Source organism: Psammomys obesus, unplaced genomic scaffold (genome assembly GCF_907164565.1).
Source record: "Psammomys obesus unplaced genomic scaffold, mPsaObe1.curated_primary_1811, whole genome shotgun sequence".
In the NCBI taxonomy this organism is placed as follows: Eukaryota; Metazoa; Chordata; class Mammalia; order Rodentia; family Muridae; genus Psammomys; species Psammomys obesus.
This window is the reverse complement of record NW_026585644.1, coordinates 34232346-34369813: the sequence shown is the minus strand read 5'-3', so window position 1 is coordinate 34369813 and position 137468 is coordinate 34232346. Positions and strand designations below refer to the sequence as shown.

At 46.9% G+C, this 137468-nt stretch overlaps 10 protein-coding genes across 20 annotated transcripts in view; 7 read left to right on the top strand and 3 right to left on the bottom strand.

The window, feature by feature from the left end:
* The first annotated feature begins 18680 nt into the window (after nucleotides 1-18680).
* On the top strand, nucleotides 18681-37253 carry Ppm1g (protein phosphatase, Mg2+/Mn2+ dependent 1G). The gene is made up of 10 exons (XM_055626923.1): nucleotides 18681-18993; nucleotides 31692-31761; nucleotides 32056-32141; nucleotides 32465-32597; nucleotides 33696-34111; nucleotides 34834-34968; nucleotides 35273-35507; nucleotides 35841-35970; nucleotides 36218-36320; nucleotides 36640-37253. Exons 1-10 carry the CDS (start codon nucleotides 18874-18876, stop codon nucleotides 36841-36843), a joined length of 1632 nt encoding a protein of 543 aa, XP_055482898.1. The 5' UTR covers nucleotides 18681-18873; the 3' UTR covers nucleotides 36844-37253.
* Nucleotides 37254-37706: 453 nt separating this feature from the next.
* Znf513 (zinc finger protein 513) lies at nucleotides 37707-40943 on the top strand. Its single transcript, XM_055626895.1, has 4 exons — nucleotides 37707-37939; nucleotides 38189-38338; nucleotides 39100-39687; nucleotides 39777-40943. The coding sequence occupies exons 1-4, from the start codon at nucleotides 37885-37887 to the stop codon at nucleotides 40601-40603; spliced, it is 1620 nt and encodes a 539-aa protein (XP_055482870.1). The 5' UTR covers nucleotides 37707-37884; the 3' UTR covers nucleotides 40604-40943.
* An 89-nt stretch (nucleotides 40944-41032) lies between these two features.
* On the bottom strand, nucleotides 41033-46540 carry Snx17 (sorting nexin 17). Its single transcript, XM_055626910.1, has 15 exons — nucleotides 46344-46540; nucleotides 45846-45920; nucleotides 44851-44968; nucleotides 44287-44351; nucleotides 43914-44024; nucleotides 43729-43819; nucleotides 43506-43593; nucleotides 43206-43275; nucleotides 42840-42932; nucleotides 42541-42744; nucleotides 42186-42311; nucleotides 41972-42049; nucleotides 41758-41832; nucleotides 41624-41665; nucleotides 41033-41542 (listed from the first exon to the last, which is right to left on the bottom strand). The coding sequence occupies exons 1-15, from the start codon at nucleotides 46404-46406 to the stop codon at nucleotides 41429-41431; spliced, it is 1413 nt and encodes a 470-aa protein (XP_055482885.1). The 5' UTR covers nucleotides 46407-46540; the 3' UTR covers nucleotides 41033-41428.
* Eif2b4 (eukaryotic translation initiation factor 2B subunit delta) lies at nucleotides 45646-51789 on the top strand. 5 transcript variants are annotated; one of them, XM_055626881.1, is made up of 13 exons: nucleotides 45646-45666; nucleotides 47178-47221; nucleotides 47514-47649; nucleotides 48002-48211; nucleotides 48454-48536; nucleotides 48678-48769; nucleotides 49042-49156; nucleotides 49341-49417; nucleotides 49545-49647; nucleotides 49945-50072; nucleotides 50183-50360; nucleotides 51243-51423; nucleotides 51550-51789. In XM_055626881.1, the coding sequence occupies exons 2-13, from the start codon at nucleotides 47192-47194 to the stop codon at nucleotides 51747-51749; spliced, it is 1533 nt and encodes a 510-aa protein (XP_055482856.1). In that variant the 5' UTR covers nucleotides 45646-45666; nucleotides 47178-47191; the 3' UTR covers nucleotides 51750-51789. The 5 variants fall into 5 exon arrangements, with proteins under 5 accessions (XP_055482856.1, XP_055482847.1, XP_055482837.1 ...); XM_055626872.1 differs by lacking the exon at nucleotides 45646-45666 and adding an exon at nucleotides 46699-46810 and having other exon boundaries at nucleotides 48005-48211; XM_055626862.1 differs by lacking the exon at nucleotides 45646-45666 and adding an exon at nucleotides 46699-46810.
* A 5916-nt stretch (nucleotides 51790-57705) lies between these two features.
* Gtf3c2 (general transcription factor IIIC subunit 2) lies at nucleotides 57706-79754 on the top strand. 4 transcript variants are annotated; one of them, XM_055626800.1, is made up of 21 exons: nucleotides 57801-57934; nucleotides 61447-61509; nucleotides 63372-63641; nucleotides 63803-64124; nucleotides 64381-64509; nucleotides 64833-65109; nucleotides 68348-68442; nucleotides 68727-68804; nucleotides 69314-69412; nucleotides 69853-70080; nucleotides 70229-70340; nucleotides 70522-70630; nucleotides 72138-72163; nucleotides 72763-72892; nucleotides 76240-76384; nucleotides 76465-76626; nucleotides 76802-76889; nucleotides 77108-77236; nucleotides 77840-77992; nucleotides 78084-78191; nucleotides 78598-79754. In XM_055626800.1, the coding sequence occupies exons 3-21, from the start codon at nucleotides 63395-63397 to the stop codon at nucleotides 78814-78816; spliced, it is 2856 nt and encodes a 951-aa protein (XP_055482775.1). In that variant the 5' UTR covers nucleotides 57801-57934; nucleotides 61447-61509; nucleotides 63372-63394; the 3' UTR covers nucleotides 78817-79754. The 4 variants fall into 4 exon arrangements, with proteins under 4 accessions (XP_055482767.1, XP_055482769.1, XP_055482775.1 ...); XM_055626792.1 differs by lacking the exon at nucleotides 61447-61509 and having other exon boundaries at nucleotides 57706-57934; XM_055626807.1 differs by lacking the exon at nucleotides 64381-64509.
* Mpv17 (mitochondrial inner membrane protein MPV17) lies at nucleotides 78162-95647 on the top strand. Of its 3 annotated transcripts, none has more exons than XM_055626824.1 (8): nucleotides 78162-78191; nucleotides 82580-82654; nucleotides 91529-91644; nucleotides 92055-92147; nucleotides 92234-92329; nucleotides 92495-92527; nucleotides 92759-92811; nucleotides 95291-95647. In XM_055626824.1, exons 2-8 carry the CDS (start codon nucleotides 82585-82587, stop codon nucleotides 95358-95360), a joined length of 531 nt encoding a protein of 176 aa, XP_055482799.1. In that variant the 5' UTR covers nucleotides 78162-78191; nucleotides 82580-82584; the 3' UTR covers nucleotides 95361-95647. The 3 variants fall into 3 exon arrangements, with proteins under 3 accessions (XP_055482799.1, XP_055482791.1, XP_055482807.1); XM_055626816.1 differs by lacking the exon at nucleotides 78162-78191 and adding an exon at nucleotides 81678-82060; XM_055626832.1 differs by lacking the exons at nucleotides 78162-78191; nucleotides 92495-92527 and adding an exon at nucleotides 81678-82060.
* Nucleotides 95648-98159: 2512 nt separating this feature from the next.
* On the top strand, nucleotides 98160-98985 carry Ucn (urocortin). The gene is made up of 2 exons (XM_055620643.1): nucleotides 98160-98202; nucleotides 98457-98985. Exon 2 carries the CDS (start codon nucleotides 98465-98467, stop codon nucleotides 98861-98863), a length of 399 nt encoding a protein of 132 aa, XP_055476618.1. The 5' UTR covers nucleotides 98160-98202; nucleotides 98457-98464; the 3' UTR covers nucleotides 98864-98985.
* Nucleotides 98986-99385: 400 nt separating this feature from the next.
* Trim54 (tripartite motif containing 54) lies at nucleotides 99386-120068 on the bottom strand. Its single transcript, XM_055622936.1, has 9 exons — nucleotides 119830-120068; nucleotides 103950-104122; nucleotides 102769-102940; nucleotides 101835-101930; nucleotides 100517-100750; nucleotides 100258-100280; nucleotides 100018-100142; nucleotides 99816-99908; nucleotides 99386-99511 (listed from the first exon to the last, which is right to left on the bottom strand). Exons 1-9 carry the CDS (start codon nucleotides 119995-119997, stop codon nucleotides 99501-99503), a joined length of 1095 nt encoding a protein of 364 aa, XP_055478911.1. The 5' UTR covers nucleotides 119998-120068; the 3' UTR covers nucleotides 99386-99500.
* A 2029-nt stretch (nucleotides 120069-122097) lies between these two features.
* Dnajc5g (DnaJ heat shock protein family (Hsp40) member C5 gamma) lies at nucleotides 122098-124957 on the bottom strand. Its single transcript, XM_055622018.1, has 4 exons — nucleotides 124845-124957; nucleotides 124335-124548; nucleotides 123726-123893; nucleotides 122098-122193 (listed from the first exon to the last, which is right to left on the bottom strand). Exons 1-4 carry the CDS (start codon nucleotides 124955-124957, stop codon nucleotides 122098-122100), a joined length of 591 nt encoding a protein of 196 aa, XP_055477993.1.
* An 11309-nt stretch (nucleotides 124958-136266) lies between these two features.
* Slc30a3 (solute carrier family 30 member 3) overlaps nucleotides 136267-137468 on the top strand; it is an 8839-nt gene continuing 7637 nt past the window's right edge. Inside the window, exon 1 of one of the 2 annotated variants that reach the window (XM_055622613.1) lies at nucleotides 136267-136323. Coding sequence is in view for 1 of the 2 variants with exons in the window: in XM_055622603.1 (XP_055478578.1) it covers nucleotides 137202-137296 (95 nt within the window). In the remaining variant the exon portion in view is untranslated. Of the gene's footprint in view, nucleotides 136324-137095; nucleotides 137297-137468 lie in introns of those variants that run through there. The other variant, XM_055622603.1, reaches the window with a different exon arrangement.

Here is a 137468-nt window from a genome sequence, read left to right as displayed (position 1 = left end):
TCAGAAAGCGCTTTTTTTTTTTTCAATCGCTGAACATGAAAATTAATAGTTGTTGATTTGCATAACACTACCTAAACATAACCTGATTTTACCCTCCTAAGGGAGAACTCATTGAAATTATCCGGTGATGGCTGACAAATGCGAAAATGAAACAACAAAAAGTTAGCCAAATTTAAGTTGACATGAGCCCAATATAGAATCCGTAGTAAGAAGATTCACCAAAACTGTCCTTGAGAAAGTATTTGGAAAGAATTTAGATTGGCTGCGAGTTAGTGTTAAAAAAAAAAAAAAAAAAAAGTACAATAGATTCTGGGTGAGCCATTGATCTCGGAAAAGTAGAGAAAGAATGTAAGGGATGGATATTCATGCTGCCATTATACATGTATTATCAAGAGAGAATGAGGAATTATCTGAACCTGAGAATACGGGACTAACTAATCCTACTTCACGGGTTCAGAAGGAAATCCTGTAGAGACTAGACTCGTCTCATCTCTTCACTTTAAAATGCTTGTTTTAAAAACGAAAATTTTCACAGGCATGCGGGTCTCTATGAGTTCAAGGCCAAGCAGGGCTGGCTACATAGTGAGACACTATCTCAAAAACAAAAACCAAAGTTGTTGTGTTTTTTTTTTCCACCCAGCAGAGTGGTGCATAGTTCCATCATTCAGTAGGCTAATGCCATGAGTTAGAGGTCAGTCAGGGCAATAGTGAGACCTGCTGTCTCAAAATAAAACAAAAAGAATTCTGATGTGTATTATCAAACATCTTTTGGATTTAAAAGATGCACTTACCTGAAATGTATAGCATACCATTTCGAAGTTAGTTCTCTAAAGGGAAGGATGCTCGTCCTCTCCAGATTAACCTTTTGTCCTCCTGGGCACCAAAGCAATTGGAACTCCTGAACTGTGGCAAGCATTCATTAAATATCTGTTCATGCTTCTTTAGTTCCCCATTATTTTCTGTCACTGCTATCAGCTCTTGAATTTCAACTAGCTATTTCAAATATGCATAGAGGATCCTTTGGCAGTCTCCTTTTCAGGACCTCTTATTCGTACCTAAAATGGTTAACTGATGCCTACATTTTTACCACTTCATGTGGTGGCACACTCCCTTAATCTCAGCACTGGGGAAGCAGAGGCAGGCGGCTCTCTGTGAATTCAAGGCTAGCCTGATCTACAGAGCAAGTTCCAGGACAGCCAGGGCAGAGAAACCTTGTCTCAAAAACAAAAAACAAGTGAACAACAAAATCATGAATGCTTATTGTAAAAACTAAGAAATTGATATGGAGAGAGGGCTTAGCAATCAGGAGCACTTTCTGCTCTTGAAGATGACCCTAGTTTGGTTGCCAGCACCTTCATGGCAACACATAGTTGTGAGTTTGAGGAGATCTGGCGCCCTCCTTTGGTCTCCACAGAAATCAGACATGCATGTGGCACACACCTACACATAAGCAAGCACTCGTAAGCATAAAAACATCCTTTGAGCTGGGCATGGTGTCTTGTGCCTTTACTCCCAGCACTCAAGAGCCAAAGACAGGAGGATCTCTGAGTTAAGAGGCCAGCCTAGTTTGCAGAGCTAGCGCCAAGGCAGCCAGGGCTACACAGGGAAACCCTGTCCAATAATATAACAACCAAATCTTTGTTAAAAAGCCACTAAAAAACAGAAGTCTCAAAAATATTTTAGTATAATATTTATATAGTAACTTATATGAACTAGTCACAGTTTTTTAAAAGTTTTAGTGTGTGTGTGCATATCCCAGTAAGCAGATTGCTGGTCCCCAAGCAGTTTTTATGGGATTATGTTAATTTAATCCCATACCAATTATGAAAGTATTAACAGTAATTTTAGAAGTCCCTTATAGCAGTTGGGCGCAGTGGTACACCTGTAATCCCAGCACTCAGGGAGGCAGAGGCAGGCAGATTTCTGTGAGTTCAAGGCCATCCTAGTCTACAAAACGAGTTCATGACAGCCATGGCTACACAGAGAAACCCTGTCTTGAAAAAAAAAAAAAAAGAGAGAGAGAGAGAAAGAAAGAAACCCCTTATAATACTATTAGATTCAAATAATAAAGATTTTATTTTTGAGCCAAATATGTAGCACATGCCATTGATCCCAGCACTCTAGAGTCAGAGGCAGATATATCTATGTGAGTGCAGGATAGCCAGGGCTATTGCACAGAGAAACCCTGTAAAAAAAAAAATTTTTTTTTTGTTTATGTTTTTGTTTTTGTTTTGGATGTACTGGAACTCACTGTAGACCAGGTTAGTCTCAAACTCAGAGATCTGCCTGCTTCTGCCTCCCGAGTGCTGGGATTAAAGATTTTGATAACTACCATTGGACAATAGAGTGAGTCCCAACATTCAGGACAATAAATATTAGTAGTTAATACTCTGTTGTGTCTTGCCTGTTTGTAAAATGATTATTTTTGAGGAAATGTAGGTATTGAACTGATATATTAAATTTTATATAGAAGCTTTATTAGGACTTAGCATTCTGCTGGGTGGGAACAGAAACAAGATGGCTGTGTGACAAAGTGGAAGAATGCTTACACACTTATGTGTTTGTGAACTTTATGCTGTCTATATATTTGTGTTTATGGAATGGAATAGGAATGTGGCTCAGTAGTAAAATGCTTGCCTAACGTGTATGAGACTGTTTTATCCTGATCATGGAAAAAAATGAGAGAGTGGGGAAGGATGAAAAGAAAGGAATGAAGAAGACAATCGGAGGGGAGGAAGGAACTGGTCAACAAAGGAAGAGTGAATGATTATAGGTTAGAGCAGCTTGGAGGCAGAGCGCTTTGCTGAGCATGCGCAACACCCTGGCTTCAGTTCCCAGCACAAAAAGAAAAACCCTTATGTGTAGAAGACATGTTTGGTTTTGGTTTTGGTTTTGGATTTTGCAGAGAGGCTCACCATGCAGTCCTGGCTGGCCTGGAAGCCATGCTGGCCTGGAACACACAGTGATCAACCTGCCTATTCCTCCCAAGCCCTAGGATGAAAGGTGTGTATCATCATGACAAGGCTGGACTTAAACTTGCCATTGTCACGCCTCAGCCTCCTAAGTGCTGGTGTAATAGCCCACTCCAGCCTCAACTTGATGTTTTCATATATGTATATATTGATCTCCACAGCCAAGCTATCTGGCACATCCATCACCTTACATGTTTCCTGTATGAGTGTGTGTGTGTGTGTGTGTGTGTGTGTGTGTGTGTGTGTAGGACCACTCAAAATCTACTCATTGGGTAGGTAGGAAGGTGGAGAGGATCTGGGAGGAGTTGGGGGAAGGGAAAGAATATGATCAAAACATGAAAAAATTTAAATAACCAAACATGACAAAATAATAATAAGATGAATCAAAACTATTACATCAAAGTTGGACACAGCAACCCAACAGGGGGAAAAAAAACAGTCCCAAGATCAAGCACAAGAGTGAGAGACTACTGGTTCTCACCATCAGGATTCCCATAAAAACACTAAGCTAATAGCTGTCATATATATGCAGAGGCCTTATGCTGGCTGCTTCAGTCTCTGTGACCTCATATGTGCCTTGCTTAGTTGATTCAGAGGGGCTTGTTCTCCTGGTGTCCTTCGTGCCCTCTGGATTCCCTGAGCTCTAAGAGAAGAGATTTTGTGGAAAGCTGACATTCAGATCCTCTCTGCTGTGGGTCTCTGCATCTGTTCCCATCTGCTGCCCGAGGAAGACTCTCTGATAATGATTGGATAAGGCACTGATCTATGAGAATAGCAGAATATCATTAGGAGTAGAGTAATTTTATTAAGACTTTATTTTTTTCTTTTTGACCAGCCATATTTAGTTTTATCCTAGGTCTCTGGGCTATCTAGTCTCTGTTTGTTTGTTTATGTTTTGGGTTTTTTTGTTTTTGTTTTCAAGACAGGGTTTCTCTATGAAACCTGTCTGTCCTGGAACTTGCTTTGTATGCCAGGCTGGCCTCAAACTTAGAGATGTGTCTTCCTCTGCTTCCTGAGTGCAGGGATTAAGGCTGCAATTCTTGGTTATCCAAGAATTGTTGAGTTCGGGTTCCTTCTTGTGGAGTGGGCCTTAGGTCAAATCAGACATTGGTTGGCTACTCCCACAGGTTCTATGTCACCCTTGCCCTAGCAGATTTTGCAGGCAGGACAGAGTGTAGGCCAAAGATTTACGTCTGGGTTGGTGGCTACGTCTCCTTCAGGAGCCTGCACAGTACCTTCTGCAGTACTTCTGAAGACACTTCACTTGTAAGACATCAAAGACACTTCAGTAGGGTGAAGGCTCCATAGAGGCACCAGACTGACTTCTCCATGTTCACTGAGTTCCGTAAATACTGTCCTCAGCAATAGGGCCCCACCATCAGTTTGCAGAGAGCAAACTCTTGTCTTCAAAATAGCCTGGGTTGTTGAGGGATTTCTATGGGACACTCTTGGCCAAAGACTCAATAGAATGCAAACCAGCCCTTCCACTGGAAGCCTTGCTTGGCAACCAAAGATGGCCAGTGTAGGCTCTGCATCCCCCATTTTAGGAGTCCTCATGAGGATCACTGTCATAGATTCCAGGCAGTTTCTCTTGGACTAAGTTTTCACCCCACACCCCAAAAGCCTGCCAACTCCAGCCACCTCTGCCTGCATTCTCTCCTTGCACCGCCTCTCCCTTACCCACTCCCAGTCTGCCCATTGATATTCTATTTCCTCCTCTTGGGAGATCCATGTGTCACCATTAGATCCCTCCTCTTTACCTAACCTCTCTGGGTCAACAGATTGTTTATTTGTAGACCAACATAACAGCATGGTTATCTTTTACCTAAGGGCTAATATTCACTTATAAGTGAATACATAAAATATTTATCTTTCTGTGTCTGGGTTATCTCACTGAGGATGAATTTTTTTCCTAGTCCTTCCATTTGCCTACAAATTTCATGATGTCATTTTTAACAGCTGAGTAATACTCCGTTGTGTAAATGTACCTCATTTTTTTTTTATCCATTCTGCTGTTGAAGGACTTCTAGGTTTTATTTACTTATTTTTGTTTTTGTTTTTCGAGACTGGGTTACTCTGTGTAGCCTTGGTTGTCCTGGACTCACTTTGTAGACCAGGCTGGCCTTGAACTCACAGAGGTCCACCTGTCTCTGCCTTCCTGAGCGCTGAGATTACAGGTGTGTGCCACCATGTCCCACTGACTTCTAGTTTTTGTTTTTGTTTTTGTTTTTTTGTTTTTTTCAATTTCTGTCTATTAAAAATAAAGCCACAATGAATGTGGCTGAGCAAGTGCCCTTGTGGTAGGATGGAGCGTTATTTCGGTATATGCCCAAGAGTGGGATAGCTGGATTCTGACGTAAATGGATTCTCAACCTTCCGAGGAACCTCCATATTGATTTTCATAATGGCTGTGCAAATTTGCACTTCTACCAGCAATGGAGGAGTGTTCCCTTGTTCCAAATTCTTGCCAGCATGCGTTGTCACTTGTTAACCATTCTGGTAAGTGAAAAATGGACTCTCAAAGCAATTTTGATTTGCATTTCCCTGATGGCTAAGGGTACTGCACATTTCGCCATTTGAGTTTTCTCTATTGAGTATTCTCTGTTTAGATCTACCCCGCCCCCCTTTGAGACAGTGTTTCTCTGTGTAGCCTTGGCTGTCTTAGACCCACTTTGTAGATCAGGCTGGCTTCAAACTCACAGAGATCCACCTGCCTCTGCATCCCAAGTGCTGGGATTAAAGGCATGTGCTACCACTGCCTAGATCGATACCCTGTTTTTAAATTGGATTATTTGGTTTTTTTTTTTTTATATCTAGTTTCTTGAGTTCTTTATATATTTGGGATATGAGCCCTCTAGGATGTGGAGTTGGTAAAAATCTTTTTCCATTCTGAAGATTTCCTCTTTGTCTGACTGACATGTCCTTTGCCTTACAGAGTTTCCCATTCCAGGAGGTCCTATTTATTGTTGATCTTAGTGCAAGAACTATAAGTGCTTTTTCCTGTTCAGAAAGTCATTTCCTATGCCAGTGTGTTCATGGCTCTTCCCCACTTTCTCTTCCATCAGGTTCAATGTATCTGGTTTTATGTTGAGGTCTTTGATCCACTTGGACTTGAGTTTTGTGCAGGGTGAGAAGTATGGATCTATTTATATTCTTCTACAGGCAGAGATCCAGTTTGACCAGCACCATATGTTAAAGATGCTGTCTTTTTTTCAGAGTGTATTTCTGACTTTACAAAAAATCAGGTGCCCAGAAATATGTGTGTGAATTTACATCTGGATTGTTTATTCCGTTGATCAATGTGTTTGTTTTTTATGCCAATATCATGAAGGTTTTTTTTTTTAAACTGTAGTTCTGTAAGTGCAACCTGAAATGGGAATGATAAGGCTTCCAGCAGTTCTTCTATTGTTCAGCGTTGTTTTTGCTAGTCTGATTTTTTTCTTTTTTCTTTTTTTGCTTTTCCATATGAAGTTGAGAATTGTCCTTGCAAGGTCTGTAAACATTTGTGTTGGAATTTTGATGGGAATTGCATTGAATCTGTATGTTGCTTTTGGTAGGTTGGCCATTTTTACTGTGTTGATCCTACTGATCCATGAACATGGGAGATCTTTCCATCTTCTGGTATATTCTTCAATACTTTCTTCAAAGACTTCAAGTTTTTATCATACAAGTCTTTTACTTGTTTGGTGTTACCCCAAAGTATGTTATATTATTTGGGGCTATTGTGAAAGGTGTAGTTTTTCTAATTTCATTCTCTGTCCATTTGGTTTTAAAGTGTTTGTTTTTTGTGCTTCAGCTATTTTGGTGTATTGAGGGCCTGCTATGGTAGAATAGCTGGACTCTAGTAGAGATGTATTTTCTGGCTGTTATTGTGTTTGTACTCTGGCATTCAAGCATCTGGGTTGGGGATTAGGTATAGGTGCTGATTTCTGGGTTTGTCTTTGTTGGGTGGGTGTTTTGTTACTTGGTTTTTGTTTTCTCCTTGGATTTTCAGAGAGTGTGATGGCTGTGTGTTGCCTGTTTTCCTGGCCTGCTCAGCTGCATGTTCACAGGGAATGCCTGCTGGTGTTGAAGGCTGGGACACTGGGAGGAGTTGGCAGAAGGAAGGTTGGAGACTGTCTTTGTGATCTCCTGGGGATGGGGTCAGAAAGAAAAGGGAGAAGACAGCAGATTCCCTGCTACAGAGCTTGGGATGAAACTGGAGGGCCTGACCTCAGGAGTAACAGGCTTGGTTGGGTTTGCTTTCTGCCTACTTGCTGTTCTGGGAAGAGCAGCCCCAAGGTTGGTAGGAGTTGCATGCTGGGGTTGGGATCTGAGACAAAGCAACAGTTGGGGGGGAGGTTAGAAGGGGGAAGGTCTGTGGGATCCTGGGGGACGCTGTTGAGGGTGCTCTGCTGTAGAGCTGGGGAATGAGACTGGCGGGCTGGGTGAACACCACCATGCCTAACCCGAGTTCAAGCCCCAGGCTCCAAATGGTAGAAAAAGAGACCACAGCCCACAAGTTGTTCTCTGGATTCCACAAATGGACGGTGACCCGTGTGTGATGCACATGTGGGGATACACACAGAATGAATTAAAACGGCATGGAGAAGAGGTGAGACCAAGAGGGGCCTTCGAAAGGTGCCTAGGGCCTGGGGCTGGAGCTCAGCAGGGTGCTTTCCCAGCACCACATACGCCAGGCAGGAGGGTGCTCTCCAGCATGTGAGAACTGGCAACAGGAGGGTCAGAAGTTCAAGTCATCCTTGGCTACATAGCAAGTTCTAGGCTAGCCTGGGATACAGGAGACCCTGGCTCAAAACTCATTCCACTCAGGCCAACAAAAGAAACCATTAGAAGGTGTGAACGAAGATATAAAATTTAAAATACATGAGAGCAGGGGCTAAGAGAGGTGGCTTTGCAGCTGAGAGCCTATCACTGCTCTTGCTACATCAGATGACTGACAGCTCAGACTGACACCACCTGTCACGTCAGCTCCAGAGGGCTCAGACGCCTCTGGTCTCCATGGGTACCTGCACTCTTGTACACATACCTCACACGCAGACACACATGCATACACATAATTAAAAATAAGTATTTATTTTTTTGAGACAGGGTCTCTCTGTGTAGACCTGACTGTCCTGGACTCACTTTGTAGAACAGGCTGGCCTCAAACTAACAGAAATCCACCTGCCTCTGCCCCTCAGAGTGCTGAGATTACAGGCATGCATCACTGCCCCTGGCTATTTTTTCAATCTTTTTTTTTTAAAAGAGTACCTTTACTTTTTAAAATTACATTTATAAAATATATTAGCAAACATAAACATGGGATCATAAACATGGGAGAAAAGGTGGTCTTTTTTTTTTTTTTTTTTGAGTGGTCTCATTATGTAGCCCTGACTGGCCTCTAACTCACAGAGATCTACCTGCCTCAGCCTCCCTGGGCGCTGGGATTGAAGGCGTGTGCTACCATGCCTGGCTTGAAAGCAAGTTCTTACAAAAATTAAACATAGGACTAACATATGATCTAGGTATTTCTAGCCTAGTATGTACCTCAAACAACTTGAAAGCAGGGACTCAAACGTTCGCCAGGAGCACGGTTCATAATGGCCCAATGTAGAAATAGCCCAAATGAGCACTGAGAGGTGAGTAGGTAGGCTAGAGAGATGGCCCAGTGGGTAAAGCCCTGTGCACAAGTGTGAGGGACACAGCTGAGATCCCCAGAATCTATGTGCATGCTGGGAGGCGTAGTGCTCCAGCTGCAACCCCAGAGCTCCTGAGGCAGAGACAGATCTCCGAGGCAGACAGGCTAGCTAGACTAGCTACGTGGGGGACCTCTAGGCTCAAGTCAGAGACCCTGCCTCAACATATAAGGAGGAGAGTGACTGAGGAAGATGGCCTCCATCAGCCTCTGGCCTTCACATGTACACACACATGCCTGTACAGCTATACAATGCAGTGTACCCAGACACATGCAAACACTCTGCATGCACACTATACATGTGCAAAATTCTTTATAAATGACTAGACAGACAAACGCGGTATTGATGGATAGACAAAGCCAAGCATGGTGGTTCACACCTGGAATCCTAGCACTTTGGAGGCTGAGGCAGGCATACCATTACATGTTAGAGGCTACGTAGTGAACTGAAGGCCGTCCTAGGCTGCATCGAAAGGCTCTGTCTCAGGGCAAAACAGAAATGATGAAATGTGCAAGTAGATGTGTGCACACTTGGTGAGGGAGAGAGGCAGGGGTGCGGAGTGCTCACACTGGAGTACTTTGTTTTTGAGACAAGCTTTCTCTTTGTGGTGCTCTGGCTGTCCTGGAACTCATTCTGTACACCAAGCTAGCCTGGAATTCAACAGAGATCTGCCCCCTGAGTGCTAGGATTAAAGGCATGCTCACCACTGCCCGACTTCACACTAGAATATTATTCAGCCTTAAAAAGGAATGAAATTCTCCTGAAGGTACATGATAAGTGAAATGAGGCAGACACAGATGGATGAGCTGTATATAATTCCACTTACACAAGGAACCCAGAGTCATCAAATTCACAGAGACTGAAAATACTGAGGAAGTAGTTTAGTGGCAAAGTATTTGCCGAGCATTCATGAGGCAATGCCCTGGACTCAGTCCTATCTCTGCAAAAAGAGAAACAAAAAGGAAAAAAGTAACATAGAAACCACAATGATAGTAGTTTTAAAAGTGGAAGAAACAAAGTTACAAGTAGAGAATTCAATTTGAGATAATTAAGTTCTTTGACTTAGGACAGTGATGGCTGCATTACATTCTGAGATGAATTTACTGTTTCTGAACTATGTGTTCGAAATTAGTAAGATGATAACTTTGTTTTTCAAGACATGGCTTCTCTGGATGTGGCTTTGGCTGTCCTGGAACTCACTCTGTAGACCAGACTGGCCTGGAACACACAGAGATCCACCTGCCTCTGCCTCTGCCTCCCCAGTGCTAGGATTAAAGGTGTGCACTTCCACTGCCTGGCTTGCTATGTGTATTTTACCACAACATTAAAAAAAAAAAAAAGAGTAAGTTGAGGAGCCTGCAGGATGGATCAGCAGGTTGGACATTTGCCATCAAGCCTGATGACCGAGTTTCATCCAGGATCCAGAGCTTTTGCAAAAACTGACTCCTTTACATTATCTTTTGACTTCCACACTTTTGATGTGATACACACACACACACACACACACACACACACACACACTCAAATAAATAAATGTAATTTTATTTTTTTAAGTTGAAACTACAACTTTAGGTAACCATAAAATTCAAAGTGTTCACTAGGTGTTTAAAACTTGCTTATGAAAAAAAAAACTTGCTTATGTCTTTTTAAAATGAAGGTAGAAACACTTTAGATTTTATTATTTTTGGTGTGTGTGTGTGTGTGCACATGCACAAGCATCTATGCATACGTGTTCAAAAACCAGGGAAGATTGCCGGTACCCTCCTCCATTGCTCTCTGCCCTGAGGTGGAGTCTCCACTGAACCTGGAGCTCACTATTTTTCAGCTAGGCTAGTAGACAGCAAGTCCTAGCGATTCTCCTGTCTCTACCCTGTCCCAGTACCCCAGTCGGTGTGACCCCATATCGTTTTTTAAGTCATGCTGGGAATCTGAATTCATGTTCTCACAGAGCCACCTGTCTCCCCATTGCCTTTCCTGTTTTGAGACTCACGTATTCCCATTCTGGCTCGAAACTCAGATATGCGACTAGAGGCCAACCTTGAGATTCTAACCCTCTTGTTTACAAGCATGTACCAAGCACCATGTGCTGCTGACACTCAAATCCAGGGCTTTGAGAATGCTGGGCAAGCATGCATTCCCCCAGCCCTTTTGTTCGTTTGAGAAAGAATCTTTTTTTAAAAAACATAACTTTATTTTGTGTGAATTGCTGAGAAGGTGTCAGATCTACTGGAACTGACATTACAGACAGTTGTGAGCTGCCATGTGGGTGCTGGGATTTGAACTTGGGTCCTTTGGAAGAGCAGACAGTGCTCTTAACCACTAAGCCATCTCTCTAGCCCCAGAGAAAGAATTTTACTCTATAGCTCATGATAGTCTATAATTCACTATTGTAGCCCAGGTTGGCCTCAAACTCATGATGACCCTCCTGTCTCAGCCTCACTAGTGCTAGGATTACAGGTTTGAGTTACCATGCCCAGTTTTTAGATTTTTTTTAAAAGATTTTATTTATTTTATGTTTGAGTGCTGTCTCTCTGCATGTGTGCCTGCACACCAGAAGAGGGCAGCATATCCCAGTGTAGATGGTTATAAGCCACCATGTGGTAGCTGGGAATTAAGCTCAGGACCTCTGGAAGAGCAGCTAGCGCTCTTAACCGCTGAGCCATCTCTCCAGCCCCACTTTTAGATTTTTATAACAAATATTTATATTTAGTTTAAATGCTAAAACATTAAAGACAATGACTACCATACAAAAACACAAAGCTTCCAATAGCAAAAGAAAACAAAGGGGCAATTTAGGAAACATTATCAATCTACTCCAATGGAAGGCAAAATGTGAGAAGGAGGCAAAAGCAAAAGTTATAAAAGGTAAGGAGAAAATAACCAGTAAGACGACAGGAATAGATTTTAATATGCCAGCAATCAACACAAACATTAAAACTGTAGTCTCACTAAGTAAAAGTTAGAAAACTTTAGCTGGGCGTGGTGGCACAAACCTGTAATCCTAGCACTCAGGGAAGCAGAGGCAGGTGAATCTTTGTGAGTTCAAGGCCAGCCTGGTCTACAAAGCAAGTCCAGGACAGCCAGGGCTATACAGAGAAACCCTGTCTTGGAAAACAAACAAACAAACAAACAAACAAACAAACAAACAAAAAACTTCAGTTTGGGTTTTCTAAAAGTTTAGTTGTACATTGAATAAAAGAACCTTAAAATATAATGCAGGCTGGTGGTTCACATCTATAGTCTTGGCATTTGGAAAACTCAGGAGGATCATGAGTTGAAAACCATCATGGGCTACATTACAAGACCCTCAAAATAAATAAACAAAACTATAGTAATAATGCAAATATGATCCAGCTAAGTTTAGAAATACAAGCAGTGGCAAGCCAGCCAGTTGACAGGCATCCACAGCAGTGATGACAAAGCCATCTCAGCAGATGGTACAGGATTCCAGCTGCCAGCTTTCCTATTACTGCTGTTATTCATACTGAAATGTAGACCCAGCAAGATGTCTCAGCAGGTAAGAGCACTTTACACAAGCCTGATTGCCTGAATTCATCCCCTAGAACCCATGTCAAAAGCCAGGTGCAACCCCAGCACTCCAGTGATGAAAAAGAAAATAGAGACAGGAGGATTGCCTGAAGGTCAAGACCCTGTCTCAATAAGGTGGCAGAAAGAACAAACACCTGAAAGTTGTCTGTTGCGGATGTAAGTTTTTGTTTTGATCCTAGGTATTGGATACGAGACTGATGCAGACTGCCCACAGCAGCGAACTATTTGCCTGGTGTGAGTTCTGAGAGGGGCTCTTTGCCAGCTGCAGATAGTTTAAATCTGAGGACTCAGGAGAGGGAATAAATGCCAGGGCCCAGACAGCGTTGAGGAGACTCCAAGAAAGAAGGCTGCTAGTGTCTCCTTGCTACTCCTGATTGCTGTTAATACAGTTGGATGGTAAGAAGTTGGCAATATCCTGAAACAAAGATTGGACTTTACACAAGGAACCCAATGACCCTAAACCAGCAGGAAGTAGCTAAAGAGAACTCCACCCCCTCTCCCCACTAACCTCCTTTCTGTCCTATGCAGTATTGGGGTGTTGAAAGGGATTAGGATGGCGAAGGTTTGTTTGTTTCAGGTTAAAAAACCCAAATAAAATAGTTATAAAAGTAGGTCAACAGTTGTCTTCATATTCTCTCTCTCTCTCTCTCTCTCTCTCTCTCACACACACACACACACACACACACACAATAGTATATACTTTAAAGGAACATGTAAAATGTAGGATTTTAAGATGTTTTGCCCTAGTGATGCTCATAAGTAGCAACAGGACTTTTCTAAGCAACACATTGTGGTCCTGGTCCTTTTGGATGTTCTGGCGGTCTTACTGTGTCAACTTGACACACAAACTAGAGTTAGCTGAAAAAAAAAAAAAAAAAAAAAGGAACCTTAATTGAGAAAACGCCTCCATAAGATCTGGCTGTATAGATTTTCTTACTTAGTGATCAGTGGGAGTAGGCCCAGCCCATTGTGGGTGAGGAAAAACATACACACAAAAACAAAACAACAAATAGCTTCACTTTGGGGTATCTGTCCTGTGTTTTTAGGTTGGTAACCAGGTGCAGCCATAAGAGGAGACAAGATGAACATGAGAAAGCAAAGTCTATACTGAATGTGGTGGTGCATGCTTGTAACCCCAGTGCCTGGGAAGAAGGAAGACCAGGCTTTTAAGGCCGGTCTCAGATATGTACTAAGTCCTACAACAAAGGCAAGATGGGATCTGCAGCTCCCCCCACACACAAAGAAGAAAACCAGACCATTATACTCACACATTCTAGAGAATCAGTCCTACATGCTTTGCAGTCTCATGGGGCAGGGAAGCACCCGTTTGGGCCAGGTGAGAGAACTGCAGCAACACACAGTATAGACCAAAGCTTTATTGGTGTTCCAAGAGGAGGAGGAGGCGGCAGAGCTTGTAGGATAGGCCCTAGGGCTAGTCCCTTGGTGCCTGGGATGACAAGGGAAGGGGAAGACTGCCTACCACCCTGTAAGGAACTGACAGAGGAGGTTCAGCTCCAGACTGGTCAGCCTGTATGTTAAAGGCACACTGTTGGCTGAGTTCTTTTGCTATCTGTCAGGGCTGGCTAGCTTCTGGTGGGGCTATCTCAATAGAAGTCTTTGAAGCTGCTGAAACACCATAACACAGAGAAACTTAAAACATGCACACACAGGGAATGTATATGGAGAGTGTGTCCAAAGGGGATAGACCTACCCCAGAGCCTCAGATGCAGTCTTTTCTAGCTCTTCTAGTAACTTCAAATTTTTTGTATTCCTTCTTAGGTTTAAATCTGTCTCTGCTCTCTCTCTCTCTCTCTCTCTCTCTCTCTCTCTCTCTCTGTGTGTGTGTGTGTGTGTGTATGTGTATATTTATGCATATGGAGGTCAGGGACAACCATAGGTATCATTCCTCAGGCACCAAGTAGACTAGGGAACAAGCCTCCAGGGATCTGCTTATCTCCACCTCCATGCCACTATGGCTGGGATTAAACATTCTTACCACTGTGTCTGGTTTTTCTTTATAGAGGTTCTTCATATCTGCACTTAGGACCTAACGTTTGTGGGGCAAGCCCTTTACTGATTAAGTAGTCTCTTCTGGCCCACATGCTTTCCTGAGACATCTGTTTTGAGGGTAGCCAGAGAGGATCCTGAATTCTTCTGGTCCTCCTGTCTCCACTTTCCTAGTGCACTTCCATGCCCAGTTTTATGTATGCCAAGACTGTGTGCATCTTTAGGAAGTACTCTACCCAGCTCATCACTGGGGTGTTCCTCCCTGAATCAATCACCTTTAGTCCCTTCAGGAAGAAACAAACTAACAAAACTAGGTATTAATTTGTTTTAACTGATCATGTTTTAACATGTAACAGATCATGTGCTTTGCATGTATACCCATCAGTTCAATCCCCACCACTAAAAACAAAGCTGCTAGGTTTCCATAGTAACATTTTTATGAGTAATGTTAGGACTTAAGCTGTGAAATACGCAAAAAGGGTCAAAACCAGAATTAGGAGGCTCAAGAAAAGTCTAAAAGATAAAATACTTGGAAGATCTCCTTGTCAACTTTCGCCCTTTTCTCGTTCTGCATTCCCTTAACATCTTTCCTATTCAAATTGTTTTCGCAGTCTGCAGTCTGTCACCTTTTGAAGGTCTTGTGTTTTCCACGATACTTAGAGACAATTTATATTTTTTAAAAATATATGATATAAACATAGCATGTTATGCACAATCTGGACTGACACATTTTTGAGTGGTCTTGTGTTTACAGTTAAACTGGTCTGATACTATAAAGTTCGAGCATTTGCTATAAAGTTGAAACAATATTGTCTGCCCTGAGGTCCCTTGAATTCTAAAGATCTGCAAATGTAAGGAGTTCACAATTACAACCTCCCAACACCTTTTTTTCTCTTTTCAGTGCTGAGCATTGAATCTGGCCCTCATGTTCCATAGGCAAGCACTCTCTCACTGAGCTGCACCTTCGTCCCATACTGTTTGTGTTTGAAAGACCCTGGCCTAAAGCACCTTGTCTTTTTTAAGCACTTTCTTCTTCTCTCAGGACAGCCAAATGGAAACAGTTTTTTAAAGTGACTGACATTTGATAGTTTTCTTTAGTGTTCAACCAATTTGAAATATATGGCCACAAGAAAATCTAAGCAACCTAGTGATCCTCAGCGATATGTTGCTGTAGGGCTTGTCAAGTACAAGTTTTATTCACAACCACTGAATCCTATGTCTTTATTCTTTGCTGTTGAACAAATATGGTGTATACTGTTGAAACTACTTTATCATTTGGCTAGCCCCTCAATTACACATGCAGGAACTGGTTCTAGCACTGTGTTTTTACTTTTTTTTTTTTTGAGATAGGGTCTGTGTAGTCTCAGCTGTCCCGGACTCACTTTGTAGACCAGCCTTCCCTGAACTCAGAGATCTGCCTGCCTCTGCTGCTCTGAGTGCTGGGATTAAAGGCATTCACCACCACATCTGGCTTATCACTATGTTTGGTAAGCCATGTTTTGTTTTGTTTTGTTTTTGCAGTTCATACTTTAAAAAGAGTGAAAGAATTGATAATTTAAGCCAGTGATCCCAGCAGTTGAGAGACACAGGAAGGGGATCAGGAATTCAAGACCATTTCTGTTACATACTGTTCAAGGCCTGCCTGGAATTCATGAGACTCTCAAAAGCAAAATAAAAATAAAAAACAAATGAGAGTCAAAGATACAATTCTTCAGTCCTTAGAAGTGTATTACAGTGGTTAGGGAGGAATTAATATGATAGGGAGCAAATAACATCCTTACCATCCCCCAGTCTACATGTGCCCCGTGTCTGTTTGTTCTCTGTGACTTTGTCTTCCCAGTGCTTCATTTTCTTTTTCTCCCATCATTATTTTATTCGTTTTGTTTTGCCTTTCTCCCGTTTTCAGGCCATGCAATTTTTGTTTGGTATAATGCATAATTTAATGGGATTTTATTCCATACTTAGCATTTATATGGATACTTAATAGATGCAGGTTTTTGTTAATATTTGAGCAGAGAAGTTGGCACTTTACTTTTAGGGTTTTGTGTTTGAGACAATCTTTGTAGCTCAGGCTTGGTCTGGAACTCTGAAAGTTCTATATAAGAAACCCAGGCTGGCTTTGCAACCCCTCCACCTCCATCTCTGGAGTACTGGAATATCCTTAGGTTTTCCTATTTTGAGCTGGTTTGTGAGGCAGAGGCATGTGGATCTTAGTTTGAAGCCAGTCTGTTCTACAGTCAAGGATACACAGAGAACCCCTGTCTTGAAAAAACAAAATCAAAACAGAAAAACCCAAAAAATCTTGAATAACTTGTAAAAGAACTCATAGATAGTACATAGTAAAATACATGCTCCTTTCACGTCTTTGATCTTCTGTGTATTTTTATATGGGGGGGGGGGTGTCTTGTGTACCCCAGGCAAGACTAGAACTTACCACGTAGCCAAGGATGACTTTGAACTCCTGATCTTCCTGTCTGCACCTTCCAAGTGCTAGGATTGAATCACACTGCTCTGTCTTCAGTCATGTTTTAGGAAACAAAACCCAAGCATAAACAGCAACAGTAGCAGCACAGTCATTTCAAGCTCCCCCCAGGACCACCTTTTCAGAGATCTCCTTTGAGGTTCGTAACAACTTGCAAGCCTCATTCAAATCCACTCTCATGGCCAAACCCCAAGCCAGAATTTTCACTATTTTTATATGGAACTATTACCTTATATGGGACAGCTTCTCCCCAACTACTGCACATAACCAAACTGCATCATTTTCTGTTGATGTTTCAACCTAATTTTGCCATCTAAAGTCAAAGCTTTGGTGTTATGAATTCAACAAACACTTAAATATTATTTAGCACACACAGTATGCTAGGGGCAATGGGTCCATGCTGAGCGAAGATAAATGGGTAGCCAAACTAACGCAAGGAATAGTAGAGAGCCTGGAGAAGCTCTGACCAATGAGGGTGGGTGGAAAGCGGTATTTTGTGGGTGAAAGCACAGGAAGAGAAAGCATGGATATTTCAGGGCACAAGGTGGCTAAATGCTTAGGGAAATGAGATATTCTAGAACCCACTCAAGGAAAGAGTTGTGGAGAGGACCAACTCTAATGATTTCTGATAAGGAACTTGGACTCACATTGGGATTTGCTTATTGAGGGTCTCAGTCTGTAGCCCAGGTTGGAATGAAACCTGAAATTTGTGCTGGAATTACTGACATGAGCTATGATGCTGGGCCTTTTTGTTTTTAATTTAAATTTCATGTATATGCGTGTTTTGCCTGCAGTATGTCTGTGCAATACTTGCATGCCTGGTGCCAGAAGAGGGCGACTGATCCCCTGGAACTGGAGTTAAAGGCTGCCATGTTCCTGGAAATGAAACCGGCTAACGTGGAAGAGCAGCCAGCGCTCTTAACCTCTGAGCCGTCTCTCCAGACCCCAGTTCTCTTTTCAATGAGTTGATTTTGTTATACCATGGAGGACTTTCTCCTTTCCCTTACACACAATTTAAAAAAAAAAAAAAAAAAATCTGCTGGATTGTCTTTGTCTCTCCACTGCCACTGCTTGTGGCCAGCACTCCAGTCCCAGCCCATCACGTTCAGGTCAAGGGCATTCTAACCAGTTACAGTACCCACCAGACGCTCCCTGTGATGTACTGTGCACACAGAATCAGCTTAACCACCGAAAAAAAAAAAAAAAAAAAAAGGCTGCGCCTGCACGACACTGACGTCCACACTGCCCATCTTGATGCTTATATGCTATAGCCATCGCTAGATCTGGATCTGTTCCTAGACTCTTTCTCCAAAGAGGCCAGCCAGCGTCCCCAATAAGATTCCCCAGTGTAGTTTACTTTCCTCGGTCCTCCAGCCTCGTAACCGTACTCCCTTAGCCTTCTCTCGTAGCTTAAAACGCCATCTTCAGGCACCTTCTCCGGGGATCTAAATCTACCACCAGCGAGCCGCAGCTCGTTCCCGCCTCTCTGCCCTGGTCTCACCCAGCCGACCGCACCAGTTGTTTCTACCCTGTATTAACTTGGAAATTTTCCACAGACCTAGGTCTCCGTTTTCCTTTGTCAGTACAGGCCTCACAGAGCCTGGCCAAATACCGCGGAAGCGCAGCACAAACGCTCGTCAACTTTAATTGAACCGAATCCGGCGGGGATGGTCGGAATCTGAGGGCGTGTGGAGGGAGAGAGGGAGGGACAGGGATGACAACACCGCAGGGCACGACTGGAAGCTCCCGGTCCCACACAAAAGGGACCTCAGGCTGACGCCAGAGGCCGGGGCTACAGCGCGGTCGGCGAGGAGAGGGCCGCACGTTCCAGCCGCTCCCTCCGGCCGCGACCGTTGGTGGGCGTGGCGACCAGTCTCGCGGGAGCGGCGGTTGGGCGGGCCGTTGTCCCCTAGGGCGGGGCGAGTTGCTAAGGAAATGACCGCCCGCAGCGGCTCACCGCACCAGTAGGGCGGGGTCTGGAGGAGCGCGGTTTCCGCTTCCGCTCTCTCCCCGCTCCCGTCCCGTTACCGCCTCCTGGCCGGCCTCGCGCCTTTCGCCGGCACCTTGCGTCGGCTGTGCAGCCGGGCCCGCTCCCTGCCACGCGCGCCCCCGGGGCCCCGGCTCCGGCGCCGGCAAGGGTCGCGTCCCGCTCGCCTGCCCCACGGGCTGCCGGCCAGCCGCCGCCATGGGTGCCTACCTCTCTCAGCCCAACACGGTGAAGTGCTCCGGGGACGGGGTTGGCGCCCCGCGCCTCCCGCTGCCCTACGGCTTCTCCGCCATGCAAGGCTGGCGCGTCTCCATGGAGGTGAGGCGGCAGGGCCCCAGAGACCGGCCACTGCACGGCAGGAACCTGACAGAGAAAGGGAGCGGGGGAGGGGCGGGGGGCTCTCCGGCGAGGGTCCCTGACGGGAGCCTGCGGCCACGGTGCAGGGGGCGGCGGCGAACGCGGGATCCCGGCGGAGGGGCAGCGGCTGGAGCCTGGGGACCGCGGCCCGATGGCCAGCGGCGGCGGGAGCCCTGCCATGTGGGGAGAGGCACCTTCCGCCCACTGGCCGCTGTCGCTCCGTGCCTTCGCGCCATCCTGGTGCCAGCCCAGCCCTCCAGGCTTGCAGGCGGCATGGGGTGTAGTTGTCAGAGTGAAGAGGGAACGCTCGCTCTTTGCCCGCTTTTTGGCGGAATTGATGTGACTGGCTGGTTCGTCATTATTCTTGAGATATGTGGTGTGGCAGGCCTCTTGGGGCTAGAAACTTGATGGAGAAAAGGAGCAAGGGCAAACAATGTGTTTCCCATTCTTAACCCTTAGTTGCTTTTAGCCTTCACACGCCTCGTGTTAGTTTCAGAGGCTCCGCTTGACCTTCGGGAATTGTCACTCGTTCGTATGCTTTTCGAAAGCTTTTACGACTTTTAGGAAAAGAATTGTGCCTGTCAGTAGGCTTGCTTTTTTTTTTTTTTTTAATTATTTTCGTAATTTTTTTCTCACTGACTTTTTTAAAACTTAATGAGTTGTCATTTCCATGTGCATGTGATATAGTTTACTAGATTTTCAGTCTTTTCATCGATTTTTTTTTCGTCATAATCTACCGATAACTTTTTTTTTTTTTTAAAGAAAAATCCACTTTGGATGAAAGGGAAAGCAGAACCATCTGAATTAATAGTGTTGAGCAAATGGATATGAACCTACAATGAACAGAGAAAACTGGGTGGCAAAATGGAAACGGGAAAGATGGACAATCAATGTTTTTGACTTATTTTGTGTGAAGTCTAGGTAGAGAGATTAGGGAAATGCTCTAATTATGTCTGGAATTGGGGGTTTATCCACTTAGTAGGTGGGCTACAGGTAACAGCCAAATACTGTCTCCCTTGGGATTTTTCTCAAATCCTTCGCTCCTCCCTGTGGTTAGCTTTGGAATGACAGTGTGAACCTAACTGGTTTGTTCTTAGATTCAATATTTATTCTCACCAGCCTCTGATAATGGTATTAGCATTATCTATATCTAGCGTCTAGGTAAACAGTTTCAGCAAGGAGAGGGTCCCAGTCATTCATCTCCTCTGGCTTAGTGCTCACATTTGACAGCTTGGAAATTGGGGCTTAGAAAGATTAGGATGCTTGTATGTTGATACAAATTGCCGTATGAAGGTTCTCAAGACAGTAGGTGCTGTTCTTATAGGTGTCATTGAAGCACAGCTCTCCTGTTTCCCAGTGGCACAGTGTAGAACTGACTGGGTATAATTAGAGTCAACTGGCTATAGCTTCAGAAGGAAATCCTCAGGGATGAGTCAGTGGCTAAGAGCACTTGCTGTTCTTACAGAGGACCAGAGTTTGATTCTGACCACCCATGTCAGGGAGCTCACAACCACCTGTTAAGTCCAGCCCCATGGAATCCAGTGCTGTCTTCTAGCCTCTGCTGATACCTCATTCTCTCATTCATTCATTCATTCATTCATTCATTCTCTCAAAAGGGGAGAAAAAAAAAGAAGAGAGGAAAGCCATAATGTTAGTCTGGCTGGTGTTTGGGTTAGGCTATGGTGTTTTCTTTTAGTGACTGTCTCTCTTATAGACTTTTCAAGTTTCTTGTTCCCTAATGTCTATTTATGTGGGACAAAATGGTTTTTCCACTGGGGGCCCTTCTTTCTAGTTTTCTTTATGAATTGAGTTGCTTGAGTGATTTCAAATCTAGGAAGTCTGTGTTTTTATTTCTCTGCTAAGTATTTTCCTTTGTTTTATAGTTTCTCCACTTCATTTTTAGTTTTAGGGCTGTTTGATATGGAGAATTTTGCTCAACTGTTCTGTATCATAATGTTCATTCTAATAGTCTCCTTGAGCATTAAAGCCTTCCTGGTGTGCTATTCCTAAATTTACTTTTGTAAATTTATGTATAATCTTAGAATACTGTTTTCAGATCCTTGTCTGCTTCGTTGATACTTTTCTTTCTAGGTTTGCTTCCTCCCTCAAAGTATTACATAGTGTTTTTGTTATTGTAAAAAAAAATTTTTTTTTACTAATATACTATAGTTGCTAGTCTCTTAAAAGAATCTTTTCAGAAAATAAGCTATTGACCTACAAGTATGAATAGCTCAATGGTCCAAAAGGTGGGGAAGGGTTATCATATATCTTGGTTCCTCTTTTCCTAGAAAGGACAGGTTTGATTCTACGTATTAATGAAGCTTCTTTACATTGTTGGCTTGATTCTAATGACTGAGTTTAGGAAAGTTTATATTAGTATGCCTTATAGAAGTTGCTAAAATTCTCACACGTAGATTTTAGCCTGACACCTGTTTTACTCCCTCTCTTGAACCAAGAGTGAGTGGTAGTCATCAAAAGCTGGCATTTTATACTTTCTGTCTCTTTGCAACCCTCTTGCTGTGGAACCAGAATTTTTTTGGGGGGGGGGTGTCAAAATGCCATAGAGATATCACCCTTCTTCATGGTTTGGAGGGATTCTCCAACTGGTTGAGCCATGTGCTATGGAATTAAGAATAGCAGGAGGTGCTGAGAAACAAAAAATTGTGAGGTTTTGGTGGCAGTGTACTGTTAAAAGGAAAAGTAATTTTGAGGCTCTTCTGAAAGAAGCAAACATTTTTTTGTGGAGAGTTAGGAGTTTATAAAATTCAATAAATATTTTTCCCCTTTTTAAAAAGCTCTGTCAGTACCTTTTTTTTTTTTTTTTTTTTAACATCTATTTTGTGTGTGTGGGTATGCATGTGCCAGAGCACACATGTGGAGTTCAAAGCACATCTTATGGAAATTTTATTTCTACCATGTAGGTCCTAGGGATTGAATTCAACTTGCCAGACTTGGCAAGTGCCTTTTCCTACGCTTACCTCTGCAGCCTTTTGAGGAGCTGAAGGAAGGAGATAGGATCTTACTGAGTAGCCCTGTCTTTTCTGGAACTTGTAGGTATCTTTCTGTCTCTGCCTCCTAAATGCTAGCTTTACAGGTCTGGATTGCCATGCTGTATTTGGTATTGGTATGTTTTGAGTCTAATTTTGAGTAGTGATCATAAAAGATTATTGAGGGGCTGAGGAGATGGTGGCTTAGCAGATAAGAGCACAATGATCTGTCAAAGGACCCTGGTGTGGTGGCTAACAGCCTACTATAACTCTAGTTACAGAGGATCTTAAATCTTCAGGCCTCCCCAGGCACCTGGTACACAATGTGATGCACAGATGTACATTCAGTCAATGTGCAACTGTTTACCCATTATGTAAACCCATATACATAAATAAAAATACATCTTAAATTTTTTTTAAAGAACACGAATTGAATATAGCACTGAATAGAAAACTCTTTAAGAAGCTTGCATGACTGTTTTGAGATGGTCTCATGTATCATGTAGCCTTAAACTTTCTGAGTAGCTGAAGATGACATTGAACTCACGGGAGTGACTATCTGGTGCCCAAATCAGAAGAGGGTGTTGGATCCTCTGGAACTGGAGTTACAAGTAGTTGTGTGCCACCATGTTGATGCTGGGAACCAAATCCAGGTTTTGGTTCTGCAGGAGTAACAAACGCTCTTAACCAGTGAGCTATCTCCTCCAGCCCTTGTATGTATGTGATATTTTAAAGTGTCATTGATGTACTCTGTCTTATTCCATCGTTTTAATAGATGAATGATATTTCTCTGTAATTTTGTATCTTTATTGTTGGTAGATGTTTAGATTTGCACATTTGTCTATTGTGAATAGTGGTCCCCTGAACATATGTGTAAAATAGAATATAAATGGTTTTTTCTATTACCCGTTCTAGCTTCCAAATAATTGACACAAAGACCTATTAGATTTATTCAAAAGCTTTAAGCATATAACTGGGCAGATATTCATCTATTCTAACCCAATTATGCTAGCCTGGCTACTTCCCAACCATGTGTTCTTTTACCTATCCTCTCGGTCTCACCTTGACCTTCTGCTGTATCTCTCCTCATGGTCACCTGCTTCTCCTCAACCTTCTTCTTTGCTTTCTCCTTGAAACCCTCTAACTCTCCTGTCCAGCTATTGGCTGATCACCTGCTTTTATTAACCAATTAGAGACTATGGAGAACAATTTTTACAAAGCATTGAGACAGGAGATTCTTCATAGAAATGACACTAGCCACATCCTACTGCAACCAGATCTCTGGGTACAGAAATCAGCAACTGAATACACAGTGCACAGGACCATCCCCCAACACATATGTGTGCAACTTTTTGGGTGGAAATATATCTTGGGCATATACCAAAGAATGGGACTGCTATGAGTAATATTAGAAACTGTATATTTGCCCTTTTTCCATTTCTTCTGTTGTATTAAAATCCTTGAAATCATCAAAGTAATGTCTTTTTTTATGCTAATGAACTGAGTGATAGCTGGTAGCTTGTAAGTATGTCTAGGATGACGACTTGTCACAAGAAAAACTGAGGTGCAGCAGATAGTTAGTGCTTTTAGCACACATCCTTAACTTCCAGGGACAGTAGAGGGGCTGATCGGTTAATGATCAATAGATTAATCGGTGCCTATGTAACACCAAGGAGTTCAGGAACTTTTAGTAGCTGCATGTATGGAGATTCTTGAAAAATATGATTCTCAGTCTGTTGAAGGCTCAGTGATGCCCAGCCCTGGACTCACTAAATGCTTCCCTGAATTTTGTGATTTGCACTAGAAAAGTAGTTGAACCCAGGGAAGGAGTTGCTGAAACTTCCTGGCCATTGCGTAGTGTGAAAGGATAAACCTTGAGGCAACAGAAGTGTTTGGTATTGTGGGAATACTGCCACTGAGCTATATCTCCATGCCTTTATAGATAAAACTTTTACCGGGGTAAGGGAATTATGTTTTTATCTTAGTTTGGTTGAGTTTTTCTGTCATGAATGGACTTCAGGCTTTGTTAAATGCTCTTTTTTTTTTAAATAGGGTTTTATTTTATTTATGTCTGTGTGTGTGCTTGTGTATATGTGCCGGTGCCCACACTGTCCAGGAGGGGTTGTGGAATCACTTGGAGGTAGAGTTTCAGGTATTTGTGAGCTGCCTTATGTGGGTGCTAGGATTTGAACTCTAGTCTTGATAGGGCATTAAGTCCTCGTAATGGCTGGGTTATCTCTCCAACCCTGTCGAATGCATTTATTTGTTTGTTTGTTTGTTTGTTTATATCTATTAAGCTAATCATGTGGCTTTGTTCTTGTTCTATACTATTAATATGGTGTGCTGTATTAATTAATTTCGAATGCTAAACCTGTCTTATAGTCAGTGTTTGATCATTGAATATATATATAATCCTTTTGAAGTGTTGTTGGATTTGGTTGAGAGTTTGTTTTATTTTGTATTGTCTGAAGACAGGGTCACTCTACAGATCCCTGGCTGGAACTCATTCTGTAGACCAGGCCAGCCTCTGCCTCCTGCATGCTGGGATTAACAGTGTACACCACCACTGCTTGGCTAGTTTTTTTGGTTTTAGTATGAGGATGATAGGGCCTCATGGAATGATTTGGAAATATTACCTCTTAATCTATGTTTTGGAGAGTTTGTGAAAAATTGGTACAAGTGTCTCTTGGAATCCACAAACACCCTGGTATTCAAGACATACTGTTGATATGATTCTCAAGTCCCTTACATAAAATAAGGTAGGTGTGGTATTGCATTCCTAATACAGCATTCTGGAAGCAGAGGCAATCAGATCTCAGGCAAGCCTGGTTTTTATAATGAGTTCCAGACCAGCCAAGGCTATATAGCAAGACCCTGTCTCAAAAACCTAATAAATAATAATAATAATAATAACAACAACAATGTGTTATATTTACATATAATTCACCTATACCTTCCCATAATGTTTAAATTGTCTCTATATCACTTATGTTACCTAGTAGGACCAATTATATTAGTGTTTCTATTGGTAGAATTCACCAGTGAAGCCATCTTAATTTAGACTTTTGCTGTGGAAAGTTGTGTATTTTGATTGTTTTTAAGTCTTTTTGAGACAGATCACTGGTTGACTCATGTTGGCCTCTTAATTCACAGCAGATTTCATGCCTCTAATGCCTCCCAAATACTGGATTATAATAGGTGTATGCTACCACTCCTGGCTAAGGTTTTAATTGTGTAAAGTATACATGAAATTTACATGTTAACCACTCGTGTACATTTTAAGCTGAATGTGATAGCGCATGTCTGTAATCACAGAAGTGGGAGGCAGGAAGGAGTTCAAGGATTGCCTGTGCTGCACAAAAACCTATTTCAAAAGGAAAAGGAAAACGCAGCCTTGTATTATTGTCAGTATATTCACACTGTGTAACTAATTTTCAGCACTCTTCAATTTGGAATGCTGGAACTCTGTACTCAGAGACAATTCCTCAGTCCCTGGTAACCACTATTCTATGGTCTGTATGACTTTTCTTTTCTTTTTTAATGCCAGGAGAATTAAGGCAGGGCCTCATGTAGACATAAATGGCCTAGGATTGATTATGTACTTACATTGGGCTCTCTTTGTACTTGCCATCATCTTTATGCTTCAGCCTCCCCCAACTGCTGAGATTACAGGTATGTACCACCATGCCTGACTTCATTTTTTTTTTATCAAATACATGCATAGTGTGTGTGTGTGTGTGTGTGTAATATCTATTTATGTGGTTGTGTGCTTGAGTGCATGTACTTGAGTAATGGCCAGAAATTGGCATCAGATGGTTTCCTGTGTCTTCTTGAATTTCCAATATTTTATTTTATTATTTTATTTTAATTTAATTTTATTTATTATTGAGACATCGCTCACTGAACCTTGAGATCATCCATTTGACTAGACTGGCTGGCTGCGATCTACCTATTTCTACCTTCCATTCCCACAGACCCAGGGCTGGGATCACAGATGTCTGTTGCTGCCCAGCTGCTTTGTTTTGTTTTCTGAGACAGGGTATGTATCCCTGTGCTGTCTGACTTTTATTCGGGTGCTGGGAATCAGAACTCTTATTCGCCTGTTTCAATTGTTGTCTTGGAGATTATTGTCTCTGTTAGAGACATTCTAAGCCTAGAATGTTTCAGCCTCTGAGACTTGCTACTTAATAAGCTCACCCTTTCTTGTTCTTACTGAGCTCTGGGCTGGTGGGTTCAACTCAACAGTTTTGGCTCAAAAACTCCTCTCCCAGCTGACTTACTCAATCTGGCTTTTCTCTTGGCCTCTGAATAGCTCTATTTGGCCTCAAACTAAGACCAGCAATCTTTTTTAATCTTCTGATTCCTTCTCATTCTCTGGCTCATTCTGTCTTTACCTGTATCTAGCTTGTTCTTTTCATCCAACCTATCTCTGTAAAACTCTCCTGGTAAAATTGCCTCCTCTCCCTCATTTTCTGTGTTGCTCCCTTTAAGTAGTTTCCCTTTCTTCTTATGAGAGTTGATCGAATCTTATTCTGTCAAATCTTTTCTGATTCATCACTTTTTTTCTGCCACTCAATTAGACATCACTTTCAAACATGGGTGCTTCCTTCTGCAAACTAACTTTACCTTCATAGTTTGGGATTAATGGAATGTACCTGCCACCACGCCTGGATCTAAGCTTTTCTTTACCTGAAACTTATTCTGCACTAGGATGGCCTTGAACTCAGATCTGCTTGCCTCTGTCTCCTGGATTAAAGGCTGAATCACACAGACCTAGGTCTTTGGATGTGATCTCTTGCCAGAGCAGCTGTGCTCTGAATTAAAATTCCTCTACAGAACTCAGTTGCATGGTAGGCATTTTACCAAATGAGCCTGAATGAACCTTATTTTTAAAGTTATGTGATATTACATTATGTTTTAGATTCTGTTTATTTTATTTCTTTTTATTATATTTATTTCTTCTGTGTGTATGGGGATCTAGTCACATACCACAATGCACATGTCAAGATCAGAGAATAACTTGTGTGTCAGTTCTCTCCTTTCCCTATGCGGGACCTGTGGACATCAGGTTATCAGGTTTGGTGGCAAGCAGCTTTATCTACTGAGCCATTTCACTGGCCTTTTTTATTATATGAGACAGGGTCTGATATTGTCTAGGCTAGTCTCAAACTCACTATATAGTTGAAGGTGTTAATATTGTTTTTCAAGGCAGGGTTTTTCTGTACAGCCACAGCTGTCCAGGAACTCATTTTGTAGACCAAGCTGGGCTCAAACTCACAGAGATCCGCCTGCCTCTACCTCCCAAATACTGAGGTTTAAGGTGTTAGCCACCACTGCCCAGCTAGTTCTTGATTCTCCAGCTTTTACCTCCCTCGTTCTGGAATTATAGGCATATACTACCACAACTGGCTTTTTCAAATTAGAAAGATAACTCCCTTCCTAGCTGTCACTGAATCTTTTTTTTCCTTACTTATCAATGGTTTAGGTAAATGTATATATCATAAATCTAAGTGGTTGATTTGGAGACAGGACAGCTATCAGGAGATTGTCATCAGAGAAGAGGATTAACTAACCCTTTGTTAATATGGATGCATCTGTTGCTTAGGGGCCGTGGGATATATGACTTAGTATGACCTAGGCCTAATAATAGCCTTACTCAGGTGACTCATGTTGTGTATTCTGAGTCATTTCTTCTAGACATCACAATACGTATTGTGTTATATCTCTGGGTTTCGTGCAGCAAGTGAAGGAGATGATATCAAACATTTGGGAGCACTTCATCTTCGTTAATTTGTTTTGTATTGCTGTGACAAAATAGCTGAGGCTGTGTATTCTATAAAGTTTTAGTTCACAATTTGGAGGTTCAAGCATGATGCGAAAATTGGCTTCACTCTGGTGAGAACCATGTGGCAAATGTTAGGAGCACATGTATTAAAGATGATTTGTTAAGACATAGGAAGCAAGAGACCAAGATGACTCCGGCTCTTTCTCTCTCTCTCTCTCTCTTCATGATAAGCAATCTTGTGGGAGTAGTACATTCTAGCAGACTTGACCCATTCCTGCAAGTCAACATTACTCTGTTGATGAAGTTGGAGCCTCTACCTAAATCCCTTTTACTAGGTCTCACTTTAAGGTTCTGTTACCTCAACACTACCACACTGGGGACCTGGCCTCTATAGAGCATATTCACCTCTAGACAGCAAAAGTATCTAAACTATAGCACCATCCTAGGCAAACATGGAGGATCTAATGTAGTAGCATTTACAGAGCAGTAAAGAAATTTAAGACAGTCTTTGCTTTTGCCTGCTGGTTTAAAATCTGGCTTTGGATCTAGAGCGCCTTTCTCCCATGGAACATTGGATGGCAATGTGAGATGATATCTGTTCAGTGCCGAATTATTAGTAAAGAAATACTGCAAGTTTAGAGCATTGGTGTAGTTGGGAAAGGCCTCTTAGAGTAATTGAGATATAGAGTATAACAGACAGATAAGGAAGGTAGTGTTATGAAGAAGGATAGTACATATGTTTTTCGCTGGAAGGAATAGTCATGTTAAAAGTGGAACAGTTGGAGAATAGCTTTAGAATTAGGAGATTAGATTATACACGTGAGTAGCGGTGACTGAGTGCCTTAAAACAAAGTAAGGCAGGAACAATATGATGAAAGCTACCAAGGATAATTCAGCAGTTCTCTAAAAGATGAATGACAGTGAGGAAGTTAAAATGGACTGCTATTAGGTATTGGCTGGAGGAGTTAAAATTCCACAGAAAGAAATAAGACCAGGGCTGAAAAAGATGATTTAAGAGATTAAGAACACTAGTTGCTCTTGCAGAAGGCTCTGGGCCAATTCCCAACAGCCACATGATAGTTCATAACCATCTGTAACCTTGAAAATGGCCCCTTCTTACCTCTGTGAGCATCAGGCATACACATGGTATACATACAGACATGCAGAAAAAAACAGACAAAAAGTAAAGTGAGTAAACTTAATACATGTAAAAAAAAAAAAAAAAAGATGTAAGGTGGGAAGTGAATTAATTTTTTTAATGGAGTCTTCTGTATTAATGGGAGTACTGAGGTAGAAGAGACAGCCTATAGGAACAATCAGTTTAAGGTATAGAAGTATAGTTCTTTACCAAATCAAGAAAATTTGAAACAGTGACATGGTTTGTACTATTTAATCCTTCAAAGTACCTGAGAATGAAGCCTGTTGGCAGGGGGAGGGGGAGTTTTGGATTGCTCTTACATACTCTTGCTGTAAATAAGATCTTGACAGAGAAGGGTTTGAGATCAGGACTTAAAAAAGGAAATGTTCATCTAGGAAGAGAAGAACCAGAGAAATTGAACAGTTTGGGAAATACTTGAGACTAACTTGTACATGGTATGTATACAGGCAAGTGCGCACACGCGCGCGCGCGCACACACACACACACACACACATATGCTAAATGAAAGTGGTGGTCACAGTCAACATGCTCTCATACATTTTGCGACCAGCAGTACTTAGTGTTTCTGATTCAGGGCTAAAGAAAGCAGTTGGCAGTTAAACAAAGTTGGGTGAGGTTTTTTTAGATTGCTAAGAGATAGTGTTAAAATACTTGGCTGTGGCTCAGAAAAGGACAAAAAAGCCAAGGTTAAGGGTTCTGAGTGAAGATGCCAGTCAAATTAAAGTTCTTAGAGAAGGTGGAACTATTCCAAATAATAACGTACATCTACAATCTCACTGAAAAGTGAAGGTAATGTGGAATAATTCTAGGAACTGAGACCTGGATATAAGATGCATCTGTTGTGGTCATTTCTCTTTAAGAAAAAGGATAGACAAATGTGGGGCTGGAGAGATGGCTCAGCGGTTAAGAGCACTACTATCTGCTCTTCCAGAGGTCCTGAATGCAATTTCCAGCAGCCACATGGTGGCTCACAACCATCTATACCAGGATATAATGCCCTCTTCTGTCATGTAAACATACATGCAGAGAGAGCAGTCATATACATAAAATAAATTTAAAAAAGAAAAAGTGTGAGCCACATTGCCAAATTTTAGAGCAGAATATTTAGCAAATGACAGTATACAGAGGACTTTCCAACTTGTAAGGGTGGGGGGATTTTTGATGTCTTTCTTCCCTGCCTTATGTTTTATATTTTTACCCAAGAACTATGCCATAGTCTTAGTAGAGCTCTTATAGGAGAATTACTACATTCAGATTTTCTCAGTATTGACAGAAATTTTTAAATGGTGATGCCTCTTTCACCATTGAAAGAGGAAGTAGAATTATGATTGTGATTAACTCATGCAAGTCAGGTAACTAAAGTACAGTGTTGATTTAGTATTTATCCCTTCTGTCTGAAGAGAGTGCCTGAAGGAACTTTGGGTTGTTTCCAGGGTGTTGTAGAATAAGCCGCAACATATTTTACCAAAGACTGACTGCCTTGCTTGAACTTCGTTTGAGGCAGTAGAAATTTGTTAGAATATGATCAAACTTGTTTTTGTTTTATTTTAATGAAAAAAAAAAATGTGTGGCCAGGTGCAGTGATGCATGCCTATAATGCCAGCACTCAGGGAGGCAGAGGCAGGCAGATATCTGTGAGTTCGAAGCCAGCCTGGTCTACAAAGCCAGTCCAGGACAGCCAAGGTTACACAGAGAAACCCTGTCCAAAAAAAAAATAGTTAGTGTAACCTTTTCAGCTTCTTTTCAAATGTGCTGTGCCCTTGGAATTGAATTTGTTGTAAAGAAAATTCCTTTGTAAGTCTAATTTTTATAAGCTGAGGATAGCTTCTTTAAGTGTTGACACAAATTTGTTAAAATGCTGCACTGCTTTTTTTAAGAGTATTGTCTGGTACTGTTATAGTCTTCTGGAGAATTCTATTTTTCAGGTTTGTAAGGTCCCAAGGAAGTCTTCTCACTATTCTGACATTTTCTTCCTTGAATTTCACTGTTTATTCAGAGAATGGGTCTAGTAACTAGTTTTTTGTTGTTGTTGTTTTTACCACATGTATTTACTTGTTTAGTTTGGAGGGTGTTTATATGCCATGATAACATGTGTGGTCAGAGTACAACTTATGGGAATCTGTTCTTTCCTTCTACCATTCATGTGGGTTCTAGGGATCAAGCTTAAGTAGATAGGCTTGGCAACAGGCACTTTAACTCAGAGAGCTATCACATGGTCTCAGAAGTAACTTTAAAAGAGCCTGCATTCTGATTTCTCTCTATAGCTCCAAAGGGTTGGCTCTAGATTTACTGAACAGCGAATAGCCAAATATTCTACTCTGTAGACCAAGGTCTAGAGAGGAGGGTGCTGTATTACAGAGGTAGTGGTCTGACTGCTTTTCCTATTCCTCTCTTGGCCCTTTCTTTGCCTTTCTCTCCTGTATTTTTCTCCCAGGCAGGGTTTCTGTGTGTAGCTCAGTCTGTCCTGGAACTTGCTCTGTAGACCAGGTTGGCCTCAAACTCACAGAGCTCCACCTTACTGTGCCTTCCCAGTGCTGGGATTACAGGTGTGCACCGCCACCTGGCTTCCTGTAGTCTTTCATCACCCTACTTTCCCTTCTCATTTCCAGTCCATGTTTGGCGAGTGAGGGAAGGGTTATGCTTCATTGGGAAGTATATTGTGACCTGAAATAGAGGAGAAATAGTGTTTGAACTTGATGAGACATTCTGATTTTGTTCTTTCTTTTAGGATGCTCACAACTGTATTCCTGAGCTAGACAATGAGACAGCCATGTTTTCCGTCTACGATGGACACGGAGGTAACTTTAGCAGATCATATTAGTAACAGTCTAAGACCCCAATCCCAGACCTATCAATGGGCAAGAAAGGGATCCTTTGTTCTTCCACTTTCCAGGATTTAACTAAGCTTAATAGGTAAGAAAATGTCAAGAGATATACTAATATAGTCCTCAGAGTAGTGATACTGAATTGTTTTCCGGAAAAGACTTTTTTTTTTTTTCTTATCCAGCTAGGCGTCAGGTATGCTAAGGTGTTCATCATCTGGGTCCTTGTGTGTGGAGTGCACTGTTTTGTTAATGATACTTTTCTTTTAGGGGAAGAAGTTGCCTTGTACTGTGCTAAATATCTTCCTGATATTATCAAAGATCAGAAGGCCTACAAGGAAGGCAAACTACAGAAGGTCTGTCTTCCAACACTGTTAATTCTCCACTTGGAGGGTTCTCCCTTGTTTTCCAACCTTTGGATTGTTTCTCTTGCTCTCTAGCCACTGCTTATTTATTGTATTTCTTCTTAAAGAGTTCTATGCCCAAAACATGCTCCTTCCCACTTGGGTATTTTTAAGCTTTCCTTATTCTCAGGTATCTAAACCATTTTATCTATTTATGTGTGTCTTAGTGTGACTGACCACCCCTGAGTTGGCATCCCAACTGCCTATAGTTGGTTATATTGGGCAGTTAATTTGTACCCACTATATTTGTCTTATACTACTTTGCTTATATTTAGGCTTTAGAAGATGCCTTCTTGGCTATAGATGCCAAATTGACCACAGAGGAAGTCATTAAGGAACTGGCACAGATTGCGGGGAGACCCACTGAAGATGAGGATGATAAAGAAAAAGTAGCAGATGAGGATGATGGTGAGTGTAGTATCTATGTTAAAAAGAGATGAGAAGTTTATTATCAGTTCCAAAAAATGATGGCTTCCTAGGGAACTGGGGAATTTTCAACATTAAGGGACAACACAAGGAAAACCACAGAATAAACTAACCTCCGCTCATAGGGGCTCACGGAGACTGAACTGACAACCAGGGAGCCTACATGGAACTGACCTAGGCCCTCTGTGTTTGTTACAGTTGAGTAGCTTGGTCTTGTAGGACTTCTAACAATGGGAACAGGAGCCGTCTCTTGACTCTTTTGCTGGCTTTTGGGACCTTTTACCTCATACCAGGTTGCCTTGTCCAGCCTTAATATGAGGGGAAGTACCTAGTTTTACTGCAACAAGATATACCATGTTTCTTTGATATCCATGGGATGCCTGCCCTTTTCTGAATAGAAAGAGTAGGAGTAGAGGGGGAACACTGGGAAGAGAGAAGAGAGGGAAAACTGTAGTCAGGGTGTAAAACAATAAAATAAAATTTAAAAAGAACCCTATATGGGTCAGACAGTGGTGACACGCCTTAAATCCCAGCACGTGGGAGACAGAGGTAGGCAGATCTCTGTGAGTTCAAGGGCAGCCTGGGCTACACAGAGAACCTCTGTCTTGAAAAACTTCGAAAGAGAGAGAGAAAAGAAAAAACCCTACACTACATGTATTTTGGTAAAGAGAATTACTATGTAAAGTACATAGCTCTAAGCATTTTTACATATACTATATTTTGTTATTCTGATGAGGTTTTCCTGGTTCCTGTTGTTACATATGTGCTACTTTTTCTTCAGGACTGGGGCAATTATTAGTTTTGATAGCCACATATTACAACTGGGTTCTCAGAGTAAAGGTTTCAACTTAATAATACAAATGAGAGTTACAATGGGGAAGTATACCTGTTGTTCCTCGGACTACGAAAGGAGTAACAGATTAGCAGTCTGCTGAGGACAAAGTGAGGGACTGTTGTTCTGAGACTCTGGTGAGTGTAGCCTTAAAAGTGGAAGGTAATGGGGAAGTTCAACCTCAGGTAAAAAAGGTGTTAGTTATGGAAGGGGACTGGAATCCCTCTGATTTAGCCTCTTCCCTGCAGTGGACAATGAGGAGACTGCATTGCTGCATGAAGAAGCTACCATGACGATTGAAGAGTTGCTGACACGTTATGGGCAGAACTGTCAGAAGGGCCCTCCCCATACCAAATCTGGAACTGGGACGGGCGATGAACCAGGGCCCCAGGGCCTCAATGGGGAGGCTGGACCTGAGAACCCATCTAGGGAAACTCCTTCCCAAGAAAATGGCCCCACAGCCAAAGGCCACACAGGCCCTTCCTCCAACTCGGAACATGGGACTGAGGCAGGCCAAATTGGTGAGCCTGTTACTGCTACTGGTGAGGCTGGACCTTCCTGCTCTTCAGCCTCTGACAAGCTGCCTCGAGTTGCTAAGTCCAAGTTCTTTGAGGACAGTGAGGATGACTCAGATGAGGTGGAGGAGGAAGAGGATGACAGTGAGGTAAGGGCCTGTGAGGGCAGTTTGGTACCATCCTGAGCTTTTTTCAGTTCTCTACTTCTGGGGTTCAGTATCAGGTTATTGGGCTTCGCAGCAAGCACGTAATTTCCCCTCTGGGCCATCTCACCCCATTTTCCTTGTACTTGAACGTCATCATTTCCCAAGAGTCGTGTATTCTAAGTCTTTGGAGTACATTGTCTTCTCTAGTACAGTACCTTTAACCCTCTACCTTTTCTTGAGTTTATATTCACAAGAATAGCTTCTTTTTTAAATTCATAAATAAACATTTTATTTTGTGTCATGTCTGTGTGTACCTGAGTACCAGGGCATGCTTGTGGAGGTTAGAGAACAACTTGAGAGAGATAGGTTTCTCCCACCATTGGGAGTCTGAGACTTGAACCTGGGTTACCAAGCTTTATCCACTGAGCCATCTTTCTGGCACAAAAGACTTGTGGCCTTTTAGGATCTGAGAAGAATAGGAGGGTAGCTTTTGTTACGTTAGGTATTTGGGTGTCTCCTTTTTCCAACAATTTATTCTCCAGAAGGTGTTTCAACTGGCTGGTTTGATCTTCCACAGGACTTTAATGGTGACATCTGAGCCCAGTTCAGAATATCAGTGTATGCTTAACCTAGCCTGTGTGCTGTCTCAAGTTTTCATGACATTGAAGACTGGGAGGGGGCAGTCTCAATATCCCAATTTCAGTAGCTTGGAATCTTCCTGGTAGGAATGTAGTGAGGAAGAGGATGGCTACAGCAGTGAGGAGGCAGAGAATGAGGAAGATGAGGATGACACTGAGGAGGCTGAAGAGGATGATGATGAAGAAGAGATGATGGTACCTGGAATGGAAGGCAAAGAAGAGGTATGTGGGGGAAGGGGAGTAGTGATTTTTTTTTTTTTTTTTAAAGGATAAGAAACAAGTATAGATCTCCTGATTTTTATTTTAAAAAGTATATCCCTCGGTATTTTAGTCTTTAATTCATGCTCAGGAGGATTAATTCTACCATAGAAACTGCATGGGAAATCTGGATAGAATTGCCTTAAAAGGGCAAGGGAGCATGCTGTCTCTGGACAGCTCTTCCCATTTGTTAAAGCTGTATAGATGGTTGGTGAGGGGTGCACTCACACTTAGAAGCTTCCACAAGGCTCCCTTTCTTCCTCTTAAGCCTGGCTCTGACAGTGGCACAACAGCAGTGGTGGCTCTGATACGAGGGAAGCAGTTGATTGTGGCCAATGCAGGAGACTCTCGCTGTGTGGTGTCTGAGGCTGGCAAAGCTTTAGATATGTCCTATGATCACAAACCAGAGGATGAAGTGGAGCTAGCACGCATCAAGAATGCTGGTGGCAAGGTCACCATGGATGGACGAGTCAACGGAGGCCTCAACCTCTCCAGGGCCATTGGTAAGGGTTAAGAAACTAGAGAAATCTTGGGGTCTTGCCCTCTATCTGAGACTACCAATAGCAAAGTTTAATCTTCTAAGCCCTCTATCCTTCAGGGTAATCACAATACTTTGTGTTCTTAAACATCTTTTGAAATGGTGAAGTTATACTTTTCACTGTGTTATGGATGATTAAAAAAGGCAAATGAGGTATTTGTTCTGAGAGCAGATCTGAAACTAGAAAAGCTAGAACTTAAAGTTCTCCATTCCACAAAGTCATGGAGTTTAAAGATTTGATCTGCCTCTAATACATGTCTGGGAAGTATTCAAAATGCTTAGCACTCTTGCCTTTCAGGAGACCACTTCTACAAGAGAAACAAAAATTTGCCACCTGAGGAACAGATGATTTCTGCCCTTCCTGACATCAAGGTGCTGACTCTCACTGATGACCATGAATTCATGGTCATTGCTTGCGATGGCATCTGGTGAGCACTGGGAAAAGGAATACCCTCAAACGCCCTTCTGCAACCTTATTTCTGTAAGGCTTGGAGCTAAAGTGGGGTAGCTTCAAGCTTGGCTTTTTGGTGAGTTAATACTACCAAGCCTAAGGCAGAGCTGAGGACCATTTCCTCAGATGTTGAAGTTGGCCTGCATCAAAGCTGCTGCCTACATACCTCTCTGCTCTGCCTTGGTGGGATGATACAAATTCTGACTGTCATTTTTTTGGCTCAGGAATGTGATGAGCAGCCAGGAGGTTGTAGACTTTATTCAATCAAAGATCAGCCAACGTGATGAAAATGGGGAGCTTCGGTTATTGTCATCCATTGTGGAAGAGGTGAGTCTCGAGTTGGAGGAGGGTGTCTGATCTACACAGACACAACTTCTCTTTACTTGTTTGGAGACCAGAGGCTGGGAGTAATATTGATCACTCATACACACACTAGAAGACCTTGATTAAAAAGTTGGATCTACCCTCATTTCCCTGATGTAGCCTTCGGCCTCAGAAATTCACAGGTGTCTGTTTTGTGATATCTGTTGCCCTTTCCTTCCCTTTCTGCCACCCTGTGTCAGCAAGGCCAAGCCTTCTTGTGGTATTGTAGGTTCCCAGGAAGATGTTCAAGCCCCGTGGCTCAACTGTGTCAATCTTTTTGTAGCTGCTGGATCAGTGCCTGGCACCAGACACTTCTGGGGATGGCACAGGCTGTGACAACATGACGTGCATCATCATTTGCTTCAAGCCCCGAAACACAGCAGAGCTCCAGGCAGAAAGTGGCAAAAGGAAACTTGAGGAGGCGCTCTCCACGGAGGGGGCTGAAGAGAATGGCAACAGTGACAAGAAGAAGGCCAAGCGGGACTAGCAGTCATCCTGACCCTGCCCACCTGGACTGTTTTCTGAGCCCTTGGACCCAAGACTGAGTTTTGTCTTTTTCTTTTAGCCTTAGCAGTGGGTATGAGGTGTGCAGGGGGCTGGGTGGCTTTCCTCAGCCCATTCCAAAGAGGGCTCTCCCTCAACGCGGCAGCCTGGGAGCCTCTGCTGTCCTCTCCAGCCTCCTCCTTACTCCTTGGGCTCATCAACCAGTTGGTTCTGTGCCTGTGCTCTGTTGTGTTGGAGGGAAGGACTGGTAGTTCTGATTTTTACTCTGTGAACACTTTATTTAAGGACATTCTTTTTTATTGGCGGCTCTGTGACCCCTAGCCGCTTGCACCCGCTCTCTGTTGTACACTTTCAAGCAACACTTTTTCAGACTAAAGGCCAAACAAAACCTAATCGTGCCCATAGTGTCCTTTTTTACTCTCCTACCTTGGCCCCATACGGGGCAGCACCTCGGGAGTTGGTGTGTGCCTGTGTGTGAGTCCCGCGCCTTTGGAGGGAAGCAGTGAGTGTGGAGCGGGAGCTGGGGGCAGTAAACTCCTGAGCAGGCTGCCCATCAGGCCATTCTGGCGTTCCTCGCTCTCAGGCTTCACTTCCTAGTTCGTGCACAGAGGGGGCAGGGTTCCTTCTGCCTGGCTGGCCGACCGGCCTACTTCGGCAGCTTCCGATTGGTCGAGTAGCAGCGCATCACAATCACTTCCCGGTCAGGTTGCGGCTGCCCTCCCGTGGTGCATTTCACGAACTACGCGTCCCATGCGGCTGTGCGGCGGCGGAAGCGGAAGTGGGTACGGAGGTACCAGCTGGTCTCCGGAGGGGGGTAGGGGGCTCCATGAATGGAAGCGGCGGCGGCGGCGGGAGCGACCTGAGCTGGGCTCCGGGGCCAGGGCTGGGGGCTGCCCAGGGCCCGCACCGGTGTATGGGGGCGGTTCGTGGATCCTGAGAGCAAGGGTCGGCGGCCGGGCCGAACTGGGAGGGGCGGGGCCCGGCGGCCTCGGGCCGGAGGCGCGTCGGGCTGGAGCCGGTCACGATGCCCCGAAGGAAGCAAAGCCACCCGCAGCCCGTGAAATGCGAGGGGGTCAAAGGTCAGGGGTCAGGGGCCTTGAGTGGGGAGGAACAGGGGTGGGGTCAGAGTGGGTTCAGGTCAGGGGTGGAAGGGGACTCCTGAGGGTTGGGGGCGGGTGATCTGGGAATCTTAGCTCTCTACCAAAGTATTAAGGGAACCTGAGAGGGTCATCGAGTACGGGAAGTGGAATTCACAACGGCTGACTCCCTAGTTTGGATTATGGGCACGGCTTGGAAGGGAGATTCCTCAAGCACCCTCCCCTCTTTAGTGGATACTGAAGATTCCTTCGACGAAGGACCTGGGGCCCTGGTGTTGGAGAGTGATCTGCTACTAGGCCAAGATCTGGAGTTTGAGGAGGAAGAGGAGGAAGGTGACGGCCATAACGACCAGCTCATGGGCTTTGAGAGAGACTCCGAAGGTGCGTTTAAGGGTGGTGCTTAAGGATTAGTGGCTACTGGTAACTCAAGCCCTTTAAAGTTAGTGTCAGTGACCAAACACCACTTCCTTCTACAGCCTAGGGCTGGCTTGGCCAGGGGCTCCTCAGCAGCAGCGTTTTGCTGAGGTGAAGTTCTGGGTCCAGGCTGAAGGTGACTAACACGGCCAAAGTTAATGCCCTTTTGATAACCTTGCCCCCAGCCCCATTTCTTGCATGTGCACCTCAAGAGGTTCATGGAAGGGAATTAATTGAAATACACTACTCTTAACTCTGTCACTACTTGTACTGAGATGTTTCCGTTTCTACCCCTAAGTTTTTCGGCTGCCTTTCCTATGTGATTTGTACTACATTGTTTCCACTTGAGATGGGCTTCATTTTATAATTAACTTTATATTACTAAACCAGTGCTTACAAAAAAGATTTTGGGGACTTTCACATTTTTACTTTCTTGTCTCAAGAATTAATGTTGCTTGACATCAGCCTGCATTCCATTTCATGCCTTTCTTTGATCTTTCCCATTTATCGGAAATGGTGTAGGTCAACCCTAGTGTCAGTAAGTAGGCTCAGGAAGGTAGACAGGCTGAATGTTCTGAAGCCGGTGTATGGGAAACCTAGACTTCCTGGGAGAGATGTAAAAGTTGGGTTGTTTTAAAGCAAATGAAGGGTGGGACCGAATATGTGGGGCCGTGAGTTTGGAACTTGTCTTGAACCATGTTTTTTTTTTCTTGTTTCTGTCTCACCAGGAGACTCTCAGGGGGCCAGACCTGGACTTCCCTATGGGCTGAGTGATGACGAGTCTGGGGGCGGCCGGGCACTAAGTGCGGAGAGTGAAGTTGAGGAGCCAGCCAGGGGTCGAGGGGAGGCCAGGGGTGAGAGGCCAGGCCCAGCCTGTCAGCTGTGTGGGGGGCCGACAGGTGAGGGGCCGTGTTGTGGGGCAGGAGGACCGGGTGGGGGGCCCCCGTTGCCCCCACGGCTACTGTACTCATGCCGCCTCTGCGCCTTCGTGTCCCACTACTCGAGCCACCTGAAGCGGCACATGCAGACACACAGCGGGGAGAAGCCGTTCCGCTGTGGCCGCTGCCCTTACGCCTCAGCCCAGCTCGTCAACCTGACACGACATACCCGCACCCACACTGGCGAGAAGCCCTACCGCTGTCCCCACTGCCCCTTTGCCTGCAGCAGCCTGGGCAACCTGAGGCGGCATCAGCGCACCCACACAGGGCCTCCCACTCCTCCATGCCCGACCTGTGGCTTCCGATGCTGTGCTCCACGACCAACCCGGCCTCCCAGCCCCACAGAGCAGGAGGGGACAATGCCCCGTCGATCAGAAGGTAAAATGCTTAACACCAGAGATCCTGGGACACAGTGGGTAGTAATAGGGATGCTTGAACTAATGGCCCATGTCTCATTGTTCCCACAGATGCTCTGATCCTTCCAGAGTTGAGCCTCCATGTGCCACCAGGTGGTGCCAGTTTCCTGCCAGACTGTGGGCAGCTTCGGGGTGAAGGGGAGGGTTTGTGTGGAACTGGATCAGAACCACTGCCAGAGCTACTGTTCCCCTGGACCTGCCGGGGTTGTGGACAGGAACTAGAGGAGGGTGAGGGCAGCCGTTTAGGAACTGCCATGTGTGGGCGCTGCATGCGAGGAGAGGCTGGAGGGGGTGCCAGTGGGGTTCCCCAGACCCCCAGTGACAAAGGCTTCGCCTGTAGTCTCTGCCCCTTTGCCACTCACTACCCCAACCACCTGGCTCGGCACATGAAGACTCACAGTGGTGAGAAACCCTTCCGCTGTGCCCGCTGCCCATATGCCTCTGCTCATCTGGATAACCTGAAAAGGCACCAGCGCGTCCATACAGGAGAGAAGCCCTACAAGTGCCCCCTCTGTCCGTACGCCTGTGGCAACCTGGCCAACCTCAAGCGTCATGGTCGCATCCACTCCGGTGACAAACCTTTTCGGTGTAGCCTTTGCAACTACAGCTGCAACCAGAGCATGAACCTCAAACGTCACATGCTGCGACATACGGGCGAGAAGCCCTTCCGCTGTGCCACCTGCGCCTACACCACAGGCCACTGGGACAACTACAAGCGCCATCAGAAGGTGCATGGTCATGGTGGGGCAGGAGGGCCTGGTCTCTCTGCCCCAGAGGGCTGGGCCCCACCTCATAGCCCACCCTCTGTTTTGAGCACTCGGGGTCCAGCAGCCCTGGGTGCTACTGGTAGCAGGGCTCTCCATACAGACTCACCTTGAACTAGGTTCTTTTGCCTGGGGCCCTAGGAATTAGCCCTGCACCTTCTGCATTTTATACAAATGGACTAGAAACCACCTTCCCTTTTCTCCCCCGCTGGCCAGGGGCTCCACACAGACTAACCTAGGCACTATATGGACCAGCCTAAATCCCATGGGCAGGGGGCCATATGGACCAAGGGGCCTTGCTTGGCTCATGTACTTAATGAGCTCAGTGATTAGGACCTTGGATTCACCGCCACTGCTCCCAGGGGCCATGGATGAACTGGCTGGGGACTGCCCAGCCTCTCACCTGTTTAACTTATTTCAGTGCTTTATAATAAAGGAAACACTAACAAAGCCATGTCTATGCTGAGTTGACAATGGCAAACAGGCCTAACCCTTAGTATTGATTGCCCTTGTTATGATAGGGGCAGTGAGAGGGAACCAAAGTTAGGCAGCAGTCAGGCTGAGTTTAATGATGGGGAGCTGGTCAGACCATTCACAGACCTTTGCCCACCCTTCACCCATGGCCTGGCCCTAAAATGCCAGAAGCCACCCATGGGGAGCTATAGCTCCTCCCCAAGGCAGGTAGCCATGGTCCCTTGGACTTGTGCAAAATACTAAATACTAATTTGGCATCAAGGGCCAGCTCTGAAAAAGAGACTGTGGTCTTCTGTGTAGCCAGCCCAGGAAAGGGAAGGTAGGTTAGGAGGCCCCTGGCCAAGAGGAAAAAAAAGAAGTAGGAAGGGAGTAGGAAAATACACGCCCCTAACTTGGGAGCATAGGCACAGGGCAAGTTTATGTAAATTTCCTCTGGGTGGAGGGCAGACATCCAGGCAGCTGTGATTACAGATCCTCATCTCCAATGCCCTCGAAGGCGAAATTGCCATGGACGGCACTGGCGCTGGCATCTGTGCTGGGACTGCCAATTCCCCGCAAGCTCACAGCACTCAGCTTACTCTGTAACAGATGTGGGAGGAAGGTCAGAGGGCAGGAACCAGTGAGGCCCCTACAGTCAACCTCACCAACCCTGTAACTCACTGAGAGTTTGACCATGGACTCCCGGCTGGCATCTGGGGACTCCTGGGGAAAAGGGTGCAGAACAGTTAAGACTTAGGCGAAGAGGCAAGAGAAGGCAAGGCTGGGAGCTAAGGCACTGACTGACATTAACTTACAAGCAATGGCGGGGACTTGACTGCTTGCTGGCTGTCTGAACGTCTCAGTGTGGCCCCCACCCGCCGACGCAGCATCTGAGGACAGACCCAAAGTGCTGATAAAGGCAGGAAAGTTCTCTTTGGAGCCCAACTATTTCCCGTCCCTCCCAAGAGAATCCTTATTTCTAGGACTACACAGGAGAGCTCAGCTGCTCAGTCTTTGCTTGTCGCTTACCTTCCTGATACTACCCCCAGATTTCTTCACCATCAGCTCATCCACCATGGACTGCAGGCAGATGCTCATCATGATAGCCTGAGGGCAAGGAGAGGGCTCATTTTTGTCATCCCTGGCCGGGTCTCCTCCAAGGACTCCTACTCACATGGAGTCCTAGAAACCTAGCCTTGGAGCACCTGAGGGCTCCATAAGAGTGCTGAGGGTAGGCTCACACCTGTGGGCTGGTGATGGTGACCCATTGGAGCCGGTCCTTGCTCATGAGGTATTCAAAAGCCAGCTCCAGGCGTACCTCACCCCGACCCCGGCTTGGGCTGCTCGTGCCTCCACTGGGGAGCGGCACCTAGAAGAGTAGGACTCAGGCTGAATTCACTTGTGCCAAGTTGTTGACCTCTGCATCCTGGAAGCTCAAGGCTTGCCAGGTTCCCATCTCAAAATGCCTCCCCTTCCCATCCCAACTCACAGAAGAAAGCCAGGTATGTTAATCCCAGCCATTGGAAAGGTGAGGCAGGAGGATCATGAGTTCAAGGATTACTGGGCTACATAGTTCCAGGCCAGCAATAGGAACTCACAGAGGAGGTGACCCGCCAGCACCGCATGCGGGTAACCCGGAAAGAGCCTTCACGGAGTTGCTGGCCGGGCAGTCGCAGCTGGAGACTGAGCTCACTGTTGCCTGCGCTCACCACCACGGGGCAGTCCTTCTCTGGAAAGTCTGCCACACAGGCATCAAAGCGCAGATAGCCGTAGTGCCGCAGAGTTTGGGCCAACCGCAGGAACTGAAAAATGGTCACCGGGTGTGTTAAGTTACGAAGGGGTTGGGGTAGCTCAGAGCTAGCAACCCCTTGCAGGGAGGCAAGGCAAAAAAGTTCACCTCCTTCTTGGAGACCTTCTCTTGCAGAGATTTGAGCTGCCGGTGCTGCTCTTTGGTGACTAGGATCCACCCATGCTCAATATCCGACACCGTCTACATACAGTGGAGACAATGAATGGGAAGTTGGGGCTCCCAGTTAGTTCCAGTGAAGTGACCAGAGTGAACTCTGTCAGCCCAACCACACTTGAGAGCAATCTGCAGTGAGACCTGGATCGCATCAGTTTAGAGTCAACGGTGTGCTAGGAGCTCGGACCGTATTCTAGAAACCTCCCCATGATCTGGGAACCAGACATGGAGAGTTTTCCTGATAAAGTGCAACATCATCATCACTTCAGGGCAAGGGTTCTGAGGCAGCTCCAAGCTCACCTGAGCATAAAGCAGGTTCAGGCCAACCCGGTTCTCCATGACATCGTCATCATAGGCAGAGTCCCAGTAACTGTGAGGCCAAGGGGTGGAAACAGGTAATGGGGCTAAGCAGGCATAAGGCAGAGGTAGGAAGGAAAATGGGCAGGCAAGCAATTGCAACAATAAGCTAACATAGTGGTGGAGTGTAACAAGGGTGGGAGGTGGTGTGGGTAGAGCAGTGTCATTCCTTGGCCAGAAGAAGCCACTGGAGTAGCCCAGCCATCCAACCCAGGCACTCTTGCTTTAAGGCCCAGCCCTGACCTCTTTCTGAGCACAATCTTATACTCTTGACTCCGAAGACTGGTGACAGATACGTAAGGCAGCTCAAACTCCTGCAGCTTCCGTACAACTGCAGATTAGAAAAGTGTGATCAGACTAAAGAGGAAGGGAAACCAATGGAAGTCTGGGAGGAAACATCCCACTCTGCCGAGTCAGACGGAACTCACTGCAGGAAGTGTAAGCAGCAAAGGCCAGAGACACTCACAAGAAAAGGCTCCATCTTCTTTTTCTCGAACAAGGAAGAGACTAAAATAACCGATCAAGTCATCTGGAAGATCCAGCTTTGCAGCCACGGCCTGAGAACAGGAAGAACAGCTTATCCAAACAGGTATTTCAGTGCAGAACCTAGTGTGCACCGGGCAGATGGGCTATGCTCAACAAGCGCCTCACCTCCAGAACATCTTCGGTCTGGTCGGAAGTTAGCACATTGACCAGCACTTTCTGTCCATTGCTGAGCAGCACTTCCAAAGAAACCTCCTCTGTGGGGACCTGTTGTGTCTCCTATATGAACAAATGTGGACAGAAGGTCTTGCCTTGTTAATGTCAGGCCTAGGGTGCAGCTAAGATGCACCCCACTTTTCTAACCCCCTCTGCTGTCATTCTTAAATACTGGCTGGACTTCCCTTGACTTTAGTGGTATGGCAGAAAATTCATTCCATTAACAAACAACAACAACAAAAAAGTGCCAGGAAATAACCATGTAATTAAAATGACATGGCTCCCCAGCAGCTCTGTTAAATATGGGTTCTGTCCAAAGCCTTACCTGTTGGGCCCGACGTAGAAAACTATTAAAGGTTTCACTGCTCCCAAGCAATGGGTCTTGCCGAACTATGAGGTCAAAAGAATGATATTCTAGTAACTCAAGACCCACTCTTAGCCTCCCGAGTCCTCTTTTTAGTAGGTCCCCCAACCCCACTTCCTGGGCTGATGGTGGCCTGCCACATCCCCCAGCTGGCCTCACCTCACACACTGCATAAATTCTTCACCTGCCCCACCCTTGGCTGCCATCTAGTTGGGTCCAGTCTACAGAACTAGGGAAATAACAATGATGTTAATCTAAAGCATATCATATACAAAGTTCTTCCCACCAATCTAAATTACTCTTGAAACTAGTATTATACCAGTATTTCTCATAGAGATTGGTTTCCGGGTTGCTTTACTAGTATGGAGTTTAAAATCCATGACAGCTATTCCCTTTGAGAATTAAATCACATCAGACAGGAGACTTCCTAAATCTAACTGTTAATGTGAGGCATCTGACGGAGCCACCGGATTTGGTATCTCCCCATAGCCCTCAGAACAGCCTAGAGCTCATGCCTCCACTCACCAGCTTGCATGTACTTCTCTAACTGCTCTCGCCTCTGCTCTACCTCTGCAGGCGTCAGGGAGAAAAGCTTCTTTGGGGGGAACGCGGGAAGCACATTGGCCCCATACTCCTTCCGAAGCTATGTAGAGAAAGATAAAATTCTTCACATACACACAGGAACTGAGAGGTGACAAATGAGATCCCCCCAAGTCCTCCTGGATTCCCCTAACAACTCCAAGTAGTCACGTGAGAAAAGATGACCCTGGCACAGTTAGGACCACAAGGATCTTGGGCATAAATTTTCCTATGTATTAATGTGTCTGAGCACCTTCAATTGTACAATGGGCTTTCATGGGGTCTGAGAGTCCTTTGAGTTATCTAGCGAGACTGTTCACTGAACCTTCACAGGAAGTAGAGAAGATTTATAGGGAACATTTATGGACACAGATAATAAAGTCATAGTATGCTCATACAGTGTGTTGAAGGGACTTTGCTAAGGAATCTATTTTTCATCTGGAGAAACTGAGGCCCAAAGACATAAAGTAACTTGCTCAGGATCGACAACTAGTTATCAGTAGAACCAGGGCTCTCTACAGAGATAGACACAGAGTTCACCATCTGGTGAGGAAGGGAAATATTGCATCATTGATTCATTATCACTGGAACAGTTAAATACACTGAAAGAAGCCAAGAACAAACACGGAAATCAGTGAATGGTTTGTATTAAGCAGGGAAACGAACTTAGGTGACAGAAGAAATGTGCTTTGGTTAACAGGGTTCGGTTTCTCCATGCAGAGGCAGAGGATGAAGAAGCAGACAGCTCAGAAAAGGAAGGATGTGAGTATAGGAGGAGCAGAAATGGTGAGGGACAACCTGCTTCTGGAGTTCCCCAATGTTAGGCTAACAAGGTACTTTCCATCCTGGCAGTGATTAAGGGGGAATGCAATGAAGGGCGATTAATGTCCATGGGTATGAATGGGCTTGAAGCCGCATCTAGACAGGGGTGCTGGTCCCACCTGCTCGTGCAGCCCCAGGAGCTGGCTGTAGCGCACCCGACAGTGCAGGACTCCATTCACATGAATATTATAGGCCTGGGGACACAAAAGCAGGTAAACATCTCAGGGTCAAAGTCCAAACCACCTCTTGCCCTCAGAAACCGGGCCCGAAGCTGTCTGACAGATTCGTTTGCGCAACGCTCCAAGACTTCGCGGGATTTAGCCCGTTCCCCCACCACCACTCCAGGGCCAGGTTCCCAGCAGAAGGCCTGGTGTAGGGGAAACTCGGGCGCTTGTGCGGTAGTCTCCCTCCGGAAGATGACAGTAATGCCCCCCACCAGAGCAGCTGCGGCCCGGCCGGGGGGAAGCAATCGCCCAAAGAACCTATTAGAGCTTGGGGTGACTTCTGTACGAAGCTGAGACAAGAGATGGTCCCCAGGTTGGTTTGGGGGGCTGGAGGCCGCTCCGAGGGCTCCGGCCCGTTAACCCCGCCCCAGCCCAGCTCTAGCAGCTCCTCACCACGTAGGCGGAGCCGCCGCTGTCCCCGCTGCGGGACTCGGTTTCAGGAATGGAAAAGTGCATGTTCCCTAAGGCAGAGCTCCGTACTACCAGCGCCGCAGTGGCTCTGCTCGCTCGCCTCCGCCACTCAGCGCGTCTCCGAAGCCCGGCTCGCCATTTTGGGGGGCCTGAACTCCGAGGTGGGAAGGCTGTAGGACGTCGGCTCTACGAGCAGCAACCTCGGCATGCTGGGAGCTGTAGTCGAGGGCGAGAGAATAGCCTGGGAACCCAACATCTCGTGGGCCTCACCGCGATCCGTCGTCTGGGGCGGGGCCAAGGGCACGCCGGAAGTTGTAGTCCGCTGGAGCCTGACTCCGCGGGAGGCAGCAGGAGAGCCTGCAGCCCAGGTGGCGCTGTAGTTTGAGTGACCTCCGGGAGGAGCTTAGGACCCACAATCATGGCTGCGGTGGCGGTGGCTGTTCGCGAAGGTGAGTGAAGGGCTGGATGCACCAACTGGTACAAGAGCAGATGAGCGCCGGATCGCGGGTGCGGCGTGCCGAGCGCGTTGGGGCCTTGCCGCTCGGTTTCTGCGCATCGCGGGACTCTGGTTTACATGATCTCCGGCGCAGCTCGGTCCCCCCTGCCGGCTGTTCCCAGAAGGGTGACTGACCCTTTTCCTCCCCCGCCTGTCCTTTGATCCTGTCGCGCAGTGCGTCCCCACGCGGATCCCGGAGCGCCTCGCGCCCGGCAGCCGAGCTGTGGTCATGCCAACCCAGCAGCCAGCTGCGCCGACGAGTCTCCCCAAGCCCTCCCGGAGCCTCTCTGGCTCACTCTGTGCCCTGTTTTCTGATGCAGAATCGAGATCCGAGATGAAGGCAGAACTTTCTCCTCGGCCCGGGGTAAGTGAGGGAGACCTCCCAAGTCGCCTGTCAGGCTCTGCACAGAAAGCTGTGTCACCTTCATTCGGCCCCATCTCCCACCCTTACCAGTTCACTTCTCAGTAGAACAGGAGATTATACAGAGCTTAACGGTGTGTGACTATGGCTCTGAAGAAGTTTCTCTCCTTGTTAGATGAAGACTTGTAGCAGAAGTCAGAGAGGGTTAGGGGCTTAGTCCCCTTAGTAAGCATCAAGTATTGTTGATACACCTTTGTAATTGCCTGAGGAAGCTGTTCCCGTGTCTGTGTCTCAGGGAGCGGGGCGGGAGATGACCCAAGAAGAGAAGCTTCAGCTTCGAAAAGAAAAGAAACAGCAGAAGAAGAAACGGAAGGAGGAAAAGGGGGCAGACCAAGAAATTGGCTCTGCTGTATCTGCAGCTCAACGTCAAGGTGCGGGGACTTTTTTTTAAAGAGCTGGGGTAGGGACGCTGATTGAGGGATATGGAGGGAGAGACAGAACAGCTAATTTGAGTGAGTACAAAAGAAGTTACTTGGAAGGCTGAGGCAAACAGACAGAGCTGAGTGCTAGTGGTGCAGGCCTTTCTTTAATCTCAGCACTCAGAAAGCAGGGGCAGGCAGATCGCTGTAAATTCAGGGCCAGCCTGGTCTGCATATGGAATTCCAGGCCAGCCAGCCTTCGTCCAAAAAAAAAAAAAAAAAATTAGATAAAGTAAAAGGGAAACTGGTTGGGGCAAAAATATCACCATCCTAGGGCTTGGGCACCTCTTCCCTCTGTCTTTAGTAGACCCAACCAGAGAGCTCCCAGGACCTGGTAGTTATTTGGGAGGCACTGCTGGGGAGAAAGTTCCAGTTGGCCGGAGTAAGGCAGAACTTCGTGCTGAAAGAAGAGCCAAGCAGGAGGCAGAGCGGGCCCTGAAACAGGCAAGAAAAGGGGAACAAGGAGGGGCCCCTCCTCAGGCCTGCCCCAGCACAGCTGGAGAACCCATCTCAGGTATCTTCTCTTCACATTAAAACTCCAGTTACTCTGAACTCTTGTATCCAGCGCCAGCTCCCATTCTTACCTTGGGAGACAGAGTTGAAAACTTTTCTGTTAACTCCATCCCTACCCTATTTTTGACTCCCCCAGCTCCATCTTCCCCACTTCCTATTTTTCATGCTGGCCTATGCACACTAAAAACATATTACCCGTTTTGAGATGTCCAGTGTCTTGAAAGCATATCATTAACTTAACAGGAGTGAAGCGTCTCCCTGAGCACACCCAGGTTGATGACCCAACTCTTCTGAGGAGGCTCGTTAGAAAACCAGAGCGGCAACAGGTATGAAGTGGGTTTGGTATTTGGAGAATTGCCCAAAGCAAAGAAAAAGTCTGGGAAAGCACAGAGTATTGGGGGCAAAGAAATGAGTTTACTTTCTTTTCTGGTTTGTCCCATTTGGTCACATTCTTTTGTTTTGTTAAGGTTCCTACACGGAAAGATTATGGATCCAAAGTCAGTCTCTTCTCCCACCTACCCCAGTACAGCAGACAAAACTCCTTAACCCAATACATGAGGTAGGAACTTAGGGAAACTTGTCATCACTTCTGGGTCTGGGGAGTTTGAGGATCTCAATGTTAAAAGTAGCTGGAAATGTTGAGGAACTCAATGTTAAAAGTAGCTGGAAATGTGAGGTGGATGTGTGGGTAGTTGGGGTACACGCGCAAGGCAAAGCTGCAGGAATGGGATGATCTGTGCCAGTGAAGGAAGTTCCTTTTCATGATGGGGAGGAGGGGTCAAAGGGTACTCAAATTCCCTTAAAAAGTATGTGACACCACCGTCCCATCAGCATCCCATCCTCTGTGATCCACCCAGCCATGGTCCGACTTGGTCTGCAGTACTCCCAGGGCCTTGTCAGCGGCTCCAATGCCCGGTGTATCGCACTGCTCCGCGCCTTGCAGCAGGTACACCCTGTTCTGTTCTCTGTGACCCGCCCCACTCCCTAAGACTACCCCAGCAGGCCTCCCCCAAGGTCATCTCTAAGACAAAGAAGGAATGACTCTTACGCTTCCCTAGTGAAGCTTGCCTATCCCATTGCAGAGAGCTTCCTTAAGAGGCATTTTACTGATCTGTTTGTGTCTTCTATAGGTAATTCAGGATTACACAACACCTCCCAGTGAGGAACTCTCCAGGGATCTTGTAAATAAACTAAAACCCTATATCAGGTGAGCATATTCTTGCAGGTCCATTTGCACCTTACTTGGTCCTTTCTCATGCCCTTCTCTACTCTCATCTTGCTGTTCTCCATAAGTCCTAAGCAGTTGCACAAACCTGAGGCATTGTTGTTTGCAGCTTCCTGACCCAGTGCCGCCCCCTGTCAGCAAGCATGTGCAACGCCATCAAGTTCCTTAACAAGGAAATCACCGGCATGAGCAGCTCCAAGCGGGAAGAAGAGGTGATGAAGGATTCTGGGAATGGGCAAGGCACCTGTGGTTAGGATGAGCAGCACACTCTGAACTCCAAGAAGACATGATTGGCATGCCACATGGCCCTAGTCACTGCTTAGGCACTTGCACTCTTGGCATTTTAGGGTCCAATTCAGGCCCATTGTTATATACTTATTCAAGCAATTGGCATAACTCAGATCCTCCTGCTTCTTGAGTGCTGGGATCAAAGATATGTGCCACCATGCTTGGTACATATAGCATGACAATCAGACAGTGAACTGTATCCATGTTCTCTCAACATATAGGCCAAGTCAGAACTTGGTGAAGCCATTGGTCGGTACGTGCAAGAGAAGATTGTGCTTGCAGCTCAGGCAATTTCACGATTTGCCTCTAAGAAGATCAGTGATGGGGATGTGATCCTGGTGTATGGATGGTGAGAACTGGGGAGGGGAACAGTCAGAAGGAAAGTCTGCCCTTGCCTTTGCACACCTGCTGCCTGCTAGCTAGTCACTTTTATAACATCTCTTCTCCATCCACATCTAGCTCATCTCTGGTGTCACGGATCCTCCGGGAAGCCTGGGTCGAGGGCAGGCGGTTTCGGGTGGTGGTGGTGGACAGCCGGCCCCGGCTTGAGGGAAGGCACATGCTCCGTTCTCTTGTCCGTGCTGGGGTGCCAACCTCCTACCTAATGATTCCTGCAGCCTCGTATGTGCTCCCAGAGGTGAGAGTTCTCACAGGAAAGGAACTCCAGAGATAAAGGGGAAGGATATAGTAACACAGGCATAATAACCTTACCTTTTGTTCTTTGTTGACATTTATTGTGGCAGAGAGTCGGGGAAGGGCTGGGGGTAGGCAGTGTGCCCTGCCTTCCATGTGGAAGTCAGACGGTATCCTTTGGAAGGGTTGTTATTTTTTTCCACACCTTTACGTCCTGAGCATAGAATGCAGATTACCAGGGTTGCCAGTGACTTTACCCACTGAACCACCTCACTGGCCCTTGCTTTTTATTATGTATATATGTTTTATGAGGGACAAGGTTTCCCTTGTGTGGCCTATTTTTATTTTATTTATTTTTGGAGACAAGGTCTCATTATGTGGCCCTGGTTGTCCTGGTAACCACAGAGATCTGCTGCCTTTGCCTCCCAAGAACTGGGATTAAAGGTGTAAACCACCACACCCAACGCCTTTTATCCTTAATAGAAAAAAGAGGTGTGACGGTAATCCCAGCACTCAGGAGGCAGAGGCAGTTGGATCTCTATGAGTTCAAGGTGAACCTGGTCTACAGAGTGAGTTCCAGAATAGTTTCAGCCAGGGCTACACAGAGAAACCTTATCTGAAAAGAGAGAGCGAGAGAGAGGGAAAGAAAAAGCAATTGCTGCCTGCATAGAATAGTACAGTTTAGCTATTGCAAGAACATTATATTAAAGTAGCAGCCACTGTAAGGAACAGGGCAGTTTCACTATTCTGGGATGATACAAGACGGCCAGGTATTTTCCAAGAGCAACGGACATGGTGACTGTTCTTGGAAGAAGCAGGGGACTTCCTTATATACTGATACAAAGTGACATTTTTCTTCCCATTCCATATTATCTAAAACAAACAGGTTTCTAAGGTGCTATTGGGAGCCCATGCACTCCTGGCCAATGGATCTGTGATGTCACGGGTAGGCACAGCACAGCTGGCCCTGGTGGCTCGAGCACATAATGTCCCAGTGCTGGTCTGCTGTGAAACATACAAGTTCTGTGAGCGTGTGCAGACTGATGCCTTTGTCTCCAACGAGCTAGGTAAGCAGAGCAGAGGTCAGTGACAACTGAGGCTTTGGGGGCCTGAGAAGACATGAGAGGAGGAGGAGAAATTAAACCAAGACTTTTTCTCTGAAAGGATGTTAACGGGCCCACTTCTCGTTGCAGATGACCCTGATGATCTGCAGTGGAAGCGGGGAGACCAGGTGGCCCTGGCTAACTGGCAGAACCATCCATCACTCCGGTTGTTGAATCTGGTCTATGACGTGACTCCCCCTGAGCTCGTGGATCTGGTGATCACAGAGTTGGGCATGATCCCTTGCAGTTCTGTGCCTGTTGTCCTTCGAGTCAAGAGCAGTGACCAGTGAAAGGGAACAAGGGTCAATAAAAACTTACTCCTACCCCTTACTCTGCTGCCTCCGTATTTCTTTGAGCATATCTACCTCTTAGGTCAGGAGCTGACACTCAGCAACCCCTCATCACCCACTGTGAACCTGTCTATGGAAACCTTTCGCAGGTGGTTAGCTTCAGGCCAGCACATTAGAGCAAGATGGTTTGTGTAGGCATCTAATCTATTCATAGGCCAGGCATGGTGGCACTTCCGGAACTCTTCTTTAATCCCATCAGGGGTAGTAGCCAGTCTCTGTAAAATTAAAGGCCAGCCTGGTCTACATAGACTTCCAAGCCAGCCAGGGCTACAAAGACCTTGTTTCGAAAACAAGTACTGGGCTGGAGAGGTAGCTCATTAGTTAAGAGCTATTTTCCCAGAGGATCGGTGTTCAATACCCAGCGCCCATATGGTGGTTCACCCCCATCTGAAACTCCAGTTTCAGGATATCCAGTGCCTTCTTTTGACCCCTTCAAGCACCAGGCATACATGTGATAAACACACACACAGATAAAAATCTTCATACACGTAGTTGGCTGGGCATGGTGGCCCACAGTCCCAGTTCTCAGGAGGCAGAGGCAAGAAGAGCTCTGAGTTTAAGGCCAGGAACTACACCAAAAGAGAACAGAGAACGCCTGTCTCAGAAACAAAAACCTAAATAAAATAAAAGTATTAACAAAGAGCTATTTATGTCTTGAGTCACTAGCGTGAGTATTTTGTGTAGTACCTGAGATATAAGTCATAACTAGATATAGTGGGTTTTTATCCCCAGTGCTTAGATGCAGAAGCAGAAAGACCAAGTCAAAAAAGCCAAGGGCTAGAGCTGTAACTTAGTCATAGAACACATGCTTGCCTAGAACAAATCTTTGGGGCCACCCACAGCATAAGTTCTAGCCTAGGTTGGTACTACTTATTGGCTTTTCCTAAATGCTGGGATTCAAAAGGTGGGCACCCCCACACCCAGCTCTAAATTGGCATTTGTGACAGAAATCTGCCCTTTCATACCGTTAGGTTAATACATCTATATGAGATCTTAGAGATGAGCAAAGAGTCACAGAGAGGGTCAGTTACTGCCAAGGCAACCTAGCTGAGACATAAAGTCTATTAACTTAACAGTTCATCAGAACTTAAGTCAGGATGTGGTCACAAGCAGTCTGAATCCAAACCATCCTCAAGATTTTTGGTTTTTAGGTGGGGTTTAGAGCTGTGGTCAAGAATGATCTTGAGCCTAAAGTGGTAACATACCTTTAATCCCAACAATCGAAAGTAGAGGAAGATCTCTACAGTTTGAGGCCAGCCTGGGTTACATAGTGAGATCCTGTCTGAAAAAAGAAAGGAAGGAGTGGGGGGTGGGGGAAAGGATGACCATGGGTCCAGTGGTGGCACAAACCTTTGCCTTTAATCCCAGCACTCTGGGGGCATCGGCAGGCAGATCTCCGAGTTCAAGGACAGCCTAGTCTACAGAGCAAGTTTCAGGACAGCCAGGGCTATACACAAAAATCTTGTGTCCATCCCCCAACCCAGCCCTGCACTTCCTAAAAAAGGATGACCTCGAATTTAACTATCCTGTGGCTTCAGCTTTCCAAGTACTGGGATGACAGATGTACACAAACACTTGCAGTTTATAAGACCCTGAGGATTGAGCTCAGCGCTTCATTCGTGCCAGGCAAGCATTCAACCAACTCAGCCATGCCTTTTTGGGACACATTGTTGGCTATGATGCCAGGAATGGTGGCTCCAGCCTGTAACCTGGCATTCAGAAGGCAGTGGCAAAAGAGGCAGACTTCAAGGCCATCATGAATTTGAGGCCAGTCTGAACTACAAGAGAACCTGTCTCAAACAGGACCTGGTTTCAGTTCCCAGAGCTCATGTCAGGTACCTCATCTTCCATTTCTAGGGGATCTGATGCCGTCTGGCCTTCGATGGCACCTTCACACATGTGGTGCAAATAAACTCACACATGCATAGAATACACACATAAACAATTTTTTAAAATGTTGGTTTTCCTCATATCTTCTAAGTGCTGGGGATTGCTGGTACAAGCCACAGTAACTGGCTCTGCTTTCATGCCCTTCAGGTTACAGTGTAGGAAGATAAACTGTTGTCAGTGTGAGCTAAACTCTTGGCAGCACAAACAGGACCCTTGAATGAAGGATCCTAGAACGACATGACTGGATCTAGCATGGTTGTCTTCCCTGGGAAACATCTGGCCAAGTCCTTAAAAAATATTTTCTCAGTAAAGGAATCAGGAGGCAGATCAGCAGAAGAAAGAGCTTAGACACGAAAAAATAGTCCTTATAGGGAATAGCCAGTTTCAGAGTCAAGTATGATGCTGGAACAGAGGCTTTATGTCTAGAGCTAAAGCCACATAGGTAGACTGAGAGCCCAGCTACTGCTAATGTATGGAACGGAAGTCATCTATGCTATCTGTAAAGATGTATTTTATTTTGTTTTGTTTTTAAATTTTCATGTAGGATAAAGAAAGGAAGAGTGAACTGTGTGCAGAACCCTGTTCATTAGATACAACAATCATCAAAACTTGGCACTTTTTGTTTCCTTTGACACAAGGTCTCACAGCCTTGACCTATGTAGCTGGTGCTGGCCTTGAACGCCCACTCTCCCACTGCCACTTCCCAAGTGCTGAAATATGCAACAAACCGAGGCCTTCTTTTTGTTTTTAATTACGTTTAATTGTGTGTACACAGGGTGACAGTCAGGTGACTAGTGTGTCTCCTTGCTAAGATTATTGTACAGCAAATCCCAGAAATAAATCATTTTCATCTTTGCAGAGTTCAAAATGTTCATGCTTGTCTCAAATTGGCTTTTTGAGTCAGAGTTTCTCTGTGTAGCCTTTGCTGTTTTGAACTCGCTTTGTAGACCAGGCTGGCCTTGAACTCACAGCCTCACAGCACTGTGAGTGCCCCATCGTGCACAGCTGAAAATTGTATTTTTACAGCAGGTCACTTAAGTACAAATTCATCCATACAACTGATTGTTTTATTCCAAAAAGCAGAGCTTGGATGTGGCTCAGTGGCAAAGCATCTCACCTGCTTCGTCCACACATCTTGCAGTTCACCCCTCCCATTCAAAAGAAGCATGTTTCTTTTAGGATGACTTCTTTTAAAAGTGTTATAAACTCATTTCTCTAAGCCCTAGTCACCTTTTTTGGTAGGTTACCTAAACAGGACAAGGTACTTTCTATTGCTTTCTATCAGGAAGCATACAGTGATGTGTGATTTTACTTTTAGTGATGAATGTGCCCTGGCATTTTAAGGTTTTCCTGAACCTTTCATCTAATGTTTTTATCCAATTGCTAATGACTATCTGAATAATTTCACTGGAATATAAAAGTTTTTTTTTCTCTCACTCTTTCCATATTTAGTAATGACAATCATTTTAAAGGTTGTGATGGCACCTGCCTGTATGCCAGCACGGGGAAGGCTGAAGCAGAAAATCATGAATTTGTGTCCAGATAGGCTGCTACGTAACTCACAAAGGGGGTAAAAGAGTAAGTCCTCACACCAGTTTGTTCTTATAAACTAAATCATACTGGAAAAGCAGTTCCCTGTGCTTTCTGGGTTTTGTTGTTCAGACAGGGTATTGTCACACAGGCTAGGCTAACCTAGGCTAGGCTAACCTTGTATCAATCTCAGCCTTCTAAGTGCTGGAACTCCAGGCTTTGGACCACCATACTTGGTGGCATCTTTTTATTTTTAGGTCTGTATGAGCTTGTGGGCTTTTTACATTAAATGCACCACTCAGTCATCAAATGAGAGCAAATCAACAGGGTCAGGCTCATTCTTTAGAAAGATATCTGTAAAGAATTCAGAGACTAAAGTGGACATGGTGGTGTGTGCCTTTAACCCTAGCACTCAGGCAGCAGGGGGAGGCAGACATATCTCTGTGAGGCCTGGATTACAAAGAGAGTTCCAGAAGTGCCAGGCTTGTTACACAGAGAAACTGTGTCTCACAAACAAAATAACAAAAAAAAAAAAAAAAAAAAAAAACCAAACAAACAGATATTAGAGACTGAGACAGAACACCTAAAAGAATGCTTTTCAACTGAAACTACAAATATGCTTACCTAAACATTGGCCTGGCAATTCAACTTCAAGGCATTCATCTTAGCATGTCTGAAGTAACTTAGACATAAGACTATAGCAGCAATGCAATTAACAGCAAAAAGCCAGAAACCCCACAAGTACTCCCCGTAGTATCAGTAAAGGACTAAGTAATTAATTATATATAGTTACATACTAAGCAAGCATGTGGAATACGAAAGATGTTCATATACAGAAATAAAACAGTATATAGGAGTGTGCTCAGTTAAAACTAGCCAGATAGGGATTAGAGAAAGATCTCAGGCATTAAGGGTGCTTGCTGCTCTTCCAGAGGACCAGAGTTTGATTCCCAGCACCTATGTTAGGTGGCTCACAGCCAGCCGTCTGCTAACTCAAACACCAGGGATCTAACAATTTCTTCTGGCCTCCAAAGGCACCCACACGAATGTGTGCATACTCTCTCACACACTTGAACGTAAGGAAGAAAGAAATGGTCTGTTTTGTTGTCATTTAAGACAAACTGGGCATTAAGGTTTGTGCTTGAATGAGAACGGTCAGGAGGCTGGGGCAGATCAGTGATGAGCTCCAAGCCACCTAGCGTGAGGAAATGGAAAATAAGGATACCTGAGTATAAATACATAAAATGTCTTGCTTCAATAATGAGAAATGTGTTAATTGCCTGAGGGGTTAGTGAAGTTTGAAAATTGTCTTCACTTGCGCCCTTTGTATTCCGAACTTTGAGCTACAAGAATCTTTTTCCAAAATTAAGGCTTTTAATGTAAAAGATTTTGTGACAAAAATCAAAGGAAATTTAATTAGAGGCAGCAGGATTTTAAGAGTTTGTTCATTACAGCAATAAATCTGTGACTCCCTACAATTTACACGCCAGTACCTAGGAGGAAGAAGACATCCATTTAAAACACTGCCTTTTGGGCATAATGGAATGTGAGCGAACTGGTTTTCTCCTTACTTTCCTCTTGTAGGTTTTGGCTAAGGAGACAGGGTTACCCAGGTAGGGCTTGAAGCCCTGGACTTGAGATCTTCCTGCTTCAGCCCTGGGTACTTAAGGACTACTGGTGGGAGCCGATGTACCCTGTTTTCTCCCTTCTTTTTCATTTTTCGCAGACAAGTTCTCATAGAGAGCAGGCTGGTTTTCAACTTCCAAGCGGTCAAGGATGACTTTGAACTGCTGATCCTTTTGCCTGCATCTCCCGAGTGCTGGGATTGTAAGGGTGCACCATTATGCCTGACTTCTCCTACACTTTTTCTAAAATGTTTGACCAAGAGAATTAATGAACAAGACTATTTGGAAATGGAAAAGCTGGCTTATTTCACCTCTTCCTGTTCATTTATTCATTCTCCTCCTGGGTAAGGTCAGGCCTGTGAAATTTACATGGTTTTAAATGGCTCAGGCCAACTTGTTGAAGTCGTTTTTTCCATCGCAGACCACCTCCCAGCGAGGGTGTGGCGCGGGGCCTGGGAGTAGGGCTGGAGCGCTCTTTAGAAGTGCAGCCTATCTATCTAGGCTCGCTTCCCGTCCCCGCTTCTTTTCCTTGGCCTCTCTCCAAGCCCCCCTTTTTATTTTCTTCCTGTCTTGGTTCATTCGCTGGCAGCAGAAAATCCTAAGAACTCTGGCAGCAGGAAGCTAAGGGTTGCAGTTAAGAATCCGTGTGGTCTGGCTCTGTTCGCCACAAGGCCAGCAACCTGAGTGGAAGGGCAAGTCAGAACGCTTGGCGATAGCCAAAGTGCGACAACCTCCTCCTCAAAGCTTGTCTGCTAGGGCTCTGGGGAAGGCACGGTGCCGCGCAGGCGCCGACCTCCCCTTCCGGTCACTGAAATTCCCAGAAGGCCCTGCAGTGTCCTAGGGCCGCGGAAGCCTAGCTGCAGCTCGCGGGCGACGAAGGGCTCAGCGCCGTGCCGCGCTGCATTATGGAACAAAGAGTTTAATAGAAAGCTCGGCAGGGAACGCATTCCCTACCAAGCTTGCATTTACCTTGTCCCGGGGGCGGGACAAGGAAGAGCCGATCAAGATTTCGTCATAAAACCGCGACCCGACAGGCGGCGCCATCTTCGAACTTGGACTTCCGGAAGGACTTTGGCGCGGGTGAGTGTACCGCAACGGGGTGTGCGGGGGACCCAGAATTACTCCTCCCCTTCTTTCGCTGTAGCGCTAAGGCACTAGGAACCGAGTCCCGAGTCCTCTCTTAACCCCGCGCAAGGCAGCGCGCCTCCCAGCCTTTGCGCTTCTCTCGGAAACCGTCGAACCCTCACCTCCGTCTCCACGGTGGCCACCGAGCATCCCCCCATCTCTGCCAGCCTGTCTTACCCTCTTCCCCAACGCGGTGTATGTAGCGCTGTAACCTTGGTCCAGGCTTCCACGCTGCTTACGTTGGACTCGTTACATTGGACCCTTGGACTGGGTGAACCTGTTGTTCTCAGGCTTAGGGAAATCAGGGCTCGCCTGCTGCTCAGGCTAGTGGCGAAAGCTGCCCCCACGGCCAGGACTGGGGAATGGCAGGTGGTGGTGTCTAGAATGATTGCAGTCAGTCCCTTGTGTTCACTTCTCTGTTACTGTGTCCCAGCCTTTTCCTCCAAGTGGCTCTAACCCCGGGGGTTGTGCCCCGCGCGCTGCAACCCCATTGGCGCAGCCAAGGGCCAGTTATGTTTACTTCTCTGGTCTTTTTATCCCGCGGCAAGTTGGCCGTCTACTGGGCAAGACAGAGATGGCGACTTCACCCCCAGCGGAGGTAATTCACTTTGCTGGAGAGGTTTAGGATATAACCCGATCTGTTTGCCCTTGGGGACGTATTGTTACATAAATTGAAATCTTTTTCTATCGTTACCTTTTACCATTATCAGCTCTAGTGACGTTTTCCTAATAGCTTTAAGTTGTTCTACTTTTCAAGTTTGCATTCTTTAGTCTCTAGGAGTATAAACTGAAAACGTGAGTTGCAAGTTTCTGTGCAAATATGTTCATTTTTTTGTGCCAGTAAAATTATCTGAAATGTCACCAGTTGCATGATAGGAATACTTTGGGAAACAGTGTATTAAACCAGTATGTGTAAAGTGAGTCCTTGTGTAAGAGGTAGTGTTATTTACTTGTTTTTCTTTTGCCGGAGTAGTCAGGTTCGCAGTCTGAAGCATCAAGAAAATCAGCAAGCAGTTTAGGATGTAAAAAACTCGAATTAGAATTTACTGAACATTTCTTCCTTTACTATCTGTCCAAAATTTGTATTGAAAGATCCTAAATAGAAATTACACTACTCACTGCCACTGCCTTTCACAAGAAGTGAATCTTTAAAATGACTTTTTTTATATGTTGAGTCACTCAGTGAAAAAAGTTAAATGCTAATTCATGCATCGACTTTGAATATTGTAGTAAACCAGACAGGCTCTATCTTACAAACTTGCAAAGAAGAGAGATGCTGTCTTGGTTTACTACAGGCTGAATATTGTTTTGTTGCTGTTTATTTTGCAAGACCTTTTTTGTTTTTTGTTTTTTTGAGACAGGGTTTTTCTGTGTAGCCATGGCTTTCGTGGATCTCACTCTGTAGACCGGGCTGGACTGGAACTCACAGAGAACCACCTGCCTCTGCCTCCCAAGTGCTCGTATTAAAGGCCTGCACCACCTCTGCCAGCTTCAGGACCCTTTTAGATAGATTTTTTTTTTTTTTTTTTTAATTTCAGTTTGGCCTAGAGCTCCGGATCCTTTAGCTTCAACTCCCTTGGGGCTGAGATTACAAGCATTCATCATTATGGCCAACTGAGACCTTTAAAATTTGAATTTAGAAACTGTTTCATAGCTATGGTTACCATAGTTACTTAATCTAATTTCAGTTTCACTATTGTAAATGCCACCAGTCTTTTGATACCACAGCTTCTCTATTGGAAAGTCTTCCTCCTTCCCTCCCTTCCTTCCAGTACTAGGGATTGAATCCATAGCTTTGGGAAATGCTAAGCAAGTGCTTTACCCCTGAACTAGTTCTCTAGCTCATAGAAAAGAAAAAATTACATTGTTCTTAAACTTGTGTATTCAGGATCTCATGCTGTTGCCTTTACATAAAGGATTTCTTAGCTTAGTGAAGACTTTTTCCTCTAGCCTGTAATTCTTATTTTCTGACTTCAAGTATTTTTGAGACCTTTGAAGCAGATCTGATGCCTTTTCCTCTGCAAGTGATGTCTGCTAAAAGTGCTGAGATGCATGTAGATGTTCCCTTTTGAAATTTACTATTGTCACTTAGATTTTTTTTTTTTTTGCTGTAATAATTCTTTATTGGTTTTATTTCCTTTTTTGCACAATAAGTCATTTATTTAATTATTTTATGTTTATGGGTGTTTTGCCTACATGTATTTATGTGTACCGCTTAATTGCCTGGTGCCCTCAGAGCTCAGAAGGCATCAGATCCTTTAGAATTGGAGCTATGATTGGTTGTAAGCCACAGTGTGGGTGCTGGGAACTAAACCCAGGTCTTCCGCAAGAGCAGCAGGTATGTCTAACTGCTGAGCGATCTCTGCAGGATCCCAGTGAGCCTTTTGATCTATAAACTGAGTCTTCCTTATTTTAGTATTTGAGAGGAGACTGTCCCTTCTGGCCTGCACGTCTCTATCCTCCTGCCACTGATAACTTTCACTGTTAGGATTTCATGTGTGCTATAATCTTTCTTTTCTGTTAAATTTTTTGTAAAATGGTCTTAGTGTGGTGTGTACACCTGCAATCCCAGCATTCATGGAGGCAGAAGTAGTTGGATTTCTGTGAGTTTAAGGCCAGCCTGGTCTAAAAATCAAGTCCAGAACATCCAAGGCTACACAGAGAAACCCTGTCTCAGAAAACAAAAAGAAAGAAAGAAAGAAAAAAAGAAAAGAAAAAACACAGACTCCTAATTATGTAGCCCTGGCTTGTCTAGAACTTGAACTTGAACTCACAGTGATTAGTGGCATGTGCAACCAGCCCTATCTTCTAAATTTTTGAAGTTTTGGGTTTTTGGTTTTGGTTTTTTGTTGTTTTTGTTGCCTGTTTGTTTTCTTAAACATTAAGCTATCTCTTCAGCTGCCTTTACTTTTTATTTTATTTTACTTTGTTTTTTATTCTCATTTCTTTATTTGTGAGGCAGGGTCTCTCACATTTCCCAGACTGGTCTTGAACTCCTGAGCTCATTACAATACCTCCCAAGTTCTAGGATTACAAATGAGTGTTTTCACACTTGCCTTCTTTCTTAAAGCATACATTTGTGAAACCAGGGATGGCGGAGCACCCATTTAATCCCAGTAGAGGCAGGCAAAATTTAGTCAGGCCAACGACAGCCAAGACAGCATAGTTTGAACTTGTCTTTGGAGCAGCAGGGCAGCCCGTATTTACCACATTAGCACCACACCTTCTCTTTTCATTCACGTCATTTCTGTCACTAACTCTTTTCTCCATTTGCAGTCTGTGGCTTTTCTCAAACCTGCCTTTTGTTTTTGCAGTGTAGTTTTTGTTTTTTTTTTTCCAGTGTAGTTTTAATTTGCTATTTTTCTTCCTGTGGATTTAATTAAGATTTTATTTTTTTACTCAGTTCCTTTCCCTATAGCTTCTAGTTTACTTAAATGCCCTTGCCATTGTTTTCTCTTGTTTCCTAGATCCTGTAGTTTTTGTGTTTGCTGAAAATTTTCTTCTGTTTTCTGGAATAGTTCTTTTGAAAGGTACTTTTCAACTTTTTTTTTTCTTTCTGTCCTGTCTGTGCATAGGTCTTACTCACATTGGATCCTTTTATGCTTATTATTGATTTTGAATGGGATACAGGTCTTCTGTTTACCAAAGAACAGTGACACCATTTATAGTATCTTTAGCATATGAGGTTGCATTGTATCCTCCTTAGTTGATTTAGAAGGTTTACTCTGCCATTTATTAACTAACTGTAGCTGCTTATCAGAAGATAGGTGGGGGCTTTAGCTTACTTATTTGTTTTAGTATTTATATGAGCTTATTTTTCTACTAAGGTTGGTGAATTCTTTATCTCAACCTATGAAGGATTCCTTCCTGGGATCTGAACTGTTCTTCCCCTTTGTCAAAGGCAAATAGGTTGTCCTGATCCAAAATTGGGCTCTTACAGAGTTGTATCTGCTCTGGTTTTTAGTTTGTGGTCAGTGTTTTATTTCTGCCAGTCTCTTTGGTCTGTGTTTGTATATCTGATGTTTCTAGGTTCATAAAATTTCAGGATACTTTATTCCATTATTTGGTGTGAGAAAGTTCTCTTAATGTGATAGGATGATTGTATCATTATATATAATTATATCATAGCTCATAAGCATTTACTATCCCAAATTAGATGTAATATTGATGGCTAGGTTCCAGAAAACTCTACTCTTGGTTTGTTTGTCTGTTTTTAAAGTCATGATCTCATGTAGCCCACATTAGCTTCAAACTCCGGTGTTCACCTCCCCAGTGGTGGGATTTCAAAGTGTGCTACCCCACCCAGCTTAGAACAGCTCATATTCTTATGGAAATCTATTCCTTTACTAATATTCACAGAAATGTGTTTTACCTGTAGGTATCCTACTTTAGCTTGCTTTGAGTTTTATAGTATCTGACAACTCTTCATATTTAATAGTTAGACACTTGCTGTATTATACCCTGTGCTGACTCCAAATTCCTGGGCTGAAATTATCTTTTTGCTTCAGTTTCCATAGTTGCTAGGACTTTGCCACACTTGCATGGCCCCTTGTTATTTAATCTGTGTTTTAGGAAGTTAAAATTCTTCCCTAGAGATGCATACTTTTGTTTTCTTTTCCCTTGTGGTGGGAAATCTGAATATGATTTATTTTATTGTTTTTTAGTGAGAATTAAATTAGTTTTATATTCATTTCCATAGCCTTAAAACATGTGGGGCTTAAATAACATTCATAAAGCATTTAATATTATGTTTGGCATGTAGTAAGTAGTTAATGATAGTTTATTATTGTCTGTTTACTTATTATTTATTGTCTGCTACATGAGAATGTAAATCTCAAGATATTAGTGTCTTGCCTGTTTTGTGTTTTGTTTTGTTTTCTGAAACAGGCTTGTGTGTAGCCCAGTCTGGTTTCAAACTCAAAGCATCTCCTGCCTCAGCTTCCTGGGAGCTGGGATTATAGGTGTACATTACCATGCCCCAGTGCCTTGTTTGTCTTCATTGTCACATACCAGTTCCCAGACCAGTGCTTGACACAAGTTTGTGTGTGGGAGTGCATTTATTTGGTTGTTTTGTTTTTTGTTTTTTTTTTTTTTTTTTGAGGGGCCACATGCGTGAACATGTGGCTGGAGCTCAGACCACAACTTGTAGAAGTTGGTCTTCTCCTTACACATGCCATGTGGATCAGGGAGATTGCACTCAAGTCAAAAGGCTTGGCAGCAAGCATACTAACCTAAGCCATCTTACCATCTCAGTAGTTATTTGAATGAACGTGTGAATGAATGATCAGGACACTTGAGTTTCTGGCTGTGCGATGAAGGGGGGAAAAAGAGAAAAATAGCATCCTCTACAAATAGCGCCGTGTTCCACTCATTGCTGTATCTCTGTATGCAGGGCAGCCATTTTGGGGGGTGCTGATGGATACCTGCGGGGTCGGCTATGTTGCCCTGGGGGAGGCCGACCCCGTGGGGAACATGATTGTGGTAGACTCTCCTGGACAAGAAGAACTAAACCAGCTGGATGTCAAGGCCTCCCCAGAAACGTCCAGTGTGGAGGCTTCCATCGAGATGTCACTTCCTCCTCCTTTGCCTGGATTTGAGGATTCTTCTGACAAGAGGAGGCTTCCTCCAGAGCAGGAAAGCCTCACCAGGTTGGAACAGCAAGGTATGTGTCTTGCCCTCACTCTTTTTGTCTCTCCATGCTTAGCCTAAGATGTAAAAGAGCATATTGAGCTTAGAGGTTCTTGCAAACTTGGGTGCAGTATACTGTACTCCAAAGAAACTTAAGCTCTGATCTCACCTCACAGACCATATTCTTCTCTACAGATCTTTCTTCAGAGATGTCAAAGGTCTCAAACCCTAGGGCCACAAAGCCTTCCGGGAAGAGAGGTGGTAGGACACCAAGAGGCCCTAAAAGGCCTCAGCAACGTAAACCTCCATCCACCCCTCTGGTTCCTGGTCTCTTAGATCAGTCCAACCCTCTGTCCACCCCCATGCCTAAGAAACGAAGTCAAAAGTCCAAGGGAGACCTGCTACTATTGAAGTTATCCAAAGGCCTAGATCAGCCAGAGTCTCCACATCCAAAGAGGCCCCCCGAGGACTTTGAGACCCCTTCTGGGGAACGACCCCGCCGAAGGGCTGCCCAAGTGTAAGGATTGTGGGACACAGCCTGGTGGAGGGGTGGTGGGGGAGGGAGCAGGGGGGGCAGATGTTGGAGAGATGGGAAAAATGGTGAGGTATGAGGTAAGTAGGGGTGGTGTCTGGGTTCTGGGTGGGGGCAACCCTTTAGCTCTTAGGAGCTACTTTTGTGATATGTGTTGCTAACTTTTTGTATCTAAGTGATTTCTTTCTGTACCTCATACTCCATCACATTTTTTGTTTGTTTTGTTTTTGTTTTGAGACAGGGTGTCGCTGCCTAACCCAGGTTGGCCTCGAACTTGCGATCCTCCCACCTCAGCCTCCCGAGTGCTGGGATTGCAGGCGTGCGCCACCACACCTGGCTCTCCATCACATTTTTCACAGACTTCCCCCAGGTCTTCATTGCTTTTACCACTCAATATATTTCAGTGTTTATGTGCCTTTCCTTCTTTCCCTTGCCCTTTATGTTCTATGTGATAGAGTAAAGAATGCATTGGCCTAGAGTTAGGAAACTTAGATTCATATTCCTTGGTATCTGGCCTAACTTTGCCAAGTCGCTTAATTTTCCTGGATTTCTGTTTCCGCATCTATTGGAGGGAAGGGGAAGCTGGTAGCTGCTTCACAGTACTAGTGAGATTAATAAAATAAAAATAAAGTCTAAAATGTGGGCTCTGTTTAATGCTTGTGAGCATGGCTCTGACTCCACCCTCTCCCACAGGGCGCTTCTGTACCTTCAGGAACTGGCTGAAGAGCTCTCAACAGCCCTGCCTGCTCCACTGACTGGTCCTAAGAGTCCCAAAGTGAGCAGCCCCACCAAGCCTAAGAAGATCCGGCAGGCGGCCTCTCAGGGTGAAGAAGATGGAAGCACTCGGGATGAAGACTTCATTCTTCAGGTGGAGGGTGAAGATGAGGAAGAAAGTGAGGCCCCAAGTGAGAACTCATCTGATCCTGAGCCTGTCGCACCCCGAAGCACCCCACGAGGACCCACTGCAGGGGTAACTTAAGTCAATAACAACAACAAATGATGGGAAAATGGGAATTTTAGAAAGCATCCATGTATCCAAAAAGATGACTTTGGCCTCATGGCCAGCCAAAACTAGTAACTGAAAAGGAAGAATTTCAAAACTGTGAGGTATTGGAGAGGTTGTAGGGGAAGAACATAGTGAATAAGATTGTTCCCTCCAGAGTTTTCTGTAGTAGAAAACACACATGTGAACTAGGGTCCTGCGCCTCACAGTTCTCTGTGTACTGAGTGCTACAAGATGACTTAGATGTGGGGGAGGGGAACTGACTGCTCAGATTTCACAGAGGAATGTCTCTGAGCTGTGCCTTGAAGGGCCAGTATAGGTTCCAGGGTGGTGTTTCCCCAGAGAGTGATAGCAGCAGATCAGGATCTGGGATAATGTTCTAAGGAGGCTGATGGAGAGGATGAAAGGGCTTACATTGGTAGGTGCCAACACATGCTGGTTTGCTTGGTTTGTTTTGTTGGTTTTTGGTTTTTCAAGACAGCGTTTCTCTGTATAGCCTTGGCTGTCCTGGACTTGTTTTATTTTTGTTTGTTCATTTTTGTTTTTTTAAAAGACTTATTTGTTTATTATTTAAGCAGCATTCTGCCTGCATGTGTGCTTGCACATCAGAATTGTGCACCAGATCTCACTATAGATGGTTATGAACCACCATGCGGTTGCTGGGAATTGAACTCAGAACCTTTGGAAGAATAGCCAGTGCTCTTAACCTCTAGGCCATCTCTCCACTTCCCCTTCCATTCCCCGACTGCTTTGTAGATCAGGCTGGCCTCGAACTCACAGAGATCTGCCTGCCTCTGCCTCTCCAGTGCTAGGGTCACAGGAAGGTATGGTAGATTTGTTTGTTTTTGATTGGATAAGTATACATAATGTAAACTTAACATTTAAAAATATGCAAATGATACTGTGGCTTTAAAATTATCTGTACTATTATGTAAATATCACCATCCATATCTAGGATTTTTTTTTTTCTTTAGTGGTACTGAAGGTTGAACTCAAGGGCTTATGCATATTAGGCAAATGTTCTGCTGAGCTATATTTCTTTCTCTCTCTCTTTTTTTTCTCTTTTCATCTTTCACTTTTCTATTTTAAATTTTGAGATGTAGTTTCATCAAACTCCCCCAGGTGACCCTAAAATCACCCTGTAGCTCAGGCAGGCCTTGAGCTTTAGCTTGAGCTTTCTGCCTTAGCTTCTTGAGCAGTTAAGAGTATCAGCGTGTGCCACCAGGCCCAACAGTTTCCCAAACTGTTTAACCTTCCCAACTAAAGTTGCAGAATCTTTGTAAGTAAAAATATAACATGGTTAGGGAATAGGGCAAATGAAAGGTTGCAGAGTCCTAAATCAAGCAATGAAGGAAGCAGAGGTTAGAATGGATGACGAAGTTAAAAGAATTAACGGGATTTGATAAAGAAAGGAGGAGCTGATGGTTTTCCAGCTGTGTGGTGGTACCATGCAGAGTAGGTGTCAGGGACATGATGAGCTGCCTTTCTGGTAGGTGGAGTTGAAGGTGCCTTTGGGTCATGGGCTCACAGTTTAATTGTCTGTGGTCTCCAGTATGTTTGGGCCCAGTGCCTCGCTTGCCATGAGTACACATTTAAGGGAACACTGAGATCCTCAGTAATCAAGTGATTCTTTGAAATTAATTCAGGGGAATCATTTCTTTACCCCATTGTGGGTCCTAGGGATCCAAATCAGGTCATCAGACTTGGCAACAAGCACTTACCCTGTTGAGCCATCTTGTCAGCCTTAAAATATTTAAATAAAACAGGAACTTTTTGAGACATGTCTTGTACTCCAACCTGGCTGGCCTTTAAGCTCTCTGTTTAGTTAAGATTGGTCTTAAACTGAGTCCTCTTGCCTCAGTTTCTCAGTACTATCACTACAGTGTGCACCACCACACCCAGCTTAGACAGGAACTTTGTTGGCTAGGAACAAGAAGCTACGTATATGTGTGTACTTGTCCATATGTGTATGTACACACATGTGGTCATGTGTGCTAAGGTGTGGAGACTAGAGGTAGACCTTGAATGGCACTGTCATGCTCCACTATAGTTTTTTTAGATTGGGTCTCTTTTTTTCCCCCACATTTTATTTTATTTTATTTTATTTTATTTTATTTTATTTTATTTCATTTCATTTCATTTCATTTCATTTCACTTTATTTATTTATTTATTTATTCATTCATTCATTTATTTATTTATTTAATTTTTTTTTTTAAAAGCAGGGTTTCTCTTTGTAGCCTTGGATGTCTTGGACTCACTTTGTACACCAGGCTTGCCTTGAACTTAAAGAGATCCATGTGCCTTTGCTTCCCTGAGTGCTGAGAGTGCAGGTGTGAGCCACTGCACCCAGCTCTCTCTTTCTCTCTCTCTTTTTTTCTTTATTTTTATTTTATGTGCATTGGTGTTTTCCCTGCATGTATGTTTATGTGAGGGCATCAGGTCCCCTGGACTAAGAGTCATAGGCAGTTGTGAGCCATCATGTGGGTGCTGGGAATTGAACTTGGGTCGTCTGGAAGAGCAGCCAGTAAGTACTTTTAACCGCTGAGTCATCTCTTCAGGCCCCTGGAGACCTTTGTAGACTCCCTTTGTAGACCACCGTGGCCAGGAACTCACAGAGATCCACCTGCCTCTGCCTCCCAACTAGTGGTCTCAAAGGCATGTGCCACCATGCCTGGCTTATCTATTTCTTAATTTGTTTTCTGGTTTTTTTGTTTGTTTTGTTTTTGACTTAGTCCTTAATATGGCTCTGTAGACCTGTAACTTGTAGAAAAGTTGTGACTGAGTCAAGTTTATGATGATGTAAGCTTTATAATTGGGCTTAAAGGTGGTAATCATCCCAGGAACATGGGTGACTTTCAGGAGTGTGTATGTAAAGAATATTGCCCTTGACTAGCCCAGTCAGAGGAGGAACAGTCTGTAGAGGAGTGCTGGATGTGGGAGGAAGAGGTAGCACTGTCCCCACAGGGCAGGACTTGCAGGAAGTGTATGAGAGTCCTCTGAACCAACTGTCTTGGAGACTGGAGAAAGGTGAACAGACAATGCTTTGACAGGTAGAGTAATTGGATCTGTTAGATGCTGATAGGTCAGACGGGAGGATGTATAATGGCAAGAAACGTTAAAAACTTGAGAAAGAAAGCTCTCTTCTGGGACTTTCTTCAACCTAGAATGTTCTTTTCTTTATATATTTTTTAATTTGATCCCTAGAAGCAGAAACCACACTGCCGGGGCATGGCTCCCAATGGCTTACCCAATTACATCATGGCTCCTGTTTGGAAGTGCCTCCACCTCACCAAGGACCTGTGAGATTTGGGGACAGAACTGAGGGCAGGGGGTTGGAGGAGGAGTATAAGGATGATCTAGAAAGAGAAGCCCTTGCTTGTGTGTAGAGTGGTGGCATTCATTACTAAGAGACACTGTTTAAGGGCAAGGTCTCCTGGGCCCTTAATTCTTAAGCACATTTTAAGTGCTGGTAGCTACTTACCCCTAAGCCACAGCTCATTCCCACCCTCACAGAAAATTGTCTTAGACAGTGCTATTATAGAGTCTCTCTCTTTTTCCATTGATGATGCCTCTTTCTCTCCAGCCGAGAACAGCAACATTCATTCTGGGAGTTTGCTGAATGGATTCCAGTGGCCTGGAAGTGGCAGCTGTTATCTGAACTGTAAGTTGAACTGACATCTCTGAAGCTGTATTACCTTTCTCTTGCTGTGATAAAAATGACCTGACAAAGCAGCTTAAAGGAGAAAGCATTTGTTCTGGCTCACAGTTGAAGGCTGGCTGCAGTCCTAGTGATGGTGGGGAAGTCCTGGCAGGACCTGGCAACTGGTCCACTCTATCTGCAGTTAGGAAGAGAGAACAGATGCCTTCCTCAGCCACCTCTCACTTCACATAGACCAGGACCCAAGTTCGTGGGATGGTGCTGCCGACATTTAGGGTGAATAGTCCATTTCAGTTAACCTGATAGAGAAACTGCTCACACACATACCCAGAGGCCAGCCCATCTAGGAGATCCTTCCTGGCTATGCCCACATGGGTGGCTTTAGTCCTGTAAGGTGACAAGATTAACCATGGAAGGAGGTGGCAAACAAGTGACAAAGGATTCTAAAGTGTATAATGGAAATTCTGTGGGCGAAACTCTTCTCAATTCAGGCTGATGGTTTCTTCCCATAGTGAAGCAGCTCCCTACCTGCCCCAGGAGGAGAAGTCTCCCCTGTTTTCTGTACAACGTGAAGGGATTCCTGAGGAAGGCACAATTTATCGAATAAACAGGTAAAAGATAGCAGCTCAGCGTTTTTTCTGATTCTGGAAGAGAGAAGTGGGGAAAACTAATGTTGCAAGGGAAAGCGGTTAGCCCTGTCCTCTCCTGAGTGCTGATCCTGGTTGGTTCAAAGGATAGAGTGAGCTGTTGCAGTCTGGGACTCTAATGTACATTGTTCAGCTTTCTCTGCAAGCTGGGCCCAGGGGAGCTTGGGAGACTTAGGCAGGCCAGTTCACAAGATGATACACATTTAGCATGAACAAACAGCCTCTCATCTTTGAAGATGAACTAGAGTTTCTCTCTGACAGGGAAGTGGGTAGGTGTGAGTTGTAGCAGAGTCCTGCTTGAACCATAGACTCTCTCTCTCTGATTTTCAGACCCTTGTCTAAGCTGGACATACTTGAACTTTCCATTTTGTCCTGACATTGCTGTTACTCTGACTTTTCTCTAGATTTAGCTCAATCACAGCACATCCAGAGCGCTGGGATGTGTCCTTCTTCACTGGAGGACCACTCTGGGCTCTGGACTGGTGCCCAGTGCCTGAAGGGTCAGCAGCCTCACAGTATGTGGCCCTTTTCTCCAGTCCTGACATGAATGAGACACACCCACTGAGCCAGCTTCATTCAGGCCCTGGGCTGCTGCAGCTTTGGGGCCTTGGGACATTGCAGCAAGAAAGCTGGTGAGGTGGGGCTGGGACACTGCCACAGGCAGGTGGGTGAGGGAGAAATAAGGCTGGGAAAGGGCTTGCATTGGGCTGAGACAGGACAAGGAAGTGGAGCTCTCTTAGTTCTAGACTCTTCCTACCTACTACATGTTTCTTTTTCTAGTCCTGGCAATAGGGCCCACTTTGTCTATGGGATTGCTTGTGACAGTGGCTGTATCTGGGACCTCAAGTTCTGCCCCAGTGGGGCATGGGAACATCCAGAAACCCTTCGGAAGGTACATCTAGTTGACTGGACTAGCCCTGGGAGTTCTTAGGGTTGGAGGAAGGAAGATTAGAGTGTGGTGAGTGGGTTTTTCTAGCAACCCCATGTCATGTTTTAAGGGACCAGAGCCTCAGGTTTTCTGAGAGGCACCTGAATGCAGCAAGCCTCAGCACAGATCTGCTCTCACCCTCCAGGCTCCTCTCTTGCCCCGGCTGGGGCTCTTGGCTCTGGCCTGCTCAGATGGGAAGGTACTGCTGTTCAGTCTCCCTCATCCTGAGGCCCTCCTGGCTCAGCAACCCCCAGGCAAGTAGCACAGCTGCAGAGCTCTCAGGCCTGTCTGCCTCCCATGACCTCCTCTAAGTGCAGTCTCTAGCATAAAAGCATGTTCAGTCATTGTTTGCTCGTGGCTTAAACGCTTTTCCTTTTGCAGACTAACTGCACCCTTTCAGCCTTTTACCAGTCTCCCCTCGCCTTCTGTGCCCTCAGAAATTGTCTCTGTAAAGAGTTGCTAAGCATTGAGACGAATAGTAGGACTTGCCTCCTCTGTCCTACATTTTTCCCCCAGTGTTGATCTCAGAGTTTCCTGAGATATGTGTCCTCATCTATACAGTATGTTTTAGGAAGAGTCAAGAAAGGCAGATCCTTTTTTTCTCCCGCATACAGTAATGAGTATTTAAAAAGGTGGCATCTTGCCAGGAGTGGTGACGCATGCCTGTAATCCCAGCACTTGGGGAGGCAGAGGCAGGTGGGTTTCTGTGAGTTCGAGGCCAGCCTGGTCTGCAAGTAGAGTCCAGGACAGCCAAGGCTATACAGAGAAACCCTGTCTCAAAAAAAAAAAAAAAAAAAAAAAAAGGTGGCATCTGGGTTTAAGCCCCAGGTAGTTAGGCAGTTTTGTTTGTCGTAGTCTGAAGGAGAAATAGGTTGAAGCATAAATAGGAAATCAGGCATGTCCAGGCTTTTGATATTATGCTATGATGTCATCTACAAAGTTCATTCCCAGGAACTTCACAGTTGAATTATCAAAAAATGAAAAGTCTAGTAATGTGCTGAGCCATATTCTTAGCTATTTTTAGCTGCATGTGGCCTAGAAACTGTATATGCCTCATAGATAATTTCTTTACAAAATTTGACTATAGTAAGGCACTTGGGAGGCAGGCAGGCAGATGTCTGTGAGTTCAAGGCTGGCTTTGTCTGCATAGTGACTTCAGAAAACCCAGGGCTACGGAGAGAGACCCTGTCTCAGAAAACAAAGGAAAAAAGTTTGGCTCTAAGGAGAGGCAAATAAGTGAGGGAGATTGCTGGTAAATATGAACCAAAGGGAGGTTTTGTGTATTTCTTTATATTTGTTTTTTTGAGGCAGAGTCTTATGTAGCCCAGGTAGGCTTTGAACTAGCTGAGGGTGACTTTAAACTTCTTTTCCTCCTACTCCCATATTCTGGGATTACTACACCTGACTTCCTGTCCTTAACCCTGATAGGGCATGTTCATAGAGGAATGCAGGAATGAGTCAGTAAGGAAAGAACAAGTGGATAATGAAAAAAAAAAAAAAGTTCTAAATAAATAAGCAGAGTTCTAGAAACAAAGAAAGGAGAAGATATGATGGTGGAGGAGTTAGCAGTTCTCAGAGAAGAAAGCTAATGTTGAGGAAGAAGGTGGGGGCAGGTTGAGGTCAGAAAGTTGATGGTGAAAGAAGAATAAAGAAAGGTCATTGCCCGGGCATGAGATCCTGATTATCAGAGCAAGGCCTGAATGGGAGCTCAGCCCTCTGGATCCAAAGCATCAGCTATTTATTGCTTTTCTTCCTTCACAGATGCTATGAAGCCTGCCATCTACAAGGTGAGTGAGGAGCCTGGTATCTTAGTGGAAGCTTCATCTTTAAAGAGCCTTGTTTTACAGTCTATCGCGAGTCTTTCACTTGAGAAAAGTATCCCCTTTCTGGATTAGGAAATTATGTGAAGCTAGGTGGTGGGTGGCACACACCTTTAATGTCAGGAGGCAGAGGTTGTTGGATCTCTGAGTTTGTGACCACCCTGGTCTACAGAGTGAGTTCCACTACAGCCAGGACTATACAGAGAAACCCTGTCTTGGAAAAAGAAAAAAGAAAAAGAAAAAAAGAGCTGATTTGAGGGGCCTGGAGACCTGGCTCAGCCATTAAGAGCACTTTGTGTTCTTGCAGAGTTGTGCAGGGTCTGGTTCCTAGGACCTGTTTGGTGGTTCACAATCAACTATACTTCAGTTCCAGGAGACTTGACCCCCTCTCTTCTGACTTCCACGGGCACCCGACAGTTATGTGGCGTACACGTTCATGCATGCATATTCATACACACAAAAAAACCGCTTATACACATAAAATAAACAACAACAACTAAAACTGATTAGAGTCTTGTTTCAAACAGTAAGGACTTGTTACTGATCTTACCTCTGTGTCCTTGCAGGTACAGTGTTTGGCAACCCTTCAGGTGGGGTCTGTACAAGCTTCAGACCCCTCTGAGTGTGGTCAGTGCCTTAGCCTGGCTTGGATGCCTACCAGGCCCCACCACCACCTGGCTGCAGGATACTATAATGGTAAAGACAAAACAAAAGCCTGTTGCTCTTTAAGCTTTTTATATGTGCTTGGGTTTGGATTGTTTCCTCTTTTGGCTGAGCCTGACATTAAAGTTAAAAATATTCAAGTAGAGCTGGAGAGTAGGGCTCAGCAGCTAAGTGTATTTGCTGCTCTTGCAGAGGACCTGTGTTTGGTTTCTAGCACCCACCTAGCATCTTACAACCACCTGTAACTCCAGTTACAGGGGATCCTCTTTTGGTCTCGGTATTAGGCACTCACGTGATGTACAGATACACATGTAAACAAGAATACTCATACACATAAAATAAATCTTTGTAAAAATTCAAGCAATGTAAAAAAAATACTCAAAGAAATGTTACTGTAATTTTTTTTTTTCCCTCAGAAAATTATTAAGAGTAGGGCTGGACTATAGGTCAGTTGATAGAGTGTTTGCATGTCCCTTGAGTGCAAGCCCCAGCACTACATAAACTAGGCATAATGGTACCTGTCTGGAGTCTTAAGACTTGGGAGGTGAAGGCAGGATGATCGGAAGTTCCAGGTAAGGGTCAGCACCCAGTAGTGGAGCATTTGACTGCAGAAGCTTGAGGTCATCCTTGAAAATAACTGTTTTAAGGCCAGCGTTGACCACTTGGCCTCATCTCAGATAAAGGAATGATGTGAACATAATTTAATGCAGTACAATTTCCCAGTTCTTCAAATAAGTACTATGTAAAGATATTTAATTATGTATTTCTTTTACATTTGTTTGTTTGTTTGAGGGGGCGACATACGGAGTTTGGAGGACTACTTGTGGAAGTTGGCTCTTTTACCAGATAGATAGATTCCCCAGGATCAAACTTAGGTTGTCAAGGTTGGGAGCAATTGCCCTTACTGCTGAGCCATCTCAACAGCCCTGGTTTTTGTTGTTGTTGTTTGTTTTTAATTTATTATTTTTATAAATTTATAAATTCACTTTATTCCCAGTTCAATTCCCTGATGTAGCCCCCTCCCTCATCCCCTCCCAATCTCACCCTTCCTCCCTCTTCTCCTTCCATGCCCCTCTCTAAGTCCACTGGTTGGGAAGGTCCTCCTCCCTTTCCCTCTGACCGTAGCCTATCAGGTCTCATCAGGACTAGCTGCATTGTCTTTTTTCTGTGGCCTGGTGAGGCTGCTCCCCCTCTCAGGGGGAGGAACATCCCTGTTTTTATTGTTTTTAAGTGACAGTTTTATTTTCAGAGAGCAGTAGACTCTCCGTTGAGAAGATAAGGAAATTGGTGCTTTTTTAAACTTCCTACATTCCTATTTTCTGTTTTTCTTTTTCTTTATAAAATTTATTATGTATGTGTGTATGTATGTGCATTGCTGTTTCCTGCCTGCATGTTACAGTTGTGAGCTGCCATGTGGGTGCTGGGAATTGAACCCAGGTTTTCTGGAAAGGCAGTCAGTACTCTTAACCACTGAGCCCGTGTTCTATTTTTCTTTGATGATACGTTCATTGTCAGAATACATGCCTCATGCTCTATTACTGTTGTTAACCCTGCCCATGACTGGTGGCTGAACTCAGTTCTTGCATATGTGAGAGAAATTACTTTTGCTTAAATGATCAAATGAAGGCTGGAGAGATGGCTCAGAGGTTAAGAACACTGGCTGTTCTTCCAAAGATCCTGAGTTCAATTCCCAGCAACCACATGGTGGCTCATAAACATCCGTAGTGAGATCTGGTGTCCTCTTCTGGCCTGCAGGCAGAACACTATATAGATAGTAAATAAATAAGTCATAAACAATAAAACAAACATAAATAACCAGCAAAATCCAAATTTAAAAAAAAAATCTAGTAATTGTCTCCCCAAGGTCTCTCCTGCCCCCACTGCTGTTTTTTTACTGCTTACCTACAATTTCTGTATTCTTTTTTGTTTTTTGAGTCTCATAAATACTGTACTCCCTAGGCTTATGTATACAAGTGGTTTTAGCTATTTTTCTAGCTATTTTAAGATTTTTAATGTCCCTTATCCTTTTAAATCTGATACCTGAACTATATTTGAATACCTTTTCTTTGACAGCTTTGCTTTAGTCAACCAAGTTGGTTTTTTTTTCCATTTGTTGTCTTGTAGTCTGCATTTTTTTTTGCTTTTGTTATTGTTATAGAGCAGAATTAGAAATTTTGTGTAATGAACCAATAGTGATGAAGTTAGGCTTTATGCGTTAAATCTGCTGTTTGGATATGTAATCAACCCTAGATGTTCCATAAATGATTAAGTGTGACAGTGTTTTGGCATAATTTACCAAGACAGGCAGCCCAGGCCAAGCCTAGTAGCTTATAACTACTATCCCAGCACATTGGAGGCAGAAGTAGGAGGACGCTGTGAGTTTGAGGCCAACCTAGGCTGCACACTAAGATGCTTTTTCCAAAGAGTATGATGCTGGGGGTTTAACGCCATGCCCCTGAGATGGAGCACTTGCCTGGCGTACATGAGGCAAGTTCAGTTTCTAGTACCAAAACAAAAAAGGCAGCAGTCTATCTGTCTGTTTTGTTGATTATAGTTTGACAGCTGCTATTCTAAAGGACTTTTGTTTGTTTTGTTTTGTTGAGATGGGGTTTCACAGTTTGTCCCAGGCAGATCATGTTGACTCAGTCAAATGCTGATTATAAACATGTGGCACCATGTCAGCCGATATGTACTATTTTAAAATTCTTTCACTTTGAGGCCCAAGGCATGACTCAGCTGTTAAGAGCATGTACTGCTCTTGCAGAGAACCTGCTTTCAGTTCTGGGACCCGTATCAGGCAGCTCACAGCCACCTGCAGTCCTTGCTCTAGGTGATCCAAAGCTCTCTTCTGTGGGGACATCCATGGGGACTTAGACTCACATATGCACATACCCCCACACAGACGAATACACATAATTAAAATTTATTTAAAAAATTCTTTATCAGCTATCAGATAGACTCAGACTGGAACCCTTTCAGATGCAGATTCAGGACTAAGCTGTTCCTGTCCCTTTTTAGTTGATGTCAGGTTGGACAGTTAAGCTGGGAGGGAGAACTCAGCCAGTCCTCACCATCCCTACTCTTTCACTATAGTTTGGATTTGAGAGTCGGAGACAGTCTGGCATCCTAAAGAAAGGAATGAGACCACAGACTCAAGAGCCTTCCTTTGATACAGTTGTTCCTTGTGTTGCGATCCTTTAATACAGTTCCTCACATTGTGGTAACCTCTAACCATAAAATTATTTTCATTGCCACTTCATAATTGTAACTTTGCTACAGTTACATAATGTAAATACTTTTGGAGATAAAGGTTTGCCAAACCTGTGTGACCCACAGGTCGAGAGCTGCTTTAATGCCTACATATTCTATCCCTACTTTAGGCATGGTAGTTTTCTGGAACCTTCCCACTAATTCGCCCCTCCAACGGATACGCCTCTCTGATGGCTCCTTAAAGCTGTACCCCTTCCAGTGTTTCCTAGCCCATGACCAGGCTGTTCGTACAATTCAGTGGTGCAAAGCTAACAGGTACAGAGTCTCAAAAGGGCTATGGAGGGGGGAAACGTCAGGAGGCTAACTGCCTCTGAACTGATCACCCATCTTTTCAGTCATTTCCTGGTTTCTGCGGGGAGTGATCGGAAAATCAAATTCTGGGATCTTCGACGACCATATGAACCAATAAACTGTATCAAGCGCTTCTTGAGTACAGAGCTGTCCTGGCTGCTCCCTTACAACGGTGTCACGGTGGCTCAAGACAACTGCTATGCCTCGTACGACAAGATGAAGATATGAATTCTGGGGACAGACCCTACAGTTTGGGGCACGGAGCATGTCAGATTGTGGGGAAAGGAGGGTTGAGTAGTTTGTTGACTGAGATAGTGAATTCTGAAAGAAACACTTACTTAGAAGAAGAAGGAAGGCTTATTTTCTCTCACTCTCTTTCAGTTATGGGCTCTGTGGAATCCATTACATCGATGCCGGTTACCTTGGTTTTAAGGCCTACTTTACTGCTCCACGGAAAGGCACCGTCTGGGTGAGCCTCTTCTTTCCCCAGGCTTCAGTGTGTAGGAAGTAGTCATTTGTTCACTGTAGTAGTCATAGTTCAGGGTTCAGTGAGGAACAGCTACATAATCACCATCATTAGGGACATGAGTTGTCTTTTTGTATCCCTCTCATTAACCTCAAACATATAGTCATTATCACAGAAATGAGTGAGTGGATGGATGAAATAAATAGGTCTCCTTCTATTAGAGTCTTTCAGGTTCAGACTGGCTCGGGACAGTAGCTGCAGGAGATATATCTGGGGAGCTCATTGCAGCTATTTTGCCTGATATGGCATCAAACCCCATCAATGTCAAGAAACCTGCAGAAAGAAGATTTGTAAGTATATGAACATCAACCTATTAGGTCATAATCTATTACCTTGCCAACTCTTGGTAGAATGCAAACTGGTGCTTGGTCTCCAAGCTCCGATACGGTTCCTGTTGTGGCAAGGATTTATGTATAATCTTCTCTATCCTATCGGAAATGAGCATGTTTTTTAAAATGGTTATTATCATGTAAAAGGGGGTTGGTTTGCACGGTTCATGTGTGGCCAGAGGGCGACTTTTGAGAGTCAGTTCTTTCTCTCTCTACCATTTAAATCCTGGAGATTAAACTCAAGTCATCAGGCTTAGCAGCTAGAGCCTTTATCCACAGCCCTCATGCTAGCCCCAGTTTGTATTTATTCTTTCTGCTTTTGAAACTTGGTCACAGTAAGCTAGTTTCCTTTCTGCTTTTGTGTCAGTATTTTAAAATCTAATCTTGGCTGAGAGCTAGCTCAGCATGTAAAGATGCTAGCTGCCAAGTTCAATCCCCAGGACTCATGGGATGGAAGAGAGAGTTGACTCCCCAAGTTGTTCTTTGACACATATACCCCATGGCATGTATAAAAGACAGTTGAAAAAAAAAATTAAGACCCTAATTTTATGATCTTCTCTCTAGCCTATATATAAAGCAGATCTGATACCATACCAGGACAGCCCTGAAGACCAAGACTACTCCTCGACTTCCTCTGAGACCCCTAATCCTCCCAAAGCAAGAACCTACACCGAAACCATCAACCACCACTACTTGCTCTTTCAAGACACAGATCTGGTAAGTTGTGGCTACAACTCAGTGTGGCATTAGAAAAGATAGAAACCTTAGAAAACAGGGAACCCTAAGGAATTCCACTTCTGTTCCCCAGAGCTCCTTCCACAACCTGCTTCGTAGAGAGCCGATGCTGCGCATGCAGGAGGGAGAGGGGCATTCTCAGCTCTGCCTGGACAGGCTACAGCTTGAAGCTATTCACAAGGTAAGGACCTCGTCTCGAATCTTTCCCGTGCTCCACTCTGCCTGTGATCTGTGAAATGAGAATTAAAAGGCAGCAGGATGGCCAGAGAGAAGGCAGCACTGATAACCTCTCCAGGTCACGGTGTGTAGACTCATTCGCTGACTGTCTCTCATGGTCCAGTCCTCCGGACTGTGTGTCTTTACTTGGTTGGTTGGCTTTGGGTGTTGAGACAGGGTCTTTCCATGTAGCCCTGGCTGTCATGGTGCTCACTTTGTAGACCACACTGTCCTCGAACTCACAAAGACTCATCTTCCTTTACCTTCTGAGTGCTGGGGTTAAAGGTGTAGTGACCTGTTTCTAAAGTTCACGTAGCTAGGGTCACCCAGAGACCCAGACCCTGAGGCTCTTTTTGGTTTTCTCTTCACAGGTACGTTTCAGCCCAAACCTGGACTCCTATGGATGGCTGGTATCTGGGGGGCAGTCAGGGCTGGTTCGGATCCATTTTGTCCGTGGACTCACTTCCCCACTGGCCCACCGTGTACAGCTTGAAAGCCGAGCCAACTTCAATGCTATGTTCCAACCATCTTTTCCAACTGAAGGGCCTGGTTTCTCTCCAGCCAGCCATTGCCTTCTCCCCAATCCCTAGTCTGGTCTACACAGAACTCTTGGATTGAAGTCTGCCAAGAACAAATGGCTCCCATGCACAGAGCATAGGACCTGGGCCCTTCCTGGACAGTGATGGTGCCAGGCCTACATGTTTAGGCCTACCTGCCCAGAACTCCTTAAATCCCTCTCCTTCCACGACTTCTTTGGTCACAGCTCCCTGCAGGTAGGGGGGCTCCCCCTCCACAACAATTCCTATGCCTAAAACCGTGGCTCACAAGAAACACTCAGGCCTGACCTAGGCTTGGGAGTCGAATTGCTCATATTGAGCATATTGTGAAGGAGGTAAAGCTAAGTAAAGGTACTGGGTGTTTTTGAGACCACTTGTGAGTGGGTGTTTGGAGAATCGGAAAGGATATCTTCATGAAGGCTCCTGTCTGTTTTCAGGATTTGATGTTACTGCCTTCCAATATTTCCTCTTTAGAATAACCAACATACAGGCCCAATGGGGATGACAGTAATTTATTGGACTGAAGCTGCTCGTAACACTTTAACTGAGGAACACCATAGATCCCCTGCCAGTAGGACAGCAGCTAGCTCTTAATTGCTCCTGCCTATGAAATATTCCCAATCACTGACATTTGGCTATTTGAACACTCCTAATAGTAGTGTCTTTAAAATTTTTGAAGCTGAGTATAGTGGTGCACGCCTGTAATCCCAGCACTTGGGAGGCCGAGGCAGGAGGGTCACAAGTTTGCGTTCAGTCTGGGCTATCACATAAACCAAAAAGTAAAAAAAGAAAAAAAAAAAAAACAACTTCCTTTATATCAAGTCAGAGTATACCTCTATTAATTTTACTAATGGGTGTTAGGAAATCGAGTCATTCTTCCCTGTGGGTGCCCTTTTCAGTACTTAACAGTAGCTATCATGTGTTTCCCAAGTAATTTTTTTCTCTAGATTAAATATCTTTAGTTATTTCAATCATTCTTTTACAAGTCATGATTTTTGATCTTCATGAGATGGTCACATTGTTGACGTATTAAACATGTTTAAACTGTATAGAAAGTATTTAGAACCCAATAATGTATTGTTATCTTAATAGAGTCCTCTTGTGGATAGCTGCACCTCACATGACTGTGATACTGCCTCAAAAACAAGCAGTTCCAGGGATGTGAAATCGCCAAATCACAGTTGTGGAACACTTAGGAGTATAGGCTGAAGTTTGGGAGGAAGTAGTTAGACCATCTTAGGAAATAGGAAACAGGTAGCTTGCTTCCCCTTGGAGGAGATGCAGTCTAGATTAGTATTGCCCGAAACAAAACCTAGACTTTAGAGCACTCAAGACTGGTCTGTTATATCTGGGAACAGCTTTTTGCCTGAGTAGATTGGTCAAATGCCAGAAAATCTTTAAGAAGAGAATCAAGTAGTTCATTCCTCTTCCTATACGGAAGAGGAAGCAGAGCTGTGGGAAACTCAGGTCCTCAAGCAGCAGAAGGACCACAACCTGTGTTGGTGTTAGAAGCCAAGTGTTGTACCACTCTGTTGTGATCCAGCTCAGGCTGTGTCGGGCTTGCTTTTTGAACTAATAAAGAAGTGCCTTCCATTGCAGAGAAGCTTGGCTCATCCTGCAGAGCAACCCCATGACACAGCACATCCATGTTCCCCTATTTCCAGCGGTAGAGAAGGTGGGCCCGGGAAGTACAGGCTGAGGCTGTAGGCTGCTGACCCCAGCTCTGTTCATTTTCCTTTCCCACAAATATTTTCTGAGTCCATTTTTCTTCCTTAGAATATTTACTTTATACTCTGTTAGTTCTAGTCCTTCCTTTCCTTTGTGCTTTAGTCTGTTGCCTTCTCCAATTGCCACTTTCCATCACCTAAATCCTGTTAATCCTTCAAGATCCTATCTCAGGGCTGGCTGGGGTAGAACTCAGTGGAAGAGCATGTGCTTAGCATATACAAGACTCGTGGAAGATTCAGTTCCCACCCACCCCGTACTTCCCTCTAAAACTACCCAGGTCAAATTTTACTAAGGAACTTTTCATATTTCTCCAGTGGTGGGGAGAGGGGAAGTCTGTGTGTTCCAGAGGAGAAGGTGGGATGGATAAATGGTATTAAGCATTTGCTGTGTTTTGGGGTGCTTTCTGTACATTTACTGAGCCCAGTGAGGTAGGTACTATTTTATGTAATGATGATTAGCTTTTGAGAGGTTAAACAGTCTAAATAAGGTCATATAACTACCAAAAACTGGCACTGGGATTTGAATCCATATACTCTTGATTTAAAATACCTTTCCAGTCTTGTACATTTGGTCTCCTGTTACATCTACTAGTGAAATTCCTTTAGCATGCTCTGAACACAGGAATCTGAATTCTCCTGAATCCTTACTCTGTCTAGTAGCTAAATAGGATTCCTCCTTCGCTAATCAAACGGGAATTGAGTAAATGAGCTTGGTGGTGGGCAGATGGAGAGCAGGGAAGTTGACTTTTCTCAAGACTTGGGAACGTATACATTCTTCCCTGTCCAGGAAGGGTATGTAGGGAGTGGGGTGTTACAGCTGGAGGGAGACCAAGATTTCGGTAACTAATTTTCAAACACCTGCATGCGTCTGCGTAAAAGACTCGAGAAACACATTTCACACAGAACAGCCGGGCACGGTGAAACATGCCTGTAATCCCAGAGGCAGAGGCAGGCAGGGCCTTTCTGAGCTACAAAGCGAGTCCGTGACAGCCAAGGCTACACAGAAACCCTGTCTTGAAAAGCAACCTCCATTGGATCCCCTGTTGTACGTCCCTAGATTCTGAGGAGCCGGAATGGAAAAACTGCAAGCCAGTCATCTAACAAACGCTCATGACCAAGGCTGAGCAGTCCCAGTTAAAAAACTTAACACGGGCGCTCTCATATTTCTATTGAAAAACACTTCACACAGAAGTTCCGGTACGAGAACAAAAACAATTTCTGCCCCATTCGGGGCTTACAGTTGACTCTGAGGTACAACACAGACAAAACATGTGAACTAAACCAGCATTCATGTTTGCGAACTAAGAAGGGCGTCCACACCGCTCGGTACAGGAAGCACAGACTGGGTGTGTCCACGTGAAGGGCTTCCCACTACTAGGTGGCTGGCTGAGCAGCCTTCCAACGGGTATCAAAGGACCCAGCCACTTCCATTTCTCCCGGATGGTAAGCGGCGCAGGCAGACGGAAGGGGCGGGGCTCGAAACGGAAGTTCCTGAGCCCGCAGCTGTCACGATCACGTGGGAAAAGGTTCCAAGCATAGCTGGCACTCAGGTGAGTGGAGGTTTCTTTGCAATCACTGATTTGAAGTGCTGTGTGCCATGAGCTCCTGCCAGTTATGAGACCTTATAGACCCAGGTCGTTGGCTTATTTCCGGTGTGGAGTTGCACTCAGAAAGGGTGTGGTTTAATTCCAACTGAGTCTGAATTGTAGACCTATCCCGTTTACTTGAGGGATGGGACCCAGACTCTAGTTGGAAGCCAGAGTAAGCCTAATCCCATGAGTGTCTGGATCAAGACTGGAGGCCCCCAGCCAACCTTGCTTCAAGACCGGATTTGGGGAGGCAGAGGCAGCTTCCAGGACTTCTAAAAGTTACCCGAGACTGCCTCTTCTCCAGGTGTAAAGTGACGAGGATGCAGGGCACTGCCCAGTAAGCAGCCTTTCTGAGGCCTCTTGTCACTTGCAGATTTTGGAAGTGAGAGTGAGCCTAAGGAAATGGCAGGTGTGTTCTTTACTGTTGGGGGGTGGAGTGGGCGGGGCCAGTGGGAGTGACTTGTCCTCTTGGTTTGACAGGAGGCATGGCACTCTGGCGGGCGTACCAGAGGGCCCTGGCTGCACATCCGTGGAAAGTCCAGATTCTGACCAGTGGTGAGTATCTCTCTAGAACCAGAGTGTAATTAGAGCGGGCAGATTTGAGGCAAAAGAGGCCCGCATTTCCTCCTGTTTAGCCCTTGGAGGAGCTGACTTTCTCTCATCCCAAACTATTCTGTTTTGGAGTGAGGTCCCAAAACTATTCCTAAGAGATACATAGTAGAGAGGTGGCTCAGAGGATAACAGCACTGCCCTGTGGAAGACTCAGCACCCATGTCAGTAGTTCCAGGGGGATCTGTCACCTCCAGCCACCTGTGGCACCTGCGCTCACTTGCACAACCACTCTCCCCACACAATTTAAAATAACAGTAAAAGAGATACATAGTCTGTCCAGTAAGACTTAAAGTTCTCAGGCTGGAGAGATGGCTTAGTTAAAAGCACTGTCTGTTCTTCCAAAGGACTCGGGTTCAATTCCCAATACCCACATGGCCGCTCACAACTGTCTGTAACTCCAGTTCCAAGGCATCTGACATCATCACACTAATGTACATAAAATAAAATTAAATAAATTATTTTTAATATAATGTAATTATTATTTTTAAATATATTTATTTATGTATATGAGAGATTTAGCTGAATGTACACGTGCATGACAAAACAGCATCAGATCCCATTATAGATGGTTGTGAGCCACCCTGTTGTTGCTGGGAATTGAACTCAGGACCTCTGGAAGAGCAGCCGGTACTCTTAACCTCTGAGCCATCTCTACAGCCCAATTTTAATTTTTTAAAAAAGACTAAAAGTCCTCAAACCTAAATAAAAAAAAAAATTATTATTTTTTTTTTTCAAAACAGGGTTTCTCTGTGTGGCCCTGGCTGTCCTGGACTTGCTTTGTAGCCAAGGCTAGCCTCAAACTCACAACGATCCGCCTGCCTCTGCCTCCCTGAGTGCTGGGATTAAAGGCATGCACCACCATATTATTTTTTGGTTTTTCTACAAAGGGTTTTTCTGTGTATCCCTGGCTACCCTGGAACTTACTCACTCTGTAGAGCCGCCTACCTCTCCTAAGTACTGGGATTAAAGAAATGTGCCTTTATCGCCTGGCTAAGTAGTTTGTAGTCCATTTTTTGTTTTTTTTTGTTTTTTTTTTTTTTAAGATATTTATTATGTGTACAATGCTTGTTCTGGCTGCATGTATGCCTGCATCATCATAGATAGTTGTGAGCCGCCATGTGGGTGCTGGCAATTGAACTCAGGACCTCTGGAAGAGCAACCGGTGCTCTTAACCTCTGAGCCATCTCGCCAGCCCCCAAGCAGTCCATTCTTAAAAGCATTTCGCCGAGGAGACCCCTACCTCAGCGAGCTAAATGTTCTCCTCCTACATTTATAGTGTGCCAAGCACATTGTATACAGGCATTGTGTCATAGGGGTCTCCGAAGGCCTGTTAGTTAGAACGAGCTCAAAGTAGGCCACCTACCTAGCAAGTGCTGAAGTAACTTACTCTAGTTTCCTGAGTATTTTTTTATTGTGAAATGTACAAAATAGTAATGAATCTGAAGTTTAAATACTGTTGAGCCTGAGTGCTTCTGAATCAGTACCCGGCTTTGGGACGCTCTGATCCCTCTTCGCAGTTCAAATATTCCACTTTTTTTTTATTTCACTTTTATTTTTAGACAAGAGTCACACACTAGCCCAGGCTGACCTGGAATTCACTGTGTAGCCAGACTGGCCTTGAACTTGCAGCAGTACCAGCTCAGCCTCCTGAATGCTGAAATTACAAGCTTGAGCCACCACAGCTGGCTAGATGACCACTTTCCTGAGATTAGCCTACAGCGTGGTTTTGCTTTTCTTACTTACATACCCTTAGTCTACTAACTGGGTCCTTTTTACTCTGTGTCCAGTGAGGGAATAGCAGCCTCACAGAGCCCCTCCAGGTTCCTCCTGTGTCTGTTTCCACCTTCCTTTTGCTGGTCAGCTAGTCAAGGGGACAGGCCAGGGAGCAGCAGCAGGCCCCTCATCATCAGAGTCATGAAGTGGATGATCAGGTCATAAACACATCTTGCCTGTGTTTAGAGAAAGAATCCATATTCTAAGGAGGTCTGCGGGCTTCTGAGAGGAAAGAGGGAGACTAGAGTAGAACACCGGTTCTGATAACCGAAGAGCCCTATGTTAGCATCAGAAACCACATGCCCGGCTAGGAGGTGGACTCTTTTACTCTGCCCTGGCCCCTCAATAGCACCCTGTGCCCATCCACCTCTTGTCCTCAAAGTGCCCGGCCGGCATGACTCACCTGGCTCGGTGTGTGGTGACTCAGGCCCGACTGTGTGGCTGTGATGGGAACTGACACGCTGGGCCCTTTGCCCAGCCTCAGAGTCCCTCAGGGCCCCTAGATGCCAGATAGAAGGTCCCCCCTTGCGGCCATCAAGAATGCAGAGAAAAGGGCAGTCCTGTTCCCCTGCCTAAGTGACCCATAGCTGACAAAGGCAGGAACTAAAGCTCCAAGGGGCACAAATGCAGAAATGTGCCTTTCTGGGGTTTCGGGACTGCTTGTGCTCAGGTCTTAATTAGCATGGTCTCATATGCACATTTCTCCTGAAACTGAGGCATCTTCACTTGGTCCTGACGCACCTATGGCCTCTCAGCCTTTCTCTCAGATTTTTCCTTCCTTGCCGGAAGGGTATTTAGGCCAACCTACATAGAAAGGTTTGGGGTGGGCTTGGCTCACCTAACCCTTTGGACTGTTTTCAGAGCACAGTGGCTCCAGAGGTCCCTTGGGATAGCTCACACTGGGAAGCAGAACAGAGATTTCAGACTTGGAACTAGAAGGCCAAGATCTGAATCTCAGGGCATCGCACTTAGTAGCTGCTTAATTAGTCCACGTCAATAAACCTCTTTGGGCCTCAGTTTCCTCATTTAGAACTTAAAAGGTCAGTTATGGGACTTATCTCTGAGAAGAAGCTCTGGAAGTGTTATTTACTTACTCACAGTACCAAAGGCGGGGCGGAAGCTACAGCCTCACAAATGCCAGGCAAGAACCACACTCTCTAGACAATGCACCTATCCTTGTGTACCTTTTTTTTTTTTTACATTATTTATTGTGTATGTGCCCGAGTGCACACATGTACTGCATGTGTGAAGTCAGTTCTCTCCTGGAACTGACTGCAACTTTTTTTTTAATATTTTATTTTATTTTTTAGATTTATGTATACAATGTTCTGTCTGCTTGTACACCTGCAGGCCAGAAGAGGACACCAGATCCTGTTATAGATGGTTGTGAGCCACCATGTGGTTGCTGGGAATTGAACTCAGGACCTCTGGAAAAGCAACCAACCAGTGCTCTTAACCTCTGAGCCCTCTCTCCATCCCTGACTTGAATTTTTAAAATGTACAATAAACTCAAGGAGTTGGTCCTTCCTGTGATTATTAGAAACCTGTGTACAGCAAGCTCCTCTTTTTGTTGATATTTGTTTGTTTTTTTTCTGGAACCTGGATTTTTTTTTTTAATTTAGTTTTATGTGCATTAGCATGAAAGTGTCAAATCCCTTGGAACTGGAGTTACAGACAGTTGTGAGCTGCCATGTGGGTGCTGGGAATTGAACCCGGATCATGTTAGGAAGAGCAGACAGTGCTCTTAACCACTGACCTATCTCTCCAGCCCCTTGTTTTTGTTTTTCTGAGACAAGGTTTCTCTGTGTAGCCCTGGCTGTCCTGGACTGTCTTTGTAGAGCAGACTGGCCTCAAACTCACAGAGATCCACCTGCCTCTGTCTCATGAGTCCTGGGATTAAAAGCCTGTGCCACCACTGCCTTGTCCAGCTCGTGATTTTCAATCAGAATCTCACTGCGCAGCTCAGGCTGGCCCTGAACTCGTCAGTCCTCCCACCACACCCTTGTAAGTATCCAGATTGTAGGCTTGTTCATGCCCGGTTGTGGATATGCCTCTCAGCCTTGTTGTTCCAAAAAGCAGGGCCTGAAACTTATCTGCAGGTTAGAAGGTAATCCTTCCGAAGGGTAAGAGGAAGAGTATGACGGCTGCATTATTAAATCGGCTGCTTTTCAGGGCTTCTTGTGGCTCCATACTTTGGAACTGAATAAGAAGCAGTTTGAAATGCCTTATCAGATGAAGAATCATTTCTGGAAGAGAGACCTTCACCCACCAGCTTCTATTCCACACTGTTCAGCATTTCACCCCAGGGAACACTCTACTCCTCTCTACTACCTGTTCATATATATGTAGTCCCCAAAGGCATTAATGGTGAGACCCTGAAGGAAGGCTGTCTCTTGCTACTGCAGTAATGACTAGAGCAAGAGACAGGTGAATCAAGATCTGAAATGGTCCAGCGGAAGTGTCTAATACTCCAGTCATGACCTGGGCAGTCTGGGGAAGAGGTTGACTGTGTGTTCTGCAGAGTCTGAGTCAGCTTCATCCCTTCCTTTCTGGAGGGCTCTTCCAGTCTCCAGTGGGCCCAGAGCCCAGGGCCCACTTCCATCCATTGCACGCCACCCAAGCAGCTAAACTGTAGGCACTGCTTTCCCTGGAACCTGACTTGAGCCAGAGTGTGACTCACAAGCCTTGATACTGCAGAAAGGGAAACTGAGGCATAAGCAAGGTATGGCATGCACTTAGGCGTCATATGGTCAGTTCTAGAGCTGGCATTAGAATCTAGGGCACTGCTTCCTGTACTTGAGGTACTGGGGCCGCAGGACACTGAGTGTCAGCCCAGTTGGTCTGGGTTTAAACATGACAAGCTGCAGAACTGGCCGCTTTGTCTCATTTTCTTCAATGGGATACATGTGGACAGGAGTGAACTAAGCATTTGGACCAGTCCCAGGGAATACTCAGCCCCTTCTCAAAAGAGTTTCAGCTGCCTCTGGGTCCTGGGTCAGGTCAAACTCCTGCTCCAGCCAGGGTCCCCCCCACCCCCAGTCTGCAGCAATGCTGGATCTGTGCCAGGAATATCTGTACTTGCAGACCCCACCTCCCATCCTTAAAGGCATACTTCCTGTCATTTTTCCAGGAAGCCACTTTCTGCCCGTCTGCATTCTCATCTTCCATCAGCGCTTTATTTTCTTATACATAGATGGTTTACAAAATCAAGTGTAGGAACAAAGGGAAGCAAAGGATTTGGCTCTACTTGTGCCTTGGAAGAGGGTGGGAAAGTTGAGGCTTTTCCACTGATAGGCAGGGTATGGTCTCAAATAGATCAGTCACCAGAGCCAAACATCTCTTTCCCCCCACTCCCTGGGTCCAGTGGGGAGTGACGAATGAGGACTGGCACCTACCCAGAGGCATGATGTCATACTCAGAACCAGTGTCTTCTCGCTAGGCTCTGTGCCCAGCTTGGCTTTGGGGCACCACTTCCCAGCAACCCCTCGTTCCGTCCCACCATGGGTCTGAGCATTATGTGTTTAAGGTTTCCAGCTCCAACTCTCAAGTCCAGGGAGAGAGGAACCAGATCCCAACACTATCCTAGTTGACCAGACGATGCCCTTGAAGTCTCCCAGAGGTTGGGTGGTTCGGATGTTTCCATTCTGAGCTGGAGAAAATAGGATGAAGAGTTTGGATGTTCAAGTCCTTCCTGTTGAAGGCTCACCTGGACCAGGAATGCAAGGCCTTGTGCTTGACCTTTACCTAAGTCTTCAGACATCCTGGAGTTACTGCAGGTCTAGTGCTCATAATCTATGAGCAGAAGGCAAACTTCCAGATACCCCAGCCGCCTGCTGTCTAGGAATCAGAGACAGTCTGAATACAAGCAGAGATTATAGCATGGACTCCCCCCTTAAACAACCTATAAGAAGGGGGCCCAACCAGGCATTACACCTGTAATCCCAGCCCTCTGGGAGGCAGAGGCAAGTGGATCTCTGAGTTTGAGGCTAGCCTCGTCTAGAAAGTGAATCCTTGACAGCCACGGTGACACAGAGAAACACTGTCTCAAAAAAAAAAAAAAGGGGAGAACCCACTTACCGTTGTGGATACCATAAAGAGTCCAGAGTCCGTTTTCATTGCTAAAAAGGCTTCCAGAACCATGGAACTTGGCTTTTTATTCCAGTTCTGCCTTTAGCTCATATGACTAAAGCTATAAGCTGTGAAGAGAGAAAATATGCACATCTCTAGTTCCCAAGAATATTGTTCCCTGTGGGTAACAAGGAATAGAGGTGATAGAAGTCTGGGGAATGAAGCAGAAGTTTGTGAGTACATAGTAAGCTTCTTAATGCTTTTAAATGTGTGTATGTGTACCACATCTGTGCCTGGTGCCCCCAGAGATCAGAAGACGCCACTGGATCTCCTGAAACTGGAGTTAGAAATGGTTGTAGGCTGCTGTGTGAATGCTGGGGACCTAATCCAAGTCCTCTTTGAGAACTGTGAGTGCTAACAACTAATGAGCCATTTCTCCATCCCCTGCTGTGTTTGGTCTATCTTCTCTCTCTCTTTCCTTCTTCCTTCCTTCCTTCCTTCCTTCCTTCCTTCCTTCCTTCCTTCCTTTCATTTTTATTGTTTTGTTTGAGACAAGGTCTCACCACATATCCCTGTCTGGCCTAGAACTCACAATGTAGACCAGGCTCTCTTTGACTTTAAATAATCCTGTGTCTCTTCCTCCCAAGTGCTGAGGTTTCAGGTATGTGCCACCATACCTGCTCAGGAAACATCTTTGATATGTGGTCCCTTTGGGGCATTATGTGGGTAAGAGCCTTTGATAGCCCATAGCCTCTGAGCCTGCCTCTGCCTATGCTCTGACCTCCTTGCTCCCCTGGCTCAAATTGATCCAAACTGTACTCCCTACTAGGTCACTTCATTCCTCCAAGACTCCTTAGTTAGGTGGACATATGGCTACTTGCTCCCCAGACATTCTGTGAGGATTAATTGATTCCTTTGTGAACTGTCACCATTTAATCAAAGTGGACTGTTGTCCCTTCATTGCCCAAATGCCTTCAGACTTCTCAGGGTCATTTTTCCCTTTATGCATGGCTGAAGTAGCCCAGGAGAGAGAGCTGAAGAGAGCCCTGAACACAGCTGATGGCCACATATTGGGAGGTGGTGGGGCAGGGGGAAATTGTAACTCACTGGGGGCCAGCAGCAGATTCTGGGTTCCCTGACGTCCTAATACTTTGAGCCTGACACATTTCTTCAGGTTGAGCATACAGTTCTTCATGCGCTTCCCCCAAACAACCTTGTTTGGGGCTGTAAGTTTTTTATTATTTTCTGAGCACCTGTTAGGGGCTTGGTTAGGTGTGAGGAATGACAACAAACATGTCTAGGATTCTACATTGGCCACCCTCCATGCCCAGGAATTCTGACCTTGCCCTTGGGGAGGCCATGTCTGACTGCTTAGGGGACTCAGGGGAAGAGAGGCAGTACTGGCTGGAGGGCATGCTGAAGGAGAAGAGGAGCTGCTTTATGGCCAGCTGCCTAGGTCACATAGGTTGCCCATCACCAGCTCTACCTCCTAGCTTTCCCCAGCTGCCTCTGACTAGGTTGCTCTGAGGAAGTGTGTGGAGAGGTGTGGGGGAAGAGCAGAGCTACGTGTGCAGCCAGCATGGACGTCAGAGCCAGTCCCAGAGGAAGGAATGGGGTTGAAGGGTGTGTTTGTCCAGTGCTGATTGAGGGCATGGGGACAGTGATGGATTCGGAGCTAGAGGGGACGCTCATTACTCACTGAGCTGGGTGGATGAGCTGGGATCACACGGTCACTCCCAAGCGGCCCTCTTACTGTTTGTTAGAAGCCATCACGCCATCATGACAAACCGGGGGCCGTAAATAGTGATGAGTCCAATTCTGTCTTGGCTACTAGAGGTGGGTGTTTGTGCAGTTAAGGGGAGGGAAAGCAGGTGCCGAGGTCTGAGAGGAAGTGGCTGTAGGTCCTGTTGCCAAGGATGTGAAAGGAGAATCTGGGCTTGTCCTCCTGTGTGTGCAGTAGGTGTCCTGGACTCCTCCTTGTGGAGGACGCGCTTACCTCAGTGTCTTCCTCTCTGGCACCATTTAAACACATTTTAGGAAGTCTTCCGTGTTATTTTCTACCAATAAAGATCCCTAAGACTAAAGCAAAAGATGTTGGCCAGAATCTTGCTTTGGGCTGGCAGGAAAGAGACAGTGTTCCTCATTGTCCTGCAGTAATCTTGGACACTGTCAAAAGGACTGTCAAAAGGACAGGGTCTAGGAGTCACGCTGCCTGCCTATGCAGGGCCAGCTGCATGAAGCCTTGGACCTTCATTTCCACACTTCCAGAATAAAAGTTCGGGTGGAAAGTTCTAGAAGAACCTTTCAGTTCTGGCCTCTACACTTTTCAGCCATGGACTGTAGGGTTTCATTCTTCTGCAGTTTCAGCCCTGGTTTCCTTACAACCTACTGTATGGAGCTGGAGAGAGAGCTCAGAGACTAAGAGCACTGGCTGCTCTTCCAAAGGTCCTGGTTTCAATTCCCAGCAGCCACATGGTGGCTCCCAACCATCTATAATGAGATCTGGTGCCCTCTTCTGGCAATGCAGGCACACATGCAGGCAGAACACCATGTACACAATAAATAAATAAATCTTAAAAAAAAACAAAAACAAAAACCAACTTACTGTATATTTATAGATCCTGGCCTCCTCATCACAGTTCTTGTGTCTGTCTCTATGCCCTGCCCCCCTCCCCCAACTTCCTTCATGGTTTGTTTGTTAAGATGTGGTCTCACGATGCACAATGACTAGCCTGGGATTCCCTATGTATCCCAGGCTGTCCTTAAACTCATAGCAATTCTACCCCTGCCTCCCAAGTAGACAGTAAGATGCATGAGAGATGTAACCATCCTTGAGGAGCAGGGGCCTTCAAGGCAGCGAGGAGGGGCTGGCCATTTGCCAGAATGCGGCCCTGGGTCTCAAAGTGCCGAGCCTCATTTGGTCAGCAGCCTTACCTTTAGGGGTATGTCCTGACCACACGCGTGTCCCCTGCACAGGGTCACTGATGGGCCTAGGTGACATCATCTCACAGCAACTGGTGGAGAGGCGGGGTCTCCAGGAGCACCAGACAGGCCGCACTCTGATCATGGTATCCCTGGGCTGTGCCTTTGTGGTAAGTTCTGCTTTGGGTGGGTCTGCAGTAACTTGGGCAGTGGAATTCACTGTCTGTCGTCCTGTAGTTTTCATTTGCCTCTCACCCCTAGGCCAGCCTACGCCCTCTTTTGGTCTTAGAGTCTGGACTTCCTCAGGAGTTGGTTTCTGCTGCCCGGGGGAGGAGCTTTATGATATAAAAAGCCAAGGGTTGGGGCTAGAGAGATGGCTCAGAGGTTAAGAGCACTGCTTGCTCTTCCAGAGGTCCTGAGTTCAATTCCCAGCAACCACATGGTGGCTCACAACCATCTATAATAAAATCTGGTGCCCTCTTCTGGCATTCAGGTGTACATGCAGGCAGAACACTGTATAAACAATTAAAAAAAAAAAAAAAAGCCAAGGGTGGCCTACCACCCTGTCTTTCACTCTCAGGGGCCCGTACTTGGAGGCTGGTACAGGGTTCTGGACCGCTTTATCCCCAGCACCACCAAGGTAGATGCTCTGAAGAAGATGTTGTTAGATCAGGTGAGCTACGAGAAAGGGAGCTGGGGAGGAGAGTCTGGTTGGGGTGGTCGGTGAGCACGGATTTTCACTTAATTTCTCTTCCGCAGGGGGTCTTTGCCCCATGCTTTTTAGGCTGCTTCCTCCCAACGGTAGGGGTGCTCAATGGAATGTCAGCCCAGGACAATTGGGCCAAACTATTGCGTGTGAGTGGATCCTTGGCTGCCCCAAGGGAAGGAGGCAGGCAGGGGTGACATACAGGGGGTGGGGGCCCCCGGTGGGTGGGCATGCCTTCTTGGAATAGAGTCTGTGTGTGATAGGCATGCTGCTTGCATATGGAAGCGTTAACTGTCCCCTCCCTGTCTTTGTAGGACTACCCTGATGCCCTCATCACCAACTACTATGTAAGAGTTGACCCCTCCACTGGCTCTTCTGCCTCCTGTAGTCCAGAAACACCCCGAGATTGGGGCCCTTGAAGCATAAGAATCCCTCTATGAGGATCGCTCTCTCATTGCCCACTTGAACGCACCCACCTTCAGCCTTTTCTTATGTGGACTGTGGAGTGGGGCCAGGCAGGACAGGGAGTCGGGGTCAGGTAGGGGACAGCCCCTGACCTTCCCATCTTCTTCTTGCAGCTCTGGCCCGCTGTGCAGTTAGCCAACTTCTACCTGGTGCCCCTGCATTACAGGTACTACAGATCCCCCCTCACCCCTGAAGGAGGAGCTCTGCTTCCCGGTTGGAGATGAGACGGTAGTCACCTCAACCCCACCCAAGTTCCGTGTTTGGTGGCTCATCTGCAGGGCCAGGGCCTGGCTGCGGTACCCTGACAGCCAAAGCTAGACAGAAAGGAAGACACAAAGCTTAAGTAGGAACCATGCCCCGTTAGCTCACTGTGGAAGACTGTTCTGTCCTAGTAATAAAGCTTGGTGCCGAACTGCAATTTAAAAAATTAAAAAGAGGGCTGGAAAGATGGCTCAGAGGTTAAGAGCCCTGGCTATTCTTCTAAAGGTCCCAAGTTCAATTCCCAGCAACCACACGATGGCTCACAACCATCTATAGTGGGATCTGGTGCCCTCTTCTGGCGGGAAGGCAGAACACTATATAAATAAATTTAAAAAAATTTTAAAAAAAAGTTCTGGAGAAATGGTTCAGTGAGTAAGAGAACTTGCTGCTCTTTTAGAGGACTGAAGTTCTATTCCCAGCACACATATGATAGCTCACAACTATATGTAACTCCAGTTCCAGGGGATCCTACACCCTATTCAGCCTCTATGGGCACTGTAAACACATACATGCAGGCAAAATACCCATAAACAAAACAAGATAAGTAAATCTAGAATAAAAAACTTAAGAGTAGCGTTCAGAGGGGCTGGAAAAAGGCTCACAGATGAGGATCTCTAGAACACAGGAAAATATGAAAGTGCTCAGAGTTGACATTTGCACAAACAGCTTAGATAAAAAGAATGCAGACTGTGGGCTATGTCCTAAATGTCCAGGTCTTTGGTAGCACTCTCTGAAACCAAAGCAAGGTCAGCCGAGTCACACCTGTAATCCCAACACTCGCGAGACAGACGCAGGTGGATATCTGTGACTAAGGCCAGCCTGGTCTACAGAATGAGTTCCAGGACAGCCGGAGCTACATAGACAGACCTTGTCTCGAAAAACAAACAAACAAAAGACTAAAGCAAGGTTATTTTAAAGGAGATCGGCCAGTCAGAGTAGCTCATGCTGAAAACCCCAGCACTTAGGAGGTAGAAGCAGGAAGGCCGGAAGCTCTGAGCCCTCCTGACACATGTTAGATCCTGACTCAGAAACTTGATTTCTTTATCTGTGTATGATGTCTGGCCCACACAAGTGTATGTGCAGCCATGTAGGCCTGGCGCCCGTGGAGGTCAGGAGAGGATGTCAGAGCCCCTGGAGCTGAATTGACACACAGGTATAAGCCACCATACAGGTGCTGGGAACCAAACCCGGGTCCCCTGCAAAAGCAGTTAATGTTCTTGATCGCTGATCTATTTCTCCAGCCATTCCGAAAAACTTTTTAAAGATAAAATAAATTTCAATAGATAAAATAGCATAAATTAAAAATGAGTACAGTATTTAATATTTTTTATTTTTATTGTGTTTTTGGGTAAGATTTAAAAAAAAAAAATGCTGGGTGGTGCATGCCTTTAATCCCAGCACTCAGAAGTAAAGACAGTTGGATCTCTATAAGTTTGAGGCCAGCCTGATCTTCATAGCAAGTTTCTAGGATATCCAAGGCTCCACAGTCAGACCCTGTCTCAAATCAAACAAATAGATGGTGTGTGGGGGGGGGCTATGTGCATGTGTGAGAAGATGCACAGACACCAAAAAACGGCACCAGAATCTCTGGAACCAGAGTTATAGACCATTGTGAGCTGAAGATGTGGATGTTGGGAACCAGACTTGGCTCTTCTGCAAAGGCCAAGCATTAGAGTGCATGCTTGTTACCCTAACACTAAAGAGTCAGAGGCAGGAGGGGCAGGAGTTCAAGACTGTCTCAGTGACTTAGTGACTACAAAAGTTCAAGGTTAGCTAGCCTGGGCTAGATGAGAGCCTGAGAATAAATAAATCACATATACTCATATATATGATTCATATATATACATATATATGAAAGAAGGTGGCTTTATATGGCAGGCAGTGCATTATTTTTAGAAATGAAGTCTTGGCTGATGGAAGCTGTACAGATATATTTGGAAAGGTCTAGGTAGAGGCACTGATGGCGAGTCATTTGTTGACAGAGAGCCGCTGGTGGGCTGGTGAGGTGACTCAGTGGGTAGGAGCCCTTGCTGCCAAGTGACCTGAGTTCATTCTTTGGAACCCATGGGTGGAGGAGAGGACCAGCTCCCCAGAGTCGCCCTCTGACCTCCACACGCATGTATACACACATACACAAAGCTAGTAAGTAAAGGCTGTGAGCTGTGGGGCTCACAGCTCTTAAGCTCTGAGGCCTTCATCTGAGAGGCAGGGCTCTGAGCTAGAGCAAGACCGAGCTAGTCTTCCCTTGGTCGGAACCATACAGTCCCTCCTCCACGGGGCTCAGAGGAATGAGACCCAAATCTGGAACTTCTTGAGTAAGTCCGTTTGCATTACTCTCCCTTCCCTGCCACCCTCCTCTTCACAGCAGTATTCCTGTCCCTTAGGCTGGCTGTTGTTCAGTGTGTTGCTGTCGTCTGGAACTCCTATCTATCCTGGAAAGCACATCAGCTATAAGCCTGCCTTGTTCCATACCTGGCGTCGCTGCACCTTGATCCTGGAGTGCTTGGACAGCTTCTTCAAAGAGAGCCTATCAGGGCAGGAGCAGGGGCTTGGCTGCTGAGAGCGTAGACTGCTCTGCAAAGGACCCACACTGCGTGGTTCACAACTAGCTGCAACTCGAGCTCCAGGAGACCTGATGTCTTCTTCTGGCCTCTGAAGCTCCTGCGCTCACGTGCACATACCCACGCATAGACACGTATTCAAAATTAAGCATACAATAAAAATATTTTTTTTAAAAAAGAGGGAATCTGTCCGTTTCTGCTGTGGAGTTGCCGGTTGGAATAGGATTGCCACTCTGAAATGACACATTCACTATAAGTGTAGCTGTTTTTGAAATCACTAAGACCTTTATAATATTGCCTGTCACTTTGGCACTTAACTGATGGGGACATACTATGAGAATTGTGTCCTTTAGCAATTTTGTCATTGTGTACACAGCATAGAAAATACACAAATGGGGCTGAAGAGATGGCTCAGTGGTTAAGAGCACTGACTGCTCTTCCAAAGGATCCAGGTTCGATTCCCAGCACCCAAATGGTAGCTCACAACTGTCTGACTCTTGTTCCAGAGGATCTGATACGGTCACACAAACACAAATGCAGGCAAAACACCAATGTACATAAATAAAAAGTATTAAAGAGAAATATAAACAGATGGCAATAGTCAGTTGCAGAATCTCTCAATGCAGAAAGCATGAAGTGTATTCTGCCAAAATAATGTGATAAACTGTTTTACAGGGAGCTTTTTTCTCATGTAAGACATTCTAAAGTAACAGAGGAGACTTACAAGTCAGTAACATTGTCATTTATCATTAGGTTGTATATGCTGCATGTAGTTTCACAAGCTACACTTCCATGTTACTGTAAGCCTAGAATAGTCCCACCAGCATTATCGCAAATAAATGAATAATGGACAGAACGCGATAGCTGCTGGGCGCAGTGGCACACACCGGTACTCCCAGCACTCGGGGGCAGAGGCAGGTGGATCTTTGTGAGTTCAAGGCCAATCTGGTCTACAAAGTGAGCCCAGGACAGCCAAGGCTACCCAGAGAAACCCTGTCTAAAAAAAAAAAAAATAACTAACGTTGCCAGATGGTGGGACAGTTGAGCTCTGTTGTGGTTATCTGCAGTCACGATTGTATGTGTTGCCATCGCTGGCTTAAAGGTTGTCATTATGCAGCATGACTTCTCTGGTTCCTACCACCTAGTATACACTCCAAAGATCTTTATAGACGATGGCCTCGCCAGCTTTACACCCATGTCCCAACAGTTAGCACACATCCCCGCTCTCTACAGACACATCTTTCTGTCCAGCATTCAGGACTGAATCCAGCCTTGTGCATGCTAGTCAAGAGTTCCAACACCGAGCCACATCCCTACCCTAGAACGGCTGTCACTCTAACTTTTCTAGGTCCTAGTGCCCTTTGAGACCCTCTCAGGGTCTTTATAGGCACATAAATGGATACACTGGAATCTGCAGTGGTCATGTGTAAGACCCGTCAGAAGACTGCAGCCATGTCTGTAACTGGAAGGAAGTGCGGGCTGTTCAAGCCTGGCCTTCATTTACGAAGTTAGATACCGGTGGTTCCAGAAGTTAGGAAACCTGGTCTAGCATGAGTTGAAGGTCAAGGAGGAACTTGAGCCCAAATTTCTCACTTCCTACGTAGTGATTTTGTTGCTGATGCTGCTGTTTTGGAGATAGGGTTTCTCTGTGTAGTACTGACTATCCTGGAACTCCCTCTGCAGACCAGGCTGGTCACAGAGATCCGCCTGCCTCTGCCTCCTGAGTGTTGGGATTAAAGGCGTGTGCCATCATCTCTGGGCTCCCTACATAGTGATTTTTGACTAGAAGGTAAAAATGTATAATGATACTATTTCTGTGGTTCCTAGGAAAAAGCTGACCTTGGCAAACTCAGGAGGACAGGCAGGTGTCCTAAGTTCTGAAAGCCAAACTTTCTTTCTTTCTTTCTTTCTTTCTTTCTTTCTTTCTTTCTTTCTTTCTTCCTTCCTTCCTTCCTTCCTTCCTTCCTTCCTTCTCTCTCTCTCTCTCTCTCTCTCTCTCTCTCTCTCAACAGCCCTGGCCGTCCTGGAACTCTCTTTGTACAGCAGGCTGGCCTCGAACTCTCATCGATCCTCCCGCCTCTACTTCCCAAGTGCTGCGATTAAAGTCAGGTGCCACCACGCCTGGCTGCCAAACAGCCTTTTACGCCATTCTGACACCGTCAAGAATCCTGACAGACCCATCGGGGTGGCTGAGTCCCTGCCAGCAGAGAATTCCTGATCTCAGTTTGGGGACTCGGGTGCCTGCCTAGGGACTATGTCTAAGCAGCACAGGGCAGACTCTTGGCTGTGAAGAAGTTCAGAATCACGGACAGCTCCACAGCGGCACCTTTCCCCGTTCTGGACAAGAGAAACCCGGGATTCGCCTGCTCTGGAGGCACCTTGGCTGTTTCGTGTCGGGGAAGAACTCTGTAGCCGGAAGATCAATCTTTCTGGCTCAGGCAGCCTCTCCCTCTACAGCCAGGGTGCTTCCAAAGCCAGCTCTGGGGACACGAAGCCTGTCGTCAGGACGCGCGCCCCTCTGGGGGCTCGAAGGTGCTGGACTCTGAGCTGCCTCGCTGACGTCAGTCGGAGCTGTCCTGTCCTGGCGCTATATAAGGCTGGCGGCGGTCCCGGGACCGACCCCGTGCTCCTCAAGGCGTCTTCAGCCCGTCCCGGGGGACAGAGACTGGAACTGGAGCTCCGTCTGGCACCAGGCAGAGGCTCCGTCTGGCACCGGGCAGAGGCTCCGACAACCTGTGAGTGGTCCGGAGCCACGATCCGGATTCCCTTAGCACCAAGACTCTGCGCTCAGCCCACCCACTGCGCCCCGACCCGCGGGAAGGGAAGGAGGGAAAGAGGGGTGGAGCCCCGGCGGCTGGGGCTGGTGGGCCCCAGGCTACAGCCGCAGGGTCCCGGCGGGGCCCCTGGGAGTGCGCGAGAAGGGCCCCGTGTCACCTGCAGCCGCTCCAAGCGCACCTCACCCCGTGCCGTCCCCGTGTGTCCCGGGCAGGCGGCAGCATGGGGCAGAAGGGACGCGCCGCGCTCCTGCTAGCGCTGCTGCTGCTGGCGCGGCTGCGCCCCGGGAGCGGCCAGCGGAGCGCAGCGTCCTCGGCGGCGGCGGCGGCCGAGGTCCGGGATCCGCATGTGCGGTGGAGCCCCGGGGCGCGGAACCCAGGCGGCGGCGGCGGCGGCGGCGGCAGCGGCGCGCGCGCGCTCCTCCTGCTGTCAGCCGAGCGCTTCCCGCGCCGCGCGGGCTCCGGGGCGGCGGGCGAGCGGCAGCGACGGAACGACCCTCCTCCGCTGTCCATCGACCTCACCTTCCACCTGCTGCGGACCCTGCTGGAACTGGCTCGGACGCAGAGCCAGCGCGAGCGCGCGGAGCAGAACCGCATCCTATTCGACTCGGTGGGCAAGTGATCGCGCGGCGGGAAGCCTTGACCCTCTCTCCCCTACCTCCCCCGGGGCTGGAGCGCGCACGGTCGGAGCCGGCTTAGTCCCGCGGTGCAGCGCCGCCCGGGGGAGTCGCCCTGAACACTCGGAGTGGCTATTTTTTAATAAAACTGCCCAAGAGCTGAGCCTCTCATCTTCTGTCGTGGAGGGGAGGGGGTGAGCGCACTGGCAACTACGATAGGTAGGAACTTTTCGGAACGGGGCTCCCCGGGCCGGTAGGAGAGGCAAACATGCTAGGCGGGATGGGAGAGAAGAGATCAGTTAAGTTCTTGGGGACACCCCCCCCCACGCGCCAGATCCTGGAACTCAGAGGTCTGAGACTCCACCCCAGACACCCCTAGGGTAAAGGAGGTAGGTGCCCGCGACGGGGGAGGGACTGCTATTTCATCTCTGCGAGAAAGGGCAGGTTGATGGCAAGGTCGCTTCCATAGCCGAGCCTAGGGGTGGGCGGCGAAAGGAGCGGAGGACGTGAGACGCAAGAGTCCTTTATTAGGAACCTTCCCCGGGGCGGGTCGCCGCCGAGCTGGGTGGTCTGGGGGGTCTGCGCAGATCCTCAGCATCCCTTGCCCCCTGCTGCGGGCGCGAGCTCTGGGTCAGGGTCGGGTCAGTGCAGGCCTGTGGCCGGAAAAGACAGCTCGGTGGGCGGGTGCTCCGAAAGCGCAAGACACCCCCCAACGGCCAGCTCTCTCAGGCAGCCCGGTTTCTGCCCCGCGGGATCTTGCATGGTCCCCAAAGCCGCGGGAAAGAGAGTGTGCTTTTCCGCGCGCTGAGGGGCGCGCTTTGCGGCTCCTGTTGAGTGGCACCCGAGTGGGGGGGGGGGGCTCCCAGCAAGTCCTGGTGCCACCGGGAGGGCAATCGCCCAAGGGGCCATGGGCTCGCTAACCAACTCCTTACTCCAAACCCCTGGTCCAACTCTCACCTTCTGGCCCGTCCAGCCTCTCCTCCTCCAGCCCTGCGTTGCCCTCGTCCCCGTCCAAAGCCGCCTCATCATCCTCTTCCTCCCCGGCGGCGCCTAGGTGGAAGGCAGGCCTGGTGATGCGGAGCCCCCTGCTCTTCCGGCGGTAGCGCCCACCTCCTCCCCCTTCAGCGGCTCCAAACAGTCCCTCCCTCGGCTCCCTCACCCGGCTGAAAGTCGATGGTCCTCAGCATTTCGGCCACGTGCTCCACGCTCACGGAGAACTGCTCCATGCTCTCATAGCCGGGCTCCGGCCGGCCCGCCAGCTCCACCTTCGACATTGCCCCGACCCTGCGACGGCCACGGGAGTTCAGCGGGGAGCCTCCCCGGCTCCCTCGGGTCCTTCCCAGGTCGGAGACAGAGAATCCACAGGGTCCCTTCCTTTCCCACCGCGCAGCCCACTCACTTGTTGATGAGCTCCTTGGCCTGCTGCAGGGGAGGAAGGGGGCGCGGAGGTGAGCCCGGGCTCCGCTTCTCACCGGGCCTGCGCGGGGGGCGGGGCTTAGAGCTCAGGTCCCTCCGGAGAGGGGCCGAGAGCGCCCGCGGAAGGGGGTCTCTTTCTAGGTCCAGGTGACGAGAAATTACCGGAGATAAGACCTGACCCCTCCCCCCCAGGCCTTGAGCCCCGTCACCCCGCGTGTCTGCCGCCCTCCCGTTCCGCCTACCTGGAGGTAGAGGGCCATCTGCGGCTCCTCCATGGATTGGATGGCCGTCTCCACCAGCTTCGAGGAGGCCTCCAAGTGGTCTCCGTACTGACGAATGAGGCCCCGCACGCGCTGCAGCTTCTCCTCCTGCTCCTGGGCCAGCGCTTGGAGCAGCTCGCCCTTGCGCTCCTCCAGCACCGCGCACAGGGTCTCGAACCTCTGGTTTAGAAGTTGCTTCTGCCTGCGGCTGTTGTCCTGAGAGACCAGAGCAAGTCTGAAGGAGGGCGCGGCTGAGCACCCCCAGAGCTCCGAGAGCCCGGTGTTTTATTCCTTTCCCCACTTAAAGGAACTCAAGGAGAGATACCTGACTAGGGTCACACCTTGAGTTAGGGACACAGAATCCAGCCCAGTTCTTTTCAGTTAATAGTGATGACAAATGTCAAAGCTGTTTCCCTGGGAGCTGTGTATGTCGCTGGCCCTGGCTCTGCTTTGCATGAATTTTCACTTTCTTCTTAAGAAAATGAAATGCGGTAGCTACCCTGTCACTATCGGCATCATCCTTTAAAGTTAATTGAGTTTTAAGCCGGGTGGTGGTGGCTCATGCCATTAACTCCAGCACTCGGGAGGCAGAGGCAGGAAGGTCTCTGAGTCCCAGGACAGCCAAAGCTACAGAGAAACCCTGTCTCAAAACAACAGCAACAATAAAAATTAATTGAGTATTGGCTAGGCAGTGGTGGCGCAAGCTTTGAATCCTAGCACTCTGGAGGCAGAGGCAGGAGGATCTCTATCAGTTGGAAGCCAGCCTCATCCACAGAACAAGTTCCAGTACAGTTAGGGCTACATGGAGAAATCCTTTCTCAAAACACCGAAAATAAATAAATAAATAAAAATTTAAAAGTAATGTCCTTATTTCAAAATATAGACCTATGAACCTTAAATGAGACCTATGAACCTTAAATGAGAAATCCTCCTGCCTCAGCCTCCAGAATGCTGCCATTATAGTTCTGGGCTACCATAGCTTGCTTGCTTATTTACTTATTTAGTTTATTAGAGATAGGATCTCCATATGGCCTGGAACTTGCAATTATCCTACCTCCGCCCTCTGGTCATCATTATTTCATGTAGTAAAAAGCCAAACAAAACCAAAAATTAAGTAACTTGACCAACATTACAGAGCTGGTGAGTGCTGGGAGCAACCTGGCCTAGAATAACCCACCATGAGCTAGAGTCCAGAAACTTCTGGCCAGCCTGGCCAGAAGTCAAAGAACTGTTTCCTTTGAATCTCAGGGTCTCCACCCAGACTATTCTGTCCCCCTTTGTCCTCCCAGCCCAAGCTTACCTCAATGGTCTGGCACACCTCCTCCATCTGCGTGATCACTGCCTGCACTCGGTCATTGCCTGCCACCAGCATTGCGATGCCGTCGCTCAGCTCGCTCTGCCACACACATGGGCCAGCCTCAGAGCTGAAAGCCCCAGCCTGCAGCTGCGCCCATCCCATCCCACCTTCCTGGAATGACTCAAGAAGTATGGGAACACATTCCGTCGATCCTGGGATTGCCCCACTCCCAAACGTGAAGGGAAGGGATGTTCTCTAGACAGCCGCCCCTTCCAGACTCTGGGCTAGAGGCTTTATCAGCAGGCTCACACCTTCCGCTAATTCTGAAAGATTCTTGGGACTACCCATTCAGACCACACTGATTCTTAGAATCATCCTGGGAGTCAAAGAGGACTATGTCAGACCTTCTCATCCTCAGTCTCCCACTTCCCGGTGCTTTCTACTGATTCAACAGTTATCACTTTTCTTTTTTCTAGACGTATTTATTATGTACACAGTGTTCTGCTTGCATGTCTGCCTGCAGGCCAGAAGAGGGCACCAGATCTCATTATAGACGGTTGTGAGCCACCCTGTGGTTACTGGGAGTTGAACTCAGGTCCTCTGGGAGAGCAGCCAGTGTTCTTACCCTCCGAGCCATCTCTCCAGCCCCAGTTATCACTTTCTAAAAGCTCTACTTGCTTCTATGTCAAATCCTGGAGAGTAGGGGGCCCTCTGGGCTGAGGTGCTGCTGTCATGCTATGACCATAGCAGCCATCATCTTCATGTTACCGGGCAAGAGAAGAAAGCCATGGCCGCAGGGGCCAGGGAACCTCCTCAGGGTTGTGCACAGAGTCCAGAACAGAGCTGGGGCTCTGGCCCTGACCTGCTGCAGCTTTCCTTAGTAGAGTGAGAACTGTCCTATTCTAAACCCCTTCCCAAATTCCTCCCTGTCTGGTACCTTCTGGCGTTTGTAGATGGTGGGCAGGGGGGCCACCTCACAGTCCTTGTGGGCACCGAAGACCTTGCACAGGGAGCAGGTGGGCACCTCACAGCTCAGGCAGTAGATGTTGATCTTCTCATCCTCATGCTCCTCACACATGAGGTGCTGCTCAGCTTTGGAGTGCAGCGGCCTGAGGGTCAAGGGCATGGTAGCAGCAGCTGTCAGGGAGCCAGGCTCTGCCTAGTGGCAAACCACTTAAACAATGTTCTCCCTTTGGGGGCGAACAAGGTGCTCAAAGGAGGCCTGGACACAAGAGGAGTCTATTCCAGGGGCCAGAGATGTCCCACAAGACAGGAAGTCACGGGAGCTGGTAAGATCAAGGACATTGGGGTGGACTTTTGCCCCACACCAGGAGGAAGGAGCAAGATTGATCACTGAGCCAGGTGTGATGGCACACACCTATAATCCCAGCACTGGGGAGACAGAGACAGGTGGATCTCTGAGTTTGAGGCCAGCCTGGTCTACAAAGCAAGTCTAGGACAGCCAAGGCTACACAGAGAAAACCTGTCTTGAAAAACAAAAAGAACAAAAAACCAAAAACAAAACAACAACCACAAAAAAGATTGACTACTGGCTCCAGAGGCAAGGTTAGGCCTCCCTGGATAGACTGGGTAAATGGGTAATCCCATCCTCTCTGGGTCTACTCCCCCCGCCCCCCATGCTGGATAGTTTTATGTCAGCTTGACACAAGCTTAAGTCATCTGAGGCAAGGGAACCTCAATTAAGAAAACGCTTCCATAAGATGAGGCTGTAGGCAGGCCTGTTAGGGCATTTTCTGAATTAGTGATCGATGGAGGACCCGCCCCATTGTGGGTGGTGCCATCCCTGGGCTGGTGGTCCTGGGTTCTATAAGAAAGCAGACTGATCAAGCCATGAGGAGCAAGCCAGTAAGCAGCACCCCTCCATGGCCTCTGCATCAGCTCCTGCCTCCAGGTTCCTCCCCTGTTTGAGTTCCTGTCCTGACTTTCTTCATTGACCGGGCTAGGATGCGGAAGCGGAAGCCTAACAAGCAGTTTCCTCCGAACATTGTTCCTGGGCGTGGCGCCTCATCACAGCAATGGTAACCCTGAGGAAGGCAACCCCTCTATTCCTGGCGGTGCAGGCCTCCCTCCAGGGAGGCCAGCGGCCAGGCACCTCACCGAGAGGACTCCTGCTTGTAGATGTCAATAATGTTCTCCACCAGCAGGTTCCGCTGCAAGCCGTACACCCCGTGGCGGTCCAGGACAACCTCGTGCCTGCAAGACGGGCAGCGGAAACGACCTCCGGAAGACACAGTTGTGGAGCCCCGGGATTGCCACAGAGGGTTAGAGGCCTGCGAGGACGGGTGACAGGACAACAGATGTGTGATGAGGCACGAGGGAACGACAGTGCGGGGCCGGTGTCCTCAGACAGCAGGCTGAGGACTGACTGAGTGGTTTCCTGCCCCTGCCTCATCCCTCAGCCAAGCTCCTTGAGTGTCCCTGCATGCAGAGCCTCACTTTGGCCAACGCCTGATCAGTATAGGTCCTCAGCGGAGTCCGGCTTTGGAGCTTCGGCAGGAATTCGGATACAGGAGCACTGGCAAGGGACTAGCGGGGGACTAGCGGTATAGCCAGTGTCCTCCAGCTTGGACCCTTATGGGCCTCATGTAAGGTGACGTGTGTGTGTGTGTGTGTGTGTGTGTGTGTGTGTGTGTAAGATCATGTAAGCTTGTTTCAAACTCTGTGTAATGGAATGGAATTTCTGATAATCCTCCCTTAACCTCTCAAGTGCTGGCATTATAAGTGTGCCTCCCCCATTCTTAGCTCTTCTCTCTCTCTCTGTCTCTCTCTCTGTGTCTCTCTTTCTCTCCACAAAGTCTCCACAGTGTAATCCAGGTTGGCCACAAACACTCTGCATAAGCAAAACTGGCCTTGAGTGTCTATCTACCGTCTCTGTCTTCCAAATGCTGGAAGGCAGAGGATAATACCTTGGGCCAAGAGAGAGCATCTCTCTAGTCCTGGAGAGACACCCCCCCCCCACACACACACACCAAGTGCTGAACAGAGGCAGAGAAATTGCAACCAGGGGCTGGGGAGGTGGCTCAGTTGGTAGAATGCTAGCCTAGCTTTGGTCCCCAGCACCACATAATCGGGGCACAGTGGTGCGCTTGGAAGGTAGAGGCAGGAGGATCCGATCCATTGGATGCTTGAGGTCATCCTCAGCTATGCAGGGAGTTTTGAGGCCAGCCCAGGATACACGAGGCCCTGTCTAAAATCGAAAAGGAAAGGAGAGAAAAGAAAAGAAAGACTGAGCCAGGTAGTGGTGGGCACGCCTTTGATCCCAGCACTCAGGGAGATGCTGGAGGCAGAGGCAGGTGGATCCCTATGAGTTTGAGGCCAGCCTGGTCTACAAAGCAAGTTCCAGGACAGCCAAGGCTACACAGAGAAACCCTGTCTTAAAGAAATAAACAAACAACAACACAAAAATGAAACAAGAAAAGAAAGGCTGGACAGGGTGGCACACGCCTTTTATCCCAGCAGGCAGCGGCAGGTGGACCGACATTATGAGTTCCAGGATGGCCAGGACTATGTGCAGAGACTCTGTCTCAAAAAGAAAAGAGAAGAAACTACAGTTAGCTGCATGATTCTGGGGAAATCGCTTCTGGTACTAGGAGTCAGGATGCATGGGCCCCTGCACAGCCCTTGACAATACTGTCTAGCCCTCAGTCTCAGTAACATTCAGAATGGATGCTGCTCATTTTGCATCCAGTTATGCCAAGGCAATGGGTTAAAGACAAGAACAAAACTCCCCTCCTCTCCATCCCTAAGGACCAGTGAGCCCTACACAGTTACAGGAAAGTTGCAGTGAAGGCTTAGCAGAGGCATTTACACACCGTGTCTAGGAGATCTGCTTCAGCCAAGCCTAAGGGGGTACCCTGCCATCACAGGGCCCTGACCGAGGTGGTGATCACCTGACCTGATGTAGCCAATCAAGTGCTCTCTCCCTGAATTTTTGGCCTAAGATGCAGAAGCCAAGCTGGCTTTTGAAGGGGCTCATGGAACTGGGCTGAGAACTGATCTTGTGTCTGTCGTGGAAATTGTGAGGCAGAAACTATTAATGCTGAAGGCTGGCCTACAGGAAGGTAAAAAGAATCATTTATAGGAACTGGGAAGATGGCTCAATGGATAAAGGCACTTGCCACCAAGCCTGACGCTCTGAGTTTGAACCCACTGTGTAGAGGGAGAGTCCACCGACTCCACAAGTTTTTGTCTGACCGCCACACTCACTCTGTGACATTTACACAACCCCATAAGTAAATAAACATGAAAAATAAATGAAATAATCATTTTTGGCAAGAAGCAGAGGTGAAAGACTGACAGAGATGCCCCTGTGTTCCTTTACTTAGTACCGATTGTCTGAGCTGGCAAGATCACATATATGGTATAAAGATCATGTAGCCAAGCCCCCTTCTGGATGTGTGTAGCCAGGGGAATGTGTTCTGGAATTGTAGATGCAAAGGTTTTGTGCAGTTTTAGAAAAGATCTCTGATGGTAGGAGCCATGACTTCTTTTCCCCATTTTTTCCTGTTTGGAGTGCTTATTTGCTTAGAACATTTTTTTTTGCATTATCCACTTGTTCTTTCCTTACTGACTCATTCCTGCATTCCTCTATAAACATGCCCTACTGTCTCCTCTGTCAGGGTTAAAGACAGGAAGCAGGTGTAGTAATCCCAGAATATGGAAGTAGAAGGAAGAAAAGAAGTTCAAAGTTACCCTCGGTTCAAAGCCTACCTGGGCCACATAAGACTCTGCCTCAAAAAACAAATAAAAAGAAATACACAAAACCTCCCTTTGGTTCATATTTACCAGCAATCTCCCTAACCCTGAAGATCCATCCTGAGCCAGGATGTTATTAGACACACACTGAGAATGGCAAGGAGGCGAACAGAGCGATTGTCTCAGGAGGCAATCCTCGACTGCCCCTCAAGCCTGTTCTTTGGAGAGAAGCAAGTGTCTGTCTTGCTCAGAGATTGCTCACTTGAGACACTGAAGTGACAATAATGGTCTAACCCAGGGCTTTGTGAATGTTAAGTGTTGGATCACTGAGCTACATCCCCTGCACTTACAGACAGCTGTTGGGAGTTTTCTTCCATTTCCAGTAAAACCACAAGGTCATCAGCTAGAGCAGTGGTTCTCAGCCTCTGGGTTGTGACCCTTCTGGGGGCTGAAGGACCCTTTCACAGGGGTCGCCTGAGACCATTGGAAAACACGGATATTTACATCATGGTTCATAACAGTAGCAAAATCAGTTATGAAGTAGCAGTGAAAAGAATTGTATGGTTGGGAGTCACCACGACATGAGGAACTGTCTTAAAGGGTCGCAGCAGTAGGACGGTTGAGAAGCACTGGACTAGAGACTCATGAGCTCCTAGACAACGGTGGGAACAGTAGTTTCGGTTGACTTTGCGTGTTTGTGTGTATTTCCTGCAGGTTGGCTCCTGGGGACTCTAAATCCTTGTACTCCAACTGGAAGTGGGATTGGAAGGACTCTTAGTGGATAAGGCAATATTCCATCACACCCGGAGCACCCAAGTCAGAGTCTCATTCTCTGGTGGCCAAGCAGGAAACGTGGCCCTACCAAGGTGAACAGCGTGGTTTGTGGGGAGTAGATGGCATTGCTGCAAACACAGTTTTTCTTGGGATTTCTTAACCACGAAGCTGGAATAGATGGGTTTGGAGTACTCAAGGAGGGGCTTGTAATCTGTCCTAGCTTCCTCTTAGGATTTTATGAACACTGTTAAATTTAGGGAGTGCTTAAAGGGTGGGACGGCAGGTGTGAACTGAAGTTGGAGGGTGGCGAGGGCCATACCCATTGTGAAGATTCCACGAGGCTGATTAACGGCCTGTGGACTTCCACGGCTTTGGGAAGGCTGCAGTGCAGCTCTGCAGCCAGATTATCTCAGTTTTACGTTTTTTTTTTTTTTTAATAGCCATTCATTGCCCACCTCTGGGTTTGGCCTAATATTCATCTCTGTGGCTACTAGGCAAATCCCTCTATAATATACACACATATTCAAAACTAAAGACGTCATTCTGTGACACCCGAAGCCTGCAACAGAGGTTTCAGTGCTTGGCTCTAACCCCCTTACCTCATGTTTCCACTATGATATTTTATTTTTAATTTTTTTTTGAGACCATGTCTCACTATGTAGCTCTCTGTCCTGGAACTCACTATGTAGACCAGGCTGGCTTTAAACTGAGAGATCTGCTCCCAAGTGCTGGGATCAAAAGCATGTACTACCACTACCCAGCTCCACTAAGGTACTTTCTAAGTGCCTTGGTTTACAACTATTTTTTTTTTTTTTGTTCTACTACTGTACGTACTTTACACGCACCAGAATGACAGGTTGCCTGATGGCCCGAGTTCTATTCCCTGGACCAATATGGTGGAAGGAGAACCAACCACTACAAGTTTGACCTCTGACCACCACACTGAGCGTGCGCACACATGCTAAATAAGGAAACTGTCATTAAAATACTTTTTAAAATAGTAAAAGCCTCCATGAAACTCCTGTCATATTGGAAAATGTTGGGATAACCTGAATCTGTGTTCCCAAGCCATCATCACTCATATTTGGCATCAGAATAATCTGTCTTTTATTCCCTTTTAGGTGAGAGCTATGTTTTTTCCCTGCTTAATACAATAACCTATCAATATTTAGATCCAAGTAGGTGAGGAGGCAGTGAGAGGGCTCTAAGAGACTCACTGTTAACCCAGGTTTTGAGGGCCAGTTGTGGTCAAGACAGGTACTATAGGCTGCCCAGGTGTTGATGAATCCAATCTAATCCTCAGGAGCTTTTGAAAAGATATTGGAGAAACCTGGGGATGTCACTGTATACCTGGCTTGTGAGGCAGGAGGATCAGGAGTTCAAGGTCAACCTGGGCTATAAGAGACCTAGTCTTAAAAAAAAAAAAAAACTGGGTGCCTATGCTGAGATACCCTGGTTGAAACTCTTGCCTCACCAGCATGAGGATCTGAGTCCTAAACGCAGAACCATGAGAAAGCTGGGCATGGTGGCACAAGCGTGTAATCCCGGTATCGGTCCCCAGGCAACAGCACAATCTGAGACTAAAGGAGGAGGTTGTCACCACCGCTGGCTTTCCCTTTTTCCTTTTCCTCCCCCTTTCTTCTTACATTGTTTTTAGGCAGGGTAACCCCTGCTGGCCTCAAACTCCAGTCTATAGCTAAATTATGACTTCCCAAAATTTGAATTCCCAATTCTCCTGCCCCACTGTCCAAGTGCTGGGATTTCAGGCGCGCACCGACATGCACTCTGTCATGAAATGAACTTCCCAATTGTTCTCTTTTACCAATAAAGACTCAGGAGCCAGATGCGGGGGTGGAAGCTTGCTAGCTCAGAGAGGCAGAGAAAGCACCCAGCTGACCTTCCTTCTCAGTTCACATCTCAGAGGAAAAAGCTCAAAAGCTCACTAGCCCATCTGACAGCCCAGGAGCTAAAGGCCAAAAATCCCAAGGCCAAAGGCTTGCTATCTCAAATCAAGCCCCCCTAACCCCAAAAGCCAGACACTGAAGCACAAGAGCTAGAGAGTTAAAGTTCCCCCTACTTCTCCACAATGTCTTAAATACCCCTCAACTCAAAGTTTCTCCTAGCCGTTAGTCCCTGTCAGCTGGTTTCTTGCTCTGCCTCTTGATCTAGGGTTAACTTTATCAAATCCTGTGTATAGAAAGCTCTTGTATTAAAGATGTGTGCTAGAGGGGCTGGAGAGATGGCTCAGTTGTTAAGAGCACTGTCTGCTCTTCCTAAAGGACCCGGGTTCAATTCCCAGCACCCATATGGCAGCTCACAACTGTCTATGCCTAGTTTCAAGGGATCTAACACCTTCACACTAATGCACATAAAAGAAAATAAATTAAATAAAAAAAGATGTATGCTAGGGCTGAGACACACCATAATCGCCTGTTTAATAAACAGAAAGCTTTTGGATAAAAGGTGTGTGTTAGGGCTCAATGAAACCAAACAAGAAACAGGGTTTTACAGTTCCCAATCTCGGGGTTCACAGTGGGATCAAATATCCTGCAACAATATCCAACTTCTATATAATTTCCAAAAGTTTTACAGGGACTCTGGAGTTTGAAGAAAAGAAAAAACAAACAAACAAACAAACAAAAAACAACAGGTAAAACATGAAATCAAAACAAACCATTTATCCAAAAATTCCGTGCTGAGATCTGACAGGAACAAAAGGCGGCGCTAGAGTGCCATAATAAAAAAGAACCAACAAAGTAAGGATTGGGAGGCTGGTAGAGAGCTTCTGTTAGTTCTGGCATCTGGTATTGAAGGTGTCACTTGAGAAGGGCTTGAAGTCAGTGTGGGCAGGTAGCCAAGAAAGAGGGGCTGGGAAGCCCTTCAGGAGACGGGAGAGACCACAGGAGCTTGTATTTAAAACTGGGAAGTCACCTGGTCCTGGTGGTGCATGCCTTAAATCCCAGCATTGGGGGAGGACAAGATGTCTCTGACTATGAGACAACTGATTTCTGTGGGCTACATCACAGGGGCTGTTTAAAGTGCCATGGTTTGTGGCATGCCTTCATTGTTGGGGGAGAAGCTGTGCTAAAGGTTAGTGAAATCCATGCCATTATGTCCTCTCGCTGTTCAGACTCCCTGAGCCCTCTTCATGAACCTGGGTCTGTGGCCCTCAGGTCAGTCCTCCTTTGCTGGAGGCCCAGCATCTTCCCAGGTGCCCAAGCTTGCAGCCCAGAATCTCCCCACCTCTCCCCATGTCTAAGACCCGGGCATCCAAATCCCACCTCTTCTCTTTCAGAATTGCTGCAGCCACCTGTGCCCTGCCATTGCTGTGGCGCTCGATTCCTAGCTGGCCCTTGTCTTTAGCCTCCCCCTTCCCTCAATCCATGTTAACTCTGTTTAAAAAAAAAAAAATCTGCTCCCCTTTCCCAGTTTAGAAACCCAGCCTACAAAATCAAGTTTAGATCCTCAGAGATTCAAAAGCCTTCTGCCTCCTTTCTTTTTTGGTTTTTCCAGACAGGATTCTCTGTGTAGCTCTGGCTGTCCTGGAACTGGCTCTATAGACCAGGCTGGCCTCAGCCACCCGTGTCTGCTTTCCCAAGTGCTGAGAATCAAAGCGTAAACCACCTCACCTGACAAAACATTGGTTTTAAAATGGAACCACAGCTAGTATGGTGATCACAGCATAGACTACATAGTGAGTTCCAAGCCAGGCAAGTCTACATGGTGAGACTCTGTCTCAAAAAAAGAAATGAAACCAAGAATTGCTTCTTGGCCCTTTGTCTAAGATCAAGTATAGAAGGCATCATGAGCTTTACAGATTAAAAGTTGGGGGTCCATAGGAGAAAAAGGGAAATTACTTTCTGCCCTGAATGTAGGTCCCTACATTTTCTCATCACAAATAGACATTTTAGATTCTAGGGTATTGATGGAAACCTTAATAAGTTTTCAAAGAGATGGCAGTCTCTATTCTGGGTAAATTATCTCTCTACCTAATTGGTATTCCGTTATCAAAATCTGCTCGTCTGTTGCTGTTTATCTTGCTATCTTAGGAAATAGCTGATTGGCTCTGTCATATGCCACAATTGTCATATTCTTTCATTAGATGTCATGCTCAGAGTCAGCCCCATAAAGCACAATTTCTTGTGCCCACACTGTGACACATGGAGGAAATGCCATCACCCTAGGAAACAGGACAGGACACCTAGATAGCTGTCCCCTCCCTGTCCCTCTGTGTTCCATGTTCTCCCCTACAGCAGCCGTAACACCGCTCTATGGAATCATGTTTGTGGAGGAAATATGAAGCCCTACACGGACATAAAGGAAACATTTGCCGTCTTACTCTATACTGTAAAATAAGTGACTGCATGAAGCCGCCGGGTGTGAAACAGCTGCTCCTTTTTCACTGTGAAGGTTCAGATGAAGTGAACTGAGCCCGAGCTTCGGCTCAGTGGGAGATTGATGCTTAGCACACTCCATCCTCAGCACCACAGAGAACAAGAAGAATGGTCTGGGGCTGTGTCTCAGTTGGCAGTATTTGCCTAGTGTCCACGAGGCCCTCGTTTGAGCTCCAGCATCACATGAACTGGATGGGGTGGCAGGCATGTGCCTGTGGCAGCACCTGGGAGGTGGAGGCAAGAGGATGAGAAATCCACTCTATATTGGGTTCAAGGTCATCCTGAAACACCGGAGAGCCTGGGTCAAACGAAGAATGGAGCAGGTAAAGGGAATTTAATCCTAGGCTCTGTTCAAGGCTTTGGTGCAGCAACCATAATCTGAACCTTTGTCTTGAGGGCTGTGTGATCCCTCCTAGTCCCTCTGTGATCTAGCTAGAGCAGCTCCAACAAGGAAGTCGCTCCGGCATATGTGTACATAGCTCTGTGTTTGCTGTCTTCCCTGGTTCCTGGAGAACGCTAATGCAATACACAGGCCTCAGATGCAAGGCACATTGTTGGAGGCAACCACCCCGACCCGACGGCCTTGTGGATTTTGTGAGCCAGACCCTAGGTCACACTGGAAAAAGTACAGTAACATCGTGAGCAGAAGACAGCTGGTGAAGAGTAGCCCAGCTGTGGAAAATCCAGGTTTTACTAAAAGCCAACATGCTGGCTGAGAGAGCCCAGGACAGACATAGGCCTTGGAATGAGGAGCAAAGCCTCTCTGCTGAAGCAGGGAATAAGGGGTATTGAGGGATGGATTGAGTGGGGACCCTGGTAGCAGAATAGAAAAGCCTTAAAAGTGATCACCCATACCAAGCATGCTGTCTCATGCCTGTAATTCAAAATTTGGGAGGTAAAAGAGTCAAGAGTTTAAAGCCAGCCTCAGCTATATAGCAAGTTTGAGGCTAAAGCTTTCCTGGGTTTAGGAGTCCATGGTTTGTGTGTGTGTGAGAGAGAGAGAGAGAGGGAGAGAGAGGAGATCATGCATAATCAGTTTTTCATGTTTTTTTTTTTGGGGGGGGTGGTTCTTTGTATGTAGTTCTGTCTGTCCTGGAACTTACTCTACAGACAAGACTGGCCTTGAACTCAGAGATCTGCCTGCCTCTGCCTCCCCAGTGCTGGGATAAAAAGAGTGTGCCACTGAAGCCCAGCTTATTTTTTTAAAAATTTGAAAGTAGATTTTTAAAATTGCAAGAGGTGTTCATACTTAAACAGCCCTTGGGACTAGATAGCTGGTTCATCAGAGAGCAAGCCACTCAAGCCTAAGGACATGAGTTCATATCCTCGGGACCCATGTAAAATATGAGCATAGCACTAAGTATGTAGCTCTGGGGCTGGGCAGGCGGGGACAAGAAATAAGGATGGAGAGCCACAGACCGAAGACATCGGATGTCAGCCTCTGTCCTCCACACATGCATGTGTGGCAGGAGAGGAGGGAGGGGAAACTGTGGTTGGGGTTTGTGATTAATTGATTAATTAAAAATTTAAAAAGCCAAAAATAAAGCAGACTGCTGGGACTTTCAGTAGAGGCCTGTACTTGATGGCAACAGGTCCTACTGACTAGCTGAAGTGGAGCAAGACTAAACTCATCTTTCCCAGACTCCTTTTCATTAGAAAAGTATAATCTCTCTCTCTCTCTCTCTCTTTTTCTGACACACACACACACACACACACACACACACACACACACACACAGTCTTAAATAGGCTGGCCTGAACTCACTATGGAGTCCTAAGGATGACCTGTGAGATTTCTCATGCTGCTGCCTCTTCCTCTCAAGAATTTACAGTTAGGAACCACCACACCACTGCGCCTCGTTTCTGCAATGCCGGAGATAAAAATCAGGGCTTCATGCACGCTAGGCAAGCACTGTACCGCAGGGCCACGCTGAAGCCCAGAAGGCCCCTTTTTTGACAGTTCCCTCTGTAAGGCCCCCCCAGCTGAGCCTCCTCCAGGAAAGCGGCTCTTCCAGCAACCTCTTCCAGTACCTTCTGGTCTGCTGCTAAATGACAACAGGTTGCTTCTCAGAAACAAGTGCCCACAGCAAAGCGGAGGCAGATACAAAAATACACCGAAGGCTCGCTTCGAAGTAGTTTGGACTGAATAGAGTTTACAAATACAGAAACACATGGGAAGATGTTTGTGTCAAATTCCCACACCAACAGCTTTGCTCTCATCAAAATTTTTGGTAGCTGAGTGGGTGCAAGTGTGGGGAGGAAGGGCGAGAAATTAGATGGGGTTAATGTTGTATTTTGAAGTTTTCGTTTCAGATCAGGGAAGAACAGTGTTACAGCTTTAAATAGAATTATAACAGTAACTAAGTAGAATTATAGGGAGATGAGGGCTTGAAGGTAATTCAGTTTATGAAACAGGATGCTGAGCATCATGGTAAACTCTTGTAATCCCAATACTGACGAAACTGAGAAGCGTTATGAGTTCAAGACCAGCCTCATCTACATAGTGAGTACCAGGCTAGCTTATGCCATAGTAAGATTCTCTCTCAAACAATAGTAAAAGTAACAGGCAAAAACGAAGATAATTGTGTTGGATGAATCAGGATTAGATTATAGATGGTTTCCTCAAATCCTTAATTATTGATCAATAATTTCCTTTAAAAAACAAAAACAAAAACAGTGTCTCCTGTAGCCCAGGGTCTCACCCAAGTCACTGTACTGCAGAGGATGACCTTGAACTTCTGACTCTCCTGCTTCTGCCTCCTCTGTTGGCGTTATGGATGTGTAGCAGCACACATGGTCTCTGTGGGGCTGGGGAGCAAACCCAGGGTGAGCTAGGTTTGCATTTACCAACTGAGCTACAGCCCAGCTGATCACTGTGATCACAGTTCTCACTGGACAGCAACTGCTGCGTATGCTAAACATGTAGCAGGTGGGTTAGAGAGCCTGCGGCCTGGTTATGCCAGCCGACACCACGTTGCCATGTAAAACAGAAAACACAGCTGGGCATGGTGGCTCACACCTGTAAGCAGGCCCTCGAGAGGCAAAGGTAGGAGGATCTGGAATTCAAGGCTAGCCTGGGCTACAGAGTGAGATCTCAGAAAGCTGGACTAGATATGGAGGCAGCAGGACTGGAGGGAAAAGATGCTTGCCTCACAGTGCTAGTCACTTCAGCCAGATCCCAGAACCCAGGCAAGAGTAGGGGAGAACTGGTGCTATAAGAGTGAAATCGTCCTCTGACTTCTACACACGAGCCCCACAAAAATAATACACACTAAAAGGCAAAGTAACAGCAATAATAAACTAAAACAGATATACTGTGTCGCTAATGTGCGGATAGGGAACCATTAAAAAAAGGTTGTGTAGTGCGTGGTACACACCTTCAATCCCAGCACTCAGGAGGCAGAGGCAGAAGCTCTGCGTTCGAGGCCAGCCTGGTCTACAGCGTGAGTTCCAGGACAGCCAGGGCTACACAGAGAAACCCTGTCTCAACACACACACACACACCACGTGAATAAAAAAGAAAGAGAAGAAGAATTAAACAAAGGCAATTGGTCTAGTATAAGTGAGCAAATGTGCCCAAGCTTGAAGATTTCTAGAAAGAGTCTCAGGGAAGCTGGTAATGTTTCTCTGTATTTGGTAAGGGAAATTTAAGAACTGAAGTTAACGACAGATTCATTTTTCATGCTATAAACTTCCAAGGTGCTTGAAAAAATGTACACATAAAATTTTAAATGTGAGCTGGATGGTGGCTGCACACATCTTTTAGTCCTGGAATTTGGGAGGCAGAAGCAGAGGCAGACAGATCTCCATGAGTTCGAGGCCAGCCTGGTCTACAGATCAAGTTCCAGGACAGCCAAACCTACACAGAGAGACCCTGTCTCAAAAATAGATAGGTAGATATATAGATAGATGGATAGATAGATGATGGATGGATGGATGGATGGATGGATGGATGGATGGATGGATGGACAGTAGATAGATGGATATGGTCTGCTGGTGTCATGTTCATAACTGTTAACCTTCTCGGCCACGTTCTGAAGGTTTTCTTCCTTAGTGGTTTGAAGATGGGGGAACTAAAAGTCCTATTCTCGTCACCATACTTAGAAAACAGACAATCTGATTATGCCCAGAGTTGTCAAAATGTGGAGGCAATGTGTGAAAAGCGAAATATGCTCATCTTTCAGACTGAGCTGTGATGCAGAGACGTGAGTGCAGCTGGGTAACTGGGTCAGCCTCCCCCAGGCCCTCCCAAATAAAGCTCCGAGGACAGCGCTGTCCACTTTGCTCCCTGAGGAGGCCTGGATGCTCTGCCCCAGACCTACAGAACCATCTCAGGGGCCCCCTGCGGGTCATGCTACCTCTCAAATAGGCTTTCTGAGATAGGGTTTCATGTAGTGAAGGCTGGCCTCCAACTCACCAGGCCTCCACTTCCTGAGGATTCCAGGTGTGGTTACCAGGATTTCAGGTGTAAGCCACCACACGCAGTTTGCGTGGTGCTGGGGCTGAGCTCAGGGCTCTGTGCACACTAGGCAAGTCCTCTCCTTGAGTATATCCCCAGATCCTCACCTGTTTGTTTTAAGACAGAATCTTGTTGCCCAGGCTGGTCCTGAAACTCACCGGCTCGAGGGACCCTCTCGCCTCAGCCTCCTGAGCTGCACCAACAGGTGTGTGCCACAGCGTCTGCCCTTACACAGGATTTGTCCCCAAAACCCTCCTAGATCTCTGGGCTCAGATACGTACAAGAGCTTCAGTACTCTGCCTTGAAGAATGAAGGTCACATGAGCATTTTGGAGTCTCTCTATCTGGCTACTCCTGGCTCCGTGATAGATACCTTATTGAGAATCAACATTCTTGAGTCTGTTTGCTTTTTGGTCTTTAGACAGAGTCTCACTATATAGCCTTGGCTGGTCTAGAGCTCACTGCATAGACCAGGCTGGCCTTGAACTTAGAAGAGATCCACCTGTCTCTGACTCTTGAGTGCGAGGGTTAAAGTCACACGCCACCATGCCTGGCTCCTTGGCTACTTTTCACAGAATATTTTTCTTAGTTTTCCACATTCTCTTTGACTTCATGTATCTTGGTTTCTAATAGTGGGGTGCCTCGGGGCCAGAGAGATAGCTTAGTGGCTTAAGCGGCCTGTCGCCAAGCCTGACAATCTAGTTCAATCTTCAGGTTCCACATAGTGAAAGGAGAACACCTACCGCTTCACACATGTGTATGGCATAAGCATGTGAGAGGGAGACAGAGACAGAGAGAGAGGGAGACAGAAAGAGACAGAGAGACAGAGATAGACAAAGACAGACAGAGACACAGAGCATGTACACACACACAGATAAAGACAGAGACAGAAACAGACCATGCACACACACATGCACAGAGAGAGAGAGAGAGAGACAGAGAGACAGAAGAAAGCAGTAGATGTTTTCCATAAATGAAAAGTATGCCATTTTCTGTATATCTCAGCTTAAAAGGCATCAGTTATTTGGTCCAAAGGAAAAACCAAGACGGTGGACAAGGCATAGCCACTTGCTCAGAACTAGCTATGTAGCCCAGGCTGGCCTCAAACTCATGACATCCTGCTGCTTCAGGATACTAGGATTACAGGAGTGTGGCACCACATCTGGCAAGAATTTTTGCTTTTATTTGTTAGTTTGAGACAGGGACTGAACAACATGCAGTCCAGGCCCCCAGACAGGGAAATCTAGGTGTCTACAGCCAAATAATGGCACGTTTGGATGCCCAGAATAAAAGAAAATCTGAAGAGGACTCAAAGGGACAACAACAGCAGGAGAGATTTTGGGGCTGTTGGCTACTCAGGGAAGGGATCAGAAGACACACCGGGCATAAAGACATGCTGTGATGGCCTAACCTAGCCCATTCATTGCTTCAAACATGCTGTCCCAAGGGACCTGAAAGACTGTATTCTCAGAGATGCCAAGACCCACTTGTGTTGAGGCTGGAGAGACAGCCTGGTCGCTGGCAGCACAGGCTGCTCTTTCAGAGGACTAGAGTTTGGTTCCCAGCAACTGCAAACACAACGGACTCCAGCTCCAGGGGGTCTGACACCCTCCTCTGGCCTCTGTGGGCGCCTGTTTGCACATGCGTGTGTGCTTACACACATGTTCGCATTAATAACAAAGAAATATTTTAGAGATAGCTTGGGGCGTAGGCCAATGGTAGGCATGCCAAGCACACACAAGGCCCTTCTTAACCACAGCACCAAAGAGAGAAGGGAAAGGGGCCGAGGAGAGCCTGAGCGCAACTCACTTCCAAATGCTCTGTGATAAGTAAGGAGAATTTTTTCTTTTCTTTTTTTTTAAAGATATATTTTATGTGTACGTAATTTGCATGCATGTACGGTGACCTAGTTGGCTGGGGGAGGGGCAGGGGTCAGAAGGGACCATCAAAGCCGCTGGAAATGGAGTTGCATATGGTTGCGAGCCACTGCGTGGACGCTGGGAACTGAACTTGAGCTGTTTGGGGGAGCAACAATTGCTCTCACCCGCAGAGTGAGCCATCTCTCCAGCCCAGACATTCTCTTCTCCTGAGACGGGGTCTTGGTTTACAACCCCAGGCTATACTGGTATATGTGCTACATGGACCAGGCTAGCCTCCAACTTGTGATGCCCCTCGCTTCGCATGTGCCACAGAGCCTGGCTCCTGAGCAGGCAGCTTAGTCCTGCTGCTCCCATCACAGACTGGCACACCAAGAGAGCTCGTGTTTGTACACGTGAGTCCTGCTCCTTCGCTCTCCCTGACCTCTGATGCAGTCTCCGGTCTACTCACACCTCTCCGAACGTCACAGGGCAAGAATGTAGAAAGAATTCCGGCATAAGCATTTACTTCGTTGTGTAGACAGGGTCTCATATAGCCCAGGCCGGCCTTAAACTCACTCTCCGGCTACGACCTCCCAAGGGCTGGGTTTGTCTGCAGCCATGCCTCACTGCGCCCAGTCCTTTTGTTTTTGTCTTTGAGATGTGTGGGCAAAATAGCATCAGTGACTTCATTGTACTTAGTTGTACTTGGCCTCATGACCACAGGTGCCCAGGCATTTTGCTTCTGCATTCTGTCTATCTACTAAGTCACCTGAATATCAGTTATCCCATAGGCCTCTTGGCCAGGTCAGGAAGGATCACAGGTGTGGAACGGGAGAATTCCTGCTTTCCTGGCTCATTATGTCTAACCGGCTCCTCATAGACAGAGGAGGTCCACCTTGAATACACACAGCTCTGCTGGCATTGTAGGATTTCTCACGGGCTTATCATCAACTTTTAATTTTAGATTTTTTTTCTTATTTACTTTTGAGACATAGTCTTGTTATGTAGCCCAAGTTGGTCCAGAATTTGTTATGTAAACCAGGTTAGTCTAAAAATCATGACAGTTGATGGCCAAGCACAGGGGTATGGGGGATGTCTCTAATTCCAGCACTCGGGAGGCAGAAGCAAGAGGATCTCTGTGAGTTCAAGGTTAGCCTGGTTGGATCGGTGAGCTCCAGAACATGTAGGACTACATAGAGAGACCCTGCCTCAAAACACAACAAAGTAATAATGTTAGTTCCCCTGCTCCGGACTTCCACGTGCTGGAATTACAGGTGTGCCCCACCATACCCAGTTATTATTTTAAATTGTGTCTGTGTGTGTTCAAGTAAGTGGAGGTCAAAGGTCAACTTTCAGGAAATCATTCTTTCTTCCCACCATGTATGTTTTCAGGATCAAACTCAGGTTGTCAGGTTTGGTAGCAAGTGCCTTAACCCACAAACCATCTCAACGGCCCTATTCATTCCTAATACCTCAACATTTCATTGATGTCTTCTCCAGAGTTTATAAACAAACAAACAAACAAACAAACAAACACAAAGACTTAAAATGAAATGAAATCTAGTCCAAGCTTCCACAAGGCCCATGCAAAACCCACTCTTCCTTTCCAGTTTCTGCTCACACTTCCTACCTGCCTTAGACACTGGCTGTGCTTGCCAGCCTCAGGGCGACTGCTGACTCATGCTTACTCTGGGCTCCTGAGACCCCTTGTCATCTGTGTCCCGGCCCTCCTTCCTGCTCTCCTGCCACTCCCGTACTGTCTCCCTCCTTGACCTTACCCACCTGTCCCTGAGCCCACCTGGAACACGTCGTTGGCACACTTGCGGCACAGGTTGTGCTGACAGGGCAGGATCACCACGGGCTTGGAGAACATCTCCAGGCAGATGGGGCAGATGAGCTGCTTCTCCAGGTTGTCCATGTTGTGTGCATCCCCTAGCAGCGGCTTGAAACCCACGGAGAAGTTCATCCCTCCAGCTCTGGTGCCTGCCTTGCTGTGGCCCTGCTCCCGGCCTTCCCTCACTGCCTGTTCGCGCTTCCTCCTAGCTTCACGCTGTCTGTGGATTCTTGAGATCCCTGCTGTTGCTCCCTCTTCAAAGTGTGACGTTCCCTGTCCCCTTCCTGTGACAGCTCCTCTCACGCCTGGCTATTTCCAGACACTCTGTCTACACTCTTTGCTCGGAACCCTCACCAGGCACTTGTAGCTTTATCTCTCCCTGTGAAATTCTCTTGCTCCCTCAAACCACTCTCTGGTTCACTCTTCCGGGCAGTACTGTTTGTCCCTTCCTCCCTAGAGAGATTAATATTACTGTGGGGGTAGGGAGACAAGGGACATCTGTGTGACATTCCAGCTCCCAATTTAGCTCATGTAAGGCGAGCCACAGCTGTCCCGGACTGAGTGACCCTGAGTCACTCAGGAATGGGTGGCCAGCGAAGATGTGGGGTTCACTTGCTGTAACTAGGAAGCTCCCATGAACACTGGTCTCCAAGTTCTGGCTTGGGACTTTCTTCCCAACAGAAACACAGTTTAAACTAGCCTGTGGGAGAGGTGGTGCACGTGGCTCGGTGAGAGGTAAGGTCTGGGCAGATCTAAACAGTGTCATCCCTTCCTCCACAAGCTTAGCCGGTGACCCTGGCCCCCCGCCTGGAGACTGCAGGATTCAGAAGTGGAACGCCAGACCATAGAGAGAGAATTTCTTGTCCCATATATCTGCCCCATTATTTGTTCTTGCTCAGCCTTAAGGAACACCCCTTAAGGGGTGGGTGTGACATGGAGCCCGAGTGGAGGTCACAGGACAGCTGACAGGAGTCCATTCTTTTTCTCCTGCATGTGGGTTCCAGAAATCGAACTCAGATCATCAGAATTGGTGACAAGAACCATACCCCACTGAGCAGCCTCACCATATAATTCCCTCTCCCTTATCAAGGACAGGCTCTCACGTAGGCCAGAAATTCACCATCGCCAGCGATGACCTTGAACTACTGAGCCCCTTGCCTCTATATCCAATGCACTGGGATTAGGGAAAAGTGTCATCATTCCCAGTTTATGTGGTGCTGGAGGTCAACCCAGGCCTCACGAATGCTGGAGAAGCACTCTACTACCGAACTACATCACCAGCCCTTGGCTAGCCCTTGTTACATCACGCAGAGAGAGCTTCAAAAGGCAAGAGATGGTTTTTGTGCCAGGCAGAGACCTGCCTTATGATTATGACACCAGAGTGTGTGATTCTGGTCCACAACTACATTGGTAAATCCGTTGCAAGGATGCTAAATTTGCTTAGAAACAGACTGGAGATGTCTCAGTGGTTGAGAGGGCCGACTGCTCAGTCATGAGGACTGGCGTTCAGATCCCAGAACATACATCCATCTGTAATCCCATCTCCAAGAGACTCAGCACTCTCCACAGGCACACACAGACATGTGCAAAATGAAAAAAGGGGTGGCAGGCATGGTGATACATGCTTTTAATCCCAGCACTCAAGAGACAGAGGCACTGACTACCCTGGTCTACAAAGACAGTCCAGGACAGCCAGCGCTAGAGGAAAAGAGGAGGGAGGGAGGGAGAGAGAGAAAGAAAGAGATAGAAACAGAGAGAGGTGAGAAACAGGTCTAGCTAGAAAAAAATCCACATGTCTTAAATGTATATTGGACACCAGTGAATCAGACTTGAGAGAAATCTTGGGGCACTGACAAAGTCACCACCACTGGGCTCTGGGCATCTTTGTCCCCCACTCCACAGTGACCCATCGACTCTACTGGCCATGCAGGCCTCATCCCAGACATGAGCAATAGTCACTGATCTTTTTCTCTGTCCCACACAGAACTTGTCCTTTGGGTTCCAACACACACTGGAACTGGACAAACCTTCATTATTGACATTCTTTAGCCCTTCTCCTAGTGAGGGCTAAGAGGTTTGAGGCTTCCTAGGCCCACACAGGTAAGGAAGAAATGGTAAAGAGGATATAGACAGGATGCCAAGCCAACAGTAGCTCAAAGAGGCTAGGTGAACTCTTCAGCATACAGTACACACTGTGCACACGGCATCTCATGCCCCTGTGCTAAGAGCAAGTTATATGGGGTCGGCAGGATGGAGGCGGCAGGCACTACAGTATGGGCTGCAGCCTGTCCACGGGCCCACGGCTGAGAGCGTGTACAGGGCTGGAGCCTAAGGGGAAGCCACAGACCTCAAATGCACTCACATCCCCACACTGTCTTATGAATGGCGTGTCCGTGCCAATGCTGTGGGGACCAACTTCCCAACGGCGTGCTGCTAAGAAATGAGGCCGACACTAGTTCATTGTACACAAAGTTGCAATGAAGGAGAAGTAAGTGGTCCAGTAGCTCTAAGGATGGGAGCCACCTTGCTTGGCGACCAGGATCTTGGCGAGGTTATCACTATGCGCTCAGGAACCTGCCTGACCTTGACAAGTGCCCACTGGACAATTGCCACTATGGCTTGAGAACTCATGTGGATAAGGTGAGCTAAAAAGAAGAGCGTTTGGAAGGTTCTGTGGGGATGGGCTCGTTGGCACCATAGAGGGCAAAGATGTCACTCCTAGGATGGATGCAGGGATTGTTTTTAAGAACCAGAATCCAATCAGAGTCAATGTCAGGGCAGGGCTACTTGCTCCTCTCTTCAATGTGTCCAATGGGCTGAATAGCAGGGCATGCTCACCGGGCCAGCACCTAACGGTAGGAAGCATTGGGACCTTATTAGGAATATCCACCAATAACTGAAAACGTACCCCAGAAGCAGCTGTGGTTGATGCCATGAGAGTACAGACCCATCTGAAGTACTATCTATGCTTTAAATGTGTATGTACACGCATGTAATATGTACATATTGCATGTATAATATATGTGTATTGTAGGTAATATATGTGTGTGTGAGTGCATGTGTGCACCAAATCAGAGGACAATCTGCAGGAGTCAGTTCTACCACTTCACCAGGTGGGTCCCAGAGGTCCGGCTCAGGTAGTCAGCCCTGGTGGGAATCCCCTTTACGAGCTGTGCCAGCTCACTGGCTTCTCCTAGCCTTTAACCATGGCTGCGTCTCCATATACATACCTCATTCCTTTCCACCTTTCCTCAATAACTGTCTTCATCTTCCAGTTTAGTTCGACGTTGTCCTCCTGGGGTAGAATTAGGACAAGCTAACAAACCTCCAGTAACACCGGTTTACAGTTTTTAGGCTTCAGGTGAGAAAACCCCTTACCCTCCAAGTTACTCATCAGCACCACCAGATGGCACTGGTGTGGACCTCAGCCAACACCCCGTTTTTAAAGTTTTAACTGTGTGGGGTGAGGAACAATCTAAAGCAACTCATCCCTCCCGCTCCCCTCCTCCCCCATCAAGGCTGGGGATGGAATCCAAGGCCTTCCGTGAGGTAGGCAAGCACTCAAGTGTAGCTCCTCCTTCTTTTTGCAAATGAGCTGCATCTGCAAACTTGTCTTCAGCTATTTCCTTTTCAAGGCTTCTTTCCCCAGTTCCTCACCAGGAAAAGCCCACACTACAGTGTAAGAAACATCAGTTACCTTCTCAGCCTCTCTTCTCCCCAATGAAAGACTTTGAACTATTCACATTTCGGGGTTATCTGCTTGTTCCAGGGGTCTTTCTCACAGGCCCCTTCCTCTGCTCTACCTTACCATTCCTGACTGGGCCCTGACCCCACTCCCCCTGCCTCCACTCCTCACCTACTCTTGTAGGCTGAGAATGGACAGAATGGACATTCGTTTGTTGATTCTTGGAAACTTCCTGCTGCTTCCTGACAGTTTCCTCAGGCGGTGGAGCTAGGCTGCCACAGCAGAAACAGCAGCAGCAGCAGCAGAAGCAACAAGTCAGCAGGCAACAAAGGATGACAAGTGTCTACAAGACAGGAGAGAGGCCTTGGTCCCCCTGTGCTTTTTGTAGTGCCATGCAGGTCCCCTCCCTTTGTCCTCCTCACACCCAGAAAGCACAAAGAGAAGCGCTAGTCTTGAGAAGAGGGGCAGCCTCTCTTCCTTACTCTTATGATGCAGACAGTGTCTTATCACATAGCCCAGGCTACCCGGCTTAGAGGTGTGTGCCACCGCAGCTAGCTTGATTTACTTCACGCGTATGTGTGCACATCTGGGCACCATGTGCTTGCCTGGTGCCCGCAGAAGCCAGAAGAAGGCTCTGGATCCCCTGGGACTGGAGTTACAGACGGTTGTGAGCTGCCATGGGGGTTCGGGAGTCAAACCCAGCAAATGCTCCCAACTGCAGAGCCAGCCCTCCAACCCCTCTAACTCCTTCCTTACTGTTGAAGGAATGGGAAGCATGCTGTACCTTGAACCAGCAACTGTTCCCTATATAATAGTATCTGACGCCGTCTTCACCCAAGTGGTCAAACAGGTATAGTCCTAGTGAGCCATGCTGGTCATAGATTTTCTTCTTTGTGGGGTCACTGAGTACAGCATGGGCTGTGTTGATCTCTTTGAAGAATTCTGCTGCTTGAGGGTCCCCTGGATTCTTGTCCGGATGATACTGCAAGGCCAGTTTCCTATCCAGGCAATAACCAAAAGGACAGTGGGGAGAGGTACAGGAAGCTGCTGAGAAGGGAGAGTTAGGATGAAGTGCAGGTCTAAATCTTTAGATAATGCAAGGAATACAGGAGATAGGCCACCAAGGATGGAGTGAAGGTCTGCATTTCTTCTCATGACACACTGAAAAAGGGAGTGGCCTCCTTTGGCCCCCAAATAAAAGCTTCTTGGGATTAAAAAAAAAAAAAGAGGGTCTGGATATGGGAAAGGTATTGGGGGGAAATACCAGGGTTGGATAAAGGGTGGGGGTCTTAACCTGTAGGCTTTTTTGATCTCTTCAGGCTGGGCACCCTTCTTTAGTTCCAGCACTGCATAGAGGCTTGTCCCAGTCTGTGATAGCTGCTGGGTTGCATCATTGGCAGGAGGCATGCTCTGGGCAAAAGGATAAAAAGTCAAGACAGTAGCCTCCGGCTACTGTGACTTGAATCAGAAGAACGCAGAAGAACGTAAATGTCAAAGAGGATACATGTTCTCTTCACATTTCCCAGTGTCCTCCGTGTTCCTCACAGTCCAGAGAGGCCTAACAAGGAGAGGTAGGTCTAAGCGGAGGAAGAGCCCTACCTCGTCCGAAGCTCCTATACCTGAGGTAAACAGCCCTACACCTGCCCACTGTAGTGGCTGGGTTTGAGAGACCAGGGTAACCCAGCCACTACATTGATTGGATCAGAAATTGAGAACTAGCCAGACCAAAGCCAACTGCAGGAGGAGGTCAGGTTCAAGACCGCAACAGGGCCTGGACTCGCTTTCCCTCAGCCTCAAGCCCACAGAGGTGAGAGCAGGATGACTCCCTGGATAGAGGGAAGCCAAAAGGAGCTGTTGCCTGGGACACACACCCTGAGAGCGAGCCAGAGCAGAGAACAGGGCTGAGGCCTGGGAGGGCCACGGGGACCAAGACAACACACGGGAGCCCCGGGTGCGCTGCGAAAACCCAGCTTTGTGTCGACTCTCGACATGGCTCTTTACCTCAGAATTGGTCTACAAAGCCACGCAGGCCTCACAGCAGCTTCCTTCCTCCTGGTGGAGGTGAAGCTTCATATTGCCTCTAGGTCTATGGCCAACTGAGCTTGCGCACTTCGTAGAGGAAGTCGTTTTTTGGCGCCGCCAGCAGGACCGCGTACGGAACCCATATTGAGCCCGGGACTTATGTCGCTCCAGAAGCCTGACCCTCAGTTCCCAGGGCTGAGCGTTACTTCCAGCCCCTGGGGCCGAGGCACAGCCTTCTACATCATCCCCTCTTCTCCAGGAAGAGGCCATGACCATCCGGATCACCATCATGGCTCTTCAACTCACTCATGGAAAACCCGTGGGCTTGGTGGCCTGGCGGATGAGAGGTATGGCAGAGATTACCTTTCCAGACTTCCTCAGAATCTTCACTTGGTCCTTTTTATTTCCCTTCCATCTAGAAACTTCTCCACAGACGTTGAGACTCACCTCAAACATCAGTGTTCCGGAAAATCTGGCTTTCAGCCCTCAGGTATCCCCTGTTAGGGCATTTATCGCATTAGATTGTACCAGTTCGTTGGTACATCCCTTAAAAATGGCATTTTTGAGCCTTTCCAAGGCCGCTTCACTACTGTGCCTCCATAATAAGGAGATACCATAATATAATCATACAGTCTAGATTGTATATTGAGTTGTTTATAACCGCTTGATGGTATATTAACCTTTTTCATCGAAATGCTTAGAGACATCCTTGAACACATTTGTGATTTTTTGTGTAAGAGCTGAATAATGGGAATGGAGCTATTGTGTCAAATTGAAGGAAAAAAAACCTCATTTATGTGGTGTGTGTGTGTTTTGTGTGTTTGTGTTGTGTGTGTGTGTGTGTGTGTGTGTGTGTGTGCATGTGTGCGCATGTGTGTGGTGACCGGCATGTCGAGATCAGAGGATGACTTGTAAGAGTCCTTCCTTTATGCAGGTCCCAGGGATTGAACTCATGTGACCATGCTTGGTGACAGGCACCTTCACCCAATGAGCCATCCAACTGGCCCTGAACATACACATTTTAAACTCTTCCAACTCACCCCCTCCCATTTGAAAAGTTTTATTTATTTTATGTGTGTGAGTGCTTTTCCTGCTTGTGTCTGTGTACCAAGTGCTTGCTTGGTGCCTGAGGAAGTCATAAGAGAGTGTCTGATTTGGAATTGGAATTACAGAGGGTTGTAAGCCACCATAGGGGTGCTGGGAACTGAAGCTAGATCCTCTTCAAGAACAAGAAGTGCAGCTGGGCATAGAGGCACACGCCTTTAGTACTAGCACTTGGGAAGCAGAGGCTGACAGATCTCCATGAGTGTGAGGCCAGCATGGTCTACATAGTGAGTTCCAGGACAGCCAAAGCTACACAGTGAGTCCCTGTCTCGGAAAAACAGAGCAACAAAACCAAAATAATAACAAGTAGAAAAAGAAGGAAAGGAAGGAAGGAAGGAAGGAAGGAAGGAAGGAAGGAAGGAAGGAAGGAAGGAAGGAAGGAATCTCAACCAGCCAGCCAAACAAACAAAATCCAAGTGCTTACATGCCGTGAGGTGTATGAGGAGGCCAGTTCTCAGATGTCATCAGTTCCCTCTTTTCACCTTTTATGGCTTCTGAGGATTGAACTCAGGCTATCGGGCTTCCCCCCGCCCCCACCAGCAAGTGTTTTTACCCACTGTGTTAGCTTGCTGGCCCCAGACTGAGTGTTTTTGAAGCTCTTGGTCCATACTGTTAACTTTCTTACCAGAGAGGTTCGAAAGGTACCATCTTCCAGCCCCACTGCAGACATGCGAGGAGACATTGGCTTCCACCTGCAGACCCCTTGTTACCCCTCCCAGGAGGCAGCATTTGTGGTGCTGGCTTCCTCTGCAGAGGAGAGTTCTCAGTGCCTTCTGGAACTCGGGAACAGGATGAGCTCTCTTACTTCAGTAATCCCTGTCGTCACCCCTTGGGTAGCTTTTACTCTTTATTGCAGCTATTCCTACAGTTTCACTTTCTCTCCTGGGTTTGAAGTGCTGGGTCAGTATTCCAAATGGGAGTCTCTCTCATAAAAAGCACACTTGCCAAGCCCACGGGGTTGGGTTAGATGAGTTTTGAGGTTACCCAACCAAGCAGGAGGGGATGAACCGCTCACATGCTTGTGTGTGATTTTTCTGACCTCGATTTTCAACAGCACCAAGGGTCAAAAGATCCAGCGGGACAAAGCCCCTCATTTCTGAACTGCAGGGGAGGGAGAGCAGTAGGCACAGGGCAGAGTGCCCTTACGGTGGATTCCTTACCTCGGTCTCCCAGGCCAGTGTGGCTCTGCCCCTGCCTCTTCCTCTAGTATCATGGAGAGCCATCTTACTGCTTGCTCAGGGGTTTGCCTTGCTTCTTTCCTGTCACTTCTTTGAGGAATCTGTTTCCTTTGACCGGGTGCTTTTTCTGCCTGGAGGGGTTCCTTGTTAGGCTTTTCAAGTGTTTGACAGCTCATCCTCAAAGCTCTCAGGTACATGCTTCCTCAGACAGGCTGTTTGGCTGTTTGTTTGTCTTTTGGTTCTGTTTTCTTCAAGACAGGGTTTCTCTGTGTAGCCTTGGCTATGCTTTGTAAACCAGGTTGGCCTAGAACTCACAGAGATCCCCCTGCCTCTGCCTCCGTAGTGCTGGGATTATAGGTGTGTACCACCACACCTGGCTTCAGACAGGCTTTTAAATTGGGTTCTCCTCCTCTCTTCCTACTCCATAACCTTACCATAATTTGTGTGTGTTTGTCATTATTTTCCTATTAATTTAATGTTTGACTTTCTCAGTTGACAATGCCCACGAGGGCCAGGACTGTGTTGGTTTGTATCTCCAGCACCTACAGCTATGCCTGGCTCATAGTAAGCGAATTAATGATTTGTTGAATGAGCTAAAGCTGAAGGATCCCCCTCCCAATGGAATGTAAGCTTAGAGATTGGCCAGCAAAAATTCCCTAAGATAGATGACTGAGTATCTTTCCTCATAGGGTTCTAGAGGCAAAGAGCCTAACAGAAAAGGGGAGGACAGATAATCCTGAGCTCTTTATTCCTTTGTCTTAGCATTCCTCCAGCTCTTAATACAGCTGCTGGGATACTGGAGGTGGTCCATGAACGCTGGCTGGTTGAATGAGAGAGCACTTGTACTGAGCTATCTCTGACCCCCGCCACACTCCTGATGGATGGGTTGATCACATCCCTGCTTTGCAGAGTGCACCCTGGGAAAGCCTGGGGAAACATCCTTTGAGTCTTGCCGGAGGCCCCTGAGTGTGGTTAGTTCTTATCCATGCTCTCCGACACTCTAGTTCGTCCAAGTTTGTGGCTCTGCATTGAAGAGATGCCGCAGCCCTGCAGCGGGACAGAGCAGGCAAGAAGGCCTGGCGTGCTGTGACCTGAGGCTGCTATGCTCAGCTTTCCAGGAACCACAGGCCTTGTGATGGTTTCTCATGGGCAGGCTCCCATCTCACTCCCGTCACTGTAGTGGGACGAGGGTGCAAGGCAGGTGCTGGGTCTCCATCTCAGCTCTGGTTCTAACAAGCTATGTGGTCTCCAACAGATCCATCTGCTTCCAAACTTCTTTTTCTTCTTCTGTAAAAACCTGTGCAACCCTCCTCCATCCACCACCACAGGATTGATACCAAAACTTAGATTTGCTTGCAAAAATAATAAATAGGAAAAGAAGCGACAAAATAACCCTGTCAATGAATGATTACAGGTTAAATTTTCTGGAATTCTTCGCCTTCCCATCATGCCTTGAGGCAGTGAACTTACTGTAGCCCACAGCCATTTGTTCGTGTGTGAAGAAACTGAAGCATCCCTTGTTTATCCACAAACAAGAAAACATTGTAGTCATCTAGCCAGAATATGCACATATACAAGACAGCAGACACTGGCATATTTATACCCAAAACACCACACTCTGGAAAATATGCAACCAGGGAGAGAGAGAAAGATCATAATTTGTCACCTCCAACAAGCAGGTTCTAGGATCACAGTTTTTGAGCTGGAAAGGACCATGGAGATGTAACTCCAACCCTACTCTTTCATTTCCTAACTGAAGCAGATACTTTCCAAGGAGAAGAACTGAGCTCCTGAAGGTCACCCAGTGCTGTCCAAACGCAGTCTTCTGACTCCAAGTTAGAGTCTGTGCAAGGACTGCCCGTTAGGGTTTCTGTCCTGCATTAGTGAGGGTGCATTCTCTAGAGCAACAGTTCTCAACTGTGGATTGCGACCCCTTTGGGGGTGGAGTGACCCCTTCACAGGGGTCGCCTAAGACCACAGGATTTCAGATATTTACATTACTATTTACAACAGTAGCAAAATCACAGTTTTGAAGTAGCAATGAAAATAATTTTATGGTTGGGGTCAGCACAACAAGGGTTACAGCATTAGAAAGGTTGAGAACCTCTGCTCTAGCGAGCCAGAACTCATACCATCAGTCTTGCTGAACCATCTCTCTGGCCCAAGTGTGCTTTATAATAAATGTTAATCGCCTTTTCGAGACAAGTTCTCATGTAGCCCAGGCTAGTCTTTAACTGTCCTGTGTAGCTGAGGATGACCTTGAACTCCTGATCCTCCTGCATCTGCCTTCAAATACTGGGATAACTGTCATGCACCACCACAACAGGTGTATTTACTTTTTTGCTTATTTTTTAAGTATGATAATTATTATTTTTGTCATTGTAATGATTCTGTCCTGTCTCTTCCTGACTTCAAAAAGGAAGAAGTTGCTTTTCATCTTGACTCTAGGAAAAAAAAAAAAAAAAAAAGCAAGGACTCTTCTTTGAGATTTGCTAATTGTTCCTAGTGTCTTTCTTCTTCCTTCCTTCCTTCCTTCCTTCCTTCCTTCCTTCCTTCCTTCCTTCCTTCCTTCCTTTTTCTAGACAGGGTTTCTCTGTGTACCCTGGCTGTCCTGGAACTCTTTTTGTAGACCAGGCTGGCCTCGAACTCATACAGACCCCCATGCCTCCACCTCCCTAATTCTGGGATCAAAGGCGTGAGCCACCAGGCCCGGTCCGCTCTGCTATCTTTCTCCAGGCCCTTAGAACTCTGCTTCTTACTCCCCTACCATGCACTTCAGTCTGGCAATGAATTCTGTAACTCAAGACTGGCTTACCTTCTCCAAACTCAGTGTCTCCAACTCCCTAACTCAGTTCTCCCAGTCATCTAACTGTGCCTCAGCTGTTTGTTGCTCTCCCTCCATGCTCCCCAACCCATGACGTGTCTTTTTTCCTCTCTCATCAATGAACTTGTTCAGAAGTATCCACTAAATATGGCCCATATGCCTAATAGCTTAGATACACTGATAAGCGGCCAAATTCCTTTAAAAATTTTTTTAAAAATATTTTATGTGTGAGTTTTTGCCTGCATTTATGTATGTGTGCCATATGTATGACTGGTGCCCAGGCAGGACAAAAGAGGGCATTGGATCCCCAGGAACTGGTCTTGCAGATGGTTGTGAACCATCACATGGTGCTGGGAATCGAACCTGGTCCAATGTTCTTAACCACTGAGCCATCCCTAGCCCTCAATGTCCTTTTTGTTGTTGTCAACGTGTGTGTGTGTGTGTGTGTGTGTGTGTGTGTGTGTGTGTGTGTGTGTGTATGCTGTGGCTGCCAGGGAACATTTTAGATCCCCAGGAGCTGGAATTACAGGTGGTTGAGAGCTGCCTGACATGAAACTCAAACTCTGGTCTTTTGCAAGAGCAGTAAGTGTTCTAATCAGAGACCCATCTTCAGCCCTCCAAGTCCGTGTTTCATAGCCTAGGGAGACAGTCACTAGCTCCTTTAACAAATATTTATTGAGCGCTGTTACATCCCTCTGTTGTAGGTACTGGGGATAAAGACAAAACTTTTAGGGCCTTTCAAGGTGGCTCAGTGGGTTAAGGTGGGTGCTGCTAAGCCTGAGGACCTGAGTTCAATTTTGAGTACACATATGAAAGAAGGAGAGAACTGACTCCTACAAGTACTCTGACACGGTGGAGTTTATCCACATACATACACACGATAAATAAATACATATAATAGGTATACATGTATATGTATACAATCTATGCTCCAAAGTTTATCTTTTTTTGGAGCATTTTGTTTAATTTTTAAGAAAGATTTATTTTTTTATTTTTTTTTAATATTTTTTTCTTTTAGTATACAGTGTTCTGCCTGCACACCAGAAGAGGGGGCCAGATCTCATTGTAGACAGTTGTGAGCCACCATGTGGTTGCTGGGAATTGAACTCAAAACCTCTGGAAGAGCAGTGAGTGCTCTTAACCTCTGAGCCATCTCTCCAGACCTCAAGATTTATTTTTAATTTTCATTCATGTGTAGGTGTGCGTCTGTGTGGGTCTGTGCTCATGATTGAGGACAGGTATGCAAAGAGGCCAGAAGAAGGCATCAGACCTATTGGAAATAGAGTTACAAATGGTTGTGAGCTGCCTGATGTGCTAGGAACTGAACCCAAGTCCTCGAAGAGCAGCTAGTACTCTTTACTGCTCAGCCATCTCTCCATCATGCCCACCCCATTTTTTTTTTTTTAAGATAACGTCTTACTGTGTAACCTAGGCTTCGAACTCATAAAGATCCACTTGCTTCTGTCTCTTGTACACTGGGATAAAAGGTGTCATTTCTGTCTTTTTGGGGGGTGGGGTGGGAACAGGTTCTCACTATGTAGCCCCTGGCTGTCTTGGAACTCACTATATATATAGGTCAGGCTGGTATCGAACTCACAGAGATCTGTCTGTCTCTGCCTCCAGAGTGCTGGGATCAAAGCTATGTGCCACTGCATCTGGCTAAAACAAAAAAACAAACAAACAAAAAAAAAAAAAACAAAACTTTTTTTTTCCTTTTGCTTTGGTTTCTTGCACTACCCCCCCAACATTACATTGTTTATTTTGTGTGCATGTGTTTGCATGTGTGCATGTGCCATTGTGTTGGTGTGTAGGGCAGAGGACAGCTACAAGTATTTGATTTTTTCCTTTGGGCATGTGGTCAGGGATTGAACTCATGTTGTCAAGTTTGGTGGACAGTCCTTTTATTGGCTGCACCATCAATCTGGTCCTGTTTTGTTTTATTTTTAAGTGAGACAGGATCTCTCTGTAGTCCTAGATGGCCTTGAACTCACCATGTAGCCCAACCTGGCCTCAAACTCTCAATCCTCCTGTCTCAGCCTCCTGAGTGCTGAGATTTCAAGCAAATGACACCACATCTGGCTTGGGCAAAATGGCAAGAGAAGTTAGTAAAAGGTTAGGCTGGTCTGCAGCTCAGTGGTGGTAGAGTACTTTCCCAGCATGCACAGGCTCTGGGTTTGATGCCTATTGTTGCAGTTCAAAAAGGATGAGGAAATAGGTCCCTGGCACATCTGACAGAGTCCAGTACAGTTAGAAATATGGATAGTGCAAATGTCCTGTGGCAGGGGCAAGCCTGGCATGTTGTAGCATAAAGTGAGAGTAGCTAGGAGTGGAAAATGAGGTCAATGTAGGCGCTCGTTGGCTAACAGAGGACTTTGGCCTGTACTGTCTAGATGAGAGAAAGTGACTAGCTGGGTGGTGGCTGTGCGCTTGTGGCAGGGCTACACAGAGAAACCCTGACTCGAGGAGGGAACGAAGGAGGGAGGGAGAGAGGTAGAGGGAGGGAGGGAGAAAGAGAGAGAGAGAGAGAGAGAGATTGTGAACATGAATGAATCTAACCTGTATAACCTGTACTGCCTAGCTTCCTGTCTGGGAATACTGGGTAAGAAGTGGAAATGGGGAGGTCACGTGGGAGGTGCCTGCAACCATCCCAGGGCAGGGCAGGTAGTGTTGGAGTGTGGGGCAGACTGTGACAGATGGGCCCTGCGTGAATATGGAAGAGGCAAGAATGGCCGTAAGGTTTCTGGCCTGAGCAGGTAGAGGGTATTGTTGTGTTCTGACATAGGAACACTATAGGAGAAGAGATTTGGGGTTGGGTAGCAATCAGAAACTCGGTTTTCAACTTTATAAAACCGAGCTGGCCCCCTGCTAGACACTTGAGATGGCATCAAAGTGACACTAGGAAAAATACAAAACAAACAAGCAAGCAAACAAAGCAAAAACAACGAAAGATCTGGTCCCAGCACTTGGGAGGCAGAGGCAGGTAGATCTCTGAGTTCAAGGCCAGCCTGGTCTACAAAGTGAGTTCCAGGACAGTTAGGGTTACACAGAGAAACCCTCTCTTGAACCCCTCCCCTAAAGTGATACTGGGTAGGGAGTTTGGAGGGAACTATCATCCATAGATGGCATTTATTTTGATTCTTTTAAGATACACTTCAGATGTGAAATAGGATGGTGGTTTCCCGCCACCCAGCGTCCAGCCTTAACAACCACTGCTTTCTGTTGTTACTTGGCACTATTTGAAGGCTTGGGACCACAGGATAGCTCCATGGGAGGGAGTGCAGAAAAATGAGACACAGTGACCAAGTCCTGGACTGATCCATCGCTAAAAGATGGAGAAGATGAGGAGGAGGCAACAAAGAAAGAGAAAATAGGCAATCAGTGGAGTAGGAAAAAAATACATAAAAACAACAAAAAACCAAACCAAACCAAACCCCAAACCAGAGTATCCTTGGAGCCAGGTGAAGAATGAAACAATTGTCGAGTGACAGTTACAGTTCAGGGTGGTATATGCCCAAGGAAGCAGCATGCAAGGAGGTGTTTAGTGTGAGACCTGACCTAGTTAAGAGCAGGGAAGGCTCCTGGGGCAGAGGAGATTTAAACTGCAGGCTCTGTCATCCTCTTTATTACCAGTAAAAGCCGGCCTCCTCTGCTGCCATCGCACAGCCCACTTCTCCTGTTCGGAACGGCTTAATTAAGGACCATGTGGCTGCGACTAGTGGGGCGCTGGGGCACAGCATGCTTAGATTGCAAATGCTGCCGGAGCCTAGCTTTAATCCAGACTTCTGTGCCTCCTCTTCCAGTGAGAGCTGGTCCAGGGTGGACTTTTAACCTAGGTACCCCTGCAGCTTCCTCTAGGCTGTTCTGGCAGAGCCCTCTAGAGTCCGGCCCTGAATTGTTCTGGGAACATCCAGGGCGTCCTCATCACTCAAGCCTTTGAGACTAAGAGATGACCAATGAGTCACCTTAGGGAAGATTGCTAGAGAGGCCCAACAGGGCAGGACTCAGGTGGGTGAGCCAATGCTGCACTGCTTTAACAAGGGGCCACAGAAGAGAACTCTCTAGAAACAATTAGGAGAGGGACAGTGTCTTATCTCTCATCACCAATCCCCAGAGAAGTTGGTGGGAGGTGTGTTGACTAAGGGCCGCCAGCCTTAGGCTGGCCTTCCAACGTGCATGGCCTTCCAGTGCAGCATGATTCCCCCCGGTGTCATTCCTAAGAACCCTGTGCAAGATTCCGGCAGGGCCTCCTGGTGGCTCCCCGAGAAACAGGCAAAAGCACGATTTTTCCTGCCAGGCTTTTAAGCAGCTTTCCAAGCGAAGGCAACTGTTGGTCTTCCCCTGCCGGCGCTCTGGAGGCGGCGCGTTGGCCAGCCAGACTCCTAGCGAGGCTGTCATCCTGTCTTCACTTCAGGCCCGCGGGCTTCCCAACCGGTGACTGGTCGGGCACGTGCCAATATCCGCGCCCCCTCCCGGGCACCCGGGGAGGTTCTGTGTGCGCGGCGGGCTGCCCAGGAAGGGGAATTCCCGAGGAAGCCATTGTTGTCGCCTTCCCTGTTGTCATCGGCTAAGCCGGTTCCCGCTGGCGAGCTCGCCCGGGGCCGCCGGGAGGCTAGGCTGGGACGCCGATCTCCGGAGTGCAGGATGGCCCTCGCCTGGCCCCCAAGCACCGGCGCGATTGGAATCAGGGGAAGCCCAGGGCAAGCAGCGAGTTCCAAAAAACCGACGACACCGGGCAAGAGACGAGCCCCGTTTAGCTGGACAGGGACACGATTTCCACCTAGGCCCGGGCGTGGGACCACGAGGTGACTTTGGAACAGTGGCCCTCCCTCTCAGTCCGTCCCCCCTGAGACTCTAGCCCAGAGCGGAGGCCCTCGAGGCGGTAGGAGAGGCTGGAAGGAGAGAGCCCCCGTTGGGCCAGGCGCAGGGGCAAGGCCGACGGCGGCCCGGAGCCCCGCGCCTGGGGCGCGCGCTCTGGGTCCCCGGGTTGCTGCTCCGCTCGGCGCCACCCGCTGGCGCACGCCGCCCCGCAGACCCATGGGCCCAGCCGCGCTCTCCCCACGCCGCGACGGCCTGCCCGCTGCCTCACCTCCTCCGAGAAGCTTCCCGCCTTAACCCCCTCACTTCCAGAGCCTGTCGCACGCTCGCGGTTTCTTTGACTTTCTCATTTTTGTTTGGTTTGCCCTCTGGGGGCGCGCACACACGACCTCCTTGTTTGCAGCCACCGTGTCGGGGACAGGTGTCAGTCCCAGGACCTTCGGCTGAGGAGGTTCGATGTGTTCCTAAGGGCGCGGACGGTGGGCCCCTCGCCTGGGCTCACTGACGTCCACCCCTCTCCGCCCAGCTCGTTCCTCCCCCTCCTCCCCTCCTCCCCGCAGACTGTCACGGCTGAGGATGCGCAATCCAATTCCCCTCCTCCCTTCATCCCAGTGTCGGCAGGTGTGAGAAGAGAGCACTGAGCCGTGGAAGTTTCGACTCCAGTCTTGGCCACCCGAAGGCTGTACGTCACTCCTCTCTCCGGGCCTTCGTCTTCCCCCAAATGAGCACACCAGACGGTGTTACAGAATGTAGGCAAGGAACGAGGCATGTGCTGACATCCCGAACAAGTGGCGCCCGTCGATAAACAGCCGCTGACCTGACCCTCAGAGGTACGCGCGTTCCCGCCCCTCCCTCCAACTGCGTGCCCGGCCGAGCCAGAGTCGGACCCAGGTGGGGCAGAGGATGGGGCCCATGGGCCAGGTCACGTGGCCTTGGATGCTTTTGGTCCTTAGTTTATTCATCTGGAGAGTAGGGCTGGTAGATGGGTTGAAGGACAGCAGAAAGGTTTTTGTTACCCAGGGTCCCTGTATAAAAATACACGATAATTAGCCGTACAGTGCCTGTGCTTGGCAGATTTTGCTCATGAATTCCTATTCCAGAGCCGCCACAGTGGGATTTCTGGCTGGAGTCCTTGGAGCTGTTTGGGAATGTGTCACTGCTCACCCCAGATTCTCTCGGTTTCTCTCCAGATCGAGTTGGCACCTGTTTCTGCCTCCGCGTGGGGGCCAGAGCCACGAAGGGATTGGGTGATGGGGTGGTGGGACGGCGCCCCCGAGATGCACAGGGCAGCACACCTTCAAAAAGTTCGCTGCCGGAGGGTCCCTGGGTGTGAGGCGCCAGGCTGGGAGCTGGTGGGCGGGGCCTGGGGCGAGGCGGTGCCCCCCCTCACCAGCCCCCCACGGTTTGGCGCGGGGGTGGGGACGGGGCTTTGGATGTGGGGGTGGGTCCTGAAGGCGCGTCTTAGGCCCCTGGGGGGGGGGACTCCGGAGCGGGGAGGCGGGGTTTGGGGAGCTCGCCCCACGTGGGGCGGGGCTCCGGCAGCCGCGGGCTCTGCAGTTCGGACTCAGAGCGCCCCGGTCGCCGCAGCTCCCAACACTCCGGTGGCCCTGCGGGGAAGCCGGGTGGTCCCCGGGCCGCTCAGGCTTGGCGCAAGGTCTGCCCCGCCTCTCCCCCTCCGCGCGGCCTAGACGGTCGGGGCAGCGGGGCCATGGAGCCTTCTCCGGCCGCGGGAGGCTCGGAGACCACCCGCTTAGTGAGTCCCCGGGACCGCGGCGGCGCGGGCGGCGGCCTGCTGCTGAAGAGGTAGGACCGCCCCGGGCTGGCCCCCGGGCCGGGGCGCCGGGCCCGTGCCATCCGTCCCTTCGGTTGTCTCCCCCGGCGTGGGCCCAGCGCGCCCCGCCAGCGCCCCGCCAGCGCCCCGCGGCCCCCGGGCTCCGCCGGCCGCAGCCCGCCCCGCTCCCCGCCTCGCCTCGCC

Bases quoted from the DNA above. Each gene is read 5' to 3' on its own strand.
- Ppm1g (XM_055626923.1), top strand. From the start codon at position 18,874: ATGGGTGCCTACCTCTCTCAGCCCAACACGGTGAAGTGCTCCGGGGAC. The intron at 32,142-32,464 runs GTCTGTCTTCCA...GCTTATATTTAG, and splicing joins AGGAAGGCAAACTACAGAAG to GCTTTAGAAGATGCCTTCTT. The intron at 35,508-35,840 runs GTAAGGGTTAAG...CTTGCCTTTCAG, and splicing joins CAACCTCTCCAGGGCCATTG to GAGACCACTTCTACAAGAGA.
- Znf513 (XM_055626895.1), top strand. From the start codon at position 37,885: ATGCCCCGAAGGAAGCAAAGCCACCCGCAGCCCGTGAAATGCGAGGGG. The intron at 38,339-39,099 runs GTGCGTTTAAGG...CTGTCTCACCAG, and splicing joins CTTTGAGAGAGACTCCGAAG to GAGACTCTCAGGGGGCCAGA. The intron at 39,688-39,776 runs GTAAAATGCTTA...TTGTTCCCACAG, and splicing joins AATGCCCCGTCGATCAGAAG to ATGCTCTGATCCTTCCAGAG.
- Snx17 (XM_055626910.1), bottom strand. From the start codon at position 46,406: ATGCACTTTTCCATTCCTGAAACCGAGTCCCGCAGCGGGGACAGCGGC. The intron at 43,594-43,728 runs GTGAGTGTCTCT...TCTAATCTGCAG, and splicing joins AGAAGATGGAGCCTTTTCTT to TTGTACGGAAGCTGCAGGAG. The intron at 42,050-42,185 runs GTGTGAGCCTAC...CCTTGCCCTCAG, and splicing joins TCACCATCACCAGCCCACAG to GCTATCATGATGAGCATCTG.
- Eif2b4 (XM_055626845.1), top strand. From the start codon at position 47,087: ATGCCAACCCAGCAGCCAGCTGCGCCGACGAGTCTCCCCAAGCCCTCC. The intron at 48,770-49,041 runs GTAGGAACTTAG...CCGTCCCATCAG, and splicing joins TCCTTAACCCAATACATGAG to CATCCCATCCTCTGTGATCC. The intron at 49,418-49,544 runs GTGAGCATATTC...TGTTGTTTGCAG, and splicing joins AAACTAAAACCCTATATCAG to CTTCCTGACCCAGTGCCGCC.
- Gtf3c2 (XM_055626792.1), top strand. From the start codon at position 63,395: ATGGATACCTGCGGGGTCGGCTATGTTGCCCTGGGGGAGGCCGACCCC. The intron at 63,642-63,802 runs GTATGTGTCTTG...TCTTCTCTACAG, and splicing joins CACCAGGTTGGAACAGCAAG to ATCTTTCTTCAGAGATGTCA. The intron at 77,993-78,083 runs GTAAGTTGTGGC...TCTGTTCCCCAG, and splicing joins TCTTTCAAGACACAGATCTG to AGCTCCTTCCACAACCTGCT.
- Mpv17 (XM_055626824.1), top strand. From the start codon at position 82,585: ATGGCACTCTGGCGGGCGTACCAGAGGGCCCTGGCTGCACATCCGTGG. The intron at 82,655-91,528 runs GTGAGTATCTCT...TCCCCTGCACAG, and splicing joins AGTCCAGATTCTGACCAGTG to GGTCACTGATGGGCCTAGGT. The intron at 92,148-92,233 runs GTGAGCTACGAG...TCTCTTCCGCAG, and splicing joins AGAAGATGTTGTTAGATCAG to GGGGTCTTTGCCCCATGCTT.
- Ucn (XM_055620643.1), top strand. From the start codon at position 98,465: ATGGGGCAGAAGGGACGCGCCGCGCTCCTGCTAGCGCTGCTGCTGCTG.
- Trim54 (XM_055622936.1), bottom strand. From the start codon at position 119,997: ATGAACTTCTCCGTGGGTTTCAAGCCGCTGCTAGGGGATGCACACAAC. The intron at 104,123-119,829 runs GTGGGCTCAGGG...CCGTCCTCGCAG, and splicing joins GTGCCAACGACGTGTTCCAG to GCCTCTAACCCTCTGTGGCA. The intron at 100,281-100,516 runs GTAGGCGGAACG...CCTCCCCTGCAG, and splicing joins AGATGGCCCTCTACCTCCAG to CAGGCCAAGGAGCTCATCAA.
- Dnajc5g (XM_055622018.1), bottom strand. From the start codon at position 124,957: ATGCCTCCTGCCAATGATGCAACCCAGCAGCTATCACAGACTGGGACA. The intron at 123,894-124,334 runs GTACAGCATGCT...CCTGTCTTGTAG, and splicing joins GGAACAGTTGCTGGTTCAAG to ACACTTGTCATCCTTTGTTG. The intron at 122,194-123,725 runs GTAGGTGAGGAG...GCTTCCCCTTAG, and splicing joins TCCATTCTCAGCCTACAAGA to GCTCCAGCCCTGTACACGCT.